A 122,604-nucleotide genomic window follows, 5' to 3' on the forward strand; every position below is an offset into this window, starting at 1 on the left:
TAGCAACAACCTACATTAGCAACCACCATTGTCAGCCTAGGAACCACTATAGTAACCAGCATTTATTACCTTGTCTCCATCTATCTAACCTTCCATCCAACATTCTCTCCATCCATTTACTTCAAACCATTTATTAAACTGTCTATCAACATAAATTAAACTGTTTGTCTATCAACATCCATTAAACTATGTATCAGCATCCATCAATATCTGTGTCTAATTCAATTGCTACTTAGCAACCTCCATAGCAAGCAACTCTAAAAATACATAACTTATAACAACATACTGTAAATTACACAACATGTAAATCCTCATTCGCTCTGTTTTACCCCATCTCTCTTTTTAAAATATTATTTGTGTTAAAGAGACCCTATGCAACTTTTTCAGAGTCATAAAATCGCTCAGAAATCGTTGTTTTGCTTGGCTGACCAGTTTCATCGAAAACAGTAATATTTCCTCCCGCCCCCAGTGTCCCTATCCGCTATTGCAACCTTGCAGTTTCTGCAGTAGACGATCGCTCCTTGTTTACATCTGGAAGTCAGAGACGCGTAAGGAACAAGAAGAACCACGCTTGCAATTTACATATTTATATATAGCCTTTATATGTAAGGGATAACGGCCGACGAGGTGACCGGTTCGATGGAAATAATGGCTAGGTGGAGGTCTAGAACTCCGGCGACGTGCGAAGCACGGAGACGGAGTTACCTCCGCCGTGCCATTATTTCCATCGAACCGGTCGACCTCGAAGGCCGTTATCCCGCTTATCTCCCGTTTGTATTCACAACCTGTATATTTAGAACATAGTTTGATTCCACCGTGGCGTCCGTTAACATCGCTAAAACTGTCTTGACTGTGGGACTACTTTCCGCCACATATCAACTTTCTACTTGCAGGACAAAACTGCCGTTACTAGTTCTAAAATGGATGGTTGCTATGGCCAAAAGCCAGTCGTTAGTTCTAAATGGCTGGTTGCTACGGCCAAAAGCCAGTCGTTAGTTCTATCTCTCCCGTTGTCAAGCGGCCATATCCCAGGATTCTGATTAACTTTAACTTTGAAAGATCGCTACTTTTATAGCCTACATGGCATCCAACTAGCTACAATCCACCTCCGTCATATGCTACAATGTTACTATGGTTCTGCACGTCTGTATTTCAGCTTGGATGCAACGTTACAGTTCATTTAAACTTCGCAACGAGTTTGGCGAATTAATATTCAAGTGTGATACGGGAACTACTTCACAGGTAGCAGGTTATACGAAGTTAATGGCCACCCCATCAGCCAATCAGAGAAGAGAATTCCATTGTTGAGGGAGATAAGTATAAATATACACGCTAAAGCTGTCGGGGAAGCTCTGCAGAGAAATATGCAAGCATAAAACGAAAAACGAAACCGAAACCAGAGATGAAATCGCCAATCCTGCATAGTTCCTCTTTAACTACAAATTATGTTTTACATTTCATTTTTGGCATTTTCATGCACTGGTAATTCCTTGGAATAGCATTTCTAGTTTGATCTGATTTGTTCACATATGCATTTCTTACTTAAGTAGGTTATGCTAATAAGTTTCCATAAGGCCTATGACACCTTCAAAAGCCTAATAATTCAGATTCAGATATTGTCTTTGTTTTTAAAGGGACATTTCACCGATTAGCATTAAGCTTTGTATCTGACTGAAAACCAGTCATGTTTTTGAATGGTCGTGCATCATTCCCTCAGTTTGCCTTGAGATGGGAGAAATACGGATTTCAATGAAACCCATGAATAGGACTTCCTGCTTTCAATGATGTAAAATGATGATTTTTACATCATTGAAAGCAGTAAGTCCAACATTGAAATCCGTATTCCTCCCAACTCAAGGCAAACTGAGGGAATGATGCACGGCCATTCAAAAACATGACTGGTTTTCTAAAGATACAAAGCTTAATGCTAATCGGTGAAGTGTCCCTTTAAGGCCTGAACCATGTCCAAATAAATAAATGAAAACTTATGTAGATTGCACACACCCAAATGATATTTTATGTGAAGAGTAGCCTTTATATGTCATTTGTATGATATTCTTTACTCCTTATGCATCCCTCCACACACACACACACACACACACACACACACACACACACACACACGTTGTTTGTAGCCCATTCGCTTTGGCTGTAGAAGAGGGAAAAAATTGGTGCAAACGGATACGAAGTTGGTATTGAATTTCATTCAAAGTGGTATTGAATAGGTCTTGGAGGATCCTATGGGTACCCTGTAATAATGTTTGCCCAAAATGTTGCAGTTAAGGGGCAGCTATAAAACAAATGTGTCAATGCTTTCACTATCTTTTTTACAAAATCTACATACATCCTCAGTATCCGTATATTTTGAAATAAGAAAATGGACAGGATAGTATCGTATCGTATGTAGAATTTTGAAGTGCACCTTTTTGATTTTGTCATTCATGCAGTGTTTAAAGTTCAAAGTTTATTGTCATGTACTCATAAATAAGCATCTAAGTATTGAAATTCCTTGTGCTGAAGTGTCCATTCAACTACAGAAATAAAGAAAAAGAAATAAAGAGATACTATGAAAAAAGAGGGGTTGGGTTGGGGAGCACCAAGGGACACCCAGGGGCAAGGAAAAACTCCCTTGTCCAGGAAGAAACCTTGGGCAGATCCACGGCTCAAGGGGCCAACCCAACTGCCTGGGGTCGTGCTAGTAGAGGGAGCCTGTAAGTGTGTGTGTGTGAATGGCTGGTGAATCCTAAGGGCAGGCATGTGTGATGTGAAATAAAATAGATAAAAATAAAAATCATCTTATGGGGATTTCCAATGACGGTTCAGCATCCTGATGACTTGTGGGTAGAAACTATCCTTGCATCTGCTGGTACGGGTCCTAATGCTCTTGTATCGTCGGCCTGAAGGCAGGAGGGTGAAATGATGGTGGCTGGGATGACTGGGGTCAGAAACTATGCGCTTGGCCTTCCTGGATGGATGGTAACTCAGTCCTTGTAATACGCTGTGCTGATCTGACAACTCTTTGTATCGCTTTTCGATCCTGGGCAGTGCTGTTACCATGTTGTTATGCCATCAGTCAATGCTTTAAAGGGGATTAGACAATTTTTGCACCAATTTATAGACCCTATTATTGCATCCCGGAAAAACAGAAAAGGCTTATTCCTTTCCTGCAATATATTTCAGATATAGGCCTACTTAATATATTTAGTATCAATAATTGGAATACCTAGTGATTGTGTAGGGTATGCAGTTGCAGGGAAATTATAGCTTACATGATTTGAGGTCACACACACACCCACGCATGTAACATTGACGCAGCGTTAGCAGCAAAAAGTAGAAGCCGTCAAGCAATATACTACTAATACTAAATTGAAAGTATTATTACTGGGAATATAACAGCTTCGTATAGCAACGGCACTCAGCAAGACCGTAAAGCCCTATAGTCAGGCAGCCATGGGGTCAGACCTGGTTTTGTCGTTTAAAGTTTATTTTTTTGCAGAATCTAGTAGACTGATACCACTTTAAGATTTAAGAGGGTGCTCGGTGATATCCCTTGGGCAATTTTGTATATTAAGCATGTCCAATGTGTCGAATATAAGGCGGATATACTACACGTGAATAGGATTAAAAAAATTCACAAGCAGATATCACTATGAAACTTCACCAGTTGATTGCTTAAAAAATAAATGTACTACAAGTTTTCTGAAATGTAATGTTTGAATATGCAAATTAGGTATGATGTAATTAAATATGTGCTGATTTGCATAAACTTTAAAAGATAAAATCAAAAGTTTGGTGTATATAGATGCTTGTGAAGTGGAGATTTTGTTCTCAGAGTGAGAGAGGAAACTCATCCATGGTGCTAGCATCCTGGTTGGTATTTTCTGATTTACTGAATAACTAAACAATATCCATAATTCCCTCTGTAAAATACGTTTCATCTCTTATGTCAACAAAATGAAAATAAAATAAAAATGGCTTTATCCAATGTTCAGATTTTATCTTTTTAAGTTTATGCAAATCAGTGCATATTTAATTACATCATACCTAATTTGCATATTCAAACATTACATTTCAGAAAACTTGTAATACATTTATTCTTCAAATTTATCTCAGTAATCAACTGGTAAAGTTTCATAGTGATATTTGTTACCCTATTCACTTGTAGTATATCTGCCTTAAATTCAACACATTGTACAAGAAAGGCTTAATATACGAAATTGCCCAAGGGATATCACCGGGCACCCTCCTAAATCTTAAAGAGGTACCCCTAGTCTACTAGATTCTGCAAAAAAAAAAAAATATTAACAGACAAAACCAGGTTCACCTAAATCATGGCATTTTGGCTGCCGGACTACTAATGAGAGTAATGAGATCAGCTGAACGTACCACCAGGAATGCACAACCCAATAGAGGAAATATACAGTACATCAGGAGGTTAAATCGAGTAAAAATCACCAGAGATCCCAGTCACCACAACAACTGCCTCTTCTCGTCCTTATGCTCGGGGAAATGTTACAGCTTGAGGGCCAATACAGAGGGAATGCAAAAAGGATTTTTTTTTTTTATCCCCAAGCTATCTGGATACTGAATGAGGACGGTAGCTGGAGCACAAGCGTGTTAGAAACACCTCTCCTTCTCTTCTTTTTCAATCTGGCTCCTTATTTGTTTACACATTGCAGTCATGGAGACAGTGGACAAAACCTTTCACTTATACTCCGTATAACTAGTGTTTCCCATTGGATTTCTGTATGCCTTAAGGATATTTCAGTCCGGATGAAAGATCAGCAGCACCTTCAGCCTAATCTCTCAAAAACTGAGTTTTTGGTATTTCCAGCTAAACCAACCATTCCCCAACAGATCCAGCTTGACTCTTCTTCACTGAGCCCAACTAGATCGGCATGTAACTTATAGGCATCATAATTGATGACCGACTTAACTTCTCAGAGCATGGTAGCCTCAATTGTAAAATCATGTCGGTTTATCCTTTACAACATTAGGAAGATCAGACTCTGACACAAGATTCCACACAACTTCTTGTACAGGCCATCATTATCTCCAAGGTGAGCTATTGTAAATCACTGTTAGCTGACCTACCAGCCAAAGAGGACATGTACTGTAACTCTCTCAGTTACTCTCCACTGGCTCCCTATAGTGGCCAGAATCCAATTTAAATATCTCACTTTGGCCTATAGGACACTGCATCTGCTCATATCTTAATTCAATGGTCAAGTACAGTATATCCCTAACTGCCCACTGCTGTCTTCTGATGATGTATGTGAATAATAATTGATAATTGATTTTGAATGTCATGTCCTCACAAAGTCAACCCATTTCAACTGGCTCTTTCTGTTCTGCACGTTGAATTGCTCTGGAATGAGGCGAGCTTTGCCTGTGCTTGTTGAGGCCTTAAGGCAAAAAATGACAAGAATGCTAATGAATAACATACACACTATTAGGATATTATAAGCATATTCTTGTTTTAATTAAATGAAGCGTCGTACACAGCTCTCGTGTGTAGTAGGCCACAATGCGACCACACGCATGCAATTCTGTAAAGAAAATATCTTAAAGAAAGTAGCCAAACACATCAGGAAGCCTCAGGGGCGCCCCCAGGAGTGAACGCGATATGCACACCCATCTGCACTAGATCTGTAGGCAATAGCCTACAACAGTTGAATTTCCCCTTGGGGGAAATACTTGAATACTTGAATACTTGAATACTTGAATTTCTCCTTGGGGATCAATAAAGTATCTATCTATCTATCTATCTATCAGACGCAGCATGTTTACAACAACATTAGGCCTACATGCCTAACAACAACCAATAATTTGGACAGCGTTATACAGCCCTATAAAGGCTAAAGTTACTTATAGTTTCGTTCTGTTTACCGTTGAGTATGGCCTTAAACTGCGTGTGAGCTTTATTGTCAGTGAACATGCAATAATCCAATTTTGACAAGCACACCAATTTAGCATAGCCTACCTGCTCTCGCCCCTCTGAAATAACTCCTAGCTTTGTTGCCTCCATCCTTTCTGTTTTCGTTGTTTACAAAAGAGTTAGTAGTGAGTTAGTGAATTAGCATGTGTGCTGATATCCAGCAATCATAGACAGTAAAAAAAAAAAAAAGGCAACAAAGTAGCCTAGCCGACGACTTCTGTTGCTGCGTGCGCGCGTGCTCTTTCTATTCTGCTCAAACAATGGGTGTGCGTAAACTGATTTTGATAGAACATTGAAAATAAGTAATGGATAGGCTACTGTGCGGAGTTTAGAAGTTGTGGTATGCCAACACGGGAAATTCTCTCTCTTTGAGTATCCTGATAATACGCACAGCGCGTACGGCCATACACCTGCCGGTGCGCCTGGGAGGCCACATAAAAACCGTAAAATTAGGTCGCTGTATCACACCATTATCGGTTCAAATCTGTGCCGATTGTCTGCGTGTAGTTTCAACATTCTCTTCAGACAATGCTGCAGCTGATGAAAATACTTTTAGGGAAAGCAAAGGTGTAAGCCAACCCCACTTTTAAGCTGTATAGAAGGTTGCATTTAAACCCAGGTGACATGGGCATGGCTTGGTGTGTTTCACCGCAGTTCACTTTGATGGGTGTGGTTATAAAGGTAAAAAGTAGGACGTCTTCCCTAGCATTTGCCACGGATCAGTCGACCTGGCCGTCGTGCTAAGTTCCATTAATGTGCATTCAACGTCGCTGAAAACTTCCCCCGACCACTTATCAACAACATTGCATAAGAGAGAGCTCGGTTAGTTGTATCGGAACACTCGCTATCTGAGATGTCCCACACTAAGGACACTTCAACACCGCCATCATCAGACGGAGGGCCGGAACCACTTGGCAGTCCAACATTGTGGAGTCCCTCTACCTATCCCAGTGTTAAGATCAGCAGTTATACATTGGCCGACGGGCTGTTCGTGGACCGCTCGTTCCCTGTGGGTGACGTCCAGCTGCAGCACGTCATAGAATGGAAGCGTCCAAAGGTAAGCCCAAAGTGATAGTGTCTACATTGCGAATGAATGGAAGTGCCTAGACCGAACGGGATTATTAAATATTTGGGAAGGACTTGAGCTGCGTGCAACTCAAACTTCTCAAATTGAGTGGTTGAAATCAGTCGATTGCCAAAACTTGCTACCTTTTTGATACTATTTTCATGGACACACATTTCTTATAGCCTAGGCCTACAGCAATCTTTTAAATAGGCCTAGGCCGTGTCAGTGCCGATTAATATAAGCAACACAAGGGGGCCTTGAACTGAGGGCCAAATCACACCTGACACAGTGCTACACTCACCCCACTTTTGGATGTCTACGGAAAACAATTGTGTGTAAATCACCTTTTCAGCTTGCCCAGTTTTAGGGCCGCTTGATTTTGATGCTTGCTCTACATCGTTGTGATAGCTTACTGAGGCTGACGGTTAAGATACTGAACTGGCTCCCTCTGATTCCGTTTTTTTTTACTATTTAAACTATAATTTCACAAATGTAGCCTGTCGCCGGCATTAAACAAAATAAATAAGAATGGAATGCTGTTATATCACAACTTTTGCAAAGTAGGCTATACTCTGACTGAAAGTTCAGGGGATTCACTGCCCTGTTAGGCAAGGCCAGTAACACTAGAGAGATGCAAACATACTGCCTGTCAGTTAGGCCTATCTATGAGACGCAAGTTTCTCCGGTTTCTCATGCCCAAGTAAGATAATTTGGTTTAATCTTCTTACTGTATGAGACGGTCGCTATAGGCCTACCTTTAACTAGATTGATTTAAGGGGATACTGGGGAGGGGGCCTTCATAAACTTACGGGGCTCTACACACCTTGCCTATAGGGAGATCTGCCCCTGGGCCTTGCAGTCCTATAATGTTCATGCCCATGCAGGGCTAGGTGTACATTTCTGCCCCACTGTGCTGCTACTTGTGTGAAATTGTATTATATTATTTTGTTGAATAATTAAAATATGGAATAGGCTACTTGAAAAATGCAAATGTGATCATTTTATAGACTACATGTAGGCTGTGTTTACCTACTGTAACAGGAGATCTGTCCATTTCCACAATTCATTGTGGATGGGGCTTCACGCATGGATGTTTGCCAGGGGAGCCTGAGTAAGTGCTTTTTTAGCTTATTTTTTTGTTGCTGCTGTCCTTCTATTGGAATATATGGTGGTGTATAACTCCATTTGACACTGCCAAATTGTCCTTGCCTGTGAAAAGTAAAAAGTTAGTTAATGTGTTATAAAGTTTCGCTAGTTTGTTTAATCTTGTTATGTTGTTCCCCACTTTTTCATATACAGATGATTGCTGGTTTCTGTCTGCAGTTGCCTCTCTTTCCCTGCACCACTCCCTTCTAAAGCAGGTTATGCCAATGGCACAGAGCTTTCAGGAGGGCTACAACGGTAGCTTCCACTTTCGGGTAAAAAAAAACCCTTTTTACTGGCACACTGGCGCCAATCTAATCTCTGTGGTGGTCAAGGTGCAAAGTATAGGACTAGAGAGAAGCTCTCACATCTCATTAAATAAGTTGAAAAATGAGCCTGGATACATTGTTATAGCTGTGATATAGCTAAATGAGATAGATAGTCATCATGACTTTTCAGTGTTTAAGTGAAGCATTGTAAGTGTGGGTTAATCTTACATAAACTTTTAGATAAAATCAGATTATGTTCTGGAATACTTGAATATATTCAGAATTCCATGACCTCATGAATTCACAAAGCTACACATAACTTTGCTTGAAAGATGAAGTAAAACATGGCAAATACAAATAGGAGTGGTCATGTCAAGATGAGCTCAGCTTGTTGTTTGCATTGGCAGCTTGCCCTGTGGCCTGGGAAATGTAAATTAAGTCATAATATGTTACTTATGTGTACATACTGTATGCTCTGAAAAGTATTGTTTAGCTGTGTTTAAATACACCAGAGATGGTTTATATGGCTCCAACTTACACATACATCTGTGCAATCCATTCACTTTTCCCCCTTCCTCTCAATAGTTCTGGCAGTATGGTGAGTGGAAGGATGTGAAGATTGACGATCTACTTCCTACTAAGGATGGACAGCTGATCTACCTGCGCTCCTCTCAGAGGAATGAATTCTGGAGCCCCCTGCTGGAGAAGGCTTATGCTAAGTCAGGACATTGTGTTGTTTTGTCTCGTCTCCTCCTTGGTCAAGTTTGTTTGTGCATATAGCACTAGGAATTTTATATCTCTTCAGTGTATATTTGAAAAAAAAAATATTGATGCAATCATACCATTATTAAGAGGCTTCATCATACTTCTACAACATGAACACTTGTGAATGCAGTCATACAGCATTTTCTGAATGGCTATATAGAATATGTGTGACATCGTTTGGCATTTATAACTCTATGAATGTGTCCATTATGCTGAGATGCTGAGGTGGATACTGAGTTCAAGTGTTACTCATTCAAAATGAGATCTCACTTATTTCTCCTAAACTCCCCTAAAGTTGAATTTAGATTCAATTTGGGCAGAGGATGAAGGCTTCTCCTAATGGCTTAGTTCCACAATGGTCTTTTACGATTGACGATGGTAGACTATGTCTATCATTAAACCATAAACTTGTGCCGCATTTTGTTAGGGAGTTTGGCCACATTACGAGACAAGATAGCCTATTGTTTGGCCGCCGGCGTCATAGTGTCATTGTCAACATAAGAGTTGTAGGAGGTTCCCCAAAAATTCAGACATGCTAGACATTTCGCATTGGTATTGTGGAGTGTTGTAGGCATGAATCGCTGGTTGTTGAATATATCATGTTTCAAGATCATTCCTCGTTTGGAGTTGTAAGAGAAAGAAAAGGCATGTCCGGGTCAAGAAATCTACCTTTGGGGCATATAATGTATCAGAGATAGTTAAACAACTGCCTTTTATGTTTATTTGGTAGACTTTGGATTGCTTTGTTGAAATACTAAAATGTATATCTTAAATCGTAAAATATCTTTATTGACACAAGCTTTTCATATTTATTTCAAGCACAGAGTATAACTGTAAAAACACAGGTCTTAAAGTGAATACACCTGTGATCATGTACACACAAATTATCTGTGATCAGTTAAACTAAATGGAGTACAGTGGTGATTTCCATGTAGCCTAATTGTTGCCTAATTGCCTATATTGGCTGTCTGCATCATGGCACCAAATGGAAAATAATCTAGAGAAGAATATAGAATGGTGACCTATACTAACAATCAGTCACAACACAGTTTCTGTAGTAAACAGGAAATGTGAACGGAGCCACTAATCAGAGCTACAGTGGCCATAGTGAAATGATGCAACAAACACAATTCAACTCTGAAGAGCAGGGGCAAGTACTTCAGACTTGGCATAGGGATTATCAATGGAAATGTATTTGACAATGCAAAGGACATTGTATAACATCAACTTCCATGGTTAAAATGGAGAAAAGTTTTCCAAGTTGTTCCAATTTTTCACGTCTAGGGTCATGGAAAAAGACCAAAAAATACCATTTTTAAAAATGTCTCAGAACTAGCCCAAACGGATGAGCAGAACTTAAACTTCAGATGAAGTTAATTTATTTTGGCTTAGATGGAGTCCGTTATGATCAGTGTGAGCCTGCCCAGGACTTCCACAGTGAAGGTAGTGTATTGTGCCAACACTGAAGCACGAAGGTGCAAGTCATTAGCCTAGAAATCTAGACGCTCCTTAGCGGCAGCAAATGTAATTAGCAAGTCATACTTCTGAAGAAGAAATCAGGTGAAAACTATGACCTGCTAAGTATGTTGCCAGGCAGGAATCCAAAAGAACAACTTGCAGGGTATTTTTGTAAAAATAGTATAGCGTCACAGTGCATCCAGCAAAGGGTAGCTGAAAACTGAAAAATAGAAAAAAATAAATAGTTTGAGGAATGGCAAACAATATCTCCAGAATAATTGCCTTGAGTCGAGTTCCTACAATAAGGTGTGGATGTTCTAATATGTTAAGTCAAAAGCTAAATATACACTGCCGTTCAAAAGTTTGGGGTCAAATTTCCATTCCACTCCATTATAAACAGAATACCAGCTGAGATCAGTTGCATTGTTTTTTTTTAATCAGCAGTTTCAAGATTACATTATGTGCTTACATAATAGCAAAATGGTTTTCTCAGTTAGCCTTTTAAAATGATACCAGAGTAGTAAACACAATGTGCTTTTGGAACATTGGATGAATGGTAGCTGATAATAGGCATCTGTATACTTATGTAGATATTGCACTGAAAATCAGCCATTTCTTTTTACAACATTAATGATAAAAACAAGGACATTTCTAAGTGACTCTAAACTTTTGAATGGTAATGTAACTGTAAGCAGCAATGAGGGGGCCAAACAGTCTAGTTGCCAGACACAATCCCGAGTCGATGTACCAATTACCATGTAATTTTGATTCATTACGAGGTCAGTTTATACTGGATATGTTGTCAGTTTGTACCCAGAGGTGTCCAACAAAGTTACAATATCAGTTTTGGCTCCCCGACTATGAAGGGCGATCAAGGATTTAGATATTTTATATTCAAATGCTTTGATGCTTTTCCGTCTATTCCTTGCAGACTAAAGGGGGGATATCGGGCCCTCAACATGGGCTTCCCCCATGAGGCCATGGTAGACATGACAGGCGGGATAACTGAGGTTTTCAAAGTGGCAAATCTGCCAAGCAATCTGGGAGGTTTCTTGAAGACCCTTTTGGGAAAAGGAGCTCTGATCAACTGTGCAAACTCCCAGGTGTGTTAACAACCCAAATAGCAAATATGCATTTTACCCGATTGGAGGGAATTTTACCCGATGGTGTTACCAGTTTCAATATAACAACCACCTGACTAATGACTGCGCATTACAGGGTCCAATGGAGCAGGAGAACTTGTTGGGAATCATGTTCAGACATGCTTACTCTGTCACCAGCATGGAAAAGGTAGAATCATTGTAGACTATACATCCACATGCTGTTAATGTGACATCCCTGTGACATTTTCTCTCCCATCAGTTCATTCAATCCTTTGACATTCTCTTTCATTATTTTCCATCAGATCCAAACAAAGTCAGGCCCTGTGGAGTTGGTGCGTCTACACAACCCATGGGGGAGGGCAGAGTGGAAGGGTCCCTGGAGCGACGTCAAAGGGTATGGTTAAACCTGAGCTTGTCCCAGTCCTTTTCCCAAAGCTGTGATGATCATATGCAATCTCTGTGTGTTTGTGATTTGTGAGACAGGCAGGAGTGGAATAATGTTCTAGCACAGGAACAGCAACGCATTGAGAGGGTAACGAAGGAGGATGGAGAATTCTGGTTAGTATGTTCTAACTCTGGATGTTTTATAATTAGTTCAGCTTAAAAAAATGTACACGTTCAAAGTCAGTCATCAGTTTCTTCAGGGAAAAAAATGTTGTTGCAGCTTTTCAACCATGGCAGTAGCATATTGTAACTTTGTTGTTGACTTATACTGTTTTGTGCATTTCAGGATGCACTGGGTTTTTTTTTATGTACCCGGTCATGTCAAACTTGTTTGAAGTTGTCTTGATTGCACCATTGTATTTGCGGCATGCATATAATTGTATGTAATACAGCATGACACTCATGATGCAAAGTAGTATTACAAGAGAGGCGGTCTGGAACTACCTGGTTCGCATGCTACATTTAGTTTGTATCTGGATAACACAGGGCGTAGGCATTTAAATATTACGTCAAAACAGTTGTTTCTTCATAAATCTGTTGCTTTTTTTGGTAATTTGTGAATGTTTACCCTACACACAGCATGTTTTTTAGATAAATATTGAATCTTCTGATACTGTATCTTGTTACATGCACAGTGATATGATACAGTCAGTGCATTCATTGGTTATGCACAAAGCAATCTCAATGGAGTCATTGTATTAAGCCAGACTACAGTATATTGGATAAGTGGATGTGATTTCTTCCTAAATTTCGTCCAGGGTGAAAATCTGTTTCAGTGTAAGAAGGTCCAAACATAGATTCAGCTGGTACCCAGACTAGACAAAGACCGGTCATCATTTCATAATAATGGTGGGTCATGCCAGGTCAAATCAGACAGAATCCAGGTTTCCAAAGTGTGTGGGGTTTTATTTTTCAGATTTTGCCTTGTCTATAATGTTTAGGTCAAAAAACAAAAAGGTAGATTCCAAAGTCTTCTTTTTTTGTGTCCTTAACCAGGAAGCCATGTTTGCCATTTATTATAAAAAAAAATTGCAATTGCTTAAACACTAAAATCAAAAGAATCCCACAGTTAGCAAAACCTTACGCTGAAGTAGAAAAACATCAGCCCAAATTGGTACAACTATAAGGGGGCTTTCAACCTACCTCATTTGGTCCGAAACTGCGGACTTTTCAGTTTGGTCCGAATCAAAATCGTAGGTGAAAAAGGTGCCACGGACTAGTCCGGATCAAAAGGCCAAAATTTGGTCCTATCAAAGAGGTGGTCTTGGTCTGGATCAAACTGAATGATGGTTTGGTTTGTTTGTAGTATGAAAACACCTTTTGGATGGACTCTCAGATCAGATCAATTTCAGAAAGTTGAGGCAGCTAGCTACTAAATAGGCTAACAGATAATAAATAGTCTAAGGAACCGCAGACACATACGGGGAGAGGAGGGCATCGTGCATCATCTAGCCTATTTAAGTAGGTTGGACAGTTTGGTCAGAAAGTCAGTTAGACAAAAATCATTAAAATACTGACATCTAGGCTTACAACATGGTTTTGAGTGGATAGGAGGGTATTCAAACATATTTTCTATCTCTCTCTCTCTCTCAGGATGTCCTTGTCAGACTTCCGTCAAAACTTTGATATGATGGAAGTGTGTCACTTGAGTGATGACTCTCTGAGCTCTGCCCAGCGGCCCTGGCATGGCACAATGCATCATGGAAAATGGGTGGATTATAAATCTGCTGGCGGTCCTTACAAAGGAGGTATGAACTGATTAGCCTGCTGCACCATGTGGACACACCTTGGCCAGGTTTCCCAAAATTGTTAAGAAGCTCTTAAGTGCTAAGAACTTCTTAGGAGCGTTGTAAGAATGTTCTAAGAACGCTCCTAAGAAGTTCTTAGGACTTAAGAGCTTCTTAACGATTTTGGGAAACCCGGCCATTTACAGTTGTATCTAGTGAAAGGCAGTTTGACGTTATTGGGTAGGACAGTGAAAAGTAACAAGAAGCAAATGGGAGACAGAGAGATGGGGAATTATGCGGGTCGGATATGAACCCCATAAATATCTGAATGTGGCACAGAGGGCACTACCATGCAAAAGTTGGGAATCATGCAAACATTTCCAGATTTCAATGTCTCAGATGTAGGGTGCAAGTTTCGCATAACCTACGTCAAGGCGATATTGGCCACAAATAGCCAAAACACGTCATGGTAGGATGTCCAAAACAGTATTATGTCATTGTATATCATTATGACCACTGCACTAGCAAAGCATAGGTGCTGTTCATATGATTAGAATATCATCAAAAGTTGATTTATGTCAGTAATTCCATTCAAAAAGTGAAACTTGTATATTATATTCATTCATTACACACAGACTGATATATTTCAAAGTTTATTTCTTATAATTTTGATGATTATTACTGAAAAACTAATAGAAATCCCAGAAAATTAGTATTACTTAAGAAATGTTGGAAGTATGAGCATGTACAGCACTCGATACTTAGTTGGGACAATACCCTATAGATTTTCTATGGAGTTAAGGCCAGGTGAGTTTGCTGTCCAAGAACAGGGATACCATGGTCCTTAAACCAGGTACTGGTAGCTTTGGCACTGTGCCATACATCTCCATAGAGTTGGTCAGCAGCAGGAAGCAAGAAGTGCTCTAAAACTTCCTGGTAGATGGCTGCGTTGACCCTGGACCTCAGAAAACACAGTGGACCAACACCAGCAGATGACATGGCATCCCAAACCATTACTGACTGTGGAAACTTTAGACTTCAAGCAGCGTGGATTCTGTGCCTCTCCTCTCTTCCTCCAGACTCTGGGACCTTGATTTCCAAAGGAAATGCAAAATTTACTTTCATCAGAGAACATAACTTTGGACCTCTCAGCGGCAGTCCAGTCCTTTTTGTCTTTAACCCAGGCAAGACGCTTCTGACGCTGTCTCTTGTTCAGGAGTGGTTTGACACAAGGAATGTGACAGCTGAAACACATGTCTTGCATGTCTGCGTGTGGTGGTGCTTGAAGTCCACTCTTCATGAATCTCCCCCATATTTTTGAATGGGTTTTGTTTCACAATGCTCTCCAGGGTGTAGTTATCCCTATTACTTGTACACTTTTTTTCAACCACATCTTTTCTTTCCCTTTGCCTCTCTATTAATTTGCTTGCACACAGAGCTCTGTGAACAGCCAGCCTCTTTAGCAATGACCTTTTATGTCTTGCCCTCCTTGTGCAAGGTGTCAATGGTCGTCTTTTGGACATCTGTGATGTCAGCAGTCTTCCCCATGATTGTGTATAGCCTACGAAACTAGACTGAGAGTCCATTTAAAGGCCTTTGCAGCTGTTTTGAGTTAATTAGCTGATCAGAGTGTGGCACCAGGTGTCCTCAATATTGAGATACTTTCTGAGATACCGAATTTGGGGTTTTCATTAGTTGTCAGTTGCTGCGTTTACATGAGAGCTTTAGTTCCGAATAAAACCAAGTTAAATCGGAATAAAAGTTAATTCCGCTTTAAAAGAGACCATGTAAACGCTTATTCCGCTTGAAAATGATTATTCCGAATTAAACTTAATTCCGATTTAAGTGGTTGGTTTATTCCGATGTTAAAGCGAATTAACTCCCCTCCTTGATCATGTAAACCTTTATTCCGATTAAAAGTTTATTCCGTTTGTTTGGCGCATGCTCGTACAAGGAGGAAGAAGAAGCGCATGCTCGTTTCATGGTTAATTCGGCTCCGTCTTCTTCCCCCCTTCTCCGACAGTCTTCTCCTCCTCAGCTAGAAAACGTGAAGCTTGACAATATTCTCGAGCTGCTGGCTAAATAGTAGGCCTATTATCAGAGTTACTGTGAAACCCGTTTTCATTATGTAATTGTCCATGCTGTAACGTTAACCCGAGATGACAAAAAAGTTGCTAGCCAGCTAAAGTTTGTTTTCTTCCGGTAGACCTTATTAGGCTACGTTCATGCGCCGCCTGTCCAATCGGAACCCTTCCCGACCCCCAGACGTTCAGCAGAATACAATAAAGCATAATTAACGTATGTTCCATGTAAACGCCAATTCGGAATTATTATTTCCATGTAAACTCGAAGGAGAATATTTTAATTCCGATCTATTTAATTCTGAATAAACTAATTCGGAATTAAAAACATCATGTAAACGTGGTCAGTTATAATCATCAACATTAAAAGCAATAAACAATTGAAATATATCAGTCTGTGTGGAATGAATGTATACATTATAAGTTTCCCTTTTTGAATGGAATCACTGAAATAACTAACTATACTATACTAACTAACTATATGACCAGCACCTGTAGGTTTAGTCAGAGTTTTTTTGTTCAGTCATTTTGTGTCAATGATTCGATTCCCAGGACATTGAATCGGTCTGTATTGGTTTCCATTTTAATCCTGCCGCACTAGACCCCCCATAAGGAGGGTATATCTTGAGAACCGCGGTGCCTAGGATGACCACATTTAGTTTTTATGTTGGTGTCAAGGGGCCATCTCCCCATCCCATAACCACTCATTTGCGTTATAGTGCCACCAGTTACAAATGAAAAAGCAAAAATGTAATCGCAGGTATATCTGCCTTCAAAAGTGCATGAAATTTGAAGTGTAGGATCAGACACCCTCTGAATGCTTGCCAGTTTTCGCGGAATTCCGTTCATGGGGGGCCATACAATAATCTAGTGACTGTACACTTGGGCTTTCACAATTGGGCAACTTCACGAATACGAGCTCAGCACGCATTTTGCACACACCCAGACCCAGACCCAGACCCAGACCCAGACCCAGACGGGAAGAAGTTTTTTTCACACACCAGGCATTTCAGGCAACAGTTATAGGGGTCTCAATGTCAACACTGTTTCTTTGCATTGATTTTGACGAACTCCGGTGATATGCAAATTCCTTGCAGCATTGCAGAGGACTTTATTTTAATCAACACTTTATTTTTATCAGCACCATCAGGCCATTTTTAAGTAGTAAGTAAATGTTCCAATCAATGATCGAGGCATTACATTATCTTCTCTCTCCATCATTTTACAGTCTAATGGTTACTGGCTCTGGGTCAAAGGTCACAATCTATTAATCTGCGTTATTTTTTTAATCAATTTTTCTAAAAGTAATTAATCAAAATTAACCAGTTAATTTGACAGCCCTACTTTTAATACAGGTATATCTAACATTCACAAACATTGTACATTTTCCCTAGTGCATAATCCTTATTGAGCACAAACATTTCCTTAGCAAGTCTAATTGCAAACGGCAAAAACTCTGCAGTTGGAATTAAATGTATGATAACATATCAACACAAACTAAACTATTTGGAACATAAGTATACAGTCTAATACAGTACAAACTGGACAGTGAACACGTTATACACTCCTTAGCCAGATGCAAAATCTTCTCAGATTTGGGGTTTCCTGTATTAGGCCTAGGATGTTTTGGTAATGTTGTTCATCCTTGCCAGCTGCAATACCCCATAAATAAAATGTACAATGTTTGTAAATGTTAGACATACATGTATTGAATTAAAAGTTTCAAAATGCATGCAGCTGTTGCATTATTAAGTTTAAATGTAGTGTAAGGAAGATTATTGGAAAATAACCAAAATCGGCCATAAAATATGAAATGTTGTCAAAATGAAGGTGCATTGTGATACCCCTAGATCATTATCAGTCTTCACCAAACTTCATATTTAGTATTAATTCATCAAATGGCATAATATTATCCACCATAGAGGAGTTTTTGAGGGAACGGGGCACTTGATGCACCCTAATGTACGTGTGTGTGCTTGTGTGTGTTTGCAAATGTCTCCAGACAGGTATTGGCAGAACCCCCAATTCCACCTTACTCTGCTGGAGCAGGATGATGACCCTGAGGACCCAGAGCTCAGCTGTTCCTTCTTGGTTGCCCTCATGCAGAAGCACCAGAGACAGAAAGGAGTCCATCTCTCCATCGGCCTACACATCTACAAGGTGCCTCTCTTTCTCTCCACCTGCCATTCCCTCATTCTGGCTCACTTCTGTTCTAACTTTCAGCAGGTATTCTAATATGTTGTTAGCCTGTGTAATTTTGTTGCAACATACTGCCTTCTTCCTTCTTATAAAAGCAGATATAATCCAGATTGTTCCAGGATTTTTTTTTTTTTTTTTGAGGGCAGCCGTGGCCTACTGGTTAGGGCTTGGAGCTTGTAACCGGAGGGTTGCCGGTTCGACCCAACCAGTCCATGGCTGAAGTGCCCTTGAGCAAGGCACCTAACCCCTCACTGCTCCCTGAGCGGCGTTGTTGGGCAGGCAGCTCACTGCTCTGGGTTAGTGTGTGCTTCACCTCACTGTGTATTCACTGCGTGCTGTGTGTGTTCACTAATTCACAAATTGGGATATGCAGGGACCGGATTTCCCTCACGGGATCAAAAAAGTAGGCTATATATAGACAATTCAGAGACAATTGACAATCAGTATTCTGAGCATCAGTTTTGCTCATTTGTGTACTGTCCAAGTCACTATTCGTACATCTGTGATTGAGGAAGAGTAAACTATTGGTTTCATGAAGCAGCATTTAACCTTTCACAATGCGTTGAACAGTTTTCTTAGTTTAGGAATAAAGAACAAGTAAAGTAGGTGATGTACTGTATTTCAAAAGAAGCTTTTTACAAAACTGTACATTTGTCCATTGGCCGTCTGTTTGTGATGGAATGAGGTGTCTTGCTGGTGTCTTTATTGATTCTGAAAGGAAAGGAAGTAAAAAAAATTGAGAATTATGAATATTGTTTACTGTACTGTTTACAGAATATTGTTATGATTAAGCTAGATTGTAGTTTGTGTCATAATTATTTACTAAGAGATGTGTTACTATATCCTGTGTTATCAGAACTCTCAGGCGCAAATGTACCGGCATGTTAACACCCATTTTGTTGCAAAGGTGCAAAAATACAGAACGCACATGGCTAAAAGCACACTTTTTAGACTTTCCTGCTGGAGTAGCACATAATAGCATGTTGCGCTTCTCTGTGTCTTCATTTGGGAAAGTGTGGAATAAGAAATGATGGGAGGTCAAAAGGAGTGGCTGATTACATATCATGGGCTCATTCCACTGCAAATCAACATCTACTGTAGCTTCACTTGACCACATCACTTCCTTAGGTTAGATCACTCACTCTCACAGATTTACCCAATCATGGCTATGTGGATGACTTTACCTGTATTTTATGTTACTGTACTTGGGTGGCACAACTGATAACGGACTAAATTGTGTATCTCATTCTTAGGCTCATTCAAAGAACCGCTACCTCTCCTCCTCGGATCTGTCTCAACTGGAGCCAGTGCATTGCACTCCCAGCTACCAACCTGGCAGAGAGCTGGTAGTTCGTGGTTGCTTGGCTCCAGGCCATTACATCATCATCCCCTCCACCTCCCAGAAACACCAGGAGGGAGAGTTTCTTCTGCGGGTTCTGACCGAAAAGGGCAACACGACTGAGTAAGCAGCATTCTAAACTGAACTGAACTGAACTGAACTGTTGAAATAAATCACGCAGATACAGCAACAGAATCAGGAGGAAATCACAATATTTCAGGGAATAATATGGAAACAATAGCGCAACAATGTGTGAGACCAAATCAGATGTTTGGGTCATTCCACTGGTGTTTTAAGTGTAGCGGTCTTTCCATTGATGGTCAATGCTGGTGTAACAATTAAATGGTATAGGGACATTGACCGGTGCTCATTTGGTGTGTTTGCAGCCCAGTGGAGAAGCCTAGCTCTGATGAGACTGTGCCTACAGAGGTAAACCATCCCCGCTTCATTTAAATGGCATCACTATCACACACACAAGGAATGTGTCATATTTACCTTTGTGTCATAAATCTGATTGTACTTTCTGCAAATTGTGATTAATAGTGTACCCATGAATTCAGTCAGTGTATGACATGGCTGCTTTGCTTCTGTTCCTAGCCCAGTTCTGCCTACATGTCAGTGCTCCCCTCTCTCAGCCTCACGCGCCAGCTCTTTAAAAAACACTGCAACAAGGTGAGCTAAAAGTCTTATCAACTGGGGAGAACTCAAGAAAGGAGAATTACTGAATCAATTTTGAATGAATTTTCAGTTGAAATCCTTAATTATGTTACTGGCTTCAGAACAGTGGATATCTGAGAGTAAATTTACATATTATAGGTAGTCTGACAGTTGTGTTTACATTGCTGATATCATCATTATCGATTACTAATCATTTATTGAAAGCTGAAGACAAAAAATTACTATGGGTTGCTATGGATTGTGTGGAGCATAAAAAGGGAGAGTTTGGTGACTTTTGATGGTGTTAAGTTTGCTTAAAATAAGACCTCTTGGGCATACTTTCTTATTCAACCTAATATTTGTAGGCCTACTCTTTTAATTAAATTAATAGACACAGATTGTAAAGCCAAGTCATGAAAACAGGTAATGCAGCTGTAAGGACTGTATGTCAAGTCTTATATGCCATCTGGTATCTTTTGACAAAAACAGTAGCAGAGAAAAAAATAACTAAAATACAAAACAGTGATATGCCAACCTGATATAGGCCTAAGGGGAAAGCTGTTTATGTTGCAGGGCCAAACCTGTGTGGTAAGCCTTAACCTTCAGTTATTTTGGAACAACTTGTGTGGTTGGTTGGTTGGCTGGTTGGCTGGCTTTAGATACTTGCATTTATCGGCATCAGCATTTATATAGGCCGATATAAGTAAAGTAAAATGGCAAATACTGATCCTTCATCTACATTTCCAGTATATCCTTTCCAGCTTAACATTATGTCCAACAGTAAAATAATTTTAGCTACTGACAATAGCTTATGTAGTTTAATGTAGCCATACATAGCCAGTAGCCATAATGATAGTGTTAGCTAATGCGATTGTTTGTCTAGGATGACCATTCATCCCAATTTCAAACCCTCTGACCGGACTTAAGTAGAGTGTCTTACTTTTTTGGGGGCGTTTGTCCACCTTTCTGACAAATGCTCCACAGCAAACAATGCTTATAAGTAGCGATGATGCAAGTGCTCTACAGTAGTGATGATAAAAAAAAACAGTACATTCTCTGTGGTCGCTCATGAGGGCTTACAGATAGGAAGCAGCATGCCGCATGCGCTGCACTTGCTGCAAGGTTGCGCAGGGTGGAACAAATTGGCCAAAGATTTGTGTTGTGGTAACGCTATTTCTGCTATTTTATGGTACACATGTAGCCTCCAATTTCCTTTTTAAACACAAATTATGTGTAAACCTCACTCCCGATCTGGGTCATGCCACCGTGCCATTGATTTGCACAGCTCAGCCCTGCACTTAATCTGGGTTTCACCATACTAAGCTCAATCTTTTAAGATTGAACATTAGTCTGGGGAGGCTGCACTTTGTTTCTACTGCACTTCGCGTCGCTTAAGTTTCGTTGTCGTTGCCACCGGCCAATAGGGTGCCAGGCCTAGAGTATGACCGTTTCTGATTGGAGCCACAGGTTCTGGCATTAAACAGAGGGAATAGATCTGCTGGTTTCCAGCCTGAGCTGCCGGGCGAAATATAAATTCCCCAGAAGTTCAGGCAGGGTTCACTTAGCCTACCCTGCACTTACTCTGACTTCAAACAGCAGCACTTTGGATTCGGGAGTCGAGCGTGCTAACAATCAAGCTAAAAACCCAGGCTGCTAGCGCTCTTAAGGCTTTAGCATGCTCCCACGTCTGCGTCACACGCACACGGCACTGGATGTTTGACGTGCGTCATTTTAGACGCGTATACGAGGCATACACCAACGTGTGTTGTCCTGAATGCGCGCCAGCCGATCAAGGTTAGCGCATGCGCACTACGAAATAACTGTGATACTCTGCTGTTGTTGGAAGAGCAACGCCTGAAGAAGAGAAGAAGGTGGGATGTGCGACCACTGAACGAAGGAAGAGCCAGGGAAGGAGTGTTCCACACTTATATACAAAAGATGCGGCTGTTAGATGAGGAGAAGCACCACGAGTACTTTCGCATGTCTGCTGAAAAGTTTGATTGAGTTGGTTCGTCGCATCTCTCCATTTATCATAGTAACCAAACAAGTGTGTTCTTCTGTCTCTGTTTGCTGCGTTTTAAGCGTTGTTTCTGTACGTGCTCCACCTACTGGAGGGGCGTGTTTACAGCAGTTCCGTTTCACACATGCGCAGTCTACACGTGAAGTGACGCGCGGTGTTAAATTTTGGTCGACTCAAAAACGCGCCGTAAAAATTGCGCAATTCTCGTCACGCACTCACCAGTGCGGTGTGCGCGTGACGCAGACGCGGGAGCATGCTAAAGCCTTTACAAGCACAACTCTTAAGGCGTCAGGAAGGTTTGCAAGTTTGCACAATGTACGTGCTGCACAGCTATGTGCCAGCTTGTCAGCATTACATAACTGGGATAGGCCAATTAGCACACATTGGGGTTGTCCTCATTTTGGTCAATTAGTCCTTACATAATTTCTGGTTATAACTAGGGCTGGGACAGTAACCACATTACTGAGGTCACATGACGCATACCTGATGCCTACGTGTGAGCTCGTCACCAACAAAACGTATTATCAAGAGATGAAGCAAACCTGACCTTTTGCGCGTGTTGGGGAGTGCAAACATTCCATTTGTGTTCATGCGACAGTAGGGGAGAACCGGCACAATTGTAACACTTTTCCATTCTCCCGTTTAAACTCGATTTACACGTTAAACTTGAAAGCTGTGAAATTTGGCTAGAAAGTAGTCATACATATTTTATCCATGGAAGTTGAAACAGAATTTAAAAATATGTTCTAGTTTGTTAAGAATTTAACTCAACAGCGTGTGACGAGGCGAGTAGCCACCGTCACGGCAGTAAGGTGCGGTCTACTATGAGACATTTAAATATGGTTGACTTGTACATGTATGATGAATTTATGTGATGACTTCTGGGTCAACTGGAAGTTGACTCTGTCTTGTAATGATGATTTAAGTTGTTAATATACTTGTTGGTTAGGCCAATGCCAAAGTTCAGCAGATACTGATGTCAAGATGCATAGACTTCTTTATTGGCTGTATTAGCTTGTGTCTGTGGGTATCCTGAAACACCCCTGTGCTGTTATGCATTGGTTTGATCCAATTACAGCAGTGCAATTGGGCCCTAAACTGCTTATTTCTTCCATGTCTGAAGCATTTGGTCCATAGGTTTAAAGTGGTATACTGCAAAATCGTGGTAATTTCTTACTTTTCAAGCACGGTAAGAATATATACATACCGTCCCAGCCCCAGTTAGCACACATGTAGCCCCTTTTAAACACAGATTGTGTGTTTATGTGGAAACCTCACTCCTGAGCCGGGTCATGGCACCAATGCCTTGTTATTTGTAATTGCATTCATGACTACTTTTAATTCTGACTATCAACTGGTCTTTCCAATGTATTTCTGCACAGAACCACTCCCATAAAGTGGAAAAAATAGGTGTCCCTTTTTTTCGGTAGCCTTATACGCAGCTATGGTGGAGGCACTGTGGCTGCTTCAGCCTGTTACAGTTTTTCACAGTTGCTCAAACACTAAACCCCATTCTCTGAATCAAATTCTCAAATGCCTGAACACATTTATTGAATTATTCCCTTTTTTGGCAAAACCATAGACTACTTTCACCCACTTTACCAAACTCATTAACCCTTTTTGCAAAACTGTGAACACATTGTGCATTCTGATGCACTTCTTAATTATATTGATACCCAAACAACGCAGAAGTTGAACACAATTAGTGCACAGTTGTCTCCATTTGAACACTACCACTCAAAATTGATAACACTTCTGTCTAATGATGTGACAACCAATATAAGTCAGTTCAGAGTTGACAGAGACGCAGGGGACAACAAGTGTGCGTTGCAGTAGAAGTGGGGTACAAGGAAGAGGAGGGTGCAGGTAGGAGGAAGAGGATGAAGAGAAAGACAGAGAGTTGCAATACTGTAATACTGATGATATTTGGGCAACAATCATTGACCATGTTCTGGTTCATGGAATGCCAATGAGAGAAGCAGGACTTCATGGTCCAACCCAACATCAGTGGTTTCTCTGTGGCGTCAATAATCCAAAGATTCAGACTACAGAAGAGAAATAGCGTAAATGTCCAGTATCATACAGTACAGTAATCACTGAACATCCACTGTTACACACTTACTACCCTTTGAGCTCAACTCTGAGAGAGTGAAAGAGCTGAGTTATCAGTATGTCCAAGTAAGTCTAAATGTAGGCACAATACAATATTACAGTATTGCATACTTACAGTACTATCAGAGTCTGTGGCATCACAGTACAAATCATATTCAGTACAGTATTGGCCTGTCTTTCTGTTCACTTACAAAACTATTGATTTATATCTTCATATAGGCTAGAGGATATGAGTAGAGAGTGATAAGTCCCTATTCTTTATTTTCATTGTGATATTTTATTTTTCAAATTAGAGTGAATACAATTCCTGCAGGAGCCATAAACCCTGCCCTGAAAACTGTGTCTTCCATTGTTTGGTGTATTGTCTTATCACTGCTCTACAGGAGTGTAATTTTGCCTGATGTGTTCAATGATTTGAGACCATTAGTTAGTTTTGAGCAAAGTTAAAAGTGTTTTGAGGTGATTGTTCAGTTTTGCAACAAGATTGAAGGGTTTCGAGAATGTAGTTTGAGAAATGAGTTTTGTGTTCACAGTTTTGAGAAAAAGGTAAAGAGTTCTGAAAAAGGTGTTCTAGCAATTGTGAAAAACTGTAATCTGCATGCTTTTCCGCAGATGCAACACACGCAATGTGTTCAAGTCTTGCGCCATATGAGCGTATGGATGTTCTATTACATTGTGCCATTTTCATTTCCAATCACACAAAGTATTGCGCTATTTAATGATGTGTAAAAACAAAACAAAAAAACAATAATTCTTCAGCATATGCAAGCGAGTGGGAGAGAGATAGGGTGGGATCTGGAGATGACTTGGGTCGGACTCGAACCCGGGTCCCCATGGGCACCTTGGACTCAAAGGTGGTATGGGCACTGTAGCCAGTGGTGTCACAGTGCCCCCACCCTCTGATGGTATTCCTTTCTGATATGACGTGCACAATACTGAATCTTTCAACTTTTTTACTAGGACGGACAATGTCGACCTGTTGATTTGTTCAACTTGCTGACAGAGGCCATAGGAGGAGGAGGTCAGTGAGACTGGAGCACTGGAACTGTGTGAAACATTGACTGCAGTTCATCCTTAAGCCCCTTTCTTGTGCCTGGGTAGTACACCAGAATGCTAGCTTGGTTGTGAATGGTTCATTAACTATTCTAATTGTGTTGGGGTCAGAGGAAGTATGGTTAACGGTACCTCTCTGCTTCTTTTTTTTTAACACTCAGCTCTCTCAGGAAGTGAACAGAAGCTGAGTATTGAACACTGCAAGAGCTTTGTGGTTCTAATGGATGTATCCTTCCTCTTCAGTTTTCACAAAAAGATTATCAAATAATCAAATTCATATTGCTCTGACATTCAGATACAGTAGAACAGTTAGAGTGATTACAAAAATAACTTAGATTAAATTACACTGAACTGAAATCAAAGTCAGAGCATATTACTACAATGAAATGGATTTACAGTAATCAATCATAGGATACGATGGAGGATTCCTAGGATGGTATCAGAATCTTAAGTTGATTACATTTCACCAGAGAGGGCTGAAACTGAGTGGTATAAAGGATTTTTGATTACACCATGTGATGGGTTTTTGCCAGATCACATCTCATATACAGTATGAACACTGTAAGTTGAGACAGTGCTTCTCTTGTTCAGGATTCCTGCCAAAATGTACCAGAGCTATTCAAATATTTCCAATGCACAAATTGCTTATTTGTTTATCAAATTCGCAACATGACTGAGCATCATCATCAGTCATATGCAATGCTAATTTTCTCATCTCTCATTAACCTTTACAATGGACTTTTAATCAGTGGTCAGTAGAAATGTTTGACTAGGCATGCAGTCAAGAATTGCATGTTCTGTTTTCAAAATGGTGAAGGTACCAATATTTCCTTAATTTTCTGAAGAGCCAAGGGTTGGCCCAGCTTGACTGGTTGGAGTTTCAGGCTCTTTGGAATAAATTCAAGCAGTGGACGGTGAGTAGCAAATTCAAAGGGTATTGAAAATGTATTTATATGTAGTATGTAATATTGTTAGTTGGTTATTATTTGGTTGTATTTATTGAATGTGGAATGGACACCACTGACATATATGAATAATGATGAATACCTTATACTATACAGTAGCAATAACAAATATCAAGGTTAGGATGCATCAAGAGCCCCTTGTTCCCTCAAAAACTCCTCTATGGTGGATAATATTATGCTATTTGAGGAATTAACAATATGAAGTTTGGTGAAGATTGATAATGATCTAGGGGTATCACAATGCACCTTCATTTTGACAATATTTCATTCATTGCCGATTTTGGTTATTTTCCAATAATCTTCCTTACACTTCATTTAAACGTAATAATGTCAATTAATGACATATCTAGCTTCTGTTTACAAAACAAACATAACAGCTGCATGCATTTTTAAACTTTTAATTCAATATACGGTATATATAGTGTGGAGCACATGTATTTGATACCATGCTAAAACAGGAATATACAGTAAAATCATCATTTGACAATTGATCTTAATGCCTTAATTAAAAAAAATGAGTAAAAATCTAACCGCCAAGGACACCAATTTTCTTTGTAATTGAAGAATGTATCGTAAATAAATAAAATGTTTTCCTTAAATGCTAGGGGAAGGAAGTATTTTACCCCCTATGTAACCCTATTGGAATTTAACACATAGGGTTAACATAGGGGCAGGCAGATTTTTATTTTTAAAGACCAGCTATTTCATGGATCCAGGATATTATGCATCCCGATAAAGTTCCCTTGGCCTTTGGAATTAAAATAGCCTCACATCATCACATACCCTTCACCATATCTAGAGATTGGCATGGTGCTTTTTCCAGTAGGCCTATTAGCCTGTTTGATTTGCATTGAGCTCAATGAGCATCAAACAGGCTAATAGGCCTACTGGAAAAAGCACCATGAATTAAGACATTAAGATCAATTGTCAAATGATGATTTTATATTCCTCTTTTTAGGCAACTTTAGCATGGTATCAAATACATTTTCTCCTCACTGTATGTCTAACATTTACAAACATTGTACATGTTCATGGGTTTGAATTGTTTTTGGACACTTTATAGAGCAAGACACTTTATCCAGCTGGTTCCTTTTGCACTATTTAGCTCTCAAACACCTTCTGATACTTCTGACAGTGGGCCAGCTGGTTATGTTTTTGACGAATGACAGAAGCTAGATACAGTACCCTCCAGAATTATTGGCACCCTTGGTGAAGTTGACTAAAAACAGGTATAAAAAATAATCTGCTGGTGATTTTTTGTAATTTTTCAATTAAACAAAATTAGGGAAAAACCAACATTGAAAGGAAGCAAATTATTTTGATAAAGAAATTAAAATTGTTTAACAAAAACACCAAAAAAAGTACTAGTACCTTTTTAAATCTCCCTTTGTCAATCAACAACTTGTAATATTCTTATCTGACACCCCATAAAGATTGAGAATACAAAGTAAGGGATTTAAGACCATTCATCTTTACAAAACTTCCCCAGATCGTCCAGATTCCTAGGTCCACACTTGTGCATTCTCCTCTTTGACTCATCTCACTGTTTTTCTATGGAGTTTAGATCAGAGGACTGCAATGACAATGTCTGAAGCTTGATTTTGTGTTCAGTAAACCATATTTGTTTTGATCTGGACATTTGTTTTGGTTTATTGACCTGATGAATGATCCAATCATGACCAACTTTTAGTGCTTTGACAGAGATTGTTTGATTAATTTCCTTTGAAAATGTTCAGGTTTTTCTTGGTGTTCATGATACCATCCACCTTAGGTTCCCAAGGCCTTTGGGAATTAAAACAGCCCCACAATAGCACAGGCCCTCCACCATAATTCTCATTAGGCATGGGATTCTTTTCAGTATAGTCATTCTTCTATGTACACTCCCAGACATGCCATGGTACCATTCAGTAACTCCTGCCATTTACATTGTCAATTAAATGACTGGACTGGCTTTAACCTGACATGCCGTCTAAATAATCTATTGGCAGTGAGGTCATTTCCGAAGATTTTTTTGAGGACTTGGTGACCCCAGGATGATAGCTTTGTCTGTAACTCTCTAACAGTGGTTCTTCTGGATTTTTGGATCATACCATCCTCCATACTGTACATGGGGGCAAGATAGCCATGGGTCTTTGTCCAAGCATGTTTGTCACATTTCCAGATGATTAGAACCCTTTAATCATCATTTTAACTGAATATACAGTATAGGCATTTCAACAAAATACCTAGTTTCCATAGACACTCTCTTACTTACAAATGTCAACACACTTTCTTTTTATTTCATTTTAGTGTGTTCTCTTGTCTTTCCCATGTTGAAAAATGACTAGAGGATTTAGCTTTTATTTTCATATAATGAAAAAGAACGTTAATATGAACTACTTCTGAAAGTTCACAGACACTCTGATTTACTTAAACAAGTTGCAATTAGACAGGAAAATGCTTCTGTTAAATGTTGTACATAAGATTTTTCAGGGGTGCCAATAATTGTGAGCAATGTGTTTTTGTTAAAAATATTAATATTTATTTCTTTATGAGATTTTCCTTTTTCTCAGAATAAATTTGCTGCCCTTCCAGGGTGTATTTTTCCTCACTGTTTTCATTGTGAGAGTACAATAAATCACCAAAAGATTATTTTTTAGATAGATAGATAGATAGATAGATCCTTTTATTAATCCTTTAACAGGAAATTACAGTGTCACAGCAGCTTCAAGACAGACATAACACCACACATTCATACACATATATCCAGACCTAATAAATTAACCCATTAAGGCCTAAAGCGCCTGGAAAAAAAGCCTGTAAAACCTAAGGGCGATTTCAGGAAAAACCCCAAAAGCCTGAAGTTTTTCTGGAAATTCAGCAATTGTGTCAACGCCTACTAAGTTATTGATTTCTCAGCCTCTGTAGGAGATAGAAACAAAATTCAAAAAGTATTTGAGAGCTTACACCTGTGGCTTTCCTGGGAAATTGAGTTTATTTAGTTACACCTTCACAAAAATAAAACATGTACTGTGTCAGTGCAGGAACAGCACTATTTCATCAGAAACGAGTGCATTTTCCACAGCTTGTCATTCTGATTGACATCTGTTGACTGGTTATATATTATTAGTATGGTCAGAATTTACTGATAGGCTTACACAAGCTGTAATAGTTTCAAAAAGTGACTGTGTTTACTATATTCCAAAAATGTAGGCAAATTGGGGCCACCACCTTGACGCTATCAGTAATATTGAATAATGTGTGATCATTGACAGTCCTGGTGATCCTAGTCTCTGCTTGACCCTCCACACACACACACACACACACCCACATACAAAATGATGGCTTGTCATGTTTCTATTTCATATTTTGAATTCATAAACTCCATATATTTTGTTAATAGTTTATAGTATTTTATGATCTGCATAATTACTTATAGCTAAAAAATATTCAATATTTAATTTTTTTTTTTTTTTTAACTATTGCACTTGTCTTGACGTTACAGTGGTGATATGTACTGTAGGTCTAATTGAGTGCCTGTCACTTTAAGAGGAACGTGAAAGTTAATTAGATTTCATTCTCAAGGTTTTTGGCTAGAGGAAAATAATCGCGCATAGTCTCATGATATGTTTTCATTATGTTTCCGTCATTAGATAAAATAAATGTTCGATAAACTAACAAGCCAAAGAAAATATGCCTGGGATATGTGTTTTGCAATGTTGATTTCTATGATTTTGGTGAGTACTACATTCATTATAGAACGTGCACATTAAAAAGACTCAGAGTGCTACATGATACATGATATGATGTTCCGCCTTTTAAAAGCAGGTGTAGCCTAATCCAAATCAGGGTTAAATCCATCAATTAGACAAACAGAGTCAGGAGGGTATCAGTTTTGTAACCTACCAGCCCTATGTCAAATGCAGGCAACATGAGGGAGAGAGCGCACCAGTCAATAATGAACGAATCCGAGAAACTCCTCAAAGTCATACCTTCCGATATCTCCTCGCTATCAAAGTCCTCCACGGGTGTTCGAAAAATGTAAAAACAATGTCACGAGGAACAAGACTACACGACACTCCCTCGTGTCTATTCTGATGCATTTCATTGGCCCAGGGGCCGATAACTGATGCAAAAAACCCTTTAAATGCTAAAATTGACGTATACGCTTTCCCGGCTTCAATGGTAGAACGACGCAACAGCGCTCCCGGCTGGTAGAAATGCGCCAATGCTTTCCCGGCCTAAATGGGTTAATAATAAGTTAAAAATACTTAAAAACTATAAATGACTAAGTAAAATTACGGCAGTCTTATGGCAGTTGGGATGAAAGATTTCCTGTATCTCTCAGACTTGCACACTGGTGCAATCAGTCTTTGACTGAAGGTGCTATTGTTTACCACCTTCAGAGAGTGGAGTGGGTGAGCAGGGTTGGCCAGTATTGAGCCCAGTCTATTCAATGTTCTGGTCCCTGCCACCTGCTGGACCATCTCCAGTTCAGCCCCTACCACTGAGCTAGCCTTCCTGATGAGCTTGTCCACCCTGTTCCTGTCTGCAGTGCGGGCTCCCTCTCCCCAACAGGCCACAGCAAAGAACAGGGCACTGGCCACCACTATACCTATTTTTAGTCAACTTTACCAAGGGTGCCAATAATTCTGGAGGGTACTGTATGTCATCAATTGACATTAGATTTAAATGTAGAGTACAGAAGATTATTGGAAAATTGGCCATAAAATATGAAATATTGTCAAAATGAAGGTGCATTGTGGTACCCCTAATATATCAGATATCACTATGAAACTTCACAAGTTGATTACATAGATCAATATGAAAAGTAAATGTATTACAAGTTTTCTGAAATGTAATGTTTGAATAGAAGAAGAAGAATAGAATAGAATATACTTTTTTGATCCCGTGAGGGAAATTCAGTTCTCTGCATTTAACCCAATTTAACCGAATTAGTGAACACACAGCACACAGTGAACACACAGTGAGGTGAATCACACAACCCAGAGCAGTGAGCTGCCTGCCCAACCAGCGGCGCTCGGGGAGCAGTGAGGGGTTAGGTGCCTTGCTCAAGGGAATATGCAAATTAGGTATGATGTAATATGTGCTGATTTGCATAAACTTAAAAAGATAAAATCTGAACATTGGATAAAGCCAGTTTCAAGCTTTTTTCTTTTCATTTTGTTGACATTAGAGATGAAAAGTATTTTACAAAGGAAATTATGGATATCTCGTTTAGTTAACGAGACATAATGAAACTGACCTGACAACTGACTTGTGTTCATAAGTTGCGACCGGTAAGCGTGAATTTCCCAACATGCTACTTGAAAACAAGAATGATTGGTTGTAGCGCTATCCTATTGCGTGGAGAGGGAATCTGAGAGACAATTATCCCACCCCTCCGATTGAACCCTGCTTAGTTCACAGACCCTACATTTTGATGTGGGTCTGGCTCGTCAGGCTAAGGTATACAGTGGAAAATGAGTAACAATGTTTTTCTTAGGCCCTGTTTACACGACAACGTTTTTCTTTAAAACTGTTTTTTTTCATCAGTTAGGCCTTGCGTTTACACAACGACGCCATTTTGGAGGCTGAAAACGATGGTTTTTGAAAACTGCTTCCAAGGTGGAGGTTTTTGAAAACCCCGTTTTCGTTTTGCCGTGTAAAGGCACATCTGGGGTTTTTATGACGACATACCCCCAACTCGAACCTCTAGTCCAGCCCCCGTGCTTGACCTCACCTGACTAGACCCTTGGCAGAACAACAACAATGCTGGATCACGGAGCCGTGTGTGTGCTGCTTAGTGTTGCCACCTGTCCCGGTTTCACCTGATTGTCCCGGTTTTTAATGGTCTGTCCAGGAAAAAGAAATGTTGTCCAAACTACGGCCCACGGGCCAACTGCGGCCCGCCAAGCACTTTAATGTGGCCCGCCGAGCATGCATTAGTTTATCATAGATCTGGCCTGCCACACTTAGGTTATCATTGGCTGTTCGCTATTTCTTTCCAGCAACGACGTTGTGGTTAACATTAGGCTACTGCAAACTGCTTTACACTCTTCTTAGAGAACGTTTACAATGTCAATATCAAAACAGCATGTGCAGAAAATCTAATTTGCGTTATGTTACTCATAACGTAATTGGGAACGCGTTTGAGCACGCACGAAAGGGAGAGAGAGCGCCAGCTGGCTTGTCATTGTTGATAACTGATATCTCATTTTTATAAGAAACGTTTAAAAGAAAAATGCAAAGAGTAGTTGCACTCCTGAGCATTTGTAAACTCTGGGAGTCACTGAGTGTCAAGAGTCTTACAGTGACAGTGAGTGCACCATTTATAAATGAGTTAAACAGCATCATAATAACCGTATTTAACAAAATTACTTCGTCATTATTATCATTCGAATAATATATTCATATAGCATATATGTATATGTATATGTATTTATTATTATTATTACTATTTTCAAGACCCAATGTGGCCCTTGAGCCAAAACGTTTGGACACAATCTATATGATGCATAAAATTCACCGGCAATTTTTGTCATGGGTTACAGTAGATGTGTGAAGGTCGCCGCTACTTAGTAAAAGGCTTGATTGGGTTGCCGAAATGTCCAGGATTTTGGTCAGACATATAGGTGGCAACCCTAGTGCTGCTGCACTGCTGCATTTGTTGACAATGCTGGAACAAAACGTTGCAATTCTGCATGATTTCGACGACCAGCGACAACGAATTAACAATAAGCTGCGCCAAAATAGTCTAGGCTACTTTTAAATCCACCACCTCCTCCTGCTAGAAGAGTTAATGAACACGTAGCCTACTGTAATCAACTTAATGCAGAACTAGCCTTAGCGCGCACATTTTGTTAAAGGTGTGAAAGCGGAGAAGACAAAAACGCCCAGTGTTGTCATGTAAACGGGGCCTAACTCTTGGACCAGGGCTACAATAAAATACCACTGGTCTAGTAGTGTGTGTGTGTGTGAGGGGGGGGGGGGGGCATAAAAGATTAATGCAATATTTCTTTTCAATGATGCTTTCACGCTCTTTCTGTGTTTTTCAGTACATCTTCATGAGATATGATTACAACAAATCTCATTCTTTAGAGTACAAAGAAATCAGACATGCACTCAGGACTGCAGGTAGGAAACAGAACAAGATTTACCACTAGAGGGCAGTATTAGAACATGCAAGTCTCCATAGCCCCCTTGCACGGAAGGCATGCTGATCTGTGCTTGTCTATTCTGGTCTAGGGATTCAAGTGGATGAATTCATCATGCAGCTGATAGGCCTGCGCTACACAGAGCCAGATATGACTGTGAGCTACCCTGGCTTCCTGTACCTGATGATGAAACTGGAAAGCATGATCCGTAAGAGAGGGAGTGTTGAAAATGAGGGGGCAGGTGGAGGTTGATCGACTAGTATCTGAAGAATTTATGTATCCCTGCAATTTAAGGCAATATGGGTATATAACAAAATGTCTAGGCTATTTTTGTTTAAGGGTGGATGAATGGTATATTGATGAGTCTGCTTATTTAAATATTCCCCAGGTAAATTTCAAACCTATGACATGATGGGAATGGGGACAATAACAATCAACTCCAGACAGGTAATAGAAACGTATATGACAGACTACAGTGTGTAAGTGTCTGTATAAAGTATTTCTCATGTTTTCATTCTGGGTTACAGTGGCTTCATATGACTCTCTACAACTGAGCTCCAGACTGGAAAAGGATGGATTCAGGCCTGGGTAGCTGAGTGTGTCCTGAGTAGCTGCTGATCCAACCACACTATCCTGTTTTTATCTTTCAAAAAACGATGCTTGTATTTCAGTCTTTTCATGGCATGTTCTCCATGGATTGGCTCACCCTAGAACATACACAAATAAAGATTTTGTCTGATCATTTTGAGTTATCATTAAAGTGAGTTCAAAACTTGAGAAAGGATGGATGAAATTACATGATTTAGAAAGGGAGTTTCACGTGTTACTCATGCAACTGTTTGGTGCCAACATGAGGAGCAAATGATTCTGTCTTGTCAGACTAAACTACAATGACGTTAGGCCTAGGTCAACTTATTTACTGCTGTAATACCTGAGACAAGTTAACGATTGCATAGCCTGTGCAAATGATGGAGCTGTCCCTCAACCAAAATAGGCATGTGCTGAGGGGGAATGGAGAGGCCATCTGAGAACGGATTTTGAGTATTTCTCTGGAATGCTCGCCGCTGTATGATGGTAATCGACATAGACGCACAGTTTAAAGAGTGACCTACTTAAATGTAAAACCCGTTTGCTCACGTTAGTCAGACCTGAATATTTTATGGCCTGTTAGCGATAACAGTTTTGAACGACGATATTATATTGATACAGCTTTTCAAAATTGAGCCAAAATGTTTGGTCTAACTCGAATTTCATTCAAGATCACCACTCGACCCCATCATGTGAGCATGACGACAGCCACTGAGGGGTCAACTGGACAATGGGGCTCACAGTTGAATCATTCATGATAGAGTAGATTCTCATGAATAATCAACAAGCCACGTCTGTCATGGATTCCGCCGCTTTGTGCAAATCGAGGGAGAGTAACTTCCCATCATTAATGTTGCCCGTAATTGTATGCCATCATAACAGCCTGTTATTTGTGCTGATGTTTGTTTCTAGTCTGAACATTGATGGTCTACACCAGGAGGAAACGACAGGGGGAACTTTGTTACAACAGCCAAAATCCACAATGTGACTTGGGCTACCAAGTGCTCTTAGGTTAGCCAACTCACCCTCAGCAACCCCGAGTCTCCAATGAAAATCGCGTACAAAAGTAGGCTACTAGGCCTACGTATGAAGTAATGTTTTAAGTAGCCTTAGCAGCCTATCTTGTGGCTGAATAAAAAATAGTTGACATTCCCCCTGCAGCCACTATGATTGGGCGAACAGCCATTGCGATCAACGGAGGGCGTTGGGGAGGCGGGACTTAGTAGGCAACCAGCACCTCATTAATATCAAATGCATGCATATTCATGATTGCTTAGGGCCTACCTTCGCAATACTGAGGGAGCGGCGCCACTCCGTACTATTACACCATTTTTTCTCGGGTGGAGAGACATTCTGCGGGTGTAGTGTCAGAGTAGGCTGCGCGCCGGATATTCCTGATCGAACGATACAGACGAAACAGAGTTTTAACGACTGGTCAAATCCGCTTGCGTTATCAATTGAAGACAAATAAACGCATTCAGGTTTTGCTGACATGGTAGATTATCACGCCACAAATAATCAAGTTCAACAATATCCTTCTGGCGGCCAATACATGGAACAGGAAAACGACTGGGACCGGGACCTGCTGCTCGACCCGGCCTGGGAGAAACAGCAGAGAAAGGTATGGGATTGTCTGGTATAGAGATTTGGAGAGACCGGGGACTGTTGTGGGCCTTCGATATGCCTATTCACATGCTGAAAATTACATTGAAAATGCCTGCCGTTTTCTATCGCTATTTATTGTGATGGACTATTGCTCCTTTTCGAACTGATTTCACAATGTGATTGAATGACTAACTTTTCATCCAGTGGCCTAATGCTGGTTTCCTTAACAAACGCCATTATTTTCAAAGATGTCTGTGTTCTATCAATCCATACATGTTTTATTTTATTTAGTAGGCTATCAGTGTGAGGACTGTTTGATGGATGTGTCAGCTACACGATATCGATAGGCCCCAATCACAAAGTTACAAAAATAGCTGCGAAATGGTGCAGGCAACGTTTTATCAGATGGACTGGAACCAGTCAGATAAGACTAGCAGAGCTCCCCTTTTGGAATGATTTGAGCGGTTTGCGCTGAGTGTCTACATGTTAACACAATGTAGCTATCTTAATCTTTGACGAAAGTGGCAATTCCTCCCCTGGAATTGTGCGTAGGCTATGGCTATATGAACCTGGTAGCCTAGAATTTAAAGGCTGTGCCCAGGAACAAAAATGACTTGCATTCCTTTCGCGGATTGACAACATACCACACAGGTTTAGATAGACAGTACAGAAAATTTGGGCCCGTCATTCTTTACAACAGACATGATTCTGCTCAACGAGGCATGTGGAGGCTGTTCGCCTTTTAGGCAGTGAGGCGCGGCTTTTTAGCGACGAGGGGGCAAAGTTTTGAAGAACAGAAAAGTTAAATCATTAACCACAGCAAGGCTCATGCGTACCCATGATGTTTGTTACCCACGTAACGTTAAACTAGGCCCATACCACCGCGCCTAGGCTACTTTCCGACAACATGCTTTAGATTCATTGGTCCAGACTTTTTGGCTTCAATCGGAGGCGTGACTTATCCACAATCATGGACATTATTTCGGAACACTCGGGCGGACGTGGGAGCACCAAGGGCACATTCTTGTGGCTATTCACCCCCGCCGCGCTGGTTATTGCACAAGTTAATGAACGCCTTTTGCGTATAGCTGTCTGTCCTCCGTCAAAGGCGTAGGCCTTTGATAATGCTGAAAGGAATTCAACTTACTGATATGCAGGACATCATAACAATTTTAGGAGTTCACAATCCTGAATCGAACTCCTAATCAGTTTTTATAGACTCATGGGGCCTGTACTAGGCTACCCAAAGTGTAGGCTACATTTTACGCGCTTCTGATAACTTGGTTTGTAGGCTAACAAAAAAAAAAAAAAAACTTGACCGATGTCTCTTGGACAACTGTTGTTCACAACAGTTTGCAGTGTGGGAAACATGTCATCATGACACAAGCTTGGACCTGTAGCCTATCTTACCTGGCAATGTAGGTCTAGGCCTAATCTGACAGAATGTGGGCGTATTGCTCCTTGGCAAAGAGTAGTCTCTGTCCTAGGCCTACATGTAATCTAAGCATAACACACGATGAAACACTTGGGTCTTCAACACTAGTCTTCAACCTATTGTGCCAGGTCTGATTCAATCAGTTAAAACACTAGAAGTTTCATCAATGTAATGTGTTTGTCATTCAGTCTCATTATACAGCGTTGTCCATTACACTGAATGACAGGGTCATATAGGCTGGCAGTTTTAGCATTTTATTTCTATTTTAGACATGTAATGGGCTTTTATTAGATAACCTAGCCTACTTAGTACATACTTAAATATATACTTTCATAAGAAAGTCATTGAGGATTGTAGCCTAGTCAGAATTGTAGTCTATTTCAGCTAGGGGTAAAACCTATGGGTAAAACCTTGTGATTGGACAAGTGTAAATGTAAGGTATAGTATGTAGGCCTACATTTTATACCTGCTATGATTTAGCATTTGGGGACTGGTGTGATCCTTAGATATTGTCTCTTAATGTCATCTAATTTGTTGTTTCCCTTAATTTCTCACGTTTGCCTATATTTACTGTTATACTGAATGATATGAGTGCAGTTTCATTTACATTTTTCCATTTCTTCAGTAAAGTAAGAGTGCAGTTTGACATAGCTGTAGCATAATGGTGTCCATGTTATGTCATTTATCCACTGAACAGAAACTCTCTGAAGTTTCCATGGTTTTAAAGGGCAGCTGAAGACTGTCCAGTTCTGTCCCTCTGTTGTCAATGGAGTTTGTCTGAAGAAAATGATGCAAAATAATGACCAATTGTTTCCTCTTTGTCTTGCCCAACAAATATGACACATTGTCCTGAAGGTTGTGGAGTCTTGGAGTCTATGGCAATATTCGTTTATTAGGAGGAAGAGAAACCATTGAAATTATCGACACCTTATTATCACCTCATTATTAGACACCTCTCTATCAGCGATAGATGCCATTGAAAAATAGGCTAACGCCTTCCGTTTGGAACACACCTAGTGTGTCATTAAGCATTTATCTTTCATAGACTTCTAGCCTTAATATTGATGGAGGTGTGTATTGTACAAATATGAATGAGTCCTGGCTTTGAGCCTGAGGCTCTGCCACTACAGTGGAAGTGCTCCACTCCACACACCATTATAATTTCAACATTAGTGCCATTACTTCTCCTCAGTGTGTCTGTCCTTGATTTCTCAGTTCACCATGAATGAAGGTTAGAATAATGTAATGAGATTGATAAAGTTAATTGCTTGCTTGGTACAAGGTCAAGGCGTTTTAAGGCCAATTCACAATGAAACAAAATCATTACAGATGAGTTGCTGTGTTGTGAATTCATTGTTGCAAGTTGTTGCAAGCGATTGATGCCAAAAATATGTGTCTACAGAACATGTAGCTCACTGCTTCTGTGACATCAGTCAAGGAAACAGAATCATGACAGACATTTGCTCTGGTGTAAGTAACAAAAGGAAATTCAGTAATCGCAAACCTTGTGCACATACTTTGTTGTATCTTTGTATGGAGTGGTAGGTTTCTGTTAAAAATAGATTTATACATAAATCTGTGATCTGAACACTTGTAAACTATTCTTGATCTCTTCGTGGTCCATTATTGCAATGCTGTCTGTGCACTGCTGTGAGTCCACCTCCAGTTGTCTACTTCCTCACCTTTGTGTCATTCACATCTACGGGCTCTAGCCACAGTGTTTGTACACAGCCCTATGATGGAGAAAGCCTGTTCAAGTGAGTTTATTGGGTGAGTTGTGTGTTTGAGTGCTTGCAGGCCACTTTGTCAGTGAAAGGAATGTGTGTTTAGGTGTAGTCCTGTTGGTGGGGGAGGGGCAGAGTAGAGTCATCTCTGGGGAGGCTGGTTTAGGGTGCTACTCTTGTGTTCTATCCCTTTAAGCAGATTAATAACATTGTAGATGGAGTAGGTTTTGAGGGAACCTCTCCATTTCATTTATGGTGGCACTCTTGTTTTTGGGGTGATTTGTGCTAATGTTTGAACACTAAGGACAAGTGGGATGGGTGTGACTGGGACTGAGTCAAAGTGTGTTTTCTGTTGGGCGCATGTAGTTTGTTAAAGTGTTTCTGTGTGGGGGATGTGTGTGAGTGTGTTTGTCAGCATCACCTTCAGCATGTGACACTTCCTCCCAAAAAAGAAAGCTTGTAAGCTTGTTGCTGCAGCAGTATGTATTTTGGGACCCAGCACCTCAGACATTATCACGCCGGTCATACCTGCAAAAGACCAATTCACTGGAGCTAAAAGCCTTTAACAGTGTACAAGTTTTAGCTTGTTTTCAGCCTGTTGTCTCTGTCAATATGCATAAGATATGTTAACTAAATAAACTAAATATTTCACTAAAAAAGTAACTTTTTTAATATGAAGATGCTTATCTAGAGATGTGTGTCAGTGAGCTCTACCTATTTAATTTCCAAGCTAATTTAGTCATAAAGCTAAAGGATGCATTTCAGCAAGACAGTGGGAAACGTGAAAATTACTCCGGTGTAGTAGAACATTACAAACTCTCATTAGCTTATTTTGAAAGGCGCAGAATGGAGAAATGATGTGTTTTAGGAAACTGGGGAATGCCACATTTATTTTTTTACTAAATGCATACTGTATATTAGCTACAAGAACATGATACAACATATATGCTCAAATAATGTCAACTCATGGACTTTTTTACTAGGGATCCGAGCAGAAAAGCTGTGGGAACCCTATAGTGTTTGTTCTGAAGGTTATTTTCTTTCAAAGCAATATACCATAATAAGAACAAGCACCACATTTTCACCATAGGTCCCAAATCAGTGCATGATCTCCCATTTCTATCCATAGGAGGCGCTATAATAAGCGTATTTACGTATTTGCGCGTATCTCCAGAACCGTATGGAATTTTTCTCCTGCATCCATTCACCCAGCCACATTCATTTCCATATTGCACATTTTCACTGTTTAAAAAACTCAAAAGTTAAACTAATCTATCGCCTCCTAATCCGTTCTCACGGAATTTGGTAGGTCATCTACAGACAAAGCCTAGCATATTGGCCTTTCCGATTTTTTATTTGTTGCGGGGTTTCAAAGTTACTTGTCAATTAAGTTTAGGGGCGTGGCCTATAATGATTCTACAGCCTATATCTTGTCTTGTAAAGATCTGTTCCTTTTGAAACTTGGCTCATACAATCAATTTGACATTCTTTGGAGGCACACTGAATTTCATGAAATTCCACACTTCATGGATGCTACAATAGTGTCTGCTGCCATAACCATAGTAGGTTCAGACAGCATAGGTGCCATATCAATTCATGATCTTACAAAACTGAAATTACTAATTTCTTCCAAGAGGGGGCGTTCAAATAAGCACATTTACCGGTACGTTTTTTCTCGTATCTACGGAACCATATGGAATTATTAGTCCATATGGACTCATTCTTCTTCCCTCTTTTCACATTTAGAGCTCTGCATCTTGTGAACCCAGCCAAATCTATATCTGTCTTGCGCATCTTCCCACCATCTCCTCCTAGATCGTTGATCCGACTCCTAAGAAATTCGGTACACCTTTCAGACCAAGCCTAACAGATTGGCTTTTTCCAATTTTGATCATCCTATTCAAACTCGGCACACACAATCCCTACGACATTCTTTGGACCCACATTGAATTTTGTGCAATTCATGCATAGGGAGCACCTACATTTACTGTTTGTGAATGTGAAACTTGGCACACCTACACCTGGCGTCATATCATCATGTCAAGATCTCATTTCCTGATTAACATAGAAGTATAGCAATAGGTGTGCTTCTACTTTGTCCCTCTGTGACCTTCAACCTGCTGAAGGGCACATTTTGCCACTTTGCTTGGATCCTGACAATCAGCACTTGCGTTTACATTTTAGATTGTTATTATTCGAAGACAACAAGGGAGACATGAGTTAGTTTCTTCTGAGTAGTGGAGAGGAGAGGCAAAGGGGTATTCCAACTTGGACTTAAACCAACCTGTTTTTGGCATTTATAGTATAACCTTTTATTTATACTTTTTTGTTTAGTGCCAATATTTTGCTTAGAGCAAGTAAGAGCCCGGGCCAACTAGATGGTGTCCTAAGCATAGAATCCTGGCCCTCCTACACTCCTCTTCTGATGAGGTCAGATTAGTCTTGAGATGTCTGTGTGATGGCATGTGTAAGAGTGCTAGGGCAGTTGACTATGTCATGCATGAGTGAATTGATTTTACTGGTCGCGGAGTTCAAAAAAAGGTTACGATTGACAGAGATGGTACCCAGGGTAATTTGTTTTTCTTTAATTAGCAATGGACTATTACCACTCCACTGACCAAATTAGCCCACTTGTCCTGTTAGTCACAGAATAATTTTCATTCTTCCTTGAGACACACCACCGTTTTGTAGCTGAGGTGTCATAGAGGTAGTAAAGGTTATATCCTTATCATGACAAGTCCCCACTCAGGCTTTCTTTGGCAGCCTTTAGTCCTCTGTTTCAAAGTGTGCTGCGGGCACAAAAGGCTACACTTTCACTGTCCTTGGACCTTTTGTTTGTTCCCTCATGTCGAAGGCAGCAGTGAAAGACTCTTAAGTGTACAGAGCTCAGACAAAAGCTCTGTTTATAAGAGGATTAGCACAGCCACGGGAATACAAGCCTCGTTCTAGGATTTAGGCCTAGATATTTTATTTCCCTCTTTCCTTCTGGTGTGTGTGTGTGACTGACCAAACCATACTGTAGCCTTCATCCTTGTGTGACTTGAAACCGTGCTGAAAAGGAGTTTCCCACTCATGAGACGTACAGAGTAGGCTAGGACCCAACTCCAGTCATCATGGAGGGGTTTGGGAGACAAAGCCTCAGGTGATTCTGAGGGTTATATTGAGGCTCAACAGTCAGACAGAAGAATGCTTCGGTCACTCCTTTAAGGCCTGGCCCCACTGCTACCTCTTGGAAAACCACCAAATAGAAGGTCCAAGGTTCCTCACTGAAAAGGATTGTCTCTCGGTTGCTGAATCCATTAACTTATCCACTAACTGCGACATGCAACCTGTGTATTATACAGTTTTTGCAAACATTCACACCACCACATCTATGTTTGCTACACTTTTGGCTCTTGTCAGTGCTGTGTTTTTACCCTTGCTGCACCGAGAAACGGCGTTTAAAAAATAATAATTTAACAGTGCAATAATAGGCCGTTTATTTGTATTCTGTGGTTTCCCCGCTGCTCGAACTGTTGAGAGCTGCATAATTGGTGTCTACTTTCAGATAAGGTTTGCTGTCAGCTCTTGAACGGTTAGGCTGATACCACTGGCATTGAGACAAAAGAGGAATACAGTAGTAGAGGGATTGAAAAAAGAAATTGACCTCATAGAGTAAATGAGTACAAAAGAGAGATCCAAGAGTAGTGAATGAGCAAGGGAGGGGTGTGCACACTGAAAGAATGAGTGGAAAGGGGAGGGCCAGTACACAGAGTGATTGAATGACTCAGCCATGGATATTGAAGTCAGAGGCAGAAAGAATGTGAGTAAGGGAAAGACTGAAAGAGGAAGAGATGACACTTGACAAAAAAGGTTCGAGAGATCATGAGGTAGTTTGCCGTCCTGCTGGATGCACTGCAAGGCACATGTGCTTGCATCTGTGCACTCTATCTTGCTTTACCATTTCAGTTTCTTCTTCTTTCCCCTCTTTAACAGTCTTGCATCACCGTGCATCGTATTGGTGCTAGTTTTTGAGATCCTAGCATCACAGGAGCACATGTTCATGTGACGTCCCTTCTCCCATCCAAGGCACCATTTCGAACACAATTGCAACAATGAGTTTGGTGCTTGTATGTGTACTTATGGGCAAGATTGTGTTTAGTGCACAAGTGCCTCCATATTTGCCACACCAACATGAGGGGCAAAATTAAATTGTTCAATTAAGGCACAGTTCATGTTCACTACTGTTATGTGCACAGTGGTGCATGGCAAAACGATGTCATCGCCCCTGGCTTTTTGCTGTTTCAACACTTAACGGCCGCCTAATGTTGGTAAACGGGTGCATTCACAATATGGATGATTGTTGAAGATGAACAAATGTTTGTTTTGCTTACTTGTCTCTGTTATCTTGTATGTTACCATTTTCCTGTCTCAGTGTATTCATACACTTTAGGGGGAGCGTACCTATGTTCCCCAGGTCCTATGTTCCCCACTTTTTATGGGACCGGGGAACATAGGACCCTTTTTTTCTTACATTTTAGAAAGGGTCCCATGTTCCCCGCTTTTCCCAAAAAGGGTCCTATGTTCCCCGGTATGTATTGAAACCGGGGAACATAGGACCCTTTTGAAAAAAAAATGGGGAACATAGGACCCGGGAAACATAGGGATGACCCCCACTTTAGGCTACTGGGTAATTAGTTTAAGTGATTAGAGCCTTGAGTGTTCTTCTGGTATTAGTTGAAAAGCGTTGCACGCCAGTATTTGGAGATTGTCTTATATTGTCTGTAGATCCTCCCAAACTCTCAGATGGATGTCAGTAAACAGCTTTTTTCTGGTGTCTCTGAAGATGTTTGAGTTCAGTCTGTGCTCTGGCTAGGCCTCTTAAGGACAGTCAGCGGTATCCCTATTAAGTCACTCCCTTATTGTCTTGATTGTGTGCATATGGCCGTGGTCCTGCTGGAAGGTGAGCCTTCAGTTCTGTTTGAATTCCTGAACACGTTGGACCCCCACAGCATGGTGCTGCCACCACCACCACCATGCTTTTCCAGTTTATCTGTTTTGGCAAACTCCAAACAGGCTTTTAGCGTCTCACTGAGGGGAGGCTTCCGTCTGGCCACTCTGTCATAAAGTCCAGACGGGCGGAGGGTTGCAGTGTTGACTGTCCCTCAAGTGTCCCATCTCCACACAGGCTCTCTGGAGCTCAGCCCTAGTAATCATTGGGTTATTGGGTCATCCCAGTAAGGCATCATTTCACTCAGGGGAGGATACAATCTAATAAATGGACTCCATGATCTCCAAGGTGTGAACAGAAGGCCAAAGAATCAGCAAGAGCCTACGGCCTCTCCTTGTCTATAGCTCATGCATTAGGATTCGCTAGAGGTCTGGGTAGCAGGCTTTACATCTCAATCATTGCTTACGTTGTGAGGATATTGTGGGGGGTTGTAAGAGCAGGAAGCATCACATCATACACATTATACACAATGAGAGGGGGGCTGTTTGAAGTGGTCCTGCATCTGCCCCCTGTAAACAGATGTGGGGCAAATCCTCCTCTGCTGCTGCTGAGCGGATTAATGGCCAGTGAGAGCCTGTCTGCCCCCCCACCCCCCCACCCCCCCTTCTTTCATTTCCCCCAATCTCTTCCCCTTCCTGCTCCCTTGTTGGAAGGGAAAGGACAGGCATGAGAGAACCCATTAGTTTACAAGCTCTGTGTGTAAACTGCTAGTTATGAAGGGAAGTTGAGTGCTGTGGCCATTTTTATCTGGCTTTGCAAATGTGATGCTCAGACAGACACTTGGTGGCTTGGATGATTGCCAATTATATGTTAAGCTTTTTTGGTGCAATGCGGTCAGTGTTGCTTGTACGTGAGTTGTGAATATGTGAGAAAAAAAAGCTGTGTGTGCTTATATGCACGCTTACATATACAGGGACATTTGAGTCACATTTCAAGTCCGAGAAGGCCGAATTAGCTGTGGAATGTCTTTGGATCTGGAAGAGGAGGGGTGGTAGCGGAAACACAGTGGAACAAACAGGAACAGAGGAACTTCTTCTGCAGTGACTGGACCTCCTCAAAAGCTTTTTACAGGCTCACCCTCACTTCCTCCTCTCCTTCACCCTTTCCACCAGCTCTCTCTCTCTCCCTCCCTCCCACTATCTAGCATACCCTCCACTCTGACTAATGACCACCGTAAGTAGTTCAGACTCACATGGGACGTCCAAAGAGGGCATGTCAGGCTAGGATCCAGGGTCACACGTTCTTCTGTTCCTCAAAGCATTCCTTAATGTCTCACAGTGACCTTTACTATACTGTGGTGTGGGTGCACTGAACTGCCTTTCAATGGGAACCAAGCCAGGCTTTTTGTGTTTCTTTTTAAACTACTCTTTCTCTGGTGTATACCCTTTGCCCGTTTTCTGCTGGCTCATTGGAAACTCTTGTTGATGTGTGTGTGTGTGTGTGTGTGTGTGTGTGTATGTTTGTTTGTTGAGGGAGTGTCATGCTTCACATTCCAGCATTTCTAGCCAAACAAACAGGGCTGGGACAGAGACACTGAGGGAGGCAGACCAGCAATGCCATTTTGGGCTAAGAAAGTTTCAAACAAACAGCGCCAGAGGAGAAAGGTGTGGTGGCTGAGTTTAATCAGGTGATGTTTGCCCTGCATGCTTGTGTGTGTGTGTTCAAGAAAAAAATAGAGAGAGGGAGAGGTGGTGGGGGGGTGGCACCTTGCTGACTTACATCATCAGCACAGTGACAGGCAGTTAACAGCATTTCCTTATAAGGTAAAAGTACGCTGCCGAGCCAGGGGAACGACAGGAAGAGGCAGTTAGTGTGACAATGCTCTCTTGACTGGGCCAGCCTGCCTGTCTCGTTCAGTCACATTGTCTTCCCCCTCTCCCTCTTCCTCTCTTTCTGTCTCTCTCATTCTCTCTCTCCTCCCCCACCCCTCTTGTTTCATCTCTACTGCTTGTTATGTTGTCTACTTTCCCTTCTCTAACTTCCAGCCATCCATTTTAGCACAGTCACCACCACCACTGCCCAGTAAATCTGCCCTCTGAAAAGAGCATACTGCTGAAATCTGAGGCAAAGGCTGCTGTGCTACCAGTCATGGTCCCAGTCGGTGCTTATGGCTAAATTATGTCGTGTTTCCTTATGGGTGTCTAGCTGCTATGAGTCACGCTGGTGCTGATATGTGTCAGAGCTAACTCACAGAAGCGGGTGTGATGGAGGTGGGTAAAGGCCACTACTGTGGAAGGAAGCCCAATAGAGTTTCCTGTGTATTTTCTAATCTATGTCAGCTTGTTGAGTTTGTGTGTGTGAATGAATGATCGAGAGAGAGAGAGAGAGAGTGACAATTACCAACGAGGCAAGGACACGGGGAACATGCCGCCCTACAGGGAATGTCAGGAATGTGAGGAGCCCACAGAGAGCAAATGTCAAGCTGCATTTACAGACAAGCAGCTATAAAGACAGAATTGGAAGATGAGAGGAAGAGCCTGGGAATTTCTCTAGGCTTGGTTAATTTTTTGGTCATGATCATTGTGTGTACATGACCGTGGCTAGTAAGTTAACTATAGCATTATGGTATATAGCAGTTGGTGACGTCAGAGTCTTTCTGGCTGAAACTTTCCCAGTTTGCCTCTTGTTTTCACTTCAGTATCTAAGCCTGCAAAGGTCATCACTCCTGTGGAGGAGCTGTGTGCACACCCCACCTTCACTCCTCCCCGACACCCTTTCAAGTCATTTCCATGCAGGCATGCCCGCTGAGAACAGGCACAGACACTAAAGCAAACAGCCCACAGAAGCCCCAAGCTTTTATTTAACCAAGAGTAGTCTGAGAAGAACCTGTTTGGGTGCGCGTCTCCTGCTGACTGGGCAGAAGTATGGACGAGTGATAAATTGTGAGAGGGAGCACACCTCAGTGACCCTGGGAGTGAAGGCCCAAACATCAAACACTGTGAACATGTGTACGGGGTGACCCTGCCTAGAGGTCAATCCCAAAGATACCCTCTTGGGGAGATAATTGTGAGGTACTTTTCCTGGAATGTGAGACAATACTGTGTGAGCTGTTGCTTGCAAGTTCAGTCAGTTCCCACTATCTTAGGCTGTGAACAGGCTTCAGTTTTTAGTATGTGATCAGTACAAGGACAAGCAGTCTTGAGAGAGTCCAGAGTCTTGTAAACACAAGGTCTATTGTTGAAGTACATGCATGGGCACAGCTATTCAGCAGCTGTAGGTAGCTGGCACATCATGCCTGCTCCAGGGTGGGCAGCCAGAAGCCTTGTGCTGGGCGCTCCAGAAGCAGGAGCAGCGTGGCCCCACCTCTTCAGCCGTCCCCAGCCAGGTCAGGCTCCATTGTGTGCTGGAGAAAGGCTACTATACTGGCTGGAGCCCCAGGAGTCGCCTGAGAGGGATCGCTATCTTGCGCGGTGGCAGCCCATAGAGCCGACCTCACAGTCAGGATAGACCCTTTTCTAATGTACCGAGAGGTGAAAGGTGGGGGTGTTGATAAGCATCCAGCACAAGGTCATGTTATGTTTTATTCATTTTTTTTCCTGTTATTATAACTGTACCCTTTCAAAGTAGTGGCTGCTCTGCAAGAACTTTGACTTTCCATAGGAGAGCAGAGTGATGGTATATGAAGTTTGGGCAGTTGTGGCATTGAATGTAAAATGTATTTTCTAGGTGTGTGTTGATGTGTGAGAGGGAGATAGTGACTATCATCAAGATTATGCTGTGATTGGTGTAATTTATGGCTGGCTCAAGCAGGAAAGTCCAACCCCCGCCCATCCCCCCAGCCTCTTGGATGGATGAGACAGCCCCCAGATGGGTTATTTAGTCTGACCACTGCTTATCTTCTTTCCTGGCTGCCCAGTGTTCATTTACGTTTTGGCCATTTCCCCTTTGAAAGTGATCTGAAGCTCTGAAAACAACAACCAAAAGGAAAGATGGAGGATGGAGGGTAGTGACTTATTTCAACCCCAACTTTCTTTTCATTTGGTTTTCTTTTTTATGTTCTTCCTCTCTCCTTCTTCTAGTCCTTTAGCCTCACTAACCCTTATCCTTTATCCTTTAACCTCATCCTCTTGTAACTCTCTCTTTCTTCCCTGTGGAATCTTGCACCCATTGCTCCTGGATCCAGTACTACAGTGCTCTGTTAGACATGAAGCTTGAGTCATCACAGATGTCGTGACTCGCAGTGCTGGCACTAAACTGAACACTCAACTGGTGTTGGCCTGACTCCAGCTCGCTGCTGCTGCTGTGTAGAGGCCCACAGAACATGAGCAGTAGTCCTGTTTAAGCTCCCTCACCTCTGCTTTTATGGTTCAAACTGCCACGGCTCTGGGCTGAAGCTCTCCATGCCTCCGGTCAGGGGAAGCACTGAGGCTCTTAAGCCTCCTCATGCCTCAGTCCTCACATTCCTCTCGTTCCTCGTGCATGGGACTAAACATCAGAGTGGTTGAGCGATGATCACCATTGGCTGTTTGTCAGCTATTTTCTGTATTGTCTGATTCCCCTGCAGCTCCCCTGAGTAGGAAGTTGTAGAGAGGACATCTGGTTTGTTGAGATGAGGCTTAACACATGAGTAGAGAGTGGAGGAGGACCTGTGGTAAGTACTAAAGTTTTTAGTAAATGATCCTGAGGAGGGAGGAGTGGACGGAGCAAATGGCAGGATTCATCTTCTCAGTGGAAGGGCAGGTGTATATATGCTCCATTTCTACCGTCAGCTCTGCTGACCAGTGATCTTGGTCCGCCATGCTGTGATCGCCTTCCTCCTGCTCTGCCTGGGGAGAACAGCTTGCCCCTCTGAAAGCCCTGTGAGAGTGCACCCAGAGAGCACGGACTGCATGGCTGGCATTCCTAACATCCTTCTCATACTAAATTAGGATGACATTCATTCCTCTGTTTGGCCCTCCCTGCTTTCCCTCCCTTGCATCAGTGCCCCCCCCCCCAGTCATTTTAGGCTTTTTTTGGGATGCCTGCAGCATTCAGGTCATTGTGTGATGAATGACGTGATGTAGGCAGTGCCCCATCATACGCCACAGGTGTGCAGTTAGTCCTGTCCAACAGATTCTCACCTGGTTTCTGTTAGTGCATAGCTGGCATTCAGGTTTCACTTTTCCCCAAGCTACTCCAGGTGTATGTGTGCAAGCGCTTACCGTTTTTCACATCCTTTCATAGTCTTTTACAGTTTATTGGACTGTTACAGAAATTAAGATGAAAAAAGACTTCTGTTCTAGTCCATGTCCGTGAACTGAAACGTGATCATCCCCTTTGAGTGCACGATGGGTTAAATCTGCTGAGAAACCCAACCCAACTCTGACAAAGACAGGAAGCCACATAAATAAATCAACAAATAAACAGAGCCTCCACTGGAAGCTTCTGCTCAGACTGGACATACAAAGTAACCACCACTGCAGTGTCCCCTCTCCCTTCAGTTTGTTTCAACCATACTGTCCCTCTGACTTTCTAACTCTGTCTCACTGCCTGCCTGCCTGCCTGCCTGCCTGCCTGCCTGCCTGCCTGTCTTTTATTTCTCCCATGTTTGAACTTTGGCGTCTGTCTGTTGTGTACAGTTAGAATTTCATACATTCATCCTTCCCCACCTCAACCACCCATAGATAAAGAAAAATGGCGCATTCCTGACTGAAAGGGATCTGCATGATCTTTTACAGACAGTTCTCCATTTATAGCATTTCATGAGAAGAGGCTTGCCGGTCAGAGCAGGTTCCTGTGGGCCCCACGCCACTGTCAGTTTGACTCACTTTGGTCAGCTTGTGTGAAGTGTTGCAGATCGAGCTGTTCTGAGCCATAAGTGGTAGACCACGCTGGTTCTTTATTTGCTGCGTTAATGCAACGAACTGTGGTGTGAGTGTCTTATTTTTGACCTCTGAGGTTCCTGTGCTCAGAGCTGAGAAAGCTCATGTAACCTGGTGAGTGCACTATGAAGCTACTAGCAGCACCCAGTCCTGGTGTTGGGCCATAGAGGAGCTAAGCTGTTCTATGGGAGAACCCATGAAAAGGGAGTGAAACGCATGGCAGCGCTGTTCTCCCAAAGAGATGACTTAAATGTCCTGGTAGTTCATCACCTGTAACCTTGCGACATCACTCAAAGACGGAGGAAGGCAAGTGTGCCAGAAAATCCCTCAGCTTTCCCTCATGTGTACAGTTCTCACTGGGCCAACAGGAGATGTTGGGATCATATGCCTTTGCCTCATGTGTACAGTTCTCACTGGGCCAACAGGAGATGTTGGGATCATATGCCAGAGGGACATTGATACACCTGCATTTGGATCCCACCTCGGCCTCCTCTACTCAAGTTCCCACGATATCTCATACGGCCTCTGCAGCTTGACCCAATCAGCAGCAGGCCAATTTCAACAAAGGCCAGCCGTCTTCTTGCTGTAGTGTTGTTTTGCTTTCTCCCTTCTAATCTACTGTAATAATCCCTCTCCAAATGAAGAGTAATACTGTAGCACGTTGGCAGAGCATCCCAGATGTATCCCAAATGGCCACTAGGCTACAGCTCAGGAGAAATGGAACACGTCCTTATAGGGCCAGGGTGTGTTTGTAACTGGATGGATAATTTGGATGATTTGATTGTTCAATTCCCATTGTTTTATGGGAAGACCTTGTCTGTCTTTTTCTGTGATTGTCATTTATTGCCTGTCCTCACTTGATGTCAGTGTGTCAGTGCATGTGGGGGCTTGACGTATTTGGGAGGAGCCCCCAAACATGTATGTGTTTACAACACACCTGTCCAGACCTGATGAGGTGAGCACTGAGGGGTGCGGCAACACAATATTCAGCACGCAAAAATGTGCTCCTTAACACACCCCGTGCCGAAACCACACACACACACACACACACACACACACGGATGGATTTACACCTAACGAGGGGCGTGTTGATCATTTTATACAGGAAACAATGACCAGAAATCAATATGAAAAATAACCGAAAAAACTTGACTAACCCTATACGAATGTGTTTCACTTGTGGTGGTCATAATCATGTTGATTCATGAAGTGCCCGTTCCTAATGAAATTGATAGATGTATTATAACTCTGAGGGTCACAATTTCTAATTGACATTCCTAAAATGTTCAAATCTCCAAACTAGCTGTATCCTGGTTGTGTGTGGAGACTAACTGCAGGCATACTGTTTTCATTGATTTCATTTTGACAAAGCCATCCTTATCCCTGAAACATCACCAGCAGGCATGTTTCACAAAGCCACCATGGGCCAGGCTTAGCTGTGTCAGGAAAGTAGGGGTTGATGAGGCCTCTCTGTCTGCAAGCCGAAGACACACACACACACACACACACACACACACACATACATACATACAGTTCTGCGCACTTTCACACACTATCTTGCCCTCAAGGTCTAGGCTAGGACTGATCCATGAGGCTCCTGCTCTTAATGTGGTGCTGCTGATGCCGCTTTGGAAACTGGAGTTCCCCAGTGAGATGCTTTGCTGAGTGACTGTAACAGGAGAGGAAACCACTGTACATGCGCGTGTGTGCATCAGACCTAATGACCATCACTCACTCCAGTTGCCTCGTAGTTGAGTGTGCCGAGTTGACCCGAGAGCTAATGCACGAGTTATGGCTAATAATAGCTGTTATCTGACTGTGTCTTTGTGTTGGCTGACTCACGGCAGGTCTTTACGTGGCTCACTCTGGTTCCTGCATCACTCTACAGGACAGGTTCTCCTCCCCTGCCCTCAGTTGATCTCGCTTGAACCATTTAATGTCTCACAAGTTCTCCTGCTCTATGGATTCTCCTCTGGATATAGCTGGTGACCCTAAACACTCCATGAAACCTCAACATTTCCTTTTGGTCCTTCCTGGGGACCTACTGTAGATGGATTAGGTTTTAGTGAGGAGTAGAGCGCATGTGGCGCTGTTTAGTCTTCAGGGTACTCCCAGAAGCAGAGCTTACCTGTGGGCCTGCCACTGCTTGCCTGCTCCCTGAGGACTCAACGCCTTCTGCTTTGTGTGCTGTGCGTTACTTCTGCATGTGCGTGCACGTCTCCTAATGTCAACATGTGCAGTGGATGCGGTATAGCTCTGTAATGAATGCAGATTCATATAAAGCACAGAATACTAGTGGAGAAACCTCATCTAATCTATGCCGTTTGTCTTTGTCTCAAACTTTCTTGAGGAGACGTCAAGGAAAAGCTGTAATCATGTTGAAACCATAGATCAGTTTCGGTCAATATAAGTGAATGGGTGAAAATACCTTGGGTATAGAAATAATCACTTGACTGATTATATCTATACCAAACATATAGATATCCTTACGGAGAAGGAAACATTGCCTCCGTACTTGGAAGGAAAAAAGGTCTTAAAATCCATTGTTCTGTCATTGCCAGTTGTGTAGTCATCTACTAAAATGTCTGTTGGTTTTATGTTCGCATAGTCTTTCATAGAATCGGAATGAAGTATTTCCCAATTTAAGAGCAAGTTCTGAACGTCTTTAGATGTTCCACGTGTGTATGTGCAGTACTCTGTTTCCTGTCCCATGTAGTGAGGGTGAGAAGGTGAGCTACTCCGTGTGTATGCGCTGATGTGTGTATCTGCTACTGCAGGACTAAAGGGAGCGGTTCTCTCTGTATTGTGTGTGTGTGATAAAGGGGGCAGGGCAGTGATCAGCATAGCTGTGTAGTCATGCATGGAATGTGCAGCAGTTTTGAAATGACATTGTGTGCAAGCCTGGCTCATTCTCTCCAGGTGCCACCACGCCCTTTGCCTGTCTGTCTGTCTCTGTCTGTCTGTCTGTCTGTCTGTCTGTCTCTCCCACTCAAGGAAATGTCTATTTGTAAATGCCCTATTCTCAAAGAAGCATGCGTGTGTGTGTGTGTGTGTGTGTGTGAGGCTGAAATGGGAGCGTGTTAAGGATGTGGTTGTGTCATGCTGCGTTCCACAAGAGGGAGTGGCAGCTCTGACACTCACCTCCACCACTGTTGAGCTGAATCATCCTAAAGGCCCAGGGACCAATCAGCACTCTTCCCTGTGTGACTGACAGTGGGAGTGTGTGTTTGGCCCGGCTGATGGGATGTGAAGCTATGGTGGGAGGACTTGTCTATGCTCACACACCCACCAAAAAAAAGGACTCAGAGGTTTGAGTCTGATGAAACGTGTTGTGTTGCCTTAGCGATGTGAGCACATCACCACCGGTCACTGATCTCAGAGATCTCTTTGTTAACCCTGTTTAACCTTATTTGGTTATTATATTTAAAGCATTTGTCTGACTATATTATGTAGGCATTTTACCTTTAGCATAGCCTTTGGTCCTTCTTCTAAAACTTATTGATAGTGTGTCCATGACAAACCTAGTCCTATGTGTTTCTTTTTCTATATGTGTATGAGTGTGTGTGCGCCTGCGCGTGTGCGTGTGCGAAGACAGGCTGCATTGTGTCCACATTGTTTGTGTAGGGCCTGCTTGTTGTTTGTTAGGGGAGGAAGGGGAGCCCCCAGATGACGTGCTGGGGTCTGGCTGGGCTCTCCTGTCCCCTTTGCATCCCTGGGCTGGGATGCGGGTGGGGGTGAAGGGACTCATTATCCAGGGGTCTCAATAGGCTCTTTGTGTGGAGCGGCCAGCAGAGGGAGGGAGAGAGGGTCAGTGGCCTGCCCTACTGCCACCACCCTCTCTCATAATGTTTCCCAACATCGCAGCCCAATGTAAACTGGCCCTGTGTGCTCTAGCTGGGGGGTCATGTGTGGGGGGGTTGGGTGAGATGAAGGGGGGGGTTGGTGCCCTTGAAACTCTAGTAGAGAGAAGGTCCCAGAGATGGGAAAGACTGGAAACAAGTGGCCCCTCCCCAGAGTGCTGAGGGCTGCTCGAGAAGGGCATCAGCACAACTAATACTCTTACATCAGACAATTGCGACTGACGTTTTCAATTGATAAAAAGGTGTCCTGCGTTCTGTTCACAAAGAGCACTGGCAAACGTGTTGTACACAATGTGAGGGTTGGGCAGTGGCGTGGTTCTCTGTGGAGTCTGTCTAACCTTTGTCCTCTGGCCTTCTTGTCTAGACATTCACAGCCTGGTGCAACTCCCATCTGCGCAAGGCTGGCACACAGATTGACAACATTGAGGAAGACTTCAGGGATGGCCTCAAACTCATGCTGCTATTGGAGGTCATTTCAGGTAACAGACCAGCACTCGTGTTAGCATTTCACATGCAGCAGGACATGCACACACATGTACACTAGGGTGCATCAAATTTGAATGGGAATTTTTAATTTAAAAATATAATTTTGGCTGGCATTGCATTTTGTTCCAATCAAGAAAAAAGTGACTTTTGCAAAGTTGTAAGGAATTTCATTGATATTTAGGGGTGCCACCTAACACATGAACTTTGGCGAAATTTCGAAAAATGCGCAATTTTCGTCTAATTAGCAAAAGTTTGACCTGGAAATGTTGAATAGAGTGAACTTTTATACAGTAACATGTTCTGTAGGGTTATCAAAGTAAAAGTTGTCTGCATTTACAACTTGGGCATTTCTCAGAATTCAACTTTGAAGAGTCTCTATTCATTCGGAATGAATGTCCTATGGACAAAATGAATGGAAGTCAATGGGGCCTGTTCACATGGCCTTACCCTGAATTTTGTGAAGCAGTGATGGATGTCGGACACACATCCCAACTGAAAAAACCCCAGCAGGAAACCAGCTTATGCTGGTAGCTAGTTTTAGCTGTTTTTTGCTTCTTCCAGCTATTGCTGGTGTAGCTGGTTAGACCATCAGGTAGACATGCTGGCGTGACTGGTCGTGCAGGTGTGACCAGCCTGTTGTGTGGGACACAGCTGGTGTAAGATGGTCATTCTGCCCTGCTGAAAAAAACAGCCTGACAGCTTAAGGTGGTTTGCTGGTTGACCAGCTTGTTAACCAGCTTGTTTGACCAACGATGGTTGACCAGCTAGACCAGCAAAACTCTTGTGAAAACTATCCCTGCTGAAAAAAACAGCAAGAAACCAGCTTAGGCTGGTAGCTGGTTTTAGCTGGTCTTTGCTGGTCTTTGCCCAAAACACAGTTATTATTGCTGGTCTTTGCTGGTGTAGCTGGTTAGGCCACAGCCTGCCAGCTAAAGGTGGTTTGCTGGTTGACCAGCTTGTTAACCAGCTTATTTGACTACCTTATGATGGTTAACCAGCAAGACCAGCCAAACTCTTGCGAAAACACACCTTCAGCTGGTTTACCCAGCTTATGATGGTAATTCAGCTGGTTTTGATTGTCGTACCACCTTAAGCTGGTCATTTTTGATGGTGTTGCTGTTCTACATTGCTGGTTTCTACTGGCCACGCCAGCTTATGTTGGTTATTCTAGAAAACCAGCTTGACCATCTTTGTCAAGCTTGACAGGCTGGTCACCAGCATGACCATCTTAAACCAGCTGTATCCCAAATGAGAGGCTAGTCACACCAGCACAACCAGCTTCCTCAGATGGTCACGCCAGCATGTCTAGCTGGTGGCCTAGCCAGCTACACCAGCAAAGACCAGCAGGGTGTACCTTTTCAGCAGGGTGTACCATTATAAGCTGGGTAAACCAGCTGAAGGTATGTTTTCACAAGAGTTTTGCTTGTCTAGCTGGTCAACCATCATAGGGTGGTCAAACAAGCTGGTTAACCAGCAAACCATCTTATGCTGGTCAGGCGTTTTTTTTTTTTCAGCAGGGATATAAAGTTTAATTTACTTTATTGGTATACACATGGGGTGATACTGACACATGTGGTGCCGGCACCCAGACCAAAGCAGTGGTCGGCCCTTTGAGAGCTGTATGGCAATGCAGGCTGCAGAGAGATGGCCGGTGTTTGACGCAGTGGTGTCAAATGCCATGTTGACAACCTGGTCAATGCAGCACCAGTCCTGCAGCAACTTGCATGTCAACCGGGCAATGATCATTGGGCATGACTCATTGGTCTGCTTCTAATACGCCAAGATACCAGGCAGTTTCAGCCTCTCTGTATCTCCAATTTCCACTGCACTTTAGGACGCTCCTCCAACTGGCACACATTGCTGAGCGTCGGTGTTAACTTGCTGTCCCAGTGTAGGATGCACAATGGAGGTGGTGTGGTTAGCAAACTGTTGCTAGTTCATGTTAGCTAGATGTAATGAGCACCAAATACCTATAAATATGACTTAAATGACTTGTGATAAATAAGTATGCAAAGACACAACTAGAGATATGATAGTAGTAATGTAATAATAAGCTATAATAATGAGTTATAGCATTTTTTACCTCAGGTCGCCATGGCGACCATTGAGAACCACAGCCACTTTATCCACCAAAAACAGATGTGTGGTGGCACCCCTAAATCATCATGTACTGGAAAAATATTTTGCATGTGTTGTTTCTACCTATATTGGAACACTATTAGCACCCAGCCATATCAAAATTCAAAAATGTTATTTTTTGATGCACCCTAATGTACACGCATGTTCACACACAAGCACAGACTGCTCATGGCTCATATTGAAACCACTTTCCCTGGTCCACAGTCAATTAGTTCAGTGAATTCAGTGTAAAATGACTTGAGTAGGACTTAAATGGCAGGTAATGTGTGTACTCTACTGCATGCACAACCCCAGCAGAGAGGTGGTGTTAACCAGGCCACACACATGATGCACAGGCCCACACAACCAGTGTCAGTGCCCCACTCCTGGTACTCCGATCAGCATGCTCTTGCACATGGATATAGAAATCTAGATCTAAACCTTTCTGTATTCTTGTTCTTGGTATTCACACAATCATGTCTCCAAGTCATCGCTAAGGTTTAATATTTTATCTGGAAGATACGCATACATTTGTCCCAATTGTTTCATACAAATACACACACCGAAGCACACAAACACAATCAATCTCTGATTGCCTCATTGTCTCATTGTATGGCAACGTCACAAGTTCTGTCCAAGCTGTTCTGTAGGCTCAAGTTCAAGTCTTGATCTTATCCTGAACGCCTGTCTCTCTCACCTTCTTGTTTTATTGCCTTCGGAGATATGCCCCAGAATGCAAATCATAACCAGAAGGCCCTGACATTTCTCTAGGGCAGTGGTGATATCTGTGGGGTTGGGGAACTGTGTCCTCTCTCTCTCTCTCTCTCTCTCTCTCTCTCTCTCACTCTCCTGTCTCCCTCGCTTTCTTTCTCTCTTTCTTTCTTTCTTTCTTTCTCTCTCTCTCTCTCTCTCCATACCTGTATACCTGCTCTTCTGCTGCTGATCTTGTGTAAAATGCAGATCTTTCATGGGAATTTGTGTTTGCTCATTTGTTTGTCTCCTTTTGGTACTCTGTAGGGGAGAGGTTACCCAAGCCAGAGAGAGGCAAGATGAGGGTTCACAAGATCAATAATGTCAACAAAGCACTGGACTTCATTGCCAGCAAGGGGGTCAAGCTGGTGTCCATCGGTGCAGAAGGTTTGTATCAGTCTAACATATAGCACACACAGTATACTGTATATTTCTCACTCTCTGTGTATGAGTGTATGGGCTCACACACTCAAGAGGGGATGTGTTATGTTGTGCATGATTGTGTATTTGCAGCATGTTTCCTAAAAACTGTACGTGTGTTTTCAAATTAATGTAGATTTGTCTACGTCAATTTGGATGTGTTTGCCTGAGTTGTAGCGTGTTGGCCTTTTTCAGACTCAATATGTGTGGCCATGTACAAAAATACAAAGACAAAACAGCCTACTCAGTTCTGTGCAAATGCAAAGCCTTATGCATGTCAATTTAAGGACTTTAGTAAGCACTCATTTTACATTCCCCTCCATACTTGGTGACTTAGCAATTCAAACAACTCCCATTCCAGCTCCCTAGTCTACGTTTTTCTTTCTTTCCTGTACACATATGCAGACATACACACAAACATGCAAAGGGTCCAGCTTGCCATGTTAATGCTATAATGTCTTACAAGTAAACATGTTCAACAACACACTTACAGTATTTCACAACTTACTGTCAAGCTGTTCAGTTTGAGACGGAGTGAGGGAGCAAGAGTGTCTAATGTATGTGCAAGTGGTGGTGGTGGGAGGAGGGTGCAGGGATCTTCAGCAGGCCTTCGCTACTGCAGTTAATCAGAGCACAGCCGGGGAGCCGTTGAGTGGTGCATTGACAGTGTGGCTGTGACCTTTCAGTCCCCCATCACTGCAGTGACAAAGTGCCTGACTGGCTACCCTCCATGACCCTTCATTCCAATGGCATTAGCGCTGAAGATGCCAGGCCCCACTCACTGCAGCAGGTCAGCGCAGTGACCCGACCCACCCAGCGCCCAGTCTGATCAAGCTGAAAGGTCAAGCTTTGGAAGACGACAAAACAACAACGGAGTGTGGGATGGGAGACAGAGAGAAACTCTGAGAACAATGAAGTAGAGGAAGGAAATTGGAAATGGAAATTGATGAGAGTGGGAGTTTTCTTTTTCAAATGTGTCCATGTCATGCATGGAGTCAGTGGTCTCTCTGTGCAGACACCATGCATTATTTGGACAAGGAAATCGAAGTTATTAGAGGTCGAAATCCATTTGACCGTTTCTATGCCCCTATCAACTATAGCTGCCTGTTTTGTTCAGCTGAAACATCTGAAAATGCCCACTTAGCTAAAGATAGATAGATCATTGCTCAAATTGTACCATTTGAATTGAAACCCAGTTCAGTATACTGTATGTCTAATGTGGGCTATGTTGTTTACAGAAATTGTGGATGGCAATGCAAAGATGACCTTGGGAATGATCTGGACCATCATCCTCCGTTTCGCCATCCAGGATATCTCCGTGGAAGGCAAGCACATGCCATCATCTGCACAGCTATCCTTCTCTCTGTCCTGATAAGTCATCCCATCTGTCCTGTGTAGATCTGTTCTGTGGGACCTCTTGAGAGCTTGTGAATGTACTCGCAGGAAATGGTTGTTTTTACTTAAGGGACCTATGACCACCCAGACGGCAAGAATTTGTCTTGCATTTGGTTCATGTCTGCCTCCCCCTCTGTCTTTCTCTCTGCTGCTCCTCCTCCCCATATACACACACAGCTGCACGCCTGTCTCAGTGGGAAGTGGAGTGGAAATACAGCAGCCTTAATTCACTGTATGTGTGTGTGTGTGTGTGTGTGTGTGCACATGAGCGAGAACATGTGAAAACAAACAAATATATTTTCATGGTAGTATGCCATTCTTCTACCCTCTACTCACATGGTAGAACTGAATTGAAGTGTCATACACTAACTCCCTGTCATCTTACATTACCCAATGGTACTGTTGCGCATTCCTTCTAACTTCCTGTCGGTATGGTGACATCTACAAGCATTCCCCTAAGTATTCACAAGCATTCTCCAAACCTCATGTTTGTTGTGTGCCTTGTGGTGATTTCTGATCTCAGTGGTAAACATTGTGGAATGCACATCTTGTCGTCCTCTTAAGAGGGAAATCTGCCTCCTTCCCTCCATCTCTTCTATCTTCATATCTTTCTTTTCCCTCCCTCAGAAACCTCTGCCAAAGAGGGCTTGTTGCTGTGGTGTCAGAGGAAGACTGCTCCCTACAAGAACGTCAATGTGCAGAACTTCCATATCAGGTACTACATAGCATTAGAGGATGCCCATTCGATGTTGAGATCTGATCTGATCTGATCTCCCCGGCGCAGTTTCTTTGTCACCTTTTTTCTCTTGGTTGCATGTCACATATTCACTACCTCTTTTTGCTATTTCTCGCTCACAGCTGGAAGGATGGGCTGGCTTTCAACGCGCTCATCCACAGACACAGGCCTGAGTTGATTGACTATGACAAGCTTAGAAAGGTGAGAGTGATGCTTCCACAGCCCCACTAAAGAGACCCTACACGATCGCTACTCTTCCAGGAGCCGAGGAGTTGTAAAGAGAAGGCTGCTTTGACCTCAGGAATTGATTAAGTAATGTAACGGTACAATCAAAGACCATGAACAGATCGAAGTATCTGATTACACCAGGAACTACGCTGGATATCTCTTTGTAAAAAAGATGCTCTCATGCTAACATTATATTTCAACTAACACCAAACAAAACACCAGAGAAGTAGCTTGTTTGGGGGACTGGCCGCCCCCACTTTGTTTTCAGTTCTTGGAGCAATAGCTTTGTTAAAATACCTTTTTGTAAATCACTTGGGCAAAAAGCAGATGGGGTAAACGATGCTATGAAGTTAACAGCTTTTTATCCATGTCTGTTGTTAATATTGTGATCTTAATTAAAGTTTGATGTAGGAAGTCTGTTTTTTCAGAGTTATATTCTCCGTTGTCTCTTATCTCTGCTCAGGATGATCCAGTGACCAACCTGAATAATGCTTTCGAAGTGGCTGAGAAATACCTTGACATCCCCAAGATGTTGGATGCAGAAGGTACATCTTTTCTACCCCCTTCTCTGTCCCTTCTGTTTATGGTATCATCCTTGCGGTGTTGGTTTGGTGTATGAGTAGGCCTATGTTATTATTTGGGGTGTGTGTTTGCTGATCATTGATCTTCACCCTTTTAAAATGAATAAATGCAGCTTTTATATTGTTAATGCAACACAGTTCTATCCCAAGCAGCTGTTAGACAGCGCTGTTCCCTTCAGTGTCATAACACTTGTACTGTAGCACTAGCATGTGAGTGTGTCCGTCTGTCTGTCTGTGTCTGTCTGACTGATGGACTGATAGTCTTGTCTGACTGTGTGTGCATGTGTCTGGCATCCCTCAGTCCTACAGGTATCTAACTCTCCCTCTATCACACTGAGTGTGTCCCTGCCCCATCTGTCAGTATGTCTGTCTGCCTGTCTGTGTGTCCACCTGTCTGTCTGTGTGTGTATGTAACTGTCGTCTCCCTCCAGACATAGTGAACACTGCCCGCCCTGATGAGAAAGCCATTATGACCTATGTGTCCAGTTTCTACCATGCCTTCTCTGGAGCCCAGAAGGTACCCCCAACCCAGCCATCCCTGGCCAGTCTAACCCTTAACCCCTCACCTCTGAACCTTGACCTCTGCCACATCAGCAGCTCATCTCCCTTTTCCAGCATGGCTTTCTCCTCCAGCATTGGGATGGGCTAGGACTCAGAATGGTCGGGACACCAGCTGGTGTTTATAGCACACACATGTAAATACCATTGCATACTGCACATGGGAGGATGATTGCTAAAGTACGCTCTTCAGGCACACACACAACACTAAACTGCACCCATTCACTCCTATCAAAGTAGACCCATTTTTGAACATCACCTCAGCCATAGTCTATAATCATGCAGGAGGTTTATATGTCAGTGGCAGGTGAAGATCAATCAACAGACCTTTTATATTTGCAGTAAAAGAGCCAATGCTTATGCTGTTAGTTAGATAGTGATTGTGATAGTGAATGAATCTGTAGCACATCTGAATGTGAAGAAGTGTACAGATCCTGTATCTTTTCTCTAGCTCACTCCACATTCAGACACTCATTGTAGTACAAAAAGAGCTCTGGAGGCATCCGCTGACCGCCTCTTAATGTGAACAGTGATGAAGGGAGCGTGACCAAGCTAGACAGTAAACACCAGGCTACTGAAAGCTGCTGCCAGCACCTCTGTTAGAACAAGAGCATATTTAGAATTCCACAACAGAAATTGGTTTGCAGGACAGATTCGTCAGAGGAATCCGCATGTGTGTGTGTCCTGGATGTGTGTCCCGACCCGCTCTTCATGGTCCAAGACAAAGCTCTAAGGGTAGTTTCTCCCTTTCTGTGTGTGTTACCATGGTAACCGTGCAGCTCCTCCACAACCCTTCTCTGTCCCCATGCCACCCCGTACAGTAAGCGGGGCCTGGGAGGGGAGGGGGGGTGGCATAGGCTGTGTCAGCTGTGGAGTCAACGCTGTACCACCACCACCACTGCACCCGCCTACCCCACCCCAGCGCCAATCCCCCCTCCTCCCATCACCCCACCCAACTGTGTGTGGGGGGGCAACTTTGGCTTTGGGTAGCTTAGCTTCATTGCCTGTCTCTTTCTCTCTCTCTCTTTCTTTCTCTCTCTCCCTCTCTCTTTCCCCCCACTCCTCTCTCCCTCTATCTCTGGTGTACTGTGGTGCTCTGCTCTCCTGTGCTCTGCTCACCGCCCGGCTGTGCTGTAGACATCGTGGGCACACTGCGGCCCGACGAGAAGGCCATCATGACCTATGTCTCCTGCTTCTATCACGCCTTCTCTGGCGCCCAGAAGGTGAGGACCCCTCTTCCTCTTCTCTCCCTCTGTGGCTGGGCAGCACCCCACTCTCTCCTGTAGGGGGCGCTACAGAGGCCAGGGAGGGACACTGCCACGGGCTTGATGCTTTCACCCCTTTCCTTTCAATTTGCCTCTTCTCAATAAACTGTGGGTTGCTCTGCTGTGCTCCCTGATGGTGCTTTGTCAGCCTAAATGTGATGAGGACATTCGATATTTGACAATATCGAATGTCAATATCTTCACAAACTTGATGGATTTTTTGACATGAGTGGTCTGGATCAACAACCATTATCTAAAAATGAGTATTTATTATTTTGTATCAAAAACACATTCAGAGGGAAAGCCCAGTGGAAGCACAGCAGAAAACCAGAATGTGTAATTATTGGTCTTTGTAAATGCAGTTTGATAAAAGTATGTATGATATTGTGTCAGGGGTTGGACTGTTAAGCTATTCAGTAATGTAGTTTTAAATGCTTTCTGTTTCAGAATGTAGTTATAATCCATAGACAGCAGGAGGAAGTGCATTAAAGCGGTACAGCACAAGATGGCTTTAACAGCCTTGTTGTAAAGCATGTTTCTGAAAGCACAGTGTGTGTCTCGTTTTTATAAAGGCAGCATCCACAGGGTTGGACTAACCAAACAGTAGTTGTTGACAGCATGATGCACTTATCTGATATGCAAAACATTTGGGATTGTTTTTATAACCCACGCTTGCGGTTTGGTGTATTTTGTGTGTGTGTGTGTGTGTGGACATAACGGAAAGTGTGCACACGTAAGTGAGGGTATGAATTGTCCGTGAGTGTGTAAATGTGTGAGTATGCATGGTCTGGCGGTTACTGACTCACCTTCATGCGTCATGTTGAGGAAGGATTGAGTGTGTGTTGCTAGCTCACTATAGGCCCCCCTTTGGACTTCTGGTTTGTGTGGATACTCCTGAAACGGTGCCCCAGGCTACTAAGAGCACACATGCAAATCTTGGCTTGAACTGTCTGTCATAAATCCTATTGGTTCTGTAAGTGCCTGTCAGTCTGTCCAAAGGATTCCCCAGCAGTGCATAAAAAAGGCATCGACCGCTGGCACGCCAAGGGAGATCTCTGTGGTCAGTGGACAGTTGTGCCAGTCCGCATTTGATTGCTACTTAGTTTAGTTATTAGTGATAGCTGGGGCTGAGCACGTGACTGGGCCTTATGACAGACGGTTGAAGCACTGCTTCATGTCCTGTGTGGAGCCCAGTGCTCTTCTGTCAGACCTTACCAAGAAAAGATTGCTTGTGGGTTATTCTCACTGCTTCCTTAGTGTGCTTTGTTGTTACTGGGTTTTATTATTATGTAATTGCTCAGGTATTGCATTCTTAAAAGGGAAATGTGATTCATTTTGACAGGTGAGCAAATGGATAATCTTATACTCATAGCCATAGTCCTGATGTAGATAAAGAAGTGTCTCGGAAATCGGTAATTCTTTAGAGATGGGTTTTGTGAAGAACTGTTTCCCCTGAGCTTTACTGACTGATTCTCATTTGTGATAGGCTGAAACGGCAGCCAATAGGATCTGTAAGGTCTTGGCTGTCAATCAGGAGAATGAACATCTAATGGAGGACTATGAGAAACTGGCCAGTGATGTGAGTACTTTTCTGACTTTGCTCATTTGTATGTTTTTTACTCGGCTCACCTGAATCTGGGTTTCTCCAGTGTGTTTTTTTCTCTATTAAGAAAACTGATATGTGAAACGATGGAACAGGCTAAAGTCTGTTGTCAACCAAAGATTAACAAGGGGGATTATATTTTTACATTGAACACAAACATTCTCTTTCCTGCTGTTTTTGTAATCCCTCACCCCCTCTCTTCTAGCTGCTGGAGTGGATCCGCAGGACCATCCCCTGGCTGGAGAACCGCGCCCCGGAGAAGACCATGGCGGAGATGCAGCAGAAGCTGGAGGACTTCCGGGACTACCGCCGCGTGCACAAGCCGCCCAAGGTTCAGGAGAAGTGCCAGCTGGAGATCAACTTCAACACGCTGCAGACCAAGCTGCGCCTGAGCAACCGGCCCGCCTTCATGCCCTCTGAGGGACGCATGGTGTCTGTAAGTACCTCAGCCACACAGTCCCATCAGCACACCGGCACACTGGGACACACGTTTGACCACAGTGACTTTCAATTGAGTAACATTCACCTGCATGGATAAACCAGTGGGGTTGGATAACAATCACTGTAATATCAGTGGTCATATTTAGAGTGTACCATGTGGCCTGTGGGGTAGCAGGAGTCCTGTTTTCCTCTGGGCGAGCAGTCATGGCTGTTTGTGTGAGTAGATCCTGAGCCTTGGCTTCTGTTCTTCTCCTGCAGGACATTAATGGATCCTGGCACAAGCTGGAGGGAGCGGAGAAGGGCTACGAGGAGTGGCTCCTCAATGAGATCCGCCGCCTGGAGAGGCTAGACCACTTGGCTGAGAAGTTCCGTCAGAAAGCTACTATCCACGAGGCTTGGACCGATGGTGAGGTTGAATTCTCAAGAGATTTCCCTTGAGATCTACTCTGTCAACACCTGTCAAGTCCCTTCAAAACATCTAAACCAACTGCTTTTGTGGGCCATATTTTTGGGTGTTTAGGTAAGGAGGCAATGCTGACCCAGAAGGACTTTGAGACGGCCTCCCTGTCTGAGGTGAAGGCTCTGCTCAAGAAACACGAGGCCTTTGAGAGCGACCTGGCTGCACACCAGGACCGCGTGGAACAGATCGCCGCCATCGCCCAGGAGCTCAAGTAAGACTGAGGGGGGGATGAGGGCTGGGGATGGATTCAGAGGGGGTGTTAGGGATGGAAACGAGTTGTGAAGATGTTATGTTGAACACTCTACCCCTGGTCCACAGTGAGCTGGACTACTACGACTCCCCAAGTGTGAACGCACGTTGTCAGAAGATCTGCGAGCAGTGGGATACCCTGGGCTCTCTCACCCAGAATCGCAGGGAAGCTCTGGAGGTAAGACTCCTCAGTCTCCTCAGCTCCACATACTCACACAAACCTTTTCTCACATTCTCCTTCATCCTCCACGTGGCCTGTCAGATGTATGTATCCAGGGAGAACAATTCTCACATCTAGGCCATCATGACCACACACAGAACGAATTTAAATAGATATCTCCCTTCTGAGTTGTGATGACACGTTCAGCCTTGAATAAGTTGGAAAATCGCTTTCCCACAAACAGCGGACAGAGAAGCAGTTGGAGTCCATTGATGAACTGTACCTTGAGTATGCCAAGAGGGCAGCGCCTTTCAACAACTGGATGGAGGGAGCTATGGAGGACCTGCAGGACATGTTCATTGTGCACAACATCGAGGAGATCCAGGTGCGCCTTTTTTTCTGGTCACTTGGAATGGTGCACTGCCCTACATAGAATCCTACTAGCCTCAGGAGACTATGCATGACGCTGTACTGCGATCTATTCAGCCCTGTGTGGAGAAGGCAGCAGTCTATGCTGATGACCGTGTGTAAACTGCTAGACTCTAGTGTAGTTAGGCAAGTGGCTGTTAACCATGGGATAATCACTTCTGTATTATCAGATAGATTTGCTTTCTGAGTCACAGCAACTGCGTAGAGGAAAATCACAATGTCTTAGGTGTCTTAAGATTGACCGTCTTTGCCCACCTCACCCTCCTCCCCTTACCCCTCTTTCTCTCTGTCCCTTGATTCCCTCCTCATCTGTAGGGGTTGATCACAGCTCATGAGCAGTTTAAATCCACTCTGCCTGAGGCCAATAAGGAGCGAGAGGCCATTCAGGCCATCCAGGCTGAGGTGCAAAAGATTGCCCAGTACAACGGCATCAAGCTGGCTGGAGCCAATCCCTACACTTCCATCACTCCTGAGAGCATTGATAGTAAATGGGACAAGGTAAGTGTGTTTGAGCTTAGCTGAACATTCTAAAAAACACCGCACTAAGTACCTCCCCACACACAAACACACAGTTGAGACTACCACTGATTTATTGCTGACTCTGCTGCCCTCTTGTGTTTGACATGTGCAGGTGCAGCAGCTAGTGCCCCAGCGTGACCAGGCTCTCCAGGAGGAGCTTGGACGCCAGCAGTCTAATGATCACTTGCGGCGCCAGTTTGCCAACCAGGCAAACATCGTTGGACCATGGATTCAGAACAAGATGGAGGTAAAGGAACACAAGTGTGCTCAGTCTGATTGAGGTTTTCCTCCAGATCTATCTTTGACTGATGCTAACGTGTGTGACTGTGTATTGTAGGAGATTGGTAGGATATCCATTGAGATGAATGGAACACTGGAGGACCAGCTGACCCACCTGAGGCAGTATGAGCAGAGCATCATTGAGTACAAGCCCAACATCGACCAGCTGGAGGGAGACCATCAGCTCATTCAGGAGGCCCTAATCTTTGACAACAAATACACCTCCTACACCATGGAGGTACGCAGCTGGGCTGCTGTTCATTCAGCTCCACTTCCCGCTTGTTTTATCCTTTCATCTCAAATCCTCTGTGTCAATTGTAACGGAGTTCAATTTTGATGCAGCACCTGCGGGTGGGCTGGGAGCAACTGCTCACCACCATTGCACGCACCATCAATGAGATTGAGAACCAGATCCTCACACGCGACGCCAAGGGCATCAGCCAGGAACAGCTGCATGAGTACCGTACTTCCTTCAACCACTTTGATAAGGTCAGAAGAGCTGTGTGTGTGTGTGTGTGGCTGTGTGTGTCTGTGTGTCTGTGTGTCTGTGTGTGTGTGTGTGTGTGTGTGTGTGGCTGTGTGTGTGTGTGTGTGGCTGTGTGTGTGGCTGTGTGTGTGTGTGTGTATGTCTCTGTCTACTCAAGGTTACCTTCACCTGGAATTACAGATTGTATGACTATATTAATGTGCTGAGTCGCTACAAATAGTTTTCAAGTGTTGGTTTATGTAGCTCAGCTGATAAAGAGTAAAGAGTTGTAGGTAGCCCACATATGCTTTTGAAATGTGCACACTAGTGATGCGTGGGTCTGTGTTTTCTTATAACCGGCACCTGCTCAACCCATTTTGGAGATCCAGTCCGCCCCACTAAACCCCCCCTTTACTTCACAAGACATTTATGTAGGCTAACAAACAAATAAATGTGGTCAATGTAGCCTCAATGTAACAGTCAAGGCTATGTTGAGCTGACTAATATAAGGGGAAACGTCTGAACGTCTGAAACAAAGTAGAGACAAGCACTCAAAAGCAACCGCAAATGAATAAGAAGATGCTGGCTGCATGGTATTAGGCACAATATCAGGCCATGCTAAAGACTAATTGAACGAAACTTGATTAGCCTACAGGCTAGTGGAAGCGTCTGTGGAGAGGAACAGAAGGGGGGAAATCTCACTTTAGCCCACCACACAGGCACATTAACATGTTGACCTAGAATGTTGCTATCTAGCGAATTTGACCCGACCCAGCTGCAATAATACCTGTAAATCTCACCCGCACCCACCCGACCCACAGGTCAACCTGCACATGCCCTCGGGTCATACACCGGCCCACGCAACACTGGTACATATGGTTTTGTGAGGGTCTGAAGTGAAGGACTGAAATGCAATTGTGGATCAGAGCGCTCACGTGTTAGGGGAGAGGCATGCCAACTGTATCCGTTATCCCGTCAATCCTTCACCTAATTCATCCCCTGGACATGCCTTCATCTCCACACCATATTCTGAGACTGTAGAGCACACGCTGAACAAGGACACCTCATTTGAATGCTAAATATGCATGCGTATTGTCTGCATTGTGCGTAAATCTGCATGTGTATTTAAGACATTAAGACAGAAAAGTACTTTGTACTTGGCCATAAAACAAATCTTTATTCTGACCGTAGGGATCCATGTTTTAGCTAGTGTGTGAATGCTTCCTAGGCATTAATCCTTTGTTCAGTGTTTAACATCCCATTATTTGTCTCCATCTACCATGGGAACTGCGTCTCTGTGCATGCTGTGATGTCCTGTGATCACCTGACCACCCTCATTCATCATCCCTGACCACTGCTGCCCTCCCCCATCTCATGACCGGTCCCTCATCTTCCTGATCACTTGACCCTTTGCCCTGGCCCTGGCCCTGGTTGGCTGCTTGGTTGCTTGGTTGCTGGACTGATCTCCAGGATCACAGTGGTGCTCTGATGGCTGAGGAGTTTAAGGCCTGCCTGATCAGTCTGGGCTACGACGTGGAGAACGACAAACAGGTAACTTATGGCGCTGCAAGCGCTTCCTGCTCCTCGGGGGCAACTCGCTGCATGCCGTGCCTTCTGATGGGTGCTGCTGCCCCCCTTGCTCTTGCCAAATCCACACACTTGCACTGGGTCCTGCTACAGCTCCACCTGCTGGTCTACTGGGGTATGGCACTTGGTTGTGGTGCTTTTCTTTAACTCTGCTGTTTTTTCCCCTTTTCACTCTCTGCTTCCATAACTCTTCTCAACATACCCTTCCTGGTTTTACTCCTCCTATCATTACTTTTTCATCTTTCCATTCCTTTGGCTGGCCCTCTTTCCACACCTCTATCCTTTCCTCCTGTGCATCCCTCACTCCCTGCGTTAACAGAAGCGCACAGGGATGATGGACTCGGACGATTTCCGCGCCCTGCTGATAGCCACCGGCAACAGCCTGGTACTGCTGCTCCTCTCTTCCTCTCGCTCTCTCTCTCTTCTCTTCCTCTCTTGCTTTGCCATGTCTTACTAGAATGCTGTTTACACATGATTTGATCATGCAAGTGTAAATACCCATATCAATTTAAGAATACAAAAGGTTCTAAAAACAGAGTTTTCATCTTCCTGTATTGCTCTTTTTTGCGTTGAACGTCTTGATGTGCAGGGTGATGCTGAGTTTGCACGCATCATGGGCATTGTGGATCCCAACAACAGTGGAGCAGTCACCTTCCAGGCCTTTATCGACTTCATGTCCAGAGAGACAACAGACACCGATACGGCCGACCAGGTTATCGCCTCCTTCAAGATTCTGGCTGGTGACAAGGTAAACACACTCTCTGTGTGTGTGTGTGTGTGTGTGTGTGTGTGTGTGTGTGTGTGTGTGTGTGTGTGTTTCAGAGGATGATGTGCTCACTCAGTACTGGACAGTGGATAGTACCCAAACATACAAGAGTAAAGGAAGTAAAATACCTCAATTTTTCTTCAATGAAATGATCAGAATATGATGATGAGAAATGTTGAGGTTTCATTAGACACTAATGATTACCATTGCATTTACACATGAAATAAAATAATATATGTTTTGTCACGGTACTATCGATAATGTGAATTGAAGTTAATCTGACCATACCTCTTCAAGTAGAGATTGGAGACAACTTGTAATTGTATCTTGGTGTGGTAAAACCACAAACACGTTGAGTGTTGTAATCCAAAGCTAGTAAAAGTGCACAGTTCCATGATGTCTACTAACACTCCCCCACCCCAACAGAACTTCATCACGGCAGATGAGCTGAGGAGAGAGCTGCCTCCTGACCAGGCCGAGTATTGCATTGCGCGCATGGCTCCCTATGCGGGCCCTGATGCCACCCCTGGAGCCCTGGACTACATGTCCTTCTCCACCGCGCTCTACGGAGAGAGTGACCTCTAAAAGCACACACGCCAGGGGCAGACACCAGCTGTGGATCAGGCAGGGGGAGAGGGAAGAGAGGGGCAAAAGAATGCTCTGGGGGGAGGGGGGTGCTTACCGAGGCTTGCCATGTTCAGAGCAGTTTATCACCTGCTTCTGGGTTCAGCGGTAGCTCTATATTTTAATATTTTTTTTGTTGTCGTTTGTTTGTGTGTTTGGAGGGAAGGGAGGGAAGAGGCGGTAGGGGAGGGGCCTAAACCCATTTGGCAGATAGAGATCTGGAGATGTGCAAGGTTTAGACAAATAAACACAATGATTTATGGATGGAGGAGAATTATGGAGGAGCTAAAATGTCCTGTGCCCTCACACAACCCAATTTGCTGGATAAGTGGAACTTGGACATTTAACCTCAACCTTTTCATTTTTTTTTTTTTTTTTTTTTTTTGTCTTTTCTCCTGATTTTTATTTTGAAATGCTCACTTCCAGCAAATGTGAGTTAACGGGTTAAGTGCTGTACATACTTATTTTTCCCAGTATGCAAAATACATTCAGATAATACTTGGCAGGCTTTTAGGGCTTCTGGATGATCATAAATTAAAAAAAAAGTATGAAATAGTGAAATAAAGACAGCAGTTTCATTTTTGCAGAGTACTGTAGATAGGTTTGCGTTAAGGCTAAGTTTAAATTCTTATCTCCTGTAGAACCTTTTTCTTATGACTGTTGAATGGTACACATGCGTGGGAATGCCTAGGACCTCTAAAATGCCTTGGAGCGTCAATCCATACTAAACACCTTCTACTGGCTTTTGACTTGAGTTTGCAGTTTGCAGTATCCCTCCCCTAACCCTTTCCCTCCTCCTTTGTCATAAGTTAACATCAAGTTCATCCATGACGCCCAACCATCCGTGATGAATTTGTGAATGTCCATGTTTGTCGGCATCAACAAGCTAAGCAAATGATACTGGCACTGAAAGATGGATTTGAATAGTAACCCCCTCCTGCCTTAAACATAACAATGAGAGACGGTCACCACACCACCTCTTGAATAGGTGGGGAAAGTGAAAGAAAAGCTTCAAAAGTAATGTGCCTGGTAGTGGCTGAGGCCCTGACCTGTCTCTTTATCTCTTTCTGCCTCCCTCCATCCTCCGGAGTCTTGACCCCCACAGCAAAGGCCAGGGGCAGAGAGAGCGGAGGAGGGACAGGAAGGGGCGGAGTTTTAACATTCCATATTGTCTTAAAGAAAGGATATTACTGTATTCTGATCTATGCAATCATATATATATACAATGTAAACCATGTTCTGAGGGGGAAATTGAAAGAATTGAGCGGTCATCTGATTGGTGTGATATGTTCCAAATGATTTCCTGTGATATCAGTGAGGGAAAGGGTTGGAGAGGTCGTGGCAATGTTTGGAGGGAGAAGGGGAGAAAAAGAGGAGGAAAAGAAGACGTTGACTAAAAGCCTGTTCTTTTTCCTGCCAGGTTGGAAAGCATTGAACTTAAACAAAATCGTGACTTTCTTCATTTTTTTTTGTACTCTTTAATATCAAACCTGATCTGCTGTACTGGTTTGTTTGCTAAGAAACAAACAAAACCTGCTTTCTGTCTCAAGTGAATTTCACATGCACACATAAAGTTTCCTTATAAAATATTACCACTTGAATTTTGTCTGCCAGAGTCTCGTCTTCTTCCAATATCCTTATTATCCACACTTCTTCCGCACTGTTTCATCATTTGCAGACATCAGGACAGGTAAGGAGAGTGTTCCGGCATATGACTGATGTCCAAAGTTCAACAGATGTTCCTCACAGGGCCGAGTTTTGTCTTGCAAGCTAGACTCATTCATAAAGTAAATAAAGTCCGGTCACTCATAGTGTTAACTTTGGTTAGGCTGTAGGCTAGACCAATGATTTCAGTCACATTGATCAGAGACTTCTAGTGTTACTTCCTACTTCGCCTAAACTTTACAAACTGACAATAAACGCCATCAGCGGTAGGTAAATAATGTATGCTGGCCTACCTTTGCTGTGAATACAGTTTTTTTGCAGGTGTTAAATGTTTTTCATGTCTGCAGGTGTTACTCCTGTTCACCACTTGATTTCCGTTTCGAATCTATAGCGTCATCCCCTCTCATTGCTGATTGGGCAGCTATGCTGACCTAGTGAAACGCTAGTGAATTATACTGTTCCAGTCTGGTATCTCCCTGAAAGGAGATATGGTGAGGGTTGGCTAGGTTAATAGTTTTGTGAAAGATTTTTGCAAAGATTTTAGTATGATTTTACCTAGCATTGCTAACACAACTTTAGACGTCTCTAAAATACCACAGCACTACCAAAATGGGTTATAATAAATTGGCCTAAATCAATATTCATTGTATACTTTTTATATCCAATATTCTGCCTTATAGAGGCCTTAACTCCCTGTGGTCAGGTGTGGAACTGAGGAAAAATGGCTGAAGTTTATTTGTTGTATGCCCAAATGTATCATAGGTAGGACACTTGAAATCTGTCAGTTTGGTGTTTCAACGAAGAAATGCTCTGGAGCTCAAACTTGACCTTTGACCCTCATTTGGAAGTTATTACTCTGCCTTTGTATTATCTTCCGAAAGTCATTCCAAGGCAAAGGGCATTATTCAAATATAGTTGCTGTATGCCACATAAGATCATCAAATGAGAGAAAATTATGTCAAAAGCCCATTGTGCATCCTTGTACACTGTTGTGACTAAACGTAATTAAATCAGGAAACCATAGGTAAATGGTGTGAAATTTTTGATTTTGGACATGTCCAAGAACTGCATCCTAGAGGAGGGACCATCCCACTTGTTAACTGTAAAAAGCCAGCATCTAAGATGGTAGGGTGCATGGCTAGACTGGGTAATCCCAGGCGGATCTGCCAGATTTCACCCTGAAACACTCTGTATGTATCTCCTGCTTCCATTCCACTTTTGCTGGAACCAGTCACAAACAGGCTTATCCACTGACCGCACCCAGATCGGTCTGATTGGTTGAAGGACTATCCAAGCGTACGGTCATTTGAACTATGCCCATTGATCACTCCTCTTGTGCAGTAGAAATACAGCGCAGACTGCCCAGCCTAATGTTTGAAGATTGAGCTTGGTCTGGTGATAGCCAGGCAAGTGCAGGGGCTGCTTACACATGTGAAAAGATCCACTTAATGCTGAATGGTACAGGGTTTCAATTGCATGCACAGGCAAGAAAGGGACATTTCATTCTAAGACCTCCAGTAATACTTTACTCAATTCTCAAATGTTTGAAGACTTGCTACATTATGAGGTAATGCAGCACAGTGGTATACGTGCCTCTCCCCAGGTTTTATTTTTTTATGATTATTTTTTAGTGCTTCTGTCCCATGTTTTGTGTGGATCAAATTCTGAATTATTTATTATTTAATTATTCTCATTTATTTCCCAAAAAAATATTTACATATTGTCTTGCCACAATTAAATGCAGTGTTAATGTGTTGGAAGTCACAGTATTCTATATTACTTACATTTTATAGTGGGGTTGTTGTAAAATGGCCACCTGCCATACAACAAAGAAAAAAGGCATCAATTAGTCTCGAGGATATGATAAACTGCTATAAAAAGAGTTGAATTAGTTCATAAATCCAGCAATCAATTGTGTGAGACACATCTTCCAGAGAAATGCGTTTTAAGAATATCAGTTATTGATCCCACTCAGAAGTTGTCATATAAGTCTAATTGTATATCAATATGGACAACGTGATTCTACAAAGAGCTGTCTGACCTTAGTCTAGCCTATTTGCTTGCCAACCTGACTTCTCCCTCACTATCACATAAATCTAATTCTGGTTAACTTTTATTGTGAGAAGATAAATGGAATATTATGGAAGCCCGAGAATATAGTTGAAGGTAAGTCATGTTTATTCTTAAGTGATCAGTTTAGTATTGTAGGCAGTTTAGCCCTCTGGAGAATGTGTCCCAAAAGAATAGTCTGTTATTTTAGTGCAACTGTATGCCTGTTGCTGAAGTGGGTGGGGGTCTCCTAGGCCTATAGAGACCGTAGAGTTTGGAGATGACTTGGTGCGGGACCGACAACAGTCTAACCCGCTATTGGGTGTTTCTCAGGTTCAGGTGAGTGCGCGTCTTCTCTCCCGCACTCTTTTTGCGCACTGAAATAGCGAAGGGATATCGCCTGGAAAGCATGAAAAAGTAAGCCTGTTCCACCTGGTCACTTTAATACTTTGTTACTTGTATAACTCGATCCGAACGCTGGCCGTGGCTGCACTGCACATTGCTTCACGTTTCGCGTCCTGGACCACAGAGAACGCCCTTTCCAACACCGAACCCCGCGCGTGGGCTGTGGCCGCGGGAACCATGCTGGCGTTTACCTTCACCTGTCGCGTCCTCCTCCTTGCCCTTGTGACAGATACTGTCCAGACAGTTGACAAGTCCCAGGTAGGTAGCCTATATGATTCCGGTGTAATTGAATGTACGTGGATGTACAGTAACTTAAGTAGCCATTTACTATCGACACGTAGGCTATCCTTAGTCGAACGAAAGTTTTGATGTAGCCTAAGCTATATTATTCAGGTTAACATTTATGCAACGATATGAAATCTCTTCGTTATAGCCTACTATGTCTTGAGAAATAGGCTTTCTAAAGATTTCAAGTTAGCCCTGGCTAGACTATGATTGTTGTAACAGAATGGGACCTGTAGCCCATCTTGGTGCCTTTAACCATAATTGTTTTAGACATATTGGTGTACTGGTGAAAATGTAAAAGACTCAAAAACACTAAAAAGTCTACTGAAGTAAACTAGCCTACATTGAGCATTTATTCATATAAACGTGTGTTTTTTTTTTCTCACAATTGAGTAGCATAGGATTTTTTTGTGGTGGACAGGTGAAAATCTCACTGTTGGTATAGAGGATAGCTCATAAATTGTCCTCAGCTAGTCCTCTTCTGGGATTTGGTGCCTGACAAACACTGTGAAGACCACGTTGTACATTAGACAAGCATAGGTCAACCAGACCTGACCACAGGCAAAAGAACTTCCAGAGGAAAATATTTTACTTCTATTCCCTTCTGTAGCCACATGCTGAGGTGGAGATGTAAATGTGTGCTCCAACAAATGTATTGAAATACATGTGTGAGGTTGTAGTCATCAAAGTTTATGTCTGTCAAGTATATTAATGTATGAGGCTTGTGTTTTGATACAAACTAGTTTCTAATATTGCACCTGCTTATTGGCTGCTTGTTGATGCTGGCCATGTTTTTCACCTTGACAAAGTGCTCATTTGTCTTTTGAGTGTGAGAGGCTATATTGCTAGACAAACTGTTCTCTCAAGAAAGCGCTTTTTTTCCTTTACTACACTGACGAGGAGGGAGTAGAGCTTATATAAACTTTGCCTATGTCTGTACAAGTATATATTTAATATAAGATATTCATAAGTATGCAAGACTTTCACCTGCATTGCGTCTCAACCTAAACATCATATTTCGTCACCTGAGGGTACTCTCCTGAAATATTTTGATATTTTCCTTAGCAGTTGTAAAATCTGTCAGGTTGGTATGGGTTGGCTTGAAAACACTGTGGCCTTGTTCTCGTACAATCAGAACAGTGATTTAAGAAACACTGTGGTGCACACATTGTGGTTCATCTCACAGGGGCTGGCCAGCACAGTCTACAGCCAACCTAAATTCGCTGGTGTAGTGAGCTCAACCCTGTCACTTGTCCTGAAATATATCTGCCATCGAAATTCTGCTCTGACATTTCATGGAAAAAATGAGGGTGAACTCATTGAAAGGAGATTTTGTTTCTCTCTCCTCATCGTAAACAATCAAGTAATGACAGAGTACCCCCATCCTTCTCAGACAGTTCATTCAGACTTTTTTCCTCAGTGAAATTATATAAACACTGAAATGTAAGCCGTCACTGGCTGAGCCTTTTTTGGAGTGAGAAAGAGTGAGAGAAAACAAAGAGCCGGTGGACATAGACAGAGACTTATTGAAGATAACCCCAGGAGGACGCATGCAATGAGTTAGGAAGGAACAATTGAGTGTGTGAATGAATGGATTTGCAAAGTGTATGTGTGTGCAAGATGTAAGGATGTAAAAGGCCATGTATATGGATGCAAGTGTGTTATGTTTGTTTAGAGATGACTTAGATTTTTTTTTTGCGGGGGGGGGGGGGGGGGGGGGGTATACTGAAGGCATTTTTCATTCATTAGGCATTTCAATTTCGCAATTCATCATGCCAAGTAAAGGAAGGAATAGATCAAATGATTAATGAAGTGAATACTGCTACAGATCCAACATTACCTAGTCTGTTCATGTATTTTCTCCGAATTCTGTATGAGACAAGTTTATGCTATGAATCTAAAGGTGTGTGTGCTGTTCTGTGTGCATGTTGATGAGTCTAAGCATTGCATACCCTACATGTAAAGGTTTCTGTGTGTGTGCTGGGCTAGGGGGGTGTTGGGGGAATTTGGCTGCAAGTGAGGTGACTGGCCCTGGAAGCATATGTTAGCAATTTAACACATGTGGGCGTGCAGGCCGCCATCCGAGAGCTTGTCTCTCTCTTCCTCTCTGGTGAGCGTGCTCATTAGAGAGACGAACACACAGTCCTATTTTTCACAGAGAAGCCCCAGTGAAACTCTCTCAAGGACATTCCTTCTGCCAGCACCTAGTCGGGAAATACAGCTCTCTCTAGTCTACGAGAGCCCTGCCTTTGCCTGTAGAAAACTCAAGAGGCTCTGGATCCAGAAACATTTGTCTTACAACAGCTCATGCAATGTCAAGGATTCAGTTCTTTGTTTAGATTTAGATCTCATGAAGGAGCTGGGTTTTGTTATTGCTATGCTATCATGAGGTCAAAAACGTTGCACCAAGATATTTTCATATACAAGCATATCTTGGAGAATGCAGGATGTACAGTAGGTCTTGTTCAGTGCTCATGGCAATGCCAGAGAAACTGTGTAAAATAGTGATATTGCACTGAAGAGGAAATGAGCATTGGTACATAAATACATACAACCAAAGCCCTGGTACTGCATCAATGCTAATCAATGCTCTGGTATAACCTTGGTGATCTCAATGTGCCCTAATTGTATTCTATGTACTGTTTTTAGTCGGCATTGTTCTTGGGTGAATGGAAATAGCTTCTTTGTTACAGTAATCAGTGTTAGGCTCACTTTTGTAGATGTGTCTGAAATGTTTGGATAGAGGCGCTCTGGTCCCTCAGCAAGATGTCAAACAGAGATGCTAGGATGTAGCCCAATTCATGGACTGCTGACAATACAGCCTGTTACTGTATGATGCCCATGCAAGAAGATAACATTACATCATACTGTAATGTCACCAGGGCTTCAACAAGTGCTGTGTGTGTGTGTGTGTGTGTGTGTGTGTGTGTGCGTGCGTGCGTGCGTGCGTGCGTGCGTGTGTGCGTGCAAGAGAGAGTGTGAAACAGAGTGTGTATGTGTGTCCTGAATGTTTTCTCTCTTTTTTGGAAAAGGAGTGTGTTTTCCTCCCATGCTCTAATGCCAGTGGGCTTAAGTGAACAGCATGGGCTCATGAGGGTGGGATTGTCCTTGTCATTAGCACTGTTTATTTATTGAACTTCTTATAGAAACCAGCACCCTGCACAGAGCTGAGCAAACCTCAACATGCACACGTATTTTATTGCACTCACATAACCCTCCACTCCAGTGCTGCATCGCTCACCTTCATTTGCTATCACTGGTTCTGTAGCTCCCCTGTCTCTTCCTCTCCCTCTGACTTCCTTTTGTTTTTGCTCTCATTATCTCTTTCCCATGCTACTGACTTAGCGCAGTTCAGTTCATTCCATTTTCTTGGCCATTAGTAAAACTGTATATGTTTGGAAACCAGGCAGCAAGACAATTTTTTCAGATGTCATTACTGCAGTCATTTTGGATGTGGAAAGGGGTGCACTTTTACACTAAAAACGCCATAAGCTAACTTTGGGCTTCCTTGCCTTAAAGTTCAAATGAAAGTAAATCTGAATTAAAATGCATTTCTCCCAGTCAGAGATCTTTTGTAAAAGTGCATTTTCTGCTGCTACTGCTTGGTCCTGCACATTCTTTCCACAAAAATAAATCAAGCTTGACAATTTGTCTCCATCTTCTATTCCATCCCCTACCCTTCTAACTGTGTGTGTGTGTGTGTGTGTGTGTGTGTGTGTGTGTGTGTGTGTGTGTGTGTGTGTGTGTGTGTGTGTGTGTGTGTGTGTGTGTGTGTGTGTGTGTGTGTGTGTATGTGTGTGTGTGTGTGTGTGTGTGTGTGTGTGTGTGTGTGTGTGTGTGCGCGCATGGTTTAACCCAGATTAGTCCAGATGGGCTGATGATAGGCACTTTGCGGATGTAGGGCCCACATGGGTAGCTCAGGCTTTACTCAGGTAAATGGTGCCTGCAGTAATCTAATCTGCCTATAGGTGCAGGTGTACTGAGAATATGTGTTTAGAAGCATTCATTGTGGAGGGAAACACATGACATGGAACCACTGATACGTTGTACCGAACACACTCATGGTGGGAACAAAGTATGGTCAATCTCAAAATATAACTTAACATACAACTCCAAATTCTACTGATCTCTAGACATAACTCTGAAATGTTAAGAAAACCCATGTGAAAACCTTTGGCTGTGGGATTATAGTGTTAAGGCTCATGGTGACACTCATGACACTCACCATTTCATTAAGGCATCCCATGTGTTCATTTGCTTTCCGGGTTCAGCACTTCCACATCTTAATTTCCCCCTACCGGCAACCCTTCACTCAACACCACACCACCAAAAAAAACACATTGGGGCAGTGATTTGGCAGTAAAAGCTACTGTAAAGCAACAACCCAAACATGGGTCATCTACATCTATTACATTAGTTCCATCTGATTTCTTGCCACCCAACCTGACAATTTGACTGCTGAACATTCATTCCTAGGTTACCTTGGAGATGTGAGATTAGTATTTAAAGATTGCCATTTTTAGAATCCTAAAAATTAGAATCCTTTAGAAGGCTGCCATATTACCAAATTTGGAGTAAAAAAAATCTGATTCTTCATCCTATAAGCTTTCCAAAAATATGTTGTTTTTATAATCCTCAAGGGATTGAACAAAATTGCACAAGGAAACTGACTAACTTTCCTTCCTTACCATGAAAAGTTTCTGTCCTCGCCTCCTCTATCCTGACTATTCACATCCAAATTAATTTGCTCATGTCCAATTCAGAGTCTCTGACATGTACAGCTCCCACCCTATCCTGTACATAATTCAGTCTCTTCTACAGTCAGGATGCTCTCAACCTTTGGGAATGTGTCCTGAATACAGTCTCATTCAACAACTCCTATAACACAGGCATATTGTGTGTCCCACCACAGTTCCTGATCACAGAGAACATGTGGCCACGAGGATGTGTACTGGACTGCACTAGGGGGCGCCACCGATCTGTATGTGGCAGCAATGGGCGTCTGTACAAATCCCTTTGTGCGTTCCAGAGAGCCCAGTGCATCAACACTCAGCTGAAGACTGCACCACGAGCCCACTGCATGGGTCAGTGACTGACTTCATAGGATCCAACTGGGTCTAAAGCCAAAACAGCTTCCCCTGTTCTCTTGGAGAGCCTGATGCTGTATGTGTCCCAGCCTGATTACAGTTATCAGATACAGATTATAAAGTAGAAGTTGTCACCAGATATGTGATGTAATTCATGGTAACATTATAGATCACCTTAGGAGTATGAATGCAAAAACATAGAGCAGCTTTTGTTTTTATCAAATTGGCCTGATGTGTTATGCACGTGTATCTCTTCACAGATCCATACAGGTCCAAATGTCAGCTGGCACGCTCGCAGGCCATGGAGTCCAGCATTCATACTGACGCTGTAGCTCTCTTTGTCCCAGAATGCAATGTAGATGGAAGCTTCATGCAGGTACAGTATTAACATTATTACAGTGCATGAAAATGCACTGCACTGTTCTTCCTAGGCTTACCGCTCACCACTTTTTCCGTACGCTATTTTTCGCACACTGTTTAACTTAGAAACTTCATTCAAAATTTGTAACATAGGTCTTCTTATGGACCAGCTTGGTATGACTTTTCGACTTAATAACTTTTATACTTTTTAAATTATAAATTAAAAATGATTAAAATCTCCCCCATAAATTTAATATTGCCCTTCATGACATCACAATCAGGCCATTAAGCAATTAGAATCCTGCCAGGTGTTCAGGCCACCTGCACCACTGATCTATAAAGAATACCTGGATAGAGCATCTACGTCAAAATTCTGAAGCCTCATTGGCGGCGGCCATTATGTGACCACTTGCCATAGGAATGCATAGACAGTAAAAGACAGTAAAAGAATGTTGCCGTTCTGCAACAATGGAATTGGAACACCACGCCGCCAAGAATGTTGCCGTTCTGCAACAATGGAAGCCATTATGGGACCACTCGGGACAGTTCCATTGGCTTCATTGTTGATGGGTCAGCAACAATGAGATAGTCTATCCAGGTATTCTTTATAGATCAGTGGCCACCTGCAGCAAATAGGCTAGGCCCTACCTTGTCCTAACCGGATAAGATTAGCGATAAGATTGATTGGCTCCTAGAATCCTGCAATCTGATGGGCTCCCAGAATCCTGCAATCTGATTGGCTGTTGGAATCAAGCAATCTGATTGGCTGTGAGAAAAGTCTTAAACTACTCAATTATTTGACTGTTAAACCATTCCAACTGTCAGTTGTCATCAAGTATGACTCCCGCCAGCTGTTTCCTCTGACCACAACTGTTTCTAAATAAAAGTTTCGTTTGCATTTTATGTTTCCCATTTTGTACTGGTAATTTACTCGAAATTACAAGTTTCAAGTGTCATATAGTTTGCAGTATAGTGAAATTCACCTCCCTTCTATAAGATAAGAGCCTGAAGCTAATCTCTTCCATTTTGTGATCCTGAATTTGTGGCATGACGTGTGTTGCATCAGCCAGCAAGTGCTCACCTCTTCTATTGCCCCTCTGTGATAAGAATGTACAGATGGACCAGCTAAGCACTGAGACAGAAGATTAATGAACTGATTGTGTGACAGAAGTATTAAACTCTCAAGAAGGTCAAATACTTGAAAGAATTAAAACACAGGTCATTATGTCCATGATAAGATATGGTCTGACACACATCCACATTTTGTGTAACCTGACGTAATTTAGCAGCTGGTGTAATATAGCAATACTTACAATACAATACTTACAGCAAAGCTTGCAGTCTGTTTCTGCCTTCTTCCCTTAACCTTCTCCCCTTGCTCTTTAGGTGCAGTGTCACAACCAAACAGGCTACTGCTGGTGCTCCACTTCAGATGGAAAGCCTGTCAGCGGAACCTCTGTCCTGCTTCACAAACCCAACTGCACTGGTAAGACACTGCCCAGGAAGGTAATTAGGATTCTAGGGACAACTTTACTGAGACACACCAAATATCCTTCATTTTTGCACCGTGCTGCTTAATGAATTTACATGCAAGCAAGAAAAAGGCAAAAATGTCATGTGATTTACCACTTCCTCATGTCTTTGACACTGACGAGTGATGACCTACAGTGACTATGCTGTATAAGTTCATCTACCTGGACGATGGTGGATGATGCAGCACTGGTTTTATTGATGGTGGTGATGATTAAGTCCTTGTCAATCCTTCACATGGTCAGCCGTCTACTGCTGTGTCTTGCCACCTGAAACCTCCTGCTGGGGACCGAGCCTTTGTGGTTATCTGTGGAACTCAATGGATAACAGATATGGGCTTCCCACTCAGCCTCCTCCTTCCTGTCCAGAGCCTCTGGCATCAATAGTCTGTCCTTTTCTATGTTTTCTTGTGGTCCTTAATCTGAAGCTAAACATAATTATAATTATTAAACATAATAACATAACTGCAATTCAATGCTGAACCATTTTGATGTTTTAAATGTGAGCTTACTTTCTGGTGCCAGCAGACAGACCAACGGATGTCTGCTGACACCAACAGGTGTGGGCCTGGTTAGTACTTGGATGGGAGACCTCCTTAGAAAACTGGGTTGCTGCTGGAAGTGGTGTTGGTGGGTGATCAGTAGGTGCCACTCTTCCCTCTGGCCAAAAAGGTTGACCCCAATGACCCAGTGAGTAAGGGATTTCCTGGTATCCTGGCTCGTCTGGTCCCCCAATCATCCCCCAGTGTAATTGGCTCATTCATTCCCTCACTCTCCACTTCATGCTGGTGTATAGCGAGCATTCTGGCACATAATGACTGCCGTGCATCACCCAGGTGGGTGCTACACATTGGTGGTGGTTGGTGAGGTTCCCCCTTCCCTGTGAAGCGCTTTGTGTTGAGAAAAGCGCTATATAACTGCAACGTGTTGTTGTTACAGCCCACTTCTTGCTCCGAGCTCAAGTCAGTTCTGGTGATGCAAGCATACTTTTTACACAAGAACTTCTCACCCAGAGCCGAGTCCACTTTATCTAGGAGACTGTTGAGCACAGCTTTCACATTTTAGCCCCTCTGCCATTCAGGGCTTTCCATCATCTTCCCTCTGTTCTCCTAACTCTTTGTCCAAAAGCCCTCTTTTCCAGTCTAGTTCTGCCGTGGTCAACCTGATTCAGCTCCTTGATTAGGAGTTTTTGTGGTTCCTTTTTGGTGTTTTTGTTTTTCTTTTTGTTTCCATCCATGTCTTCATCAACGTTAAACCCCAAAGCCTCCAATTCTCTCTTTAGTTCCTCCAGTCTGTATTTTTGACACGTCTCTTAATTGCTTTACCTGAATCGTGCTCATCCTGCCGTGCTGCCAGGCAGCAGGCTATAAGAATCAACAGAACCAACGTAAAATTAGATCGCTAGAAATCAAAGTTCTGAACATCAAATCATCAAAAAATCTTAACCCTTCCAATTTCTACACAAGCTCAAGAAAGAGTGAACAAAATGTCTAGTTTACCCTGTCCTATGTTCTATGGCATCATGATGTTGCCTAACCATTTTTGGGATCCTAAACAGAATGGTTTGATGCAAGACTTTGAGCAGCTACGGCTGTAGCCCCTCCGAATTCTGCTCTCGAGGTGGTGACATATCATTCCATTATGACGTATAAGCAGATATGATACCCACAATCTTTCGAATCATTGTCTCTCTTGACTCTCATTGTCTCTCTTGACTCTTTTGATTATGTACAGTAATTGTCCTCATATCCATATATTTACTAGATTATTTACTTATTTATTTAGCATTTTTCATACTCTGACGGCATTCATAAGTGCTTTATAAGAAAATAAAAGGATAAATACGGTGAACGGTGAAAGGAACGGTGAGAAAGAAGTCACTAGGTTGCGGAACTATGTTTGTTAGTGGATCTGTGAAAGGTGGTAGATAATAACCAGCCCCATAACACCCACATATGCTTTTCAGTCTGCAGAAACCCTGTTAAGGGGGTCAAACACAAAAATGGAAAACAGTCCAGGCAAAGATGTACATATCTTACAGTATAATGTACCACTGCAAAGGTTCAGTCCTTATTTTCAGTTACATGCGCAGCTCAAATTTAGATATCTGACATTAATAAATATATAAAATATTTGGCTGTACACATGTAGACCAAGATGAGCTTAAATGTGTACTCACTATCTCTTCCAGGTTGGCAGGTCTGTAAATGTTGTGTAATGACAGCATCTTAAAACATACCAGATGTGCTTGTAACACTGAGAGGCCTCTGTACTAGCAATAACATGAATGACTTCTTTTAAAGGATACTGCTGTTCTTTATGTTCTCCTATGTCTTTTGTATTGTAGGTCATCTCATTGAGTCTGTTCAGGAAGATGATTCAGAGTCAGAGCAGAGAGGTGAGATGCATACAGTAGCTACCGTTTCCTGTTGAAGTTGACTATAATGGAACATATTGGCCGTGTTGCAATCACTGAACTGTGCTTTCTGCTCACACTGACTCTTTCACTTCTGCACTGTTCACACTTACTAATTAAACTGTAAACTCATTAGTTTTGTGTCTGGCCCTTTGTGTCCCTGCGCAGATGCTAGTCAGTGGCGGCTGACCCCTGACCCTGAGAGGCTGCACAGCCCATCCATAGCAGGTAGACAAACAGGAAATGGAATCAAATGGAAAATGTATTCAACAGAAAAATATGTATGTGCATGAGGCCTTTATTTGTTTTCCCACCTCCAAATGCAGGCATCACTGCCCCTCCTTTCTGGGTGACCATTCAACTAAACTCTGACCCAAAAGGCAATCGCTCAGCTAAACGACCCACAGGTGAGAGCAGCCTCATCATACACATCAACATTCGGCATTGAGCATAACATTACCATATACAGTACACCCACACCCACACACACATACACACACACACACACACACCCACCCACGTCCTGTTCTGAATCTTAAACCCATTGAAATATAATAGGGACTTTCTGATGGCAAAGCAATATTACCAGATTTCTTCCACAAGTGCTTTGCATATGATTACCCGGCTGAAACAAACCTCATTGATACTAGTAATATCTGCACATTTGGAGAATTAAGACTCACCCTCTCATTTAGCTGTATTTATTCTCTAAGAAATGTGAATCATTTTTCCTAAAAGGATTGATGTGTAATGATGACTGAAAACTGGCATTTTGTCCATGCAGAGCCAAAGACATGTGAACGAGAGCGAATGGCGCTGGTGGCAGAGGTGCGGTCCATGTGGCAGGAGGAGCGCTTTATTCCAGAGTGCTCCACGGACGGCCGCTACAGCCCCATCCAGTGCCACACTGCCACAGGCTACTGCTGGTGCGTGCGGGTGGACACCGGCCGCCCACTTCCTGGCACCTCCACCAGGTAGAGCCAGCAGCAGCAGTGGGCAACACACACCTGCCACAACAGCTGAAGAGATTGGGAGAAAGAAAATGATATACATATACATATTTTATGTGTGTGTGTGTGTGTGTGTGTGTGTGTGTGTGTGTGTGTGTGTGTGTGTGTGTGTGTTTGTGTGTGTGAGAGAAATAGGGAGAGAGGGAGGGAGAGAGGGAGGGAGAGAGAGAGAGAGAGATGTATTGAAGGGCTTGATGATTGATGCCAGTGGAGGGCTGAAGTGGAGGCTGGCAGTGAAGCGCTCAAGTGTATACCACACACATACACACACCAGCCTTTATTTCTCTCTCCTTTTCCCCTAGAAATCGGTTGCCAGACTGCAGTCCTGAGGAGCCTCGGTCCAGCCACACAACCAACACCTACAGGGACAGACCTCTGCCAGGTCAGCAGGCCACTGCCACAACAACCCCCACCTCAACAAACACACCCAGAGCCCTCAGGATATCTTTAAATATCTCACACCCCCAACACCCCCAACACACACACACACACACACACACACACACACACACACACACACACACACACAAAGACTCTCATAATCTCTTAGTCTCAGTTTTATGATTATGACAAAAGAAAACAAACTGTCTGACATGAAACAGATTTAGTGGGCTGTTGGCTTATAAAATTTATGGCTGCACCTGTAATAACATTACCCCTTCAAATGCCATAGTAATTCATTCTCCCCTCTCTGGTGGCCTTTGCTTACAGTAGTTGTATTTGTGTGCACGTGTGTGCGCGTGTGTGCGCGCGTGTGTGTGTGTGTGTGTGTGTGCAGGTTGCCCAGGTTCTCGTAAGGCTGTGTTTCTCCAGAGTCTGGTCAGAGCCCTGCAGCTTCAGGCCCAGCAGGCAGGACTGGTACCTGCAGAGAGGTTAGACATCCACACTGCTGCTCTCTCACTCTCATCCACATTCTCTGCCACAGTAGGACAATACTCTTGTGGCGTTAGGAATGATTTATCGGATTACCATTATAAACATGACAACATTTCATATTCTTATCTTGAGATGGATCCATTTTGAATCCAATAATTACCGGTAGTCTCTTTTAGTCTGTCTATTTTATTCATTCATTGATACATTAAGTGATCTCTGTATTTCTGACATAGGCATACAGTTTGTCCTGAATTTCAATCAGACTGGAGCCATTGTTCCCACTTCCCTCTTAACACATGACACCCAGTTTCCTCGTGCCTAGTCTGGAGAGTTCTGGTGAGATGGTTGTGTTAAACAACGTGTCCATCCGCTGCTATTTGGCTCTGGTGCTATGGGCCTAGTGCCCAGCTATTGCATTATTCACACAGACACTTCATTATTGCATTTCGTCTTGGCAGAGTGCCAGGACTCCTGTGGAGCTATTTTTTCAATATGTCTCCCCCTTGCTGTTCATAAATATAGACTGTCTTGTTTCCCAAGACTCCTATAACTCACACAAGAAGATGATTAGTGAGTCTTCTCCCAACTGTATCAAGTGGAAGCAACTCAAAGACCCAGTGACTGAGCCCTAAATGAGTGCCTTTGCCGTGGGCCTGCTGTACAGTACATGTGGTGGGAATAGTGCTCTCTGGCTGACACGGTGTCATTGCGGCTGCTTAATATCCTCCTCTACATAAAAGGGGATAAAAGGTGCTGGTGACGGCGGCGTGGTGGTGAAGCCAATATTTGAATTCAAAGGAAAAGTCGATTACACAGCCATGTTACAGAGCTCCATACCGAAGGTTGAATTGACCGTCGTGATGTTCACATGATATTCTTGAATACTGATGAATTCTGCATCCTTCTATCCTCCTTTTTTAGAAAGAGAACCTGATGACAGAGACATGCGGAAATATTGCTGTAACTTGTGATCTTCATCACAGATGTGATTTAAACTTGTAAGCTTGTCATCCAGTTTTGATAATGAGGACACTGCCAAGGCGTGTGACATGTAGTGTTTTGAGGCCTAGTGTTTGTGCGTATCTACTGGCTGCTACAGAATGTGAAGGCTTCAGTCATTCAGTCCTAAGTAGAGGTGCTAGATGAATGCCCTCATCTTCTCTACTGAATAAGCTCCGCCTCTGTCATGTGTCTCAGGGTGGTGGAGGAGAGCAGAACGGAGTCCCCTCTCGGCCCTGCGTCTGACCCCGTGTCCCCCGCCGCACCAGGGCCCACTGCGCCGGACAGCGCCCTCCAGTGGCACTTCCTGCAGCTGGACGTGGACGGTGACGGGGTGCTGAGCGAGCGCGAGGCCCGTCCCCTGCGCCAGTACCTGCGAAGGACACTCAAACCAAGACGCTGCGCCAAGAAGTTCACCCAGTACTGCGACCAGGACAGAGACGCCGCACTCAGCCTGCTGGAGCTCAACACATGCCTGGGCCTGTGAGGGGAGCGCGGGGGGGCGCAGGGGAGCCGAGTGAGGCCTGTGTGTGAGGAGCATGGAGGTGTGGGGGGACAACATGGCAGTGAGGGGGAGGAAGAGTTTGGGCTGAGGCGTGTGTTGGGCCAGTGATGCCTGCCTAAGATACTGTCCCTCCCTCTGTCTTATATGGGCCAAATATGGTACGGTTAAGTTCATGGTAAAGTCATCATCATGTATTCATGTAAATGTGTTCAATTAAATGGCCATTGTTGAGTGTTCAGGCTTCTTTGCCTCACAAATGTACTCTATATTGCACTGAATCATGTGAACTCCATTTCATATACACACACAAAGCTGATTGATTGATTATTAATATTGATTGATTGATCATGCGCCACAAGGCTGCTGTTGCTGTAATTGCATTTAGATAGTAACTGATGGTTAGGCCCACTGCCTAATAGCTTCTTGTGAAGCCATGGTTTCAAAACACTGGGGATAAGATAGAGATACAGATAGGCTGAATAATGAATTAAAGATTGTGTTGCATGGTGGTGATCTTTAACATTTTCTTTTAGTATTGTCTGGCAGTCTCAGGAACAGAGAGCATTTGTTCTCACCTCTGAAAACACATCTCTTACCACAAATCTCAACTACTAGTGCTTTTTATCTCTCTCTCTCTCTCTCTCTCTCTCTTTCACACACACACACACACACACACACACACACACACACACAGACACACACATGCTCATGCTCTCTTTATCCGTCTATAGCTCTTTCTCACTCTCAGTCTGTCTCTGCCTGTGTTTTTGTTTCCTTTCACTGGCATTTTTCCTCCCATACTCCCTTCACACTTGCTCTCTCATTGCATCTCACCCTGGTTCTTCACCCATGCGTGTTTGCAGAGCTGAGAGGGAAAGGAAAGCTAAAAGAGGCTCTTGTTCCTTCAGCAGGTTCGCGCGAGCTGGCACACTTGGGAGCTGCTTTTCTTGGCCAGGTGACAGACTAATTAAAATACAGCTGTGTGTTTATGTACATTCAAGTTTCAAAATAAACCCAGAGCAGAATTGCCACCCTGTCAGCGATCAGTCCCCCCTCTCCTGGCTCTAATGACTCAGTCTGGGACATGAGTGCATCTGACAGGACTGGGATGGGGGCAGTCTGGACAGGGAGCTGTAATGAAGAAACCCAAACACAGAAGCTGTCTGCCTGGATAGGCCTTATGTGCCAGCCAGCATGGCTGTCAGTGAGAGGAATAGAGGCAGAGGTAGGCCAAAGAGCAGGGAGCCAATGATGTGCAGTTGTTGAACTGAACACACAGATTTGAGTACATTGATTACATAATTGGGTTTACATGATATGTGTGCTTTGGTGCTGTCCTTCCATTGCGTTTATCTTCCTCTCTTTCATAGCTTTCTTCTAGTCGATCGTCTATACAGCCTCCTGTATGCAAAAGCACCATCATTTAGCCGTTACTATACTCAGCTTTACCAATGATGATTTATTATGTTACATTAACATTGTTTTCTACAAAAGTATGAGGTAGATTTCTACAAGAGGGGGATTTTATTATAATGTCTTTAACCTAACTATATACTGTATCCATATCTATGACAGCAGAGATGTTTGCAAGAAACATGATTCATGAAAGCTTATTGATACAGTTCCTGCTTCAGGTGTCATATGTTGGTTTGCTCTTTGATTTGTGTTGCTCTGATGTTATACATCCCATATTTACTATATCTATATCAGTTACTGCATATTTTCGGTTTACATTTAATGTTCATGCTAAAGTTTTTGTTATTGAATCTAGGCATACTTTTTAAATGATCAGTAGCCTACCACAATCATTTGTGTTTGCTGTATTCAGAAACTTAATTTCAATGTGGAGCACTATGTTATAAACTGAGATAATAAAACATTCACAATCCATAGTCTCCTAAGTGCTTTTCTGAAATCCAACTGTGACATTTCAGTGTGTTCCATAAATGTTGTTTCTCCTCCATAAAAAGATGGCAAGGTGAAGTTCTCTAAAAACCATTAAAGCTGTTTCAGTCCTTTGAATTTATGGTTTGAGTCCACCCTGTTGTGACGTGGAACCATCCTCCCTTTCAGGCGTCAACTAATGAGGTCTCTGTGACCTCGTGGAAACCACTCCTTTTGTGCTCTCCCTGTGCTCATTATGTTTTGATCTCTTTTCTACACTCAACATTGAAGTGTGTTTTACTGTCTGTTTGAACTGCCACCAATACACACACACACACACACACACACACACACACACACACACTCACTCAGTCACACAGAGAAAGGTAGAGAGAGAGAGAGAGAGTTTACCTGTAGATATAATGGCCCTTGTACCATTAAGGCATCAAGAGATAGAAGACACCTTTCTATTGTGATTTTTTTAAGCACATAGAAGAATATATGGCTCTCCCATGGTTTATCAAAAGAAGACCTCTTATGAAAATCAATAAAGCTCCATGTCACTCCCATTAGCTTTCAGAACAGTTTCATGCCAGCCAGTGGTGATTTTTGTCCCGCCTTACTTAAATGGGACAAATCTCAAGAATTACTCGGTGGTGCACACTTGTACATGTACATGTACATGTAATTACTCGGTGGTGCACACTTGTACATTGTACATGTAATTGTTCATCACATGCCTGCAACAGAGGTTTATGGCGTAATGGCTTTTCATGGTATTATTTCTTGGGCTTCATATCTTCAGGTGATTAATGGGTCTTGATGGTGAAGAACAGCTCAGCTGCCTATAATTGATTTTGAGAAGATATTTACCAAGGAGGTGTTATACTCCTACATAAAGGTAGAGGGAGGGGAAGTGCCAGTCTCGTTCAATTCAATGGGCAATGCTAGGCTAGCTATAATTCAGTCTAATATAAACTTATTGGGATGCCAACTTCTTTAAAAATGGTGTCAAACATGCTCAGTTCTACTCACATTTTCATAAACAAGTCAATTAAGTGTCATGTCAACGATGTGGATTGGAGGTTGAGCTACGAAGTGTGGATCGACGCAAAGAGTGGTGTGCTGAACATTGTATTGTTCACTCAAGTGCTCTGAGAAGGCCATTGTTTGCTTTTAAAATAAAATAAGACATTTTCAGTTTTTCATTGTTGTCTTTCATCTGTAAATTACTTTAAGTTGATATGATTTGCTCACTGCCTCTTTAATACAACATTGTCTCCCTTAACAATGGGAGTCTCTTCTCTGATTGGCTGATGGGGTGGCCATTAAGTAAGGGGTAACGGCCGACGAGGTGACCTGTTCGATGGAAATGATGGTGAGGTGGGGGCTTTGCCTCCGCCAAGATATTATTTCCATCAAACAGGTCACCTCGAAGGCCGTTATCTCGCTTATCCTGTTTATAATTCTATTCCACTGTTGCTAGCCAACTCCAACTGAAATTGAAACTCCAACTGAAACCAACTCCAACTCATGAGCCCTACACAATTTACACACTGCACTGAGGAAATTATTTTATTCTGGCTTGGCTGCTTGTTACACTGTTACTCAGACACCAGCAGGGGGAGCTCTGTGCTAAAAATAAGCTATCTCTCACTAGTGTTTCAGATCCATCCATCTCTATTTACATCAGTGTTTAGATGCAGTATAAACCTATACGCCCATTGGCTGAGTCAATTCATTGAGTGCACAGAAAAGTTGTTTGACATTGTGTGCCTGGATTATTCTATGCTTTGAGGTAACAGTGGCAAACAATTGTGTGAGTCTGTGGTCTCATTTAAAAGTCAGACTCTGGGTGCTTCAGACATTTGGACAATATGTTTGATAGCTCTGTGCTTCTGACAATTCTGTGCACTGCACAATCAAACTGAGCTGGCTTGATGCACACCTACCTATGACTAATTTAATCACATCAGTCAAAGCCATTTGTCTGTTGCATCATGCTAAATTGAATTAAAAGCTCTCATTTCATTGGTGTCTCCCTCGACATCAGCACATTGTTATTGGAAGAGTCAGATGAGACCAGGGCTGTAATGGCCTGCTGGTCTTCATTACCAGACAGATCCTCATCTGTCACCTCCCTCATCTTCTCAGCTCTCACTCAGCTGAATGCTTTGTTTGAAGGGCAATTTTTTACATTTTGGAAATGAGATATTATATTGTAGCAATAGCACCATGTTTATTTCATAAGCCATCATGCATTTGTAATAAGGGCTTAAGGGTGAATAATCCCTTTATATGCCAAGGATCTGATCTAGGATCTGTTCCATCACACCTAGCATCACCAAGTCCTCAGCATTTCACAGCACTTCCTGGCAGAGGAGTTTATTGCGCTCACTTTCGTTTGGTTTTGTATTCCATGTTCAAGAGTTTCACTATCCGAAATTTGCCAGATAAATAAATATGGGAGTGCTTGGTGTAGGTCACTAGTCAGGGTCCTGACGAGCTTCTCGTGAGCACGGTGGCTCTGCGCTGGCATTACCGCTCGTGACTGTGAAGTGCATCATGGGATCGCGCCGGGCGATAACTGCGCTGGCAGGCGTCAGCCCGGAGTGACGACCGCGGGCACCCGAGAAGCTTAAGGTGAGATCGTGTCTGACCTGCTGCGGAGGCCAGGCAAGATGCCAGACGACGGATAATTGCGGCGCGAATAAGGGGACCAGACTGGACCTGAGCTATGAGAATATTGCAATTTAAGTAGCGATTATATTTATCCGTAGATAGCATGTTGGGCAAGATCGCTGGCCGGGGTCATGAAGTGCCCTGCTGGATCACACCAAATAGGCTGGGCTGCCAGCATTTGGTAAGATCTCTGTAAGCACCCCCGTCATAAGTGAGACAGGAGGCGAATCGGAGGCAAGCTGGAGGCGAACGGGGAGGTGGTGGGTTGCGAGCGAGAACAAACGCTACGGTAGCACCGGCAGGTGGGCCTTGACTAAGCAAGCGGTTTTATAGGAAGTGAAGGCGTGGCAAAGTTTCGTCACGTTTCTCTCGAACTTACGTTTGCAACGACATTTCAAGAGTTTCACTATCCGAAAATTGCCAGATAAATAAATATGGGAGTGCTTGGTGTAGGTCACTAGTCAGGGTCCTGACGAGCTTCTCGTGAGCACGGTGGCTCTGCGCTGGCATTACCGCTCGTGACTGTGAAGTGCATCATGGGATCGCGCCGGGCGATAACTGCGCTGGCAGGCGTCAGCCCGGAGTGACGACCGCGGGCACCCGAGAAGCTTAAGGTGAGATCGTGTCTGACCTGCTGCGGAGGCCAGGCAAGATGCCAGACGACGGATAATTGCGGCGCGAATAAGGGGACCAGACTGGACCTGAGCTATGAGAATATTGCAATTTAAGTAGCGATTATATTTATCCGTAGATAGCATGTTGGGCAAGATCGCTGGCCGGGGTCATGAAGTGCCCTGCTGGATCACACCAAATAGGCTGGGCTGCCAGCATTTGGTAAGATCTCTGTAAGCACCCCAACAAGCCAATCATGTAGTGACCCCAGGCCAGGACCCTGCAACAGTGAAGTAAGTTTGTTCGAATGAGATTTCTGAAGTACGGAAGGTTCGACCTGATGCAACGTGAACTCGGAGGACCACCGGCCTTGGGTTTTGAGGGCGAGATCTGACAGGCTATGTTGGCTGCGCCTTACTGATGAGTGGTTGAAATGACTAGTGGCAGAATACCGGATTGAGTAAAAGAGCGGGTGACCTGCTGGCCATCATCTCTAGTGAAGAGCGGGTCGGCCGGAAAGCAAAGGAGCAACATTGTGCGATGAGGTTAGCTAAAGATTGGTAGGGTTGAAGTGGCGGAACAAGTAAGATGTTCGTGTGGTTGATGATTTATTGTAAGGGCGTGCCTTGCGGGGATAGAGTGTACTCTGCGGGTAGGAGACAAGCATCCCAAAAATGCAAACAAATGCAACCCTGGCTAGGGCAAGGTAGGCTAATAGGTCAGGTGATTTGAAAGGCATCAAGAACCTTGGCAGGGTATGTGAGCAGGTGCTCTGCCCAGATAGCAAACACTCTGACTGTAGTATGGCATGCGTTTGGAATGCCCGTTTGAGGCAAATTTGGACCATAAGGAGTTTGCTATCTGGGAGGTAGAACGTTATTGCTGCAATGTGACCTAAATATGTAACGGTATGTACCAATTCCAATAGCGTTGGAAGAAGCTTGAAACAATGAGCGTTACCTAAAATGTGCACGTGTAGAAATCGATAATGTTATGAGGGGAACGTAGACATTATATCCCATGTACGCATGATCTGAAAATGAGGTTAAAGGTTTCCATAACGACTATGGAAGTGGTAAATGGATGTTACTGGTTCTTCTTTGCAGTCTCCGTCTCTAGAAACACAGAGCAATCCAGGCAAAATGGTAGCTGAACTAGAGAATGAATATGAACCTGAAACTGGGTGATTGATAAGAGACCAAGTTTGGCAGAGGCTATGGCTCAGCCAAAAGCTCTGCAGGGATCATGCAGGAGTCACTGCACGGATCCGTGCATGCACCCAGGGATGCAAGCAACTAGAAGATGAAGCAAGAGGGTTTAGTAAGGAGCAGAAATAGAAACTGAAGATTCGGTAACATCCGTAGATTGACCTGGTGGTAAAAGGAAGAAACGAGTTAAAATGAGGTGATGACCCCGAGAGTGATGGCACGACTCCAATGAAAGAGGTCAAGGGGTAACCAAGGACGCAGTCCTTGAGGGGAAAGGAGCGCAGGCACGAACGCGGTTCGGGCCAGCAGGAGATGATGGGGAGAGGAAAGATGTAGCGACGTGGCCGCTATGGTCACGGAAGGAGGTGGCTCAGCACGATACCTATAATGGAGAGAATTAGTTAAAAGACGGATTAATTATCGATGTGACAAATTAAAATGTGAAGACCTGTGCTGCGGCTCTGTTGCTCCACTGGTCAGCTAGAAAGGGCAAATTGAAATTAGAAATGAGGTGTCTGAGTAAACCGGAGATATCAATGAGCTTAAATTAAGCAATATCGAGTGCAAAGAAGCAATACGAGACTGTGGCCAACCATGGTAGTTAGCCGCAAAAGGGAGTGGAGAGCAGCACGAATTATGGAGAAAATTCCGAGGAATGGCACAGGGCTACATGCTGGTGTATTATGCTCTATTGGATAGCTAAGGAAGGAACGGAGCAGAGCTACACGCTGGTGTATTATGCTCTCTTGGTCAGCTAGGGAAGGAACGGAGCAGAGCTACACGCTGGTGTATGCTCTCTTGGACGGCTAAGGATTTGGAACGGAGCAGAGCTACACGCTGGTGTATGCTCTCTTGGACAGCTAGGAAAGGAACGGAGCAGAGCTACACGCTGGTGTATGCTCTTTTGGACAGCTAGGGAAGGAACGGAGCAGAGCTACACGCTGGTGTATGCTCTCTTGGACAGCTAGGGAAGGAACGGAGCAGAGCTACACGCTGGTGTATGCTCTTTTGGACAGCTAGGGAAGGAACGGCGCAGAGCTACAAGCTGGTGTATTATGCTCTCTTGGACGGCTAAAGAAGGAACGGTGCAGAGCTACGCGCTGGTGTATTATGCTCTCTTGGTCAGCTAGGGAAGGAACGGAGCAGAGCTACACGCTGGTGTATGCTCTCTTGGACAGCTAGGGAAGGAACGGAGCAGAGCTACACGCTGGTGTATGCTCTTTTGGACAGCTAGGGAAGGAACGGAGCAGAGCTACACGCTGGTGTATTATGCTCTCTTGGTCAGCTAGGGAAGGAACGGCGCAGAGCTACACGCTGGTGTATGATGCTCTCTTGGACGGCTAATGAAGGAACGGAGCGGAGCTACGCGCTGGTGAAGGTGCTCCCTTGATCAACTAGAAAGGACTCTAATTTGACTTTAACTTGCTGCCACACTCTGATGGTGGAAGACGATGGCGAGAGATGTAGCGATAGTCGCTATGCTAGGGAAGGAGGAGGCTCAGGACGGCGCCTAAGCTGGAGGGGACTGGTCAAGACAGATGACAGGAATTAAATATGTAAGAACCTGTGCGCTGATGCTCCATTGGTCAACTAGAGAATGCAGAAGATTAAAATAGAACGACAGCATTTGAGTAAGTCAATCATGGATATCAAATCCACCGATTTAGCAATGTCAAATACAGGGGAGCAATAGAGGGATCTGTGCTGCAGCACTGGTGCTCTATTGATCAGCTAGAAAGTGTAGAAATATCATTAGAATCATGATATAAGCCATGCTGCGCCTACAGCACTGGTGCTCCACTGATCAGCTGGAAAGTGCAGAAAATAATATTAGAGCCATGATAAACGGACATGTGCTGCCTGCGGCACTGTTGCTACGATGATCAGCTAGAAAATGCAGAAAATAACGTAGAGCCACGATAGAAAAGGGACATGTGCTGCAGCACTGGTGCTCAGCTGTTGAGTGTAGAAACAGATTAGAACCATGAGACATGCTGCGCTTGCGGCACTGGTGCTCCATCGATTAGCTGGAAAATACAGAAAATAATATTAGAACCACGATAAACGGAGGTGTGCTGCTGCTCTGGTGCTACGTGATCTGCTGGAAAGTGCAGAAAATAACATTAGTAGCACGATAAAGACGTGCTGCCATTCTAAACGCCGAGGGAGGCACTTTAGAGGAGAAATCCCTTCTGCCCTCGAGAATCAGCTGCCTTATGGCCAGAGCAGGCATTGAGTTTGGGCTAAAGCGATGCTGCATGCTATATTTGTTACTATTGCAGATAGACATGAAATGTCTTCTTTGGTTTCATGCAGCGGCAGAAATTTACTTCGTATATTTCACGTGCACGGGGCGCAAATAAGTTCCAATAGTCGTGCAAATGAACTTGCTCTAAACGCCGGTCAATCGCCGAGATAACATTCGTTAACAGCCGAAGTTGTCAGCAGATAGTTGCTTACATTTGAGAAGCCAATTAGCTAGATTGCAGCTGTTTACAATATCGCGGTTTGATGCTATGCTTGTATCCTGCTAAAGTAGTCACTGCAAGTGAGCGAAGATTGAGATAGCTTTCAAGCTAAGCTAGAAACGACGAGAAAAGACGAAGATTGAAATAGGCCTAGCCTTCAAAATAAACTAGAAACTAAGACGGCAGCAGCAGTGTGTGACCGTCCTACACGCGTTAGCCTTTAGCCACCCGCAATGGGAGAAGGCTAGTTTGAAACTTTGATTGATATTGAAGCGAGGAAAATACAACGTGATATTGAAACGAGGGAGATATGGAAGTGGTAAACCGGCCCACGCAAGTCATTACCGAAACCGGCATAGCTCACTGAATGAACCCAAATGGATCCTCCAAACGAATCTAGTAGCGTCCATTCCGTGGACATAACCTAATTATCTATGCACAAACGCATCCGGAACGAAACTAGAGACAGCCAAACAATGGTGGCTATGTGGTTACGACGTTAATCTTTTAGACCGAAAAGAGCAGGCTTTACGGAACGGCTGAATATGAAGTAACAAAGAGAACGACCTCGTTCCAGTAGTTGTCCAGGCAGCCTAGGCACAAACACGAGTGAAATCGAATCCAGCAAGCTCTGTACGACGACAAGAGGGCGACGACAAAATCGTTTGCAGCGAGCAAAGATTAAGCAAGCAAGTTCGGCCGGTGCTGTTGCTTTTGCGAGCGAGAACAAACGCTACGGTAGCACCGGCAGGTGGGCCTTGACTAAGCAAGCGGTTTTATAGGAAGTGAAGGCGTGGCAAAGTTTCGTCACGTTTCTCTCGAACTTACGTTTGCAACGACATTAAAACATTTGAAGACAAACAGAGACTTTTAAAAAGATTAAGTTAATTAACTAAAAGTTAATTAATTGTTTTTGTTTATCAAATAGCAATTTACTTTTCGATATTCTTTCACTGTGACAATGTTGGGAGAAACTGCTTTCTCTCCCTCTCTAGTTCTATATTACAGTCACTTCTTCCAGCTCTTCTGGTGCACAGCCTGTCTTCATAACATTGCAGTCTTTGGGGTCTTAACTTTTAATCTTTGATAATGGCTATTACAATGTATTAATTTTCATAAATGCACAAAAGATCACCACAGGGAATCCTTTCATGGTCACACAGCCTCTCCGCCCCTGAACACTCTCATTCTCACTTACTCATAAAGTACAGTCTCTCAGTAAGTGATGGAACCTGAAATAAGGCTATCGCCGTACTCTTTTCCCACTCCCAGTGTTGCCTTTATATTTCTAGCATTGCGTCTCCAACATAGTTTGATGCTGATGCATTTTCCTCTCTAGAAGCAGAAGCTAGAAAATAAAATAGAGTTAAAAGCCAGGGAGTAAAAGTGAGTTTTAAGATCTGATTTTTAAAAAACAAGCAAAGAAGGAGCCAGTCTTATATACAGTGGCAGCTCCTTCCAGAGATTTACTACAAAAGCCCGATCTCCCCTCGTTTTTAACCTTGATGGCGGGACTGCAAGGTGGCATTGCTCAGCAGACCTAAATGGCCTTGATGGAGCATTTGGTTTTAACAGATCTGGATAAGAAGGTGCAAGCCCATTTAGAGGTGCAAGGTGCAAGCCCATTTAGCCCATCTTGAATTTCCCCTTGGGGATCAATAAAGTATCTATCATCTATCTAGAGATTTAAACACAAATATTAGAATTTCAAAGTGAATCCTAAAACGATCAGGAAGCCAGTGAAGTACAATAATCAAGGCAGATTGAAATTAAAGCATGAATCACCTTTAACAATAGTTGAATTATCAGCCATGGATGGAAAAAACTTAACTTACAACAGAGTTTATTTGTTTCTCCATTTTAAAATCTGAATCAAAGGTGAGACCTAGATTTCTTGTTGATTGCTTGATGTAAGGTTCTAAGAAGCAAAAGTCTGTGTCGGCATCACAAGCACCACTAGATCGAAATACTTGGACCTGTGTTTTTTTAATTATTATCAAAAATGTAAAAAGTTGGCCCAAGAATAAACCCCTGGGGAACTCCACAAGGGAGAGGTGTTGAGGAGGATACTGACTCTCCCAGGCTAACAGAAAAACGTTGTCTTGTCAGCTATACCACACAAGGGTTTACCCACAGTGTTCCAGGCAATAAATGAATGTATTGCGATCTACTGTGTCAAATGCCGTTACTAAATCAAGAAGGATCAGAATGGCAGAGTTTCCAGCGTCTTAACAGGTCATTAAAAAACTGTTAGTAGTGCTGATTCAATGCTGTAAATGGCTTTGAATCCAGATTTGAGGGGCTCAAGGATTCCATGTATGTCTAAATAAGACTGCAGTCCAAATTTCTCTAGGATCTTAGACAACAGTGGGAGCTTAGATATACAGTAGGCCTGTAGTTTGAAAGGAATGAGGTGCCAAGGCTGAGTTATTTGATCAGAGGCTGTACAACAGCATTGAACTGTTTTGGTCCAATACCTTGTGGAGACAAGGCTGCTACTCAGAATGACTGAGATACTGCTTCAAACTAATAAAAGGTTGCAGGGCAGAGGGCAGAAATCAATAGGTCATAAGAGGTTGGTGAGATAATAGCTCTGATGCTAGACATTTTATCTACAAAAAAGTGCAGGAAATGTTCACTGCTGACTAAGGTGACATCAAACCACGCTGACATGGGGGGTAATGGTATTGAATAGGACACAAGGTTTATGGCTGTTTTGCAAAACAATTTTAGACAAGTATTTAGACTTTTCTGACTTAACAATGTTTTGGTATTTGACCTATAGCTGCTACTAGTTTATGCACAAGACTTTTGAGGTAAAAACTTCTTGAGGCTGGTAAAGGCTATTTTTCTTCAACTTGTTTACCAGGGAGCTCCGCCAGCCAATCAACTACAGCCTTCCACCAACCAATCATTCTGTTTCAAAACTCCAACTTCCCCCAACCTATCTACTTCTGCACTCTTCCACCTACCAATTCACCATGTCTGATACTTCTCCAACAACTAGGCCTATGTGTCTCATAACTTATTGGTAAATGAAACATTATAGACTATGCAACTAGCTAGTTTTCATCAGATAATACATTTCACTTTGAGATCTACAGTATGGGATGACCATACAGTAGCAGAGAGCAATCTGTTTATCCTCATCACACATTGATAATCGTTAACATTGTTAATATATTTTTTTCAAGTGGTGACTGTAGCTATGTCTGTGAGAGTAGGTGTTCTCATTAATGTTTATCCTAGTGGTCTTAGGCAACCACTTACTGTATGTACACACTCAGTCTTATTTATGATATCACTGTGATTTAATCAAATGTGATCCAATTGAACTTTCTACTGTCATGTAGCCTGCCTACTGAATAAGGCTAAATTTAGAGACTAGGCTATATGGTCATAGATGTAATTTAGGTCTTCTTTCCACTTATGTTTTGACCATGTTATAGCATGGTGAGAATCCGGCATTGTTATTTCACCAGTCAATCACTGTGGTCGACTGTAGCCTATTCAAAAAACACGCCAGGAACCCAAGACGCACGCACTGTAGTGGTGTGCGCGCACTACCGACGTCCTCCCAGTGAAGCGCGTGCTCCCGGACCCAGTGCAACTGCTTATTTGTGTTGTGTGTTCGAGTGAGAGAGAGGTCCGTGGCACAGCGACAGACTGCGAGTGGAGCTGTGGGGAAAGACACTAAATTAAATCCTTTTTCTCAATGACCAGAGATGCAATATGTTCATTCCGGCTTCAACACCTGCCTTGAACAACACCATCAATTAGGGTACTAGGTAAGTGTGCTCAGTTCCGTTGTTAGAAATATGTTAGGCATTTGTTTATATGTAGTGATTCTGAATACATTTTGTTCTGGACTTCTGTAACCTATTATGCGAAAGTGATCAAACTGACAGAGAGCACATGTTGCGTAAACCATGAAGCAAGAGTGATTCAAAGCTAAATGTGTATTGCTCTTGGATGTCGTTGTCAATAGTTTGCTTGTTTCTATGCAGGTGTTTTGTTAGCTTTTACATCCATAATTGAAACAGTGTGGGTGCAAAGGATTACTTCATGTGCAGTTGTGGTTGTATTTATGATTTTTGAATTGGTGTACTGACAATGAATGGATGGGATGTCGGGTCTTGTTTATCTAAACTACAACGGCGCATTCTCAGAAAGGACATCATTAGCAACTTGTCCTGCATATCCAGTCTTTCAGAAAAACGATTTCAATCACCATCACTTATTAACGACAAATGCGTAGCCTATCCACATGACACCGGAGGCCATCGTTTGAAATGTTACAATTCTTTGTGTTTCTGTAACGATAATAACTAGCCTACCGTTGGCTGCTGTGGACCGTGCCCAGGGATGGCAACACGCTTCCCCACACTGCAGCTGATGACACGTGCCATAGTATCGCGACTAATATGTAATGATGCCTGAGCATGTATATCCATGTTAAACGTAATTCGTAGCTGTAGTGAGACATAGCCTAGTAGCTATCACAGTCTATAATACATTACACTATAAAATAAACAGACACAAGTTTGGATGGAGTTTGCTATATGTCAACCAAATACGACGCTATATATGGAGAGGGAAACGTTGCCACTGCTGCTAGCCTATAAAACGAATGCCTGGTAGAATGCCTGGGATTCTCCACACAGAGCTCAGCGTAAGCGGTTCTGTTGCAGAGCAGGGCTTTCCTCTGCTCGGCAATTTCCTACAAATGGGGTTTCCCAGCCCCCCTCCTGTACAGAGGGTAATTCCCTCTTTTATGGCGCTGAGAATGGCAGAAAGGCAGTTGCGACGCTGGGTTTTGCGCAATTTTACCATTATCACCCTCTCTCCATTTCTTTGCATTTAATCAATTTTCAGTCTTGAACATAGAATCATGTTGTGCGTTTGAATTTCCTTACTGCACCGTTTCTGCTAACGGGCACGAAAAGCTCAAGTCTTTTTTTCCACTTTCTTTGTATTTGGCTATATAAAACAACATTGTTCTCTGCTCCATTCATTGCTATGAATACTAAGAAATTACGGCTTCTGCTATTCTAGGGTGGGTTGTCCAATCTATTTGACTTCCTATGTGTAATCGCTGAGTGATTTCCACAGTTCTTAATCAAATGAATGAACTGCTTGATTGGTCGAAATATGTCTAGAGGCGCATGGATTGCCCACTGAATGACAGGGAGCAGGATTTGTACTGTTGTCCCTTCCAGTGACAGAGCAGAACACATGTTCTCCATCTCTATATTTTGTGGAAAATATCCACCCATAGTCTCTCCTTTCTCATCGTCTTATCCTAACACCACTTTCCCTATCTTTCTGTCACTCCTTCTATCCCTGTCTGTTTCACTGAATACTGTGCCTTGAGCCGTGATACATGACTGAGGACTGATATCTAGAAGAGAGTGGAGACAGCACCACTGCAGTGTTTGAAACAGAGCTGGTTTCTGGAGAGGGGTGTCTCATCCAGCCAAATACCCCTCACGCACCCTGTGTGCTTCTCAGCTGGGTGTGGCAATGCCTGCATGTCTAAGTTTGCATTCATGTGCATGTTATGCTTGTAAGCATATCTGGGTGTATGTGCATGTCATATGTGTGTCCAGTCATTCGCTGGCAGTATGTATGTGTGTGATGCGGTGCCCTGAAGAACATAGACTCTTCAGCAGGCTGTTAGCAGGATAAGGGGTGTGGTTGCTCTCAGCATATCAAGTATCTCTTTCCCACTGTTTATTAATATTCTATGAATGCAAACAAGGGGCTAGATTGTCGTTTTGCTGTTTCAATGTTCTCCTCCTTCATATACTTCTGCTCCTCCAGCTTACCTTTCACTCCTCCTTTTGCATTGTTCCTCTGTGTTATATGTTGCAGTCAATATTCATGGCGACTGTGAAAACAGCACAGGTATGTGTCCAATATGCTCCAATCCATGGCTATGACAGCCCCTGACGCAGGTTAAGGCAGCACAGTGTCTGATCTAATGCAGATGAAACAAGAGGATAGCCCCAGTGCCGGCTCCTGAGGGCTTAAGATCACTCTGATGGCTGTTGATCACTTGGGTGTTGGGTGTTGATCACTCTAGCAGTTTTCGGCGCCACTCTTGACATCCTCCCCTACCCTGGCACCGCATGGGGCACAAATGCCAACAGTGTTGTGGGTGCAGGGAAAACCAAAGGGTCATGCTAACCCTCTACACTCACTCTGTGGTTTTCTTTGTGATTGACATTGAATTTATGAATAGGCTCTATAGCAATATTTGACTACAGAACTGTGGTGTTGTAATACACACATTATAGAATAGTCCTGGTGATATGTGTCATATCTCAGGTGAAATTATCATTTCTTCATGGAACTTGGTATGCCTGTTCATTTTGGCGCCTTGAACATTTTCAGAAAAGCCTTGTGACGGATGTGATGGGCATTTTTAATTTCCATCAAAACCCAATGATGTATTCTGCATCATATTTCATGAACCAGACAAAATAACACAATAAAGGTGATGTACAGTAAATTCCTATGTTTACATTGGCAAGGGTTACGGTGATATTATAAAGGACAGAAATTCCTTTGCAACCATTATACTGCCAAATTGTGCATTTGCAAATGTTTGCTTGTGTTCATCCAATTTATCCAATCAATATTTTAAAAGTATTGCCAACATAAGACTTTTTGGAGTTTTGTTATTATGTGACATTCAAAAGGCTTGTTTCTGATTCTGTTTCTGAAATCTTCAGATTTCAATTAACTTTATATCCAGATAGCTATTCTCTCCACCGATTTATGCCAATCCCTTTAATAATCTCTCTCTCTCTCGCTCTCTCTCTCTCTCTCTATCACACACACACACACACACACACACACACACACACACACACACACATACACACATGCACCACAGAATGTTAAAACAAGGAGATCTGACTACAGTGGCACCTATGCCTGTACACACCCTATTCCCAACTGCTCTCGCCCACTCTTTCTGATTGGCTGTTCTCCAGACACAGTGGTAGCAGCTGTCGTCCAGTTGGCTGATTCATCTGTCATCATGGCAGGGGCATGGCTCTCTGCTGTGATTAACGTGTCCATGCGCATGCTCTTGTGTCCACTTGCCCAACCTGCAAATCCCATCCCATTCAGGGGTGGATGAATATATGGATGGAGTGAACAAGGAAGCTGAGAGGGAGAGAGGAGGAGGCAGAGCAAGGGATGGTTCCTGTGGCCATAGTGCGCTTCAAACCAGTGATGTATGAAATGTATCGCTCTCCTGAACACATGAAAATGGAAATTAATGATTCATATTTTTCAAGAAGTGTAAAGTCTTAGCCTGACCAGCCAGACCTACATCAAGATGTAGGGTCTGGGAACTCACCGTAGGCAGGGCTCAAACAGATAGATAGATAGATAGATAGATACTTTATTGATCCCCAAGGGGAAATTCAAGAGAGGGGTGGCATAAACAGTTGTCTTTCAAATTCCCTCTCCACGCAATAGGATAATGCTAAACGAATCATCTTCTTGTTTTCACGTAGCAGGGTGCGCAACCGTCAACTTCTGGTTGCATGTCAGTCACCATTATGTTAAGCCCGCCCACCGACTCTATACACAATGTGATTGGTCCGGTGATTCTGCCAAAGCCCAGCTCCCAAGCTCTACGGAGAGTTGCTAGACTGACCCGGGCAGCAAATTAGATTTTCTGCCGCTAGGGACGTCTAGATTTCTAAGCTAGTAAAGTCTAATATTTTCTGAGAATTGATAGATGATCATCTGTATGTGTGAAGCAACTCCCTGCTGCCGGCAGTTACCTAAAGCAACTTGTTTCCTCTTTGCCAACCAGAAACCCTGTCAGATGTATAATGCGATGTAGTTTGAGATTGGAATATTTTCATAGTTAATACAGTTAATCTGATCCCCCATGTAGAAATGAACTTAGTGAGCCATTAAAGGGATACTTTCACCCTAGGGCCCTATACACCATGACCTTGAGCCAAACACCCTCCAGAAGCTTTGGTCGACCATTGGTTGAGTTAGCACTGTCAGCCGAATGTCTTAGTGCAGGTGCTAATGGAACCAACGGTGTATCTGGTAACTTTACCCCACTAATAATGCCCGGAATGGTACCAAACCTCTACAGTAGCACAAATAGGGTCTGTACTGATCAAATATGGCATTGGAAAGTTTGTAGGAACACCTGGAGTTTATTTAGATAACACTTGCCTGATGGCGTCCACTCTCTGCTGCTACCGCTACCACTGTGTCGACGCAACGGTAGTCGACCAAGGGACAAAACCTTCGAGGAGGTGTTTGGCTCGAGGTCATGGTGCAAATGAAATGACCCTAGGGTGAAATTACTCCGAACCATCCCTTAACAATTATGTATCACACTCAAGCCATTCCAAAGACACACATGATCAGTAGTGAAGACCATGTGCTCACAGAACTCCCAGAATAACTCAGGGTGACTGAATCCCAGCCCTAAGCAAACTGAATCTATCCAGGTGTCCAATTCTCACATCACACCAAGGCTGAGCTGAAAAACACACAATGCCACATGGATTCTGATTGGTTTGTAGTGACAGGGCTAGTGGAACCTCAGTCGTGCTGAGCTCTCTCTCTCTCTCTCTCTCTCTCTCTCTCTCCCCCTCTCTCCCTCTCTCTCTGGCCCTCTTTTGTGTTTGGCGTACATTGGTGAGCGTTTTGTTCTGCCTCGCTAGCAGCTAGCAGCTTTGTTTTTGTGGGGATGTGCCCCTGTTGTCTCTGGCTGAACAGGGTCTCCCCCCATGACTGACAACAGGCAGTGAGCGTGACGTGCTCTGCCGTGACAGAAAGTGAGTTAGCAGCATGGCGTGGTGTGAGGGGAGATGAGGGCGGGGGGACGTTGTCTGGTGGTAGGGGCAGGGCTCTTTTTGGATCCATTAACCAGGGCCATTCTTGTAGCTAGATAAAAGGAGAAAGACAGGGCAGGCAGAGAAGAGAAGGAAGATATCTACTCACTTTCTGCACTCACTCACTCAGCTCAGCTCCTGCTCTTTTCCAGTGGTTGTTGTCTCTGTTATTGTTAGGGGTTGTCATAGCGGAGAGGTCCCCTGAGGTGAGCACAGTCTTTCTGTGTCTGACCAAATAATGAGATCAACCAACCAGAATGATAATGAGTAAAATAATGACATTACATTACTCAGGTGTCTGCTAATTGTGTACTTTAAAAACATATCAACAGATTTTTGACGTTGATTGTTAATGGAAGAAATAACTAAACAGGAGCAACAGCATGAGGTGTATTTGGTATTATCTTATATGGTATGCGGTATAGTCTTTTATAGACAAGAATAAAGTAATGCACCATAGCCTTAACCTCAAGTAACTGAAAAGCCAATGGTGAAGTGGGGTCAGGTCTGAGTGACCGAGACAACCCAGGCGGATTGGAATGGAACATAGGATGGCACAGGGGGTGACAGGGGGTCAGACAGATCCTCCATGGCTCCATTGTGGCCAAGATAAAGAGGGTGAGGGAGGCCCTGAATTCTCTGGCAATCATGAAAGGAGAGTGAAATGTAATATAGTCTTAGATAATGTAATGTAATAGATTCTTAGGGAATCTGATGTTACTTTGAAAAGTTGATTTTATTGATTGGATCTACACTACAGTTATACACTTCGAAGGGTAGGCTATCTGATGTGTCCACATATTGGATGTTTTATGCACCAAACAATATAAGATGATATGATTTGATGCTAAGTAATAATAATACATACAGTAGCTTATTAAAGTGATATAGAATAGAATCATATGAAAATAAATATAAATGAATAGTAATCGCATTTGTTTCTCTCAAAATTGTGCTTGGATACTGATAATTTTCAGTTGTCAGCTTTCTTCTGAAGTGACTAAGAGTATTGACATTTTTCCATGACTACAGTATGTGTGTTCCTGCCTGTTTTATTCCCTTTAATTAGTTACACTTACATTTTCATCTATTTTTTTTCTGTGTCTGTCTCTCCATCAGTCTTTCTGTCCCTCATTGGGGAAGCATTCAATTTCAACTTCAAATTGCTTAATATCAGCATGACTGTTATACAGTGTCTGCTAAAGTTAGTGTTAAGAATAACAGAGTAATGTAATAATAAGATAAGGCCATTAAAGAAGAGGGAGACTAGTGTCCCTCACAGTGCCTGCTGCCAAACCAACAAGCCCCTTTCACCAAGATGCATTGTAATTTATTCTTTGTCATCAAGATGTTGAAAATGTGAAATATTTTTAGGAATTAAGAGAAACATTTCTGTCTTGATCTTTCGTACTTCACAGAGTGTAGAAAAGAAGTGCTCTTTTGTTTCTATCTCTGCCTACAGTGACCATACTCTGTTTTTCTGTATCTTGTCTTTTTGTCTTACTAAAGTTGTGGTTACTGAGCCTGTACTTGGTCAGGATTGGCCTCTGTTTCATATCTATCTCTATAGAGAGTATTGTCTTTTTAAATTCAGAAAGGCATTCATTCTTTGGTCATTTGCTTTGTCCAATGATCCGAATAGTCTTCTTTTGCTTCATTTGTGCACTCTTTTTTTTCCTTCCCCCAAGTTTTTGTTTGGGAAGCAGAACTGCATTCAGCATTCAGCCCTTTCAGTGGCCTGTGTTGCAGACTTCACCAGCTATGGGATTTACACAATGCTCCTACAGAAACATAGCAGGATGCAGTAGCCCGGCTGTGTGTCTCTCTGATGTCTATGTGTGTGTACGTGTGTGTGTGTAATGTGTTTGGCTATGTGAGTGTGCTCAGAGGGATCAATATTCGGACTCACTCATCTTGTAGCCTCGCGTCAGTCACCCTGGTCACGTCTCTTGTCCCTTGTTTCCTGCTGTCATCCCACAGTCTCAGCACTGACTGACACGGACTCTCTCTCGCTCTCGCTCTATCTCTCTCTCTCTCTCTCTCTCTCTCTCTCTATTTCTGTCTCTCTTTTTCTGTCTTTGTCTCTACGTCTCTTTCCGACCATACGTGCATATACCTCCACACATTAACAGATCTCAAGCCGCTCACATATTCAATTTCAGTCAATTTTACGCAAACATACTGTCTTTTGCTTTGGCTTTCTCTCTCTCTCTCTCTATCTCTCTCTCTCACACACACACACACACACACACACACACACACACACACACACACACACACACACACACACACACACACACACACACACAGATGCACTTTCCCAATTATAATATTATTCTCTTTCTTTCAATGTAGTAATTGAATTGAGGGCTTTCAGAGAGTCACACACAAACTTGGTGCCTGTTGAGGGGCAGGGTGTCTTGTTGTGCCAGAGTGGCATAGGGTGATGTTCATGAAAGCTGACAGGATATGGCAGGGGGAGAGCACTCAAAGCAGAAGGGACAAGCCCCTCTGTGTCTCACTGCTTACTGGCACACACACGCATGCGCCTGCACACACACACACACACACACACACACACACACACACACACACACACACACACACACACACACACAAACACGCACGCACAATAGCCTTCCTGTGTTGTTTCTCTGTTTTTCCCTGTCTCACACAGGGAAAAAACAATTGCAAGGCCAGGACTGCCTTTATCACCCCAGAGTCCTCTACCATTCAGACAGATTCTATGATTGCAGCTCTGTCATTTGCTGGCATGGCATGAATTGAACCCTGCCTTAGTGCTGTCATCATTAAATGATTTAACTCATTAGTTTAGCTGTTCATCTGATGTATGATAATGAGGGAGTAAATGATTTGCCTGAAGTTTGCTTTCATAAACACATCAGGGCCATGTTTAAGGGAAGGCATCTAGATGAATGCTCTTGGTTGTAGAGAGGAACTGATCCTGTCCTTTAATTCCATGACAGCCCAAGTGCTGAGGAGTTGCTCTGATGTCCTCGGATGTGGCAGTCAGCCATCCTGTAGTGTGTCTCTCTCAGAATCTGAGTCCCGCTGCCGCCGTCTCCGTCCTCCGCTGGCTAGGGCGTGCTGCATGAGGCAGCTGTGGAGAGGCCAGCTCATCTGACTGCTACTCACACAGACACAACATCTGTGTGCCCACAGCAGACAGGCTGACAGACACCCGACACTAACTCTGCTGACCACCAGAGAGTGGGAAGAGGCAGATTCTGTGGCACTTGTCTGTATGTTGATGTTGCATATCTTTACAGAAGGCATCTGTCTGAAGCTATCGGCCCATGCATCCTGTTTTGCTCTCTGGGGTAAAACATCCTCCTTTCAATTTTCACAGAGCAGTGTCAGGTGGAACAGGAAACACAAATGTGTTGACATACTGGACATGCGCAGGTTCAACAGGTGACCTGCATCTGCTGCCCATTGAGGGCACAAGCAGTTGCAACAAGAGTGTATTGCTGTCTAGGCCTTGGCCTGTGTGTATGTGGATGTACAGTATGTGTGTGTTTGAACCAGTCTGCAGTTAGGTGCTTGTCTCCTGTCATCAACCTCTGACTCCTAGTGGGATGATGATTATGCTCCTGACTCCTAATTGGTCCATTCTCCTGCAAGGCAATTTGAGTGGTTCACTGTAATAGACTTATGCCCAAGGGCTCAATTATCTTTGACAAAGTATCTTTTGGTGATTTGAGGATTGATGACCATGCTAGAAGCCGTGAAGTACATGGGAAATTCAAGCTGTGGTCTAAATTCTGTTCCTATTTCTCCATGAGTTGTTCATTACGTCCTGATTAAAGTTGCTTTCTTGGTGAGTGCTCATGTTATTGTGGGGTTAGGTCAGGATTTAGCTCTCTTTTGAACACCAAATCTCTCTGTATTCATCATCTCATTCAGTACACTAAAAGCATCACAAAAAATAGTCTGCATTGTTGGTGAATGCAGATAAGCAGTACTTCATTCTGCACATTAACATCAGGGACAGCCAAAATAGTGACTAATTCCTTTTTACTGTTTATGAGATAAGCACAAGTTTGAGAGCAGGAATAAAGGAAATCAATGAGTAGGCGAGTGGCAATTAAACATGCTTTTGTCCAGAGTCAGCAGGACATGGCTGGCCCTGACTGCCCCATGGCAGGACACTGGGTGGGGTTTTGGGAGCACGTTGAAAGGTGAGAGAAGCACAGGCGTGTTTGCCAGCTCACACTTGCTATTAATCAAGTCCAGTAATCGACACTCTCCATCCGATGCTCTCTCCGTCTATTCACAATTAGCCTGCCTGCCTCTATATTAAGCGTCTATAGTCCCGACTCACTTACATACCATTTGCTTTTGGATCCAGTCTGTTGCTGTGTAGGCATGGCTCGTCTGAAAGCTAATATGTTTTAAAGCCTCCATGGGCTCTGCTGAATGGTTCATTCGGAAAGCAGGGAGATGATGCAGACATGCCTCGTAAAACCATTTCCAGGGGAAATAATGAGGGTGTGTAATTACTGGGGTTTGCATTAGCAACCAGCGCTGTCACTGCAAGCCTCTGTTTGAGCCTTCTCAAGCATCTTTTATAGAATGGGCCTCTTAATATGAGCCAAGTGAAACAGGGTTCTTCTGCAAGTCCAATCAGTGTTTAATACCCAAGCAGTCACTTCCCTTTTCATCTGCTGCTTATCGGGCATGTCCAGATGTCGGGCTGGTGCTTTGAAATATGCATAGCACGCAGCACCGTGTGTGTCTAACTTTACTTCCACTTGTGAAGACACGCACACATGTCACTGTGAGAAAGAAAGCTCAAAGTCAGTGCTTGACACATTGCTGAGCTGTAAGCTGTTGATGAAGATGGAGTCAGTTCTCCCCAGGTGAACTCCTCCTGCACTGGGTCCATGGCTGCACAGCAGCACCACGTGCAGCACACAGCGCAGACACTGGCACCACGGCTCCATCTCTACGTATGTTGCTCACTACGTGACACTGAGGTCCCTCGGAAGGCCATCTGCTCCTTGATGACCTGCCTTTGTCAGTGGCCAACCATGCATTCCTTCATCCACACTGGTTGGAACCCTGCCTGTGCTATATCGAAGTGCATGGCCGTATCACAATAACATGCTTCCAGGATATACTAAATAAATGATCCACTCATTAAATTAAAGTGTCAACTTTGATGCAGTGCCGTCACTGTGTGAAGGTGTGCACGTTAGCCTACTGTGTGAGGCTGCTTTACCTTCTGTTAATGAGTTCGCTTCACTCCTCACCCCCTTCAGTAATACACTCTGTGTTTCTACCTGTAGTGTTCAGAGGTCCAGTTACCCCAAGGGGATATTGCATGTTTCTCATGTTCTAAGGTAATACCAGTAGGGTTGATTTTCCAGCTCTGAGCCTAGTGTGATTCAACTTGTACAGCACTGATTTAACCCATTTCTCATATGCGTACTGCATGACCAGCATTGGACATATTTGAACAGTCTGAGCCACTATATCATAGTCATTTTGACACTGAAATAAATGTGCTTGTCTCAGTGGACTGTGGAATGATGTATGAGTAGGATACACAAACACTGCAGATACTGCAAAGCATCTGAGGCTGTTTGGTGAGGTCAGGATTTGACCTTATTGCATCTGAGGATGGATCCTCACTGTCAGATCAGCTCCATGTCCATGCGCTGTGTCTCAAATGTAGAAATAGTAGGCTACTGTAAACTACTATTTACACTCTTCATCATTTCCCCAAGACACACAACTACTTTATGCCTTTATGGCTTGTGTTTAGAGTTGTTTATTATGTCTTAAAAAGTGAACTACATATAATGTTTTACAAAAAGAGTCAGTGGCTGAAAATGGCATGCTTTTGCAAATTTGTTGTGGGATTTTGTTGTTTCAGAAATTGTGTGACATGTTAAGATTGTGTGTGTAAGCAGTTTTTAAAACTATAATTGAGGGGAAGCACAGATGTTTAATACCCACCATACTGCTTTTATGCTGGTGGTCACAGAGGTGCTATTACCATAGCGTACAGTTTGCAAAAACACATCTTGCAAGGCGTTTAGTGGACCATAGTCTGGTCGATTGAAGCACCCTAAAAGGACCCACTGGCCCAGCTGCGTGTAATGACCATTCATCAAAGTTTTCCCTCGACTCGCAAATTGTCCAGCGTAAACATTCTGTACGGCTCTGCCTTTATGGTACCTTTGATTAGCCTTACATTGCCTGTGGGGTTAACCTTGCTTCATCACAAGCTATTTAGGAATTGGATATTCTCTGGTTTTCTAATGACTCCCTTTGTCTTTTTCCGTCTCCATCACCTATTCCCATTTCCTTCTTGTCCTGGAGTTGCTGAAGCCACTACCTTAATTTACCACTAGCCGAGACTTATACATTGATTTTGCAAAATTTCTTCAGCTATGAGGTTAAAACACAGGGGCAGTTAATATAGCGTTAATATGCTTTTGTTTCTTTTATCTGGCATAAAACACTATCCTGCGGCTCATACACAAAGTGGCTAATACACAAGAAATGACTGTAGCAGGTTGGGAGTCTTACATAGTCTTTTACTACAATTCATTAGTGACATGACATCATATGTGAGTTTATTTACAATGACAAAAGAGAAGTTGTAACTATAATGAATCCCTCCATCTTGCCCATCCATCTTTCTTTCACACACACACTCACTCACTCACTTATTTACTCACCCTTTTTATGCACCTTAACTGTGTGATCTGAAATTTGAGCCATGTCAAGCAATGCATGGCAAATTTACGACACATTTCCTTATGCGTGGAGATATACATTTATTTGAAGATAATTCATTTGAGCATATGGCAACATATCAAAAATGTCTTACTCATTAACATCTTGACATCCTAAATAGCAAACTTACTGTAACATGAATGAGATGGATCGTCTACAAGACTTTTTGCCCGACATTGTGTACAATGATTCAGACGATTAGCAGAGACATACTTCTTTTCAATGAAGGAATTGTACCGTGTTTGTGCTGACTTCTGCCTCATAGCACTAATGACAAGTGCTGGTCACGCACTGCTGCGGCGCATTCTCATCTGCACTGTGCACACTGTCTCCTGAGCAAAGTGAATGAATACGACTCATCCAGTTGTAGAGGGAGAACAAGACAGGAATATCAGACAGAGAGATGGAGGGATAGAGAGGCAGACAGGGAGAGGAAATGCAAGTAGGAACAAAAATACAGATGGCTGAAAGAAGGAATGGATGAAGAGATAGAGGAGAGAAAACAGAGGGGTGACGGAGAGAAAACCCCAGGTCACTTGGCAGCAGGCATCTGACACGCCCTCAACCAGCCTGCCTGAGGAGCCACTGATCCTCCCATTCTGCAGAGGGTGGGAACTCTGTTTTCACACATTTTATGATCTCCCTCTCTACACATCTCTCCCTCTCTCTCTCTCTCTTTCTATCTGCCATGGCTGTGTGCTCTCCATCTGTGAAATGGCTCATGCTTGCCAGCAGATATTCCTTCTTAATCAGAAGAAGCGCCATGGGGTGCTCATAGGATGAAGCCTGTTCATAGTCACACTGGTTGTGGGTAAATGGTGCCATTCTGGTTGTTTCCTCTTTAACACCCACACTCAGGCTGGAGTGATACCAGCAGCAGTGTCAATTATGTCTAAATGAGCACGAGAGTCACACACAGAGAAAGAGGCTGACAGGACAAGAGAAAGAGACTGAACGGACCAGGCAAATTGGAGGAATGAGAACAAGAGGAAGGGGAAAAGGCCATAGGAAGAACCCATTATTCTGGAACCTTATAGACCGTTAAATATTTTCTAACTAAAACAATAGTCCTTTACATTTAGCTCTAGACCTAGCCTGGAAGGCAGCCGAATTTAGCCCCGCCCACAACATTGAGGTTGGGAAGTTGGGTCTGGACTTGTTCTGTTGAGGAGCAACTATGCCCGAACCAGAGCTGTTCGGACCAATCAAATTGTCTGGGCAGGCTTCACATGATAATGGACAGATGAGCAACAGTGCCTCGTCTCTCACGTCAGCTGAGCACTCTTTGGTTGATTTTCAACTAAAACACTGTCACTAGATGCTAGCCATGGCCTAAGACACTGTTTACACGTAGGAAAAACACATATATTTCCATGCAATTAGACCTTTCATTTGTACAAAAGCAAAGGTTTTATCACTGAAAACAACTATTTCTGAAAACTCTGGCCAAAATGGAGATCTGGGAAAAAGGGTTTGCAATCCAGCTGTTTTTAGCATTAGTGTGAACAGAATTCCATTTTTATCCATTTTTCTGGATAGCCTACCCTGCTACGTATAAAGTGGTCTTAGTTTTCGCTATCGCATGTTGTACAAGAAAATTAGAATGGTTTGGAGGATTTTCCTACAGCTCACAGTAAGCTATTTCATTGCTCTGATTGGTTAAGTCCATCCAGTCAGCAAGCAGAGGCATCCCCCCTCCCCGTATCATTTGAAACATGCCCCATAATCACATCCCAATGGAGTAGCAGACTCAAAATGAGGCTGTCATAGTCATATGGCAGACTCCTGTACTGTATGCCCGTTTAGTCCTAGCCGTCAACCTGTCATCTCTCTCCGAGAGACTCCACATGCTGGAGAAGAATGTTTTAGAAGAAGCAAACTGGGAATTCCTCAGGAAAGGACAACAGCCTACACATGTCTTCTCCTGTATGGCTCCTATATCACACAGCAATCAGTATGCACAAGATGCTCTCTTTGTTCTCAGCAATGCTGGCTGTTCGTTTTCTCATATTGTTTTGTCCTCTTTTGTTTGCTTTGTCCAGACTTCTCCTTGCAAAATTTTTGCTATAATCGCAAGACATTGTGGGTTTTTTTTCTGTTTGTTTTTGGTTTCAACTGTTGTGCAGCCATTTTCTTTCTCTGTATGTCTTCGATACCACAGTCATCAATAGATTTGTTGGTTGTTGGTTTGTTTCTGTTGCTGCTGAGCCATACACACTGCATAGCAACAAGTTCTAGACACACACACACACACACACACACACACACACACACACACACACACACACTCGCACATTGCTTCTTCAATCACTAACTTCTCACACTCTAGCTTTTTGCTCTCCCTCCCATTCAGTTGTTTTATCTGTGGGTCTCTGAGGAAGACACAGACAGAGAAAGTTGGCCCCAGAATCAATAGTGGCCACTCCAGAGGCACAGGCAAAATCACTTTCATCTTCTGCGCCGTAACACACATTGACACTGAACAGCTTTCAGGGGGGGGGACAATCTGGGTCTTCTCTCTGAAATCTACCAGTGTTATCCATTGATTCCCCGTGCTACCCAGAACAGTAACTCATGAGACTGCATGAGACGTGTGTAGGAGGACTCCGTTTGGGCATTCCATTCTTTAGCTCTCTGCATTCAATAACACTGATGTTGTTTGCAGCTGTGCTCTGCACTGGTCATTATATTGAAAAGTGTTGGCTATTAGTGCATCCTCTCTAAGAAGCAGCATGATGCAGAGGCTAATAGCTGGGGAAGCATGTTAACACTGTGATGCCTGAGACCTACATATTGAAACATATGTGTAACTGGAGGCATATTTCTGTCTTTTGTATTGAATAACTCGCAACCTCATGGACTCCAGGCAGACATAAAGCTATATTACAAAATGTGGCTTGTGAAAGCCACAAGGTGATTTGGTCAAAATAATGAATGCGTTCAGTGTGTTTAAGATTTCTAAATCAATGCGATGCTTGCTAAAATAATGAAAAGGTCACAGTGGAATTGCACACTCAAAAAGCAAAAGCTAAGCATAAATCTGCACAGCCCTAAGCACAAGCTCAGCCTTATACTGTTTGCAATACACTAAAACACACTTCTCTACATCAGACAGAGGTCATTTCTTTGATGTGATATGATGTAACCATTTCAGTGCAGAGTCTGTCAGAATACCATATGAACATTGTTTGAGAACCTGGGGACAGTATGTGCTTGTGTGAGTTCTAGAGGCCTGTTTCCTAATGCATGTTCGTTCTATTATTTTGAGTGCTCAGTTATGCCCCTGATGTCACTCAGGTGTTTGTGTTCCAGTGAGTCATGAGCACTTTTGAGGACACACTACAGCTAGATGGTTAGTCTACTAACTTAAAGGAGAAATCAGCCAAGTTGAACACAGAGCCCAGTTGATCATGTTCACAGAATACGGTGGGTTGAAAAGGCCTGTTCATGTTGCACAGCACTTGCCATGATATCTTGAGTCTGTTAGGCACAAAGGTGCAGTTTACTGTAGTGCATGCCCTCATGACACAGCTTGTAGGCACTTTGGCTGCTTTAGCTGCTGGCCAGATAACTCTCGTCAGACAGCACTGATTCTTTTCACGTTCACCAGTGCAATTTGGAAGCGCTGTCTGTCTGCCATGTTTTAGTGTTGAGAACCTGGGGACAGGGAGAGACACATATCTTTGAACACCATGATGCAACTGCTCACGTCTCTTCCTGTTTTGGTCTTCTTAGTCATGACGTATCTCTTCCTGATTTGTCATAATCCTATCGCATGATCGCAAGGAAACAGTAAGAAATCAGATTTGTAATTATCCATGACTGCCAATTCTACCTACATGGTAGCAAATGACAAGCTTTGATGAACTTACTTACTCTTTGCTGGCAGCTGATCTTAAGTTACTCTCTGTATTATATTCTGTATTATATAATGCTGGCCACATCCATAGCAGGCTAGCTGTCATTTAAGCCCATTGCAACAGCATTCTTGATGTGGTAGAACGTGAATGGTCATGTGATATGCATTATTTGCATGTAGCATGGACACTTATTGTTACTGATATGGAGTTCAGTACCCTTGTATGGATTCTGTTTTAAATCAAAACCCAATTATTGTAGCTGTAGTCTCAAAAACAAATCAGCAAAGAGGAGCGATGGTTCTGTGTTTTTCATGAGGTTTTCCAGGGAAAGCCTGATGTGTTATTAGAACTCATACATGGCTAGTCCTGTAAGATATACTGTAAAGATGTACTGTGTTTATAGAGAAAATAGTAAGGGAGTGAGAGAGAGCTCACAAAGAAATACATCACAAAGAGGTATGGTACAATGAAATACACAAGATAAAACGATGGTAAAGAGAAGTGGCGTAGGAAAGGGAAAGTAAATGGCATTAAGCCAGTGTCAGTGTCTGTCTCCTTCATTCTCCCAATGTTCCTGCGACCTTCTGCAGCTCAGTAATGCTCAGCCTAATGAGGGTGCACAGGGGACATGTTGCTCCTAGCGACGACCCACAATGAGTCGTCACGGCACCAGAGAAGAGCAGAGCTACAGTAGTGTGGGAGGGCTGGGTGCCAGAAGGAACAACTGTGTCACCTCTCCACCACACTCAACAACTGTTGGGAAGAAACATAGCATATATGGCACAAACAAAATGGACCTCTTTGACTACTTCTCAACTACTTGGTCCTCTGTATTTCATTCATATTGTATATAAACACTGATACATTGTGTCAGTCACATGTTCTTGGATGTAGAAGAAGCCAGTGTCCCTAGAACTCCTGATGCTTTATCCACTTCACAAGTCTTGTCAACAGTGTACACCCCTAGAGAGCAACTCTCTAAACCACTCCTCTCAGTAGATTGTTGTGATTTACAGTAGCGGACTGCGCTCTGGCTCACGTCTCAGACTACCTTTCATAGGGGCTCTTGTAGACCCTGTCCAGTGAAGACTCTCTAGCAAAAGACAAGCAGACGTCTACATGTATGTCTGGAGCCCCAGCAGACATGCCCACCAACCCCCTTAGTCCATGAGCCAGGGCTTCAAATGTGGGCCATCGGTATCAACTGGGGGGACAAATGCTATCATCAAGGTATACCACCCCTAGTACTAGAAAAATCACCATAGCAGTGGAGTATTGAGGTTGTTGAATTTTGTGTCCCTGGTGTTTTTCATGCCAGAGGGATAAAAGAAAGCATGTTTGTGTGTGACAAAATGTGTGTTATTTCTGGTTTAAAGAAGTCATGTGACCTCTGTGTTTGTCAGACAGATTCAGTACTGAAATTAAAGCCTAAAAGGCCCCCTTTTCAATGATATCAAGCACCATATTATAGAATATTGACAATATCCCTACTATGAGCCTAAACCAGATATACAACAGATTTCAAAAACGGAATTTATCTTAGGAGGTTCATGAGCTGAAAAACGTGATTTCACTACCACTCCTCCACTGCTATCGTGACATTTTCTACTAGGGGTGTATACCTTGCCAAAAAACAACGATAGCATTTATCCCCCCGATGATACCGATCAACCCCCCTGGCTAATGGACTACCTCCTCTTGCTCACTATCTGTCTGTCTGTCTCTCTCTCTCCCTGTCTCCCTTTCTCTTGCTGTCTGCCTACCTGAACCAGCTGGCAGTCTCAGAGTGTGTGGACTGCTTTGTGTCTGTTTGGCCAGTGAATGTGTGTGCACTTTAGAATTGATTACGAGTGGAAGTCGACTACTGTTTCCCAAAGATGTGATGATAGCTCAGCTAAGATTCCTCAGGTCCAGTTGTGGAACAGAGGAGGTGGAAACTAATGCCCCATGACTAGACATGGCTCATAAATGGGACTTATTCGGCTCAGTCTGTGATGTACACACACACACACACACACACACACACACACACACACACACACACACACACACACCTCACACAACACACAGACCACACACACAGACCTTGTCTTTCTCATCTCACCAAGAAAACATCATCAATACTGAGTGGCTGAAATAAGCTACAGTACCTGCACTGTATCCACTTTTTTGTATACGCAACAAGTAGGCTTCACTAGCAAGTGCCTATGTATGCCCTATTGATGTGGGCTATAGGCAAAGCTAATAGCCCAGTTGCCCTGAGAAAGAACCAGGAACAACAATCTACTACAAACTCGCTTGTGTGTATGCCTTGCGGATGTACTGTAGGCACTGAGCAAAACTAGCAGCTTACTCACAACATGACATGATGGGATATTGCAACTACAACAACAACAGCAGCAGCAGTAGCAACAATGAGCCAAAGCAGCGAACACAAAATCACCATCAAAGCACCCTCCATACACAACAAGGAGGCTTCACTAGCAAGTGCTTATGTCCCCGACAGGCCATGTAAATGTGTTTTATGTGTTTGTCTGTGTCTGGAACTATTTGTTTGGCTGCCATTTTGACCAGGACTCCCTGGCAGAAGAGACGCTCAGTCTCAATGGGACAATTCCTGGCTAAATAAAGGTTAAATAAAAATAAAATGTGTAGCCTACATTAAACTTCTATAGCCTACAGCCAGTGTTGTAAAACATTAACACTTATGTGTTTGTGTGGCATTTAATAAGGAATGTCATGGGTAGGTTGACATAATTAAGAAGCGCTTTATTTTCCCCTTTATCTGGAAGTTTGAATAGCTCAATAAGGATACACTGTATGTTAGGCTGTATGTTACAGAAAGCACACATTTTGGAAATTAGTGGGTCGGGTAGCATTTTGTCTTCATTAATATTCGAGGTTGGAGTTGCAGTCAAATTGATTTAAATATTAGGCAAGTGTGGGCCACTTGTGAATGGACCACCACTGTGTCCTGTTGATACAGGCTTTAAGCAAAGCTAGCAGATAATTTCCCAGAGAAAAGAACTAATGTAGGGACAAACACCATCACCACCAGAAGCATCTTCAAGAGCATTTCTGTTCTGTTGAATTAGGCCAATGGCATCAACAGAAGGCTCAACAGTGGTGTCTGGCGTTCTAGACCCACCCCACTCCACAATCAATGGGTTCTTTACTATCAAATACCAACATCGGTCCGCAACACATGTAGCCAAAACACAAGCCCTTGATGCAGGCACCAACAAAACACTAAAAAGAACACAGCAATTTCACACATATCAGAGTCAATTTAAGTCACAATATGATCCCAAAGAGTCTGTGATCACCTCATCCATTTCCAGTGGCTTGCCTTTCCTGGAGCCTCAGAACTCCTTTCAGTGACTGTCCTCAGAAACCTATTGAAGAAATATAACATCTTGTGTGTGCTTGCCAGCCATGTTCCCTTACTTCTGTTACCAGATCTGCATACGTCTTCCTTTCAAAAACTTTCTCCATTGTGACTTCAAAGGGAATAGTTAGCTCAGTAAAGTAGACAATGTGCTCACACTCTGAACATAACACCATGGCCCTCTTAGTGGTCTAAGTGCATAGGCTGCAGAGCGATGCGCATAAATGTTTAGGACATATCTGAATCTACATACTGTATGCTATTTTGACAGCACAAAAAATGGTCTTCACACCTGTACATGGTTCAAAAGGGTTGTTCTCATGTTTCTCAATTTATCATGGGTGTGTTTTGGGCATAGCATCTGTTAAACCAATGAGAGTGAGATCTGTCATTCCCCTTTAGAGCAAGGAGCGCAATATCAACCAGTGTGTTGGTATGTTGATGCGTGAGTGTGTCTCGACAGTAGGAGTCTGCTAAAACGTGTGTGCGATAAGCATGAGTATACACGCGTCTGCACCCACCTATTGTCGTATGCAACAACAACACTTACATTTAGTCATTTACCTTCACGACTGACTGACTAGGGGTTACAAAAAACAACACTTTCCCTAATAATATTTGAATGACTAATTAAAAATCCTAAGGGCGCTCATCCAAGCACGCAGCACAGTCGTGTTGCCTGGGATTCGTGTCTCACCGATTGTTAGGCTACATTTTGTGACAGTGCACTTTCAAAATAGCTGTCAAGAACACACGAGTTTCACTTTAGACCTTTTTTTCCTGGTCAGTGGCGTTTACTTGTGGCATATTTTTAGTGGTGTTAAAATAGCAATTTTTGATCATACGCCTGATCTATTTTTTCATTGACTCCCATGGGTGCACAATGTTCATCTAACAACTTCAACCCGTGCGTTTGGCAGGTTAATTATCACTGTGTGGAGTGAGACTGTATGGGCCATGGGCCATACACAGCTTACAGCTTCCGTCTTAGAGGTGTGTTCACACTTGTACATTTGGAACTTATAAGTGCACCAGAAGACTACACTAATTCATACATTCAATATGGCACTGATTTTGTATTACTGTCTTTCTTCACCACAGAATCAATGCTGTATTCTCATTGCCTTCATTTGGCAGCTTTGATCCAGACTTGCAAATAGCAGCGCAGTGGTGGCACATTTTGTAGATGGATAAGCATTGAATTCTGATTGAATTTCTAGAGGCTGAGAATAGATGCTTTCCATGTATTTATCTTTATATAAGATATGCGTTAAAAGGTGTATATGAAAGGGTTGACAGATCACCTGAATGGAGTACCGCTATATCATGAATTGTTAATGTAAACTCATGGAAGAGGTTATGAATAAATCACAATTCAAGGTACAGTAGTCTGGAAAGACAGAAAGTGGAGTCAGGCTTGAAGCTCATTCATTCCCCACCTTTCTAGACTTTCTAGATGTTTATCAGCTATAGAAGGTTGAACCATTGGAAACATTCAAACATAAGATTTGTGTAGCATTTCAGCCTTTTGTATGTATGTGTGTGTGTGTGTGTGTGTGTGTGTGTGTGTGTGAGTGTGTGTGTGTGTGTGTGTGTGTGTGTGTGTGTGTGTGTGTGTGTGTGTGTGTGTGTGTGTGTGTGTGTGTGTGTGTGTGTGTGTGTGTGTGTGTGTGTGTGTCCAGTTCTGTGCAGCACCCTGCCTGTGTTAGTTGCAGGGGACTCCACCCTTTGCCCCTGGCCTGCAGGCTGTATGCTGATGGCTGTTGGGGGTGCTGCATGCGTGCGTGGGCTGCTGGAGGCCTGTGGGCTCTCTGTGGGGCTCTGTGGGAGCCCTGAGCCCTTTCTGTGCGTGCATACAGGCGTCGCTCTGTGAGCTGCAGTGAGCATGCTCAGATCAGTGCCTGATGGATGTCCTCCCTCAGCCTGCTGCCAGCTCCATTTGGCACCTCCTAATAAGGCCACAGGCAGCTGTAAATGGAGCCCTCCCCCTCCCTCCTCCTCTTCTTTTTTCCTCTCACCCCTCTTCCATCTCTATCTGTCTTCCACTATTTTCTCTCCCTCTGTCCTCCACTCTCCCCTCTCCCCTCTCCCCTCCTCTTCCTTAAGCCCATTTAGTGTGAGATGGACATGGCCATCCTCCATGCTACAGTTCCTCTTCTGCTCTATTGACACACTTCTTTTCTATCATCTCTCCCTCCCTTCCTTTAGATGGCCTATTGTTTTCTATTGCTAGGCTGTTGTTTTTCCTAACCCCTTTCTCAGCTGCCATCAGGGGAATTTCCATCTTAACTTTACTGTTTATCTCTCTCCCTCTCCCTCTCCCTCTCTCTCTCCCTCTCTCTCCTCTCACGGACTCACTGTCATTGCTCTGAGTGGCGATGAAGGCCCTTTCTCTCTGATGTTCCTGTATTTATTCTCCTGCTGAGGTGCGGTTACTGATTGTGGGGGCTGTTTTAGCACCCTCCTCCTCATGGTCAGGCAGATGGAAGCTTATGTCAGCCTGGGGAAGGTGTCATGAGCATGCAAGACAAGGATGATACTGTTTTTTTTTTTTTTTTTAAAGTGTGTGCCGGGACCACAAGAGATGATTCTCCTGTGGTAATGACAGGATTTGCTATCTTGCATGCTGATTAGTGAACATATGCCCCCACTGGCTTTTACTCTTCTCCCTCTAATTGTTTCCCTACGTTACACACCCAGACAGATGCACTACCACTGAGTTCACATGAAACGTCTCCTTAATTACATGTTTATATCACAGCATGTACATTAAAGTCACATTAAGCATGCCAGCGCATAATCTCTGAAGGGGCACACAGAACAAACACACATACACACAAGCTCCCTTTTGGTGTCTCTCTCCACCCCGCCCTCCTCCTCTCACACACAAACACACATACCCACACTCTCATCACAAGTACATCCACCCATTCAAACTAAACTGATGGATGTAGTTGATACATTTATGGCAAACAAGCTTGAAATAATCCAGTTTCCAGGAACACACTTTCTCTCTGTGTGTCTCTGTCTCTGTCAGGGAGGTCCAAAAAAGGGGGTGTCCCTCTGACACTATGAACAGATCCACAGCTGTACGATGATTTACAACACTACTGCATCCTCTCAGCCCATCCATCTCCACATCCACACTGGTCCGCGCTCCGCACATTCTGCTTTGAAACCCATCCATTCACACAGAGGCTTGGCCTGCATACTGATCAAATAGCACCTAGACTGCTGGAGCCCCAGACACAACTCAGCAGCAGCATTCTCATGCCTAAGCACGTACGAGTGCTGTTTCTGTGGGGCCTCCTGCTCATACAGTGGGTACGGGTTGAGAATGCACCTTCTCCCGCGGGACTCCCGAAGAGATCCCGCAGTGCGTCAAGCCGATTTTTTTCGAGGCTAAGGCAATGTACCCAAACAACCACCAGGTGGCAGAAAGTTTCAACTGCATTTAATGATGAAGACCGCATATCCGTCAATAGTCGACTCCTTAATCTCACTGAATCATTAAAATGAAGGTGATGACTGGCGAAATTATTCAAACGACACTTCAATGAACCATTGTTGAAATGAATGAAAATGGTTATAGAAATCGCCTACAGCCAGCGTTATAAGAAATATATAAGTAATAGTTAAAGTCTTCTTCCGTATTAAACAGATAGCCTACGGGACGCTCTTTGTTCCGTAGGCTATTTTAAGGAACTACTCAATGCACACACACTGGGTAAACTGGCGCGCTACAAACATTAAAATGTCAAATCATATTTATTTCTCTTTGTCGCCATGATATTGGGGGAAACGCGGAGAGGCGAGATGGTCAGTCCTCGTATTTGTTCTTCGCGTTTCGTTATAAGAAATATAGCCTATAAGTAGCCTAATAGTTAAAGTCTTCTTCTGTATTAAACAGATAGCCTACGGGACGCTCTTTGTTCCGTATTTTAAGGAACTAGGCCTACTCAATGCACACACACTGGGTAAACTGGCGCGCTACAAACATTAAAATGTCAAATCATATTTATTTCTTTGTCGCCATGGTAGGCCTATTGGGGGAAACGCGGA

General features: G+C 43.2%; 3 protein-coding genes across 6 annotated transcripts; all 3 read left to right on the forward strand.

Moving 5' to 3' along the window:
* Positions 1 to 6,636: 6,636 nt before the first annotated feature.
* Positions 6,637 to 34,215, forward strand: zgc:85932 (uncharacterized protein LOC405875 homolog). Of its 3 annotated transcripts, none has more exons than XM_062552486.1 (20): positions 6,637 to 6,995; positions 8,046 to 8,115; positions 8,304 to 8,422; positions 9,002 to 9,135; positions 11,571 to 11,742; positions 11,858 to 11,929; positions 12,045 to 12,136; positions 12,226 to 12,300; positions 13,780 to 13,934; positions 17,997 to 18,154; positions 19,447 to 19,655; positions 19,919 to 19,961; positions 20,130 to 20,204; positions 25,282 to 25,342; positions 25,536 to 25,600; positions 26,220 to 26,288; positions 33,377 to 33,455; positions 33,567 to 33,683; positions 33,864 to 33,922; positions 34,003 to 34,215. In XM_062552486.1, exons 1-20 carry the CDS (start codon positions 6,792 to 6,794, stop codon positions 34,027 to 34,029), a joined length of 2,055 nt encoding a protein of 684 aa, XP_062408470.1. In that variant the 5' UTR covers positions 6,637 to 6,791; the 3' UTR covers positions 34,030 to 34,215. The 3 variants fall into 3 exon arrangements, with proteins under 3 accessions (XP_062408470.1, XP_062408473.1, XP_062408472.1); XM_062552488.1 differs by having other exon boundaries at positions 6,874 to 6,995; positions 8,023 to 8,115; XM_062552489.1 differs by lacking the exon at positions 8,046 to 8,115 and having other exon boundaries at positions 6,836 to 6,995.
* A 1,161-nt stretch (positions 34,216 to 35,376) lies between these two features.
* Positions 35,377 to 71,199, forward strand: actn4 (actinin, alpha 4). Of its 2 annotated transcripts, none has more exons than XM_062553215.1 (21): positions 35,377 to 35,684; positions 53,843 to 53,957; positions 57,100 to 57,219; positions 58,491 to 58,577; positions 59,275 to 59,362; positions 59,506 to 59,584; positions 60,075 to 60,156; positions 61,888 to 61,973; positions 63,502 to 63,594; positions 63,824 to 64,054; positions 64,318 to 64,465; positions 64,580 to 64,730; positions 64,838 to 64,946; positions 65,173 to 65,313; positions 65,673 to 65,855; positions 65,989 to 66,123; positions 66,214 to 66,393; positions 66,498 to 66,644; positions 68,092 to 68,172; positions 68,798 to 68,956; positions 69,401 to 71,199. In XM_062553215.1, exons 1-21 carry the CDS (start codon positions 35,556 to 35,558, stop codon positions 69,557 to 69,559), a joined length of 2,703 nt encoding a protein of 900 aa, XP_062409199.1. In that variant the 5' UTR covers positions 35,377 to 35,555; the 3' UTR covers positions 69,560 to 71,199. The 2 variants fall into 2 exon arrangements, with proteins under 2 accessions (XP_062409199.1, XP_062409198.1); XM_062553214.1 differs by lacking the exon at positions 61,888 to 61,973 and adding an exon at positions 60,624 to 60,709 and having other exon boundaries at positions 35,378 to 35,684.
* A 6,711-nt stretch (positions 71,200 to 77,910) lies between these two features.
* On the forward strand, positions 77,911 to 86,766 carry LOC134100014 (SPARC-related modular calcium-binding protein 1-like). The gene is made up of 11 exons (XM_062553065.1): positions 77,911 to 77,934; positions 78,915 to 79,086; positions 79,350 to 79,465; positions 80,836 to 80,935; positions 83,326 to 83,376; positions 83,563 to 83,622; positions 83,721 to 83,801; positions 84,179 to 84,368; positions 84,707 to 84,786; positions 85,183 to 85,276; positions 86,478 to 86,766. Exons 1-11 carry the CDS (start codon positions 77,911 to 77,913, stop codon positions 86,764 to 86,766), a joined length of 1,257 nt encoding a protein of 418 aa, XP_062409049.1.
* Positions 86,767 to 122,604: the final 35,838 nt, after the last annotated feature.

This window comes from Sardina pilchardus, chromosome 13, assembly GCF_963854185.1.
Source record: "Sardina pilchardus chromosome 13, fSarPil1.1, whole genome shotgun sequence".
In the NCBI taxonomy this organism is placed as follows: Eukaryota; Metazoa; Chordata; class Actinopteri; order Clupeiformes; family Clupeidae; genus Sardina; species Sardina pilchardus.

Excerpts from the sequence above, each read along its gene's own strand:
- zgc:85932 (XM_062552486.1), top strand. The coding sequence starts at position 6,792 with ATGTCCCACACTAAGGACACTTCAACACCGCCATCATCAGACGGAGGG. Across the intron at positions 20,205-25,281 it reads TTAAAAAACACTGCAACAAG|GACGGACAATGTCGACCTGT; the intron begins GTGAGCTAAAAG and ends CTTTTTTACTAG. Across the intron at positions 25,601-26,219 it reads GCTTTGTGGTTCTAATGGAT|AGCCAAGGGTTGGCCCAGCT; the intron begins GTATCCTTCCTC and ends AATTTTCTGAAG.
- LOC134100014 (XM_062553065.1), top strand. The coding sequence starts at position 77,911 with ATGGGTAGCTCAGGCTTTACTCAG. Across the intron at positions 79,466-80,835 it reads TAGATGGAAGCTTCATGCAG|GTGCAGTGTCACAACCAAAC; the intron begins GTACAGTATTAA and ends CTTGCTCTTTAG. Across the intron at positions 83,623-83,720 it reads GCACAGCCCATCCATAGCAG|GCATCACTGCCCCTCCTTTC; the intron begins GTAGACAAACAG and ends CTCCAAATGCAG.
- actn4 (XM_062553215.1), top strand. The coding sequence starts at position 35,556 with ATGGTAGATTATCACGCCACAAATAATCAAGTTCAACAATATCCTTCT. Across the intron at positions 59,585-60,074 it reads ACTATGACAAGCTTAGAAAG|GATGATCCAGTGACCAACCT; the intron begins GTGAGAGTGATG and ends ATCTCTGCTCAG. Across the intron at positions 65,856-65,988 it reads TTGATAGTAAATGGGACAAG|GTGCAGCAGCTAGTGCCCCA; the intron begins GTAAGTGTGTTT and ends TGACATGTGCAG.